Consider the following 139,795-nt stretch of genomic DNA (forward strand, 5'->3'; position numbering starts at 1 on the left):
TGTATGATACTGCAGGTGAAAAGCCAAAAAGATTATTCTGTTAAGTCCAGTAAATTACATTTTTAGAAATGCTGTTATAGACACGCATATGGAATATGTGACCGTTATTTATTTTCTGCAACAAAAGAAGGAATAAAAACTGTATTTGTGTGTGTTTTTTTTAACTTTATGTTTTGGCAATTGTTTTATAACTAAAATAAAATGAGAGCTGAATATACATGCTGTGGATGTTGAAATGTTCATCAGCTTGTTGAGATTTCTGCAGCTTTGGGGTGATACAGTAGTCTCTTCGGGATGTAATGTTCCCTGTTCTGTTTGTCCAGGACCCTGCACGTTCTCGACGCGTAGTCACTTGACTGCAGCAGGAGAGGAATTGGAACACCAGCTGTGAGCCACTGGGGCAGGTCAGGAGTTGGCGTGAGCTGCCATCTGCATCTTGGTGTGGCTCCTTGGCGTGGCATCTTTGTTCTGCTCCTTGTTTAAACAAAATGCAGCACTGCATGCTCTGGAAAATGAGATGCTGGCGGGGAGGGAGTTACAGAGGGCAAGCAATGTGAGCCTTGTGAGTGTCAAGCATCTAGTATTGTCTGTCAGAGTTCAGAACTCAGAACTCTACCTTAGAGTTTATCAGGCTGGGAGACACTGGGGTCCCATGATTTATGCCACTAAGGTCATGTAATGGCAGTCCCCTCCAATTCATGCAGGAAAGAATGAAGACTTTCTTACAAAGAAAAAGATTACTTTTTCTTCCAAAAAACCATAAACCTTTGCTTTCTGAGTGCATGCTCAGGAAAGACCTGAGAAAGCCTTTAAGCTTGCACCTCTGGCTGCCCTTGAGGTTCTGTGTAAGCAAGAAGTGAGGGCCAAGGCAGGGTTGTAAATTTTCTGGCTAAGTGTTGAAGGCATGCCCCAGGACACACAGCCCATCTACAGACTGGGAGAGTTGTTCTCTCTCTCTCTCTCTCTCTCTCTTTTTTTTTTTTTTTGGTTTCAGGGTTTTACGGAAGTGTGTGATGACTCACTAGCTGACTGTCCAGAGATTTCAGTTGCCACAAACAACAAAGAATACAGACTTTACAAAATCAGTTTTGAAAAGCCACTATGCAAACAAAGCCTATGGAGGGAGGAGAATCTGATTTCCAGACTTTCACATTATAATATTTAAAATACCAGTTTTCAACAACAAGAAAAAATTCCGAGGCATGTAAAGAAACAAGAAGGTTGGGCCCATACACGGGGTCTTCCTTGAGGAAGCCCAGACTTTAGACCTACTAGACAAAGACTTTAAGTCAACTATTTTAAACATGCTCAAGAGCTAAAGGAAATCATGGGAATTATGTCTCACCAAATGGAGAATATCAATAAGGAGAGAGAAATAATAAAAATGAACCAGACAGAGAGGATTTGAGGAAGATGGTGGAGTAGGAAGCACCAGGAATCTGTCTTGCCACCTAGACAGTTGCAGTGGCAAATACATCTGATGATTTTGGAATTCTGGAGTCTATTGAAGGTTTGCAATTTGCAGGGGAAGTGTTGGACAGTAGATTATAGCTAATTTTGGTCAAAACCAGCTCTTAGTACAGTCGGAGATACCCGGCCCCCACTCCGAGCCCTGTGGCAGGCAGCTCTGCACACGTTCCTGGAGTAGTCTGCACCAGCTTGTGGGAGCCAGGATAGGCAAAAAGGCCCCCTCCTCCAGATAGCAGGGATCTGTGCTCTGATAGCTGATACTGGCTTCTGATCACAGAAGTGCAGAGGCTGGTAGCCATTGTTACTTCACCTCCCCCATTGTTACTTCACCTCCCCCATTGTTGCAAGCTCCTCCTCCTCCAGTTGAAGAAGGAATAGTGCCTAACTCATGCTATGAGGCCAGCATTACCCTACTACAAAAACCAAAGACATTACAAGAAAGATAAAGCAAAGTCCAATATCTCAAGAACATAGGTGCAGAGATCCTCAACAAAATATTAGCAGAACAATTCCAACAGTGTATAAAAAGAATTATGCATAACCAAGTGGGATTATCCCACATATGCAAGGCTGTCTCAACATTTGAAAATCAACTCGTGTAATCCATCACATCAACAGACTAAAAAAAGAAAAATTACATGATTGTATCAATTGATGCAGAAAAATCATCTGACAAAATCCAACATCCATTCACGATAAAAACTGAGTGACATAGGAGTAGAGAGGGAATTTCCTCATCTTGTTAAAGAATATCTTCAAACAACCTACAGTGAACGTCATACTTAGTGATGAGAAACGAGCAGCTTTCCCACTAAGATCAGAAATAAGGCAAGGATGTCTCCTCTCATCACTCTTTTTCAACATTGTACTGGAAAGCCAAGCTAATGCAATAAGACAAGGATTTAAAAGGTACACAAATTGGGAAGGAAGAAATAAAACTGCTTTGTTCTCAGATAATATCAGTGTAGAAAATCTGAAAGAGTAACAATGCCTCCACCCCAACTCGGAACTAATAAGTGATTATAGTTAGATTGCAGGATACAAAGTCAGTTGGTTTTCTATATACCAGCAATGAACAAGTGGAATTTGAAAATAAAAATACAATAGCATATACATTAGCACCACAAATACGACATACTTAGGTATAAATCTAACAAAACCTGTATAAGATCTATATAAGGAAAACTGCAAAACTGTGATGAAAAATCAAAGAACTAAATAAATGGAGAGATAGTCCATGTTCATGGAGAGGAAGACGAATTGTCCAGATGTCAGTTTTTTTCGAACTTGATCTAAAGATTCAGTGCAATCCCAGGGACTTCCCTGGTGGTGCAGTGGTTAAGAATCCAACTGCCGGTACAGGGCACACGGGTTCAAGCCCTGGTCTAGGAAGATCCCACATACCACAGAACAACTAAGCCCATGCACCACACTTACTGAGCCTGTGCTCTAGAGCCCACGAGCTACAACTACTGAAGCCCATGCACCTAGAGCCCATGCTCTGCAACAGAGAGAAGCCACCACAATGAGAAGCACACGCACTGCAATGAAGAGTAGCCCCCGCTCGCCACAACTAGAGAAAGCCCGTATGCAGCAACAAAGACCCAGTGCAGCCAAAAGTAAATAAACAAAAAGATTCAATGCAATCCCAGTCAAAATCCCACCAAGTTATTTTGTGGATTTTGACAAACTGATCCTAAAGTTTACATGGAGAGATAAAAGACTCAGGATCACCAATACAATATTGAAGGAGAAGAGCAAGGTTGGAGTATTCACACTACCCCACTTAAAGACAACTCTAAAACTACCATAATCACAAATGTGGTATTGTTGAAAGAAAAGGCATATAGCCCAATTGAACAGAGCACCCAGAAATAGACCCGCATATATATAGTCAACCAGTCTTTGACAAAGGAGCAAAGGCAACATAGTGGACCAAAAATAATCTTTTCAACAAGTAGTACTTGAATAGCTGGATATTCATATGGAAAAAAAGAATGAATGTAGACTTAAGTGTAAAAGTCAAAAACATAAAACTCCTAGGAGAAAACCTAGATGACCTTGGTATGGCAGTGACTTTTTAGATATGACACCAAAGGGATGGTCCATGAAAAATAATTGATAAACTGGAATTAACTAAAATTAAAAACTTTTGTTCTGTGAAATGCACTGTTAAGAGAGTGAAGGACAAGCCACAGACAGAAAAATCTTTGGAAAACACTTATCTGATAAAGGACTGGTAAAAAGAACAGTTACATCTCAATAATAAGAAAACAATAACCCAATTAAAAATTGGGCTGAAGACCTTACAGACACCACCAAAGAAAATACACAGATAGCAAATAAGCATATGAAATGATGCTCTCTATCGTATGTCTTCAAGGAACTAAAAATTAAAATAGATACACTACACACTTATTAGAATGACCAAAATGTGGAACACTGACAACACCAAATGCTGACAAGGATGTGGAGCAACAGGAACTCCGTCATTACTAGTGGGAATGCAAAATAACCACTTTGGCAGAAGACTAAACACACTTTTACCATGTTATCCAGCAATCATGCTCCTTGGTATTTACCCAAAGGAGTCAAAAACATGTCCACATAAAAACCTGCACATGGAATTTTATAGCAGTTTTATTCATAATTGCCAAAACTTGGAAGCAATCAAAATGTCCTTCAGTAAGTGAGTGGATAAATAAACTGTGGTACTTCCAGACAGTGGAATATTATTCAAGCAGCAACAAGAAATGAGTTATCCATGAAACGATGTGGAGGAAACTAAAGTGAATCTTATTAGACAATCTGAAAAAGCTATAATACTATATGACTCCAACTATATGACAGTCTTTATGTAGACTAAAAGATCAGTGGTTGCCAGGGGTCGGTGGGGGGATGGAGGGAGGACTAGAGAGCACAGAAGATTTTTGTGGCAGTGAAAAATACTCTATGATACTGTAATGATGGATATATGTCATTATACATATGTCTAAACCCATAGAATGTACAACACCAAGAGTAAACCCTAATGTAAACTGTGGACTTCGGGTGGTGGTGATGTGTCCATGTATGTTCACCAATTGTGACAAATGTACCACTCTGGTGGGGTTGCTGATAATGGAGAGATTGTGCATGTTGGGGGCTGGGGCCATGTGGGAAATCTCTGTACCTACTGCTCAGTATTGCTGTGAACTTAAAACTGCTCTAAAAAAATAAAGTCTTCTAAAAAAAAAAAAAAAACTAGACTGGTTTGACAAAAAACTGGGTACCATAGCCTAGCCAAGCTGACTAGTAAAACTAACCATCGTATTAGGATATTGATTGTAATCCCCAGGGCAACCACTAAGAAAATAAGTAAAAAATACATAGTAAAAGAAAGGAGAAGGGGACCAAAATGGTAGACTAGAAAATATCTATGCAACACCAAAAAGGGAGTAGTGGAGGAACTGAGGACTAAAAAAGATACGATATATAGAAAACAAATAGCAAACTGGCAGAAGTGTTTCCTTATCAGTAATTACATTAATGTCAATGAATAGAGCTTTCCAATCAAAAGGCAGATATTGGCAGGATGGATTTTAAAAAAATGATCCAGGGGCTTCCCTGGTGGCGCAGCGGTTGAGAGTCTGCCTGCCGATGCAGGGGACATGGGTTCGTGCCCCAGTCCGGGAAGACCCCACATGCCGTGGAGCGGCTGGGCCCGTGAGCCATGGCTGCTGAGCCTGCACGTCTGGAGCCTGTGCTCCGCAATGGCAGAGGCCACAACAGTGAGAGGCCTGTGTACCACAAAAAAAAAAAAAAAAAAAGATCCAACTGGGAGTTCTCTGGGGATCCAGTGGTTAGGACTCAGTGCTTTCACTGCTAGGGCCCAGGTTCAATCCCTGGTCAGGGGACTAAGATCCCACAAGCCATGCAGTGTGGCCAAACAAACAAAACTTACACAATGTTAAAAAAATTAAAAATTAAAAAAAATGATCCAATTATATGCTGTGTGCAAAAGAATTGTCTCCAGAGACACAAATAAGGTTGAAAGTGAAAAGATGGAAAGACATTTGATACAAAGAGTAACCAAAAGAGGGACTTCCCTGGTGGTCCAGTGGTAAAGAATCCGCCTTCCAATGCAGGGGATGCAGGTTCTGTCCCTGGTCAGGGAACTAAGATCCTGCATGCCACGGGGCAACTAAGTCTGCGTGCCACAACTACTGAGTCTGTGCACCTCAACTAGGGAAACTGCGTGCTCTGGAGCCCATGCGCCACAACTAGAGAGAAGCCCGCGCGCTGTACCAAAAGATCCCACGTGCCGCAACTAGGGCCCAACGCAGCCAAAAAAATAAGGAAAAATAAATATTAAAAAAAAAAAGAGTAACCAAAAGAGAATTGGGGTGGCTATACAAATATCACAAAAAGTAGACTCTAACACAAAAATTCCTGCAAGAGACAGAGAAGGACATTATATGATTATAAAAGGGTCAGTTCATTAAGACGATATAAAAATTATAAATATATATGCACCTAACGACAGAGCCCCCAATAAATGTGAAGGAAAAACTGACAGAATTGAAGGGACAATAGGCAATTCAATAATAATAGTTGGAGACTTAAGCGCCCGCTGAAGATAATGGATAGAACTAGATAAATGAACAATAGGGAAACAGAGGATTTGAACAACAGTATAAACCAATTCGACTTAATGGACATGTACAGAACAAAAGCAAAATACACCCAACAAGAGCAAAATACACATTCTTCTCAAGTGCACATAGAACATTCTTCAGGATAGACCACATGATAAACCACAAAATAATTCTCAATAAATTTAAAATGATTGAAATCATACAAAGTGTCTTCTCTGACCACAATGTAATGAAATAGAAATCAGTAACAGAAAGAAATCAGGAAAATTCACAAATGCATGGAAATTAGAAAGCATTTTTTAAAAACCATTGGGATAAAAGAAGAAATCAGAAGGTGAATTAGAAAATACTTTGAGGGACTTCCCTGGTGGTCCAGTGATTAAGACTCTGTGCTCCCAATGCAGGGGGCCCGAGTTCCATCCCTGGTCAGGGAACTAGATCCTGCATGCCGCAACTAAGAGCCCGCATGCTGCAGCTAAGACCCAGTGCAGCCAAATAAATATTTTTTAAAAAGAAAATGTATGTTTTTTTCCATTCCATTGGATTCACCTTGGTTTGTAGCATGTAACATAAATAGTATGTTATATATATGTGTATACTAATTGAAATTTTTAACAGATTTATACTTTTTTTTTTTTTTTTTTTTTTTGCGGTACGCGGGCCTCTCATTGTCGTGGCCTCTCCCGTTGCGGAGCACAGGCTCCGGACATGCAGGCCCAGCGGCCATGGCTCACGGGCCCAGCCGCTCCGCGGCACGTGGGATCCTCCCAGACCGGGGCACGAACCCGTGTCCCCTGCACCGGCAGGCGGACTCTCAACCACTGTGCCACCAGGGAAGCCCGATTTATACTTTTTTAAAAGTAAATTTATTTATATTTTCTTTTTGGCTGCGTTGGGTCTTCGTTGCTGCACACAGGCTTTTCTCTAGTTGCGGTGAGCAAGAGTTACTCTTCGTCGTGGTGCGTGCTTCTCATTGCAGTGGAGTCTCGTTGTGGAGCACGGGCTCTAGGTGCGCAGGCTTCAGTAGTTGTGGCTAGCGGGCTGTAGAGCACGGGCTCAGTAGTTGTGGCACACGGGCTTAGTTGCTCCGCGGCCTGTGGGATCTTCCCGGACCAGGGAATGAACCTGTGTCCCCTGCATTGGCAGGAGGATTCTTAACCACTGTGCTGCCAGGGAAGTCCTGTACTTTTTTTATTGAAAGTTCCTGGTTCTGCTTGACCGAATAGTGCAATCTTTTTTTTTTAATATTGTAGCTGATTTCAGAGGGATATTCACTAATAAATGTCTGATGTATATCAAGTATTGCCCCCCCCAAAATATAACATCCAAAAGAACGAAATAGTTGGAGTATTGCCATTTTAACAATATTAAATCTTCCAATCCATGAACACAGGGTGTGTTTCCATTTTATTTAGGTCTTTAATTTCTTTCAGCAATGTTTTGAAATTTTCATTTTGCGATATCTCATTGTTTTGATTTGCATTTCCCTAACAACTGGTGATGTTGAGCATCTTTTCATGTACCTGTTGGCCATTCATATATCATTTTTTGAAAAATGTCTATTCAGGCCTTTTGCCCATTTTTAAATCAGATTTTAAATTTTTATTTATTTATTTATTTTGCTATTGTATGAGTTCTTTTTTTTTTTTTGATATTAACCCCTTATCAGATACAGGTTTGCAAATATTTTCTCCCATTCTGTAGGTTGTCTTTTCAGTTTGTTGATTTTTTCCTTTGATATGCAGAAATCTTTTAGTTTGATATAGTTCCACTTGTTTTTTTATTTTATTGCTTGTGCTTTAGGTGTCATATCCAAAAAATCATTGCCAAGACCCATGTCAAGGAGCTTTTTTTACTATATTTACTTCTAGGAGTTTTTCATAGTTTCAGGTCTTACATTTAAGTCTTTAATTCATTTCAAGTTAATTTTTGTAAGTGGTGTAAGATAGGGGTCTAGTTTCATTCTTTTACATGTGAATTTCCAATTTTCCCAGCACCATTTATTAAAGAGACTGTCTTTTCTCATTGAGTATTCTCGGATCCCTTGTCAAATATTAGTTGACTGTACATGCTTGGGTTTGTTTCTGGTCTCTCAATTCTGTTCCATGGGTCTATTTGTCTGTTTTTATGCCAGAACCAGACTGTTTTGATTACTACAGTTTTATAATATAGCTTAAAATCAGGAAGTGTGATGCCTCCGGCTTTGTTCTTCTTTCTCAGGATTTGGCTATTTGGGGTCATTCGTGTTTCCATGTAAATTTTAGGATTGTTTTTTTCTACTTCTCTAAAAAACAGCATTGGAATCTTGATAGGAATTGCATTGATTCTGTAGATGGCTTTTGGCAGTATTGACATTTTAACAATATTAATTCTTCCAATCTGTGAACACAAGATACCTTTCCATTTATTTGCATCTTCTTCAATTTCATCAATGTCTTATTGTTTTCAGAGTAGAGATCTTTCATCTCCTTGGTTAAGTTTATTCCCAAGTATTTTATTGGTTTTGATGCTATTGTAAATGGGATCATTTTCTTTATTTCCTTTTCAGGTAATTTGTTGTTAGTGTATAGTAATGCTACTGACTTTTGTATGTTAATTTTGTATTCTGCAACTTTACTGAATTTGTTGACTAGATTTAACAGGGTTTTTTGTTTGTTTTTGTTTTGTTTTGGTAGAGTCTTTAGGATTTTTTATACATATAATGTCATCTTCAGATAGAGACAATTTTACTTCTTCCTTTCCACTTCTGAGGCCTGTTGTTTATGTTTCTTGTCTGACTGCCCTGGCAAGGACTTCCAGTGCTGTGTTGGATAGGAGTGGGGAGAGGGAACACTCTTGTCTTGTTCCTGATCTTGGAGGAAAAGTTTTCAGCCTTTCACCACTGAGTATGATGTTAGCTGTGGGCTTTTCATACATGGCCTTTATTATGTTGAGGAACTTCCTTCTATACCTAATTTGTTAAGAGTTTTTATCATGAATGGATGTTGAATTTTGTCAAATGCTTATTCTGCCTCTATTGAGGGATCATATGATTTTTTTTCTTTCTTTCTATTAATATGATTTAATGTGATTGATTTCCGTATGTTGAACTATCCTTGCATCCCAGTATAAATCTCACTTAATCATGGTGAATGATCCTTTTAATGTGCTGCTGAGTTTTGTTTGCTAGTATTTTTTTTTTTTTTTTTTTTTTGCGGTACGCAGGCCTCTCACTGTTGTGGCCTCTCCCGTTGCGGAGCACAGGCTCCGGACGCGCAGGCCCAGCGGCCATGGCTCACGGGCCCAGCCACTCCACGGCATGTGGGATCCTCCCAGACCGGGGCACGAACCCGTGTCCCCTGCATCGGCAGGCGGACTCTCAACCACTGCGCCACCAGGGAAGCCCTTGGTTTGCTAGTATTTTATTGAGAATTTTTGCATCTAAATTCATCAGGGATATTGGTTCTTTACTTGTAGTGTCCTTTTCTGGCTTTGGCATCAGGGTAATGCTAGCCTTGTCATATGACCTTGAGAGTGTTCAAGCTCCTCTTTGATGTTTTTGGGAAGATTTTGAGAAGGATTGGCATTAATTCTCTAATGTTTGGCAGAATTCACCAGTGAAGCCATCTGGTCCTGGGCTTTTCTTCATTTGGAAATTTATGATTACTGACTCAATCTCATTACCAGTAATCAGTCTGTTCAGACTTTCTATCTCTTCCTAATTCAATCTTGGTAGTTCGTATGTTTCTAAGAATTTTTCCATTTATTGTAGGTTGTTCAGTTGGTTGGCATATAGTTGTTCATAGTAGCCTCTTGTCATCCTTTGTATTCCTGTTGTATCAGTTGTAATGTCTCCTTTTTCATTTAAAATTTTGTTGATATGTGTCCTCTCTTTTTTCCTTGGTTAGTCTAACTAAAGGTTTGTCAATTTTTTAATCTTTTTAAAGAACCAGCTCTTAGTTTGGTTAATCTTTTTTATTGTTTTCCTGTTCCCTATTTCATTTATTTCTACTCTAGTCTTTGTTATTCCCTTCCTTCTGCTAACTTTGGGCTCCATTTGTTTTTTCCTAGTTCCTTGTGTCATAGTGTTAGGTTATTTTGGGGGGATCTTTCTTGCTTCTTAATTGAGGCATTTATTGCTATATAATTCCCTCTTGGAACTGCTTTTGCTGCAACCTATAAGTTTTGGTATGTTGTGTTTCCATTTTTATCCATCTCAAGAAACTTTTTTATTTCCCCTATAATTTCTTCTTTGATCCACTGGTTGTTCAGGAGAGTGTTGCTTAATTTCCATGTATCTGTGAATTTTCCAGTTTTCTTCTTGTTATTGGTTTCTAGTTTCATACCTCTGTGGTCAGAGAAGATACTTGGTATGATTTCATTTTTCTTGAATTTGCTATGACCTCTTTTGTGGCCCAACATATAGTCTATTCTAGAAAATGTTCTGTATGCACTTGAGAATATGTATTCTGCTGTCATTAGATAGGATGTTCTGCATATGTCTGTTAGGTCTATTGGTTTGTAGTGTTGTTCAAATCCACTGTATCCTTATGCTTCTCTGTCTGGATGATCTATCCATTGTTAGAGTGAGGCATTAAAGTCCCCTACTATTATTGTATTGCTGTTTATTTGAAGAAAATCTTAATAGGTGCAGGGTTCTACCTTGGTTCAGTACATCTCTGCAGGAGGCCAAGACCTCTAAAGCCTTTTAAATTCCAGAAGCCTATTTATTTTATTCTCAAGGTAAAATGCCCATAACATAAAATTCACCACTTAAACTATTTTAAAGTATACAATCCAGTGGCCCCTAGAGAGCTTCAGGATGCGGGCTGGACACCAGAAAGACCAAGGCATGATTAGAGGATTGAAACTTTCAGTCTTGAGCTAATTATTAGTGCAATGATTTAATCCATCATGCCTAGGTGATAACACCTCCATAAAAACCCCACACGATGAAGGGAACACAGTGTCCCAGGTTGGTGAACACACTGGTGCTAGGACTCTTCTGGACTTCACTCAATGGACCTCTTCATCTGAATCCTTTATAAATATCCTTTATAATAATCATAAGGAATCGAGTGTTTCTCTGAGTTCTGTGAGCCATCCTAGCAAATTATCAAACCTGAAGAAGGGGTATGGGAGCTCCCAATTTACAGACGGTCAGCAGAAGTACAGGAGGCCCAGGACTTGCACCTGGCATCTGAAGTGGGAGCAGTCTTGCCGGACTGAGCCCTTAGCCTGTGGGGTCTGTGCTAACTCGCAGATAATGTCAGAATTGAGTTGAGTCACAGGACACCCAGTTGGTGTCCAGAGGGATGGAGAACTGGTCGGAGTGGAGAAAACCCACACACATTTGGTGTCAGAAGTGGTGTTTGTAAACAGGACATAAAGGCTTCCTTCATTTCCTCCACTGCCGCCCTCTCCCTGTCCCCATCCATCAGCTCTTCTTGGCCTCCTTTCCCCAGGCCTTTTGATCAGAAGGTGGAGTGGATGGCAGGGTTGTCTCTAAGTGGTTTATTTCCTTCCGAGACCCAGGCTGAGGAGCGGGGACCAGATACTGTTCTTTCAGCTACTGCATCTTTAGGAGACCAGTTTAATAAATCTGGACGTTATCCCGTTGTGTCCTTCTGACCAGTACAAAGTGATCTTTTGATTCACGATACATTTCTAGCAATGGCTTGGGAAGTAAAACCACCTGAGAGGCTAGTTTGTTGAAGGTGAGGGTAGTTGGGGAGGGGTGGTCTGAGCCTGCCTGACTTTACTGTAAGCAGTGACTTACTTTTTCTTCCCTGTCTAGTCCTGCATGTGAGGTGATTAATCTTTAAACCCTCCACCCCGGTTACCGAGTAACAGGCACAGTTGGTTTTGCAGGCCAGTGTGTTCCCAGTGCCAGCCGTTCACTCATTAACACTTCTGGAGGGGCTGCGTGTCCTGGTTAAACTCCAAATGTCACACACTGAGACCCACCCGGCTGTACACACTGATTTAATTAGTGAGCAATCTGAGCAGGAAGGACCCAGTGGAACCAGAGACATCATTGCCACCAACAGGGAGCATCTGGGATCAGATGTGGAGCTGAAGCCCAGCTCTGGCCCTCAAGTGGTCGTGCAGGGACAGGTGGCCAGCCTCCTGCCTTCGTTCCTTGACTGTGACCCATACCACCTACTCTGAGCCCAGAAGGGGACCGTGTGCAGAAAAGCTAAGCATGGTGGCTCTCAGCCCCTGGCAGACGCGTGCTAGATACTGGGACCCAGTATCTGTGGTCCTGGGTAACCCTGGGGACCCAAGAGGATGGTCAGGATGGGACGGTTTGGCCTGATCACTGGTCTAGAAAAGGGAGCAGGAAATTTGGTGACAGGCCTTTATTGTCCAATGAAGGATGTTCTAGGACCAGGACTGCCGTGGCTGGAAGTGAACCGTGTGACGCAAGTCACTATCCCAGGGTCCACTTACGGCCTGCTGGCTGCAGAAGGATGTGGCTGCCATCATGGCAGTGTCCCCAACCCTCCGTGCTTCTTATCCGAATTACATACAGGTTCAACCACCCATTCAGGAACGACCCCTTTCTGGGTCTATTCTGGTTGCCTTTGGATCCACTAGGCTCCCTTTACTTTTCCCAAGCCTCCCCCGAGCGCTCCCCACTCCCTCTGTCCCCACTGGGGGTGGAGGAGATGTAGCTGCACTTTGAAGCAGCTTCCCTGCACGCGGCCACACTGTGGGCAGGAGATGGCACCGTCGGCTCAGTTTAATCATCAATTTATTTCCTGCCGGGAAGCCCTTTCTGCCCTGGTCTGGCCTCAGTCCCTCTCGCTGGAGCTGGCCCTGCAGCAGGATGGCTGCGGACAACTCTACCGGCGGTCCCCACGCCCCCGGGCCGCAGCTGAGCGCGGTCGACATCACCATCATAACCGTGTATTTTGCCCTGAACGTGGCCGTGGGCATATGGGTGAGAGGACGGTGGTGGTACCAGCTGGGGTGGGCGGTGGGGTGTGGGAACTGGCCGGCACGTCCCTGGGCATTGCATCCTCTCCCTGGAGGCCTGGTGCCTGCGGGGTTCTCCTCCCAGCCCCGGGGGAGATTTGTCGGAGACCTTGACCAAGCCCCTTTCGCTCTTTGGCAGCAGCTTCTCAGTCTCTAAAGTGAGGAATAGGAAGCCTCTCTAAGGGCAGGCCGAGTGGGAGGCTCGGGGTGTTCTATGCGGCTGACAAGCTGGGGGCCCGGGCACAGCACGCCGTCTTCCTGGCCTCGCCTCCGATGTCAGATGGACTCACTGGGCGAACATCGCCCTGAACTATAGAATCACAGGGGTTCTCGGCTGCACCCACACCAGCTGGGCCAGAATCCAGAGGCAGGGAGGGGCACGCAGGACCTGGGGGTCTCTGTTTTGACAACTCTGTGTCCACCAGCCTAGCCTAGTTCATAAGCCGGTTTCTCCCAGCTTTGATAGGAGAGAAGCGATTTAGGTCATCACAGGCAGCAGCGGGGCCCCTTCTATGCAGGCACTGTGCACCTCACCCTAACCCTCCCACAGCCCCGGGCCAAAGGCCAGCCCCATTTACAGGTGAACCCCGGGGCTTCAGGGGACAGGAACTTGCACAGTGAACCCCAGGACCCTGCACAGAGGGGAGGGCCTCCACCTGTCTACTCCTAACGCCATCAGCTGATGAGCATTGGGGCTGTTGCCACCCTTTGGCTGTTGTGAATAACACCGCTGTGAACATTCAAGTACAGGTTTTGCTCGAGCACCTGTTTTCAGTTCTCTGTATCCTGGGAGTGGATTTGCTGGGTCCTGGGATAATCTGTGTGTCTCTTTGGGGAGCCAGCAGACTGTTTCCGCAGCAGCGGCATGAGCCACGCAAGGGCTCCAGTTTGCACCTCTGTCCTTGCAGTCCTCGTGCCGGGCCAGCAGGAACACGGTGAGCGGCTACTTCCTGGCGGGCCGGGACATGACGTGGGGGCCGGTGAGTGCACCCTGTCTCCTCCCGCCCCTCCTTCCGGTGGGGCCGCATCTGACCTCTAGGTCAGCCCTCATCTGCATCCCTGCGGTCACTATGTGTGTCCTCCTCACCCAATGTCACCCCCCAGGCCAGCCCAAGCAGGCAGTGATGGGGCAGGCTGAGAGTGGCAGGGGGTCCCCAAGCTGGAGTGCTGGAAAACGTGGAAAGGGTGGGGCTCGGAGTCAGGGTGGGCCTCTTGCTAGATCCTTTTCCTCTCTCTCCTCCAGATGGGAGCCTCCCTATTTGCCAGCAGCGAGGGCTCAGGCCTCTTCATCGGACTGGCGGGTTCGGGCGCAGCTGGAGGCCTGGCGGTGGCAGGCTTCGAGTGGCATGTGAGCTCCTGGAAGGCGGGCCCAGGCTGTGGGGGGCCGTGGGAGGAAGCACAGCAACCTTGAGAGACGCTGGATGGGGCTGCATCAGAGCCTACCCCTCCATGGCCAGAGGGGCAGCTCCCAGCAACCGGGGTGGCCAGCGTCCAGGCAGGCGGTGCTCCTGGGGAAGTTGGGTCTTCAGAATGCTGAAGAGCAGCGGGAAGCCGTGAGCCTTTGCCTGGCCATCTGTTTATAGGGCTGCAGGGGGCGGGGCCGCCCCAGGTTCTCATGGCAACTCAGGCCTCCAGACCCCTGCTATCTGCTGTCCTTACTCTGCCTCTGTCCCCCTCAGGCCACGTACGTGCTGCTGGCCCTGGCGTGGGTGTTCGTGCCCATCTACATCTCTTCGGAGGTGAGTCTGCTCCTGGGGCCTCAGGACAGCCTCACCTGCGTCTGGGCCTTGGTTGGAGTGGGTGGTGGTGATGGGCAGGACCCCTGGCTTCACTCACAAGGTGAGTGAACCCACAACTCTCAGTTCTGGGTTTGTTGTTAGTCCAACTAACATTCCCATCAGCCCACGAAGACAGATCCCCTCGGACCTCAGCCCATGGGCCTCGTCTGTTCGTTTCTACTGTACCTGCGTGCTGCATCTGGGGGATGATGCATCTACCCGAGCACACAGGCTGCACACCTGGGCTGTGTACTGGGCTACACACCTGGGTGAGACACCTGGGCTGCACACCTGGGTGGCACACCCAGGAGACACTGTCCTTGACTCCGCCACTCCTTCAGCCCCAGCTGGGCTGTCGCTAAGTCCAGGGGATCCCCTTTCCTGGTTGTCTCAGTCTAGCACAGCCAGCTTCCCCAACCAGCCGAAGCTCATCTGGATTTGTCACCACGGCCTCCAAACTCATGCCTGTGCCCCCAGGCACAGTCCCCCGAATCTATTCCTCCTGTCTCAGCCTGCCACGCCCGGGCCTGAGCCCCTCAGGATGCGATCAGAGCGCTTAGCCTGGAATTCCAGGCCTGGTGTTGGGACTGCGAGAAGCTCCCGGTCCTGAACACGGGCCATGGTCTCGCAGCATGCTTAACCCCTGCCCCCGTGCCCCCGCCAGATTGTCACCATGCCTGAATACATCCAGAAGCGCTATGGAGGCCAACGGATACGCATGTACCTGTCTGTCCTGTCGCTGCTGCTGTCTGTCTTCACCAAGATATCGGTGAGCTGCCCCACCCCCAGCTTCTGGCTGGAACATCCCTGCTCTGGGGCCCTCGAAGGGACCTGACATCCCTTGATCTGTCTCTGCCTTGTCTAACAGCTGGGGAAACTGAGGCCCAGAGAGGCACACTGACTTGCCCAGGGTCACATAGCTGGCCCAGCACCCTGGGGCTGGGCTCAGCAGCCGGCGAATCTGGGGGCAGAACGCAGGCCGTATGACTCCTGCTTTGCCCATGTTCTGGATACGCGGTGTCAGGGGTTACGGTTAAGGGCCGGCACCGGGTGAGCCGGAACCGCCCACTAGGGGGCGCCCAGAGCCCGAGGTCTCTGGCCCGTGATGCCGGGTGGTCGTCAGTCCTCCGCTAGGCTGACCCCGCGGCGCCCCCTTTCCCTTGGGGGCCTGGCCTGGGCCCGCTGGAGGGCCAGCGTGGGGCGCGTCCTGTCCACACCCTGGGTTTCACAGGTAGGGAAACGGAGGCCGGGAGGGCGGGGAGCTGGTCCCCAGCGCGCGGCGACTCCGCGGCAGCACCAGGCCTCGGGTTCTCCCTCCCGAGTCCTCGGTGCCTGCCGGTCCCCTGAGGCCGTCCAGCCGCTCCAGCTCCGGCCCCTGCGAGGGCTCAGAAGTTGACGGCGGGTCCTGGGCGGCCTGTTTCCGGCCGAGCGGGCCCGCCCAGCCCCGAGCCTGGTTCCTCCCCCGTGAGGCCTGGCGCTTCTGCGGGCGTGGCCGGGGCTTCCTACTTCGCGGCCCCCGCAGCCTCAGGAGCCTCGGCCGTCCGGGACTCCGCCGGAGCTGCACGTCTGCACGTCTCCTTCTGGGTGGGTTTCGGGGTGTTTAGAGAGCAGGCGCCGCCTTCTTCCCTGGACGGGTCCTAAGAGTTCTCCCCTGGGCGGCGCCGCTGCTCTCCAGGCCCGGTTCCCACGCGGCCTCCTCCCCTCCCCCCCGTGCCGCCCGCCTCCCTGGCAGCAGGGCCTCAGTACAGGGGGACGCAGGTGTGTCACGGTGGGGGTGGGGGGACAGTGCGGACCCAGAAGAGGGGTTGGCGGCGCCTCCTGGGGTGGCGGCGCCTCCCGGGGTGGCGTTGGTTGGGGTCTAGTGGAGAAGGGGGGTACGAACGGCATGGGGGGTGCAAACGCCAAGGAGAGAGGTGCATGGCGTAGGGTGCGTCTGGGATTGTCCCGTCCAGAGGCCCAGACTGCAGGGGTCAGGCGCCTCGGGAGCAGAGGAGGAGCTGGGAGGGAGGTGACCGGGAGCGGTGGCGGCTGAGGCGGACCAGCCATCACACGAGCCAGACCTGAGGGCCACAGCTGGCTCTTGGGTGGCAGTTCCCCCCCTGGCCCAGGGGGCTCCGTCAGAGATGAGTGAGGAGTGCCCAAGGGGCCCTGGGGGCTTTGAGCAGAGGTGACACGGTCAGGTCTGTGTTAGTGCCACCGGCACCCCCAGAGGATGGACTGGAGGGGACAGGGGCGAGAGCGGGGGGCCGGGGGCCAACCCCTGGGCATAGGGGTTTCTTCCCCGCCCACCCCCTGTTCGGCCTGCTGGTGGCTCTGAGGCAGAACTCACACCTCACACTCAGAGCTTGGGCAGGACGTCCAGAATGTCGGGGTTGGGGGGCCAAGTGGGGGGTCCTTAGAGGCCACCTCGTGCACAGCCCTGTTTACAGACAAGACGATTTGAGACCTAGGGAGTGGCCACCACTTGCTCAAGGTCACCACTTGCTGAATCGGGCACAGACAACCATTAGAGCCCAGTGGGCCCGACCACTGCCCTGTGGTACTGAAGGAGCCAGGACGTGGCACTTCAGACTCCACTTTGTGATGGGATGACTCAGTTTGTCCACCTATAAAACGGGGAACCTCAAGGCTGGGGCTTCAGTGCCGATGCTGGGGCTACCTGGATGAAGCGGACAGGGAAGCAGGAGGAATGTGGATTGCCGGGCTGGGTCTGGGAGTGACTGGGGCCCCCCAGCTAATGTTTTGGGCTGAAGCTGTTTGCAGTGTGTGTGCCCAGCTGGCCCCCAGAGGCCCTGACCTCACTGGGTGGAGCCCCAAGAACGCCCCTACATGTCTGCACACCCAGGACCCTCACCAGCTGCAGCCTGTCCAGAGACCACAGGGCCTGCCTGCTGCCAGCCCCCATGTGGGGACAGTGGTCTGCAGAGAGAGCAAGCCATGGGTGGCAGGGGGCCTCACACGGGCTTGGGGGGAACCGAGCTCCATCACCGTGTGCTTTGGGAAATAGAGAAACCCGGCCTGACACCCCAGGCCACTCAGGGTAAAGGCCAACCGTAGCCAACAAGACCCTCACTTCTGCTTCTCCTGACACAAACATCACTCCAGCTACACTGAGCACACCCGAGGCATGACCCTGCCACAGGGGCTTTGCACCTGCTGTGTCCTCTGGCTGGAACCTCTTCCCCTGGATATTCATGTGGCTCACGCCCCTGCCTCTCAGGTCTTTCACATCTCACCCTCTCAGCGAGGCCCTCGGCTGTCCCGCAGGTGCAGACCTGCGCCCCCTGTGTTTCACACACGTGCTACCTTCTTACGCCGAATGATTTCTTTAGAATGGTCACAGTCCACCTCCCCCATTTTTTCTCTTTGTTCATTGGTGTATCCCCATTGGTACCAGGTGCCCGGCACACCTCATGGGACTGAATGGAATCATCTATGTCAGGCTTGGCTAGGTTTTCCGTGAGGGGCCAGATAGAAAGTATGCTCAGTTTTGCACGCCACTTACACACCACTCAAGTTTGCTGTTGGCGTTTGAAAGACACACCAGTGCGCCTGATGGGATCAAGCCTGTGGGCTGTAGTGTGCCAGCCCCTGGTCTATGCAAACGTGCCTGTTTATTGAGCACCTACTGTGTGCCAGGCCCTGGGTGGGCACCCATGATGAACCCATTTCTCGTTCTCAAGGACCTTTCCTTCCAGGCAGATGAGATAAGTAAACAGAGCAGTGCATCCACACTAAGTGGTACAAGGGTGATCAGTGCAGCAAATGCAGGGCTGAAATCTGGACAGAAGAGAAGGAGCAAGGGACAGGCTTGCTTTGGAGAGGGTGGTCCAGCCGCTGAGGGAAGCCGATGGGGCTGGGGAGAGGGTGCGTGCAGGGCTTCTGGGCCGGGAGGTGGGCTTCATTCTGCGTGAGTGGAGATGCAGAGACCTCGGAGCTCCCTCTGAACAAGCCGAGTGCAGGAGGGACCAGCGAGGGGATTCCAAAGGGATGGGGCCCAGGGTGGGGACAGTGGAGGCGGGCAGGAGTACTTTGGGAATCAACAGCCGTGGCCGGTGGGGTGGGTGCAGGGAGTGTGGCAAAGGTGAGACGTGTCCAGAACACTGAAGGGACAGTGACGGCCTCTGTGGAGATGGGCGAGGTTGGGGGTCGGGGACACAGGATGATTTAGGGTAAACTTGTGGTAAATGTCGGTGCAGGGACCTGCCCAGCTTCTCTGCTACCCACAAAGGGAGGGGGCAATAGGGTCCCGTGCAGGAAGGTGGCCAAGGCAGGGCCCAGCCAGGGGGCACGTGCCTGCGGGGGACTCGGGGTCCTGAGAAGCTGTGACGAGCCAGCGGATCAGCCCTAGCCTGCAGGTCAGCTCAGCCCAGCTCCCTCCCATGTCCGGGGCTCATGGCCCCTGCAAGCCCGTGGGATGGTGCAGAAAGGGGGGGGTCCACCCTCTCAGGGGTCTCAGCCCTGCAGCCCGTGGCCCTGCTCACAGCCGTGCAGCTTTGGGCCAGTTGCTTCATGCCTCTGCGCCCGTGCCCTGCTCTGTGGAGTGGAGCGGCTCCCTCAGGGGTCCTGCCTGTGCCTCCCCGGCCTGCCCTGCGCAGGGCCTGCAGAGGCCAGCAGGGCCAGAGGGGGCCGAGCACAAGTGCCTGTGTTTCTCCACATCTGCACCCGCACTTTACCCAGAGGCTCAGGAGGTAAGGCGACGTGCTTACCAGGGACACAGACCCAGGTCCGAGCGGGGCTCTTAGCTTCTAGCAGGCTGCAGCTCACATGGGGCCCCAGGAGAGGGAGCTCCGTCGGCAGAAGGAGAGGTCAGATCCGGCCGGGGGTCGTCTGAGGCTCCTCGCGGGGTCTCCTTTAGCCTTTAGAGCCGGCAGGCAACCGTGCATTTGCTGGCCTCCAGCGGCAGCTGCGTAAGGTCCCCAGGGGGGACCGTGGCTAAAGTCCCACCTCCACACCTGAGCCTGTGCTGTTCCCGCTGCCCGCGTATCACTCTTCAGATCCGCTGCCCTGAAAGGAAGCCCCTGAGCAGTAGAGCAGTCGGGGAGCAGGACGTCGGGGCGGGCTGGGTCCTGAGCGATGAGATGCAGAGACTGGGAGGTCCCAGGGCAGAGGGACCTGGGCGAGCCAAGGCCTGGAGGCAGCAAAGTGCCTGGCGTGGAATGTCGGCCAGTCTGGTGTGACCAGACTTACCTGGGCTTAAAGGGATGCGTGGCCAGAGCCTGAAGGCTGGGCGCACAGACCAGGGCTGTCCTCTGAGGCAGATGGGGTCCAGGGAGTGGTCTTGAGCAGTGGCTGGAGGACAGCCAGGTGGGAGGAGGGGCTGCTACTTTCTAGAGCCCCCCTGCTCCGTCTCCTGTCCCCTTCATCTCTGATACCTGCCAGGGCCTCGCCTTGGAGAGATCGCTTGCCCTCCATGGGCCTCAGTTTGTCCCTGGTCTGATGGGGCAGGGGGCTTGGAGAGTCCTTCCTGCTCTGATATTCAGCAGCTCTGGGTTTCTTAGCTTGGGCTGGAGGTGGACACACACACTCATAGCCGGGGCATAGGGGGGCCAGAGTGAGGGGCCGCCGACTCCCGAGAACAGCTTCTCTGAGTGCCCACGCTGGCAGGCGCCCTCTCCAGGAGAGGGGAGGGGAGGAGCCTGGGGGAAGCAGGGGCTCCACAAGCCTGACTCCGAGCGGGGCTGGTCAGCTCCTAGCTGGGCCGGTGCTCCAGGCCTCAGGCAGACTGTCCACCACTCAGCAAGCTCAGCTAACCCGCGGGCTTGCCCAGCTCTCTGAGGAGCCTCTTGGCCCCAAAGGCTGTATTTTGGGTTATCTCCCTGCCATTAAGCAAGCCCAGAATGGCAGTTTCGGAAACTTGGTGTGGGGGAGGGACCCTGGCCCAGCCCCTAGGTCCCGCAGGATGGGGTCCTCCCTCCTTCCCTGGGCACCCACTGTGCAGTGGGGAGGGGGCGCGCAGTTGTGGTCCGTAAGGCCCATTCCAGTGCTGAGGCTAGAAGACTCGTCCCAGGGCTTCAACTCCTGCCCCTGTGCTGCCCCAGGGCCTGGGATAGCAGGATTGTGTCCAGTTCAGCCCTAGGAAGCAGCCTCGGCCTGAGACACGGTCCTGGCTTCAGTGTCAGCCCCATGGGGGGTCAATAAGCAAGACGGCCCCTCTGTTCCCCCAGCCCACCCCTTTCACATATCTGGTTTCTTCTTGGGGTGCCCTGCTTAACAGGGAGCAGAGAACAGGGACCCAGGAACCCAGACAGATGTGGGTCTGGAGATGGAGGCTCACTCGTCTTCTTGGACCCCCCCCACCTCCAGGAAGCCCTCCCGGACTCCCTTTTCCATCCCCAGGCAGGGGCCAGACTGAACAGCAACACTGCTCCCTGGTGGGCAGAGGCCATTCAGGACTTTATTAACATCAGCAACGTCCCCTGCACACTGCTTGTCCACAGCCAGGACTTCCTCCCCTTCAGGACAGTCCCTGGCAGGTGGGCGGGGGGGGGTCTCCCCTTCTTCCCCTGTGGGGCACCAAGGCCACACGCTGGGTGTGCGGCGCTCCGGGTCCTGCGGTGACCTCGGGCCCCTGCACACACCCCTTTCCCGTCCCCAGATGGACCTGTACGCGGGGGCCCTCTTCGTGCACATCTGCATGGGCTGGAGCTTCTACCTGTCCACCATCCTCATGCTCAGCGTCACGGCCCTGTACACCATCGCAGGTACGGTGCCTGCGGGTGGCAAGTGTGGCCTGTGGACGCACACGGGAACCCGAGAGGCTAGCAGGGGGCAGGGGGCCGCCCCCTCCCACAGCCTGGGACCTGGCCAGTTTGTGTCAGGCACCCGGGCTTCTGCAGCTGGCTCCACTGGCCCGGCTGCTGCGTCCACAGCTCGCCCACCTGTGCAAGGGCAGGGGACTTAGATGTGGAATAGCTGTCCCTCCCGAAGCTCTGGTCACCTCCCTGTCCCTCCCCCGTCGAGGCCAGGGCCCCTACAGCTCTCTTGTCTCCACCCACAGGGGGCCTGGCCGCTGTGATCTACACAGATGCCCTGCAAACGCTCATCATGGTGGTGGGAGCCGTGATCCTGACGGTCAAAGGTGAGAGGCCACGGGGTCTGCCACAGCAGCGAGCGCTTTGGGGTCTGGGTGCCGCCCTGTCGGGGCCCCGGTGTCCGCACTGGGGGTGGGTGGCCTCACGAGGTCAAGCCACGAGGCAGTCAGCCCCCCGCCGGCCTCCCCTGGGTGATGGAGGCCTGCTCCCCTCCCACCCCTGCTGCCCAGCAGCACTTCTGTCACCAGCTCCGGGCCGGCTGGCATCTGGCTGTGGACCTGACTCAGGAGGCAGGGCCGTCCACACCCACGCGGGCTCGGGGCTCAACGGGAGCAGGGCTGCGGGTGGGTGTGCAGACACAGTTGGGAGACCACAGACCTACCTGGACACCTGCCCCCGTTGTTTCAAAGCATGTCCAAGATCTCAAGAAGCCAGCGGGACAAAGGCAAGGCGGAGAGAAGGGGGGCTTTGGATCTCCTGGTCTGGGAACAGGGAGGAAGCTCGGGGTGGGGAGGGGCTGCCCCAGAGGTAGTGAGGTCCCCACCCTGGGAAGTATGCAAGCAGAGCCAGGAGGATCCCATAGAGGGCAAACGGTCTCTTCCAGACTCAGACTCTAGGACCCTGTGGCTGGGCAGTTTCCGACCCGTGTCTAGTGTTCGTCTGTTCGCTCTGAGCACTCACCCTGGCCTGGCCTGGGCTACAGGTGGCACTGATGGCGGGAGCCCAGAGTCCGGGCAGCGGGCTGCCTGCTGGGGAAGGTGGGGCAGTGGGACCTGTGGCTGCCCAGTCTTCTGTGTACCAGCCTCCTCACAGACCAGGGGCCTGTGCCCCCGGAGCCCACTGCGGGAAAGGCACCCAGGCAGCCAGGCCCGGTCTGGATGGGGGCGGGGGAGTGACCACAGACAAAGCAAAAGCCACAGGTGGGCCCAGACCCCGAGGCAGACAGGAGCAGTGAGGGGGTGAACGTGATCGGCTCGCGCCGGCCAGCTGGCAGTGTAGCCTTGGTGGCGCCCCTGCCCCTCTGGGGACTCTCTGTCCCTTCTCCGTGCCACATCCCCCAGCCATTCTTAGCTCTGCCGAAGCCATGTCCTTTGGAAGCCCCTGGGTCAGGACGTTAGCCCTTCAGATTCCTCAGGAAGGTCCTCGAATGCCAAGAAAAGACACGGTTGCTTCCTTGAGTCGACAGCCTGGCAGAGAGCTCCTCGCCTGGGGCTAGTGGGCATCCAGAGGCCGGCAGGACACTGGGGTGCCCTCGTGTGGAATGCTCATTTAATATTATCATTTTAAATACAAATAAAATAGTCCTTTGAATTCACCTTTTTTAAAACCCTCTACCTCCATACCTTTCCAGAGACTGGAAAAGGTGAAGTGGGAAAAAGTCGAGTTTGATGCATGAAGAAGTTACTCGTGAGATGAGGGCAGTGGGGCTGGGAGTCACAGCCACCAGCCACCAACCGTGCCTGTCCCGCCCGTCCCCTCCAGCTTTCGAGCAGATCGGCGGGTATGAGCAGCTGGCGTCAGCCTACGCCCGGGCCGTCCCATCCAGGATCATCCCCAACACGACCTGCCACATGCCGCGGGCAGACGCCATGCACATGTTCCGAGACCCCTACACGGGGGACCTCCCGTGGACCGGGATGACCTTCGGCCTGACCATCATGGCCACCTGGTACTGGTGCACCGACCAGGTGAGGTCGCCGCCCTCCCTACCTTCCTGCCTTCCAGGGTGGCTCTGGAGGTCAGGGCGGCCAGGGGACACCTGCATGGTGAGCCCGGGCTGGGGTGGAAGCCGTGGATGGCGTGGCTTCAGGCCCGGGCACAAGGTGTTAGGGGTCCTTGCAGTCCCGGGGGGCCTGGGCCTGCCGTTTAGAGTCGGATGAAGCCCACTGGCTGCCACCTATCCTGGCCTTCAGGTGCTTTGACTGGGACAGTTTGGAGTACGGGATTCCGAGGGGGCTGGGATGCTCCTCGGTGGCCCTGCCGTCGGGCTGGGGGCTGGCGTTTCGGGCCAGTCTTGGGGTCCCAGGACCCAGCAGCTCACAGGGCCCCGGGCCACCCTTGGCCTGCGAGTGCTGGGGACCTGCCACAGCCAGGCCCGCTTTCCTGCTGGAGCTCTGGGCGCCATTGGCGGCGGGGCGGTACCGCGGGGGTCCCAGGGTCCTCGACGGCTGCGGGAAGGCATCTTTATCCCTAGGGACTCCATAGTGGTGGAACCGCTGGCCCTGGGAGAGAGAGAGAGAGAGCAGTGAGTGAGACCCGGGGGCCGGGGCAGCTCTGCCCCCTCCCGAGGCAGGGGCCCTTGCCAGGCAGGCTGCAGCCGGCACACCTGGGTTTGCTTCCTGGCCTTGCCACTCACCAACTGGTGGTCCTAGACAAGTGTCGTCCAGTCCCCCGTGCCTCGGTTTCCCCACATGTCCCAGGGGAACGGTCCTGCCTGCGAGGTCGCATTAAGGCCAGTGCCTACTCTTCCCCATGCCCCGCCCTCCTCCTCCACGCCCTCCGAAGAGGGACGGACGGGGATGCCAGAGACAGCGCCTCCCCCTGCGCCCACGTGTCTGGCGAGTGTGGCGGCTAGGTCTTCCTCCGGAGTCTGACTCTAGTCCTTCCCGAGATGGGCGCGTACCAGGTGGCACCAGGCGGCCCTGCTCCCTCTCTGGGAAGAAGCAGACGATACCCCCACCCTGCCTGCCTCGAGGGCCATGGGTAGCTCCAGGTGGCACTTGGGCGGGAAGGGGCCTCGTGAGCACCAGAGGCTCAGCGGCCAGGGGCCTGATGACCGTCCTTGCCTCTGGACCCATGGCCTCGAGGGCCCCACCCAGGAGTGAGGCAGCCAGCCCGAGAGTCGACCCAGCCAGTCACTGTGGGGTGAATAGGGGCAGCTTCCCTGTGAGGCACACCCGGCGGCCCCATCCACAGGCCAGGACACTGAGGCCCAGGGTGGAGGGCCTGCCCAGCGAGGGGCACTCTACATCTCCCGAGCGTAGGTGTTTTGTGTGCTCGCTGGGAGACCCTGCCTGGGCTGTGACAGTGGGAGGCAATCTAGCTTGGGAGGGTCCAGAAACCCTGGGAGGCTGGGCCTCAGTTTTCCCATCTGTGACATGGTGCCGGAGAGTCCCTTGTAGGCTGCGCCCACCACAGGTGTCTGCCTAGCACCTCTGGGAGGCCTGAGGGCCGCCGGCCTGGGTGAGCGAGGGGCTGGTTGAAAGGCCGGTGGTGGAGGGCGTGCGGGGAAGTGTCTGGACTGCCCTGTGGGCCAGCCGGGGCCCCTCCACCCCAGGGCACCTCTCGTTCCCTCCGCACTCGGCATGGCCTGGCGTGGCACTGGCGTCTCTGGGTGGGGCAGCATTCGGGAGATTTTCCCATGAAGGCCAGGTGAGTCAGCGCTCACATGAAGGCCAAGTGAGTGGCCTGGAGGTCAGGGCTGGACTGGGCTTGCCTCCTGGATAAGAAGGTCACACAAGGAGGCAGCTGACCCCAAGGGGGTCCAGAGTGCCACCGGCACTGGGGGCCCACGCCTGGCCTCAGCCTTCCCTCCCCATCGTCCTCCTGCTCAGGCTGGGTCTGCCTGGGCGACTGCTGGGCCTTGGACCAGAACCCCCGCCACACAGGTACCGACCCACTGGGTCCTGGGGGCTTGGCAGGACTCTACTCGGCCCCCGGGACACCCTCGGTGTGGTCAGCGGCAAGCGGCAGCTCTGTGTCCTGGGGCCATGGGCGCTTTTCGTTTTCTTTAGACTTCTCAGTGTCTCCCAGCTCAGTCACAGTGCGTAGGTGACGATCAGAACCCAACAAATCCAGTAAAACAGGAGGCAGAGGCCCGGTGGGCAGAGAGCTGCCGCGCCCCTCCCCGACCTCAGCCGCTCAGTCTATACCCCTGGGAGGCACACAGACCAGAGGGTCCTTGGGGCCTGCCCGCTCCCGTGGTGCCGGTGCTTCTCTCGTCACCTGCCGCTGCTGCAGTTTCAGACAGGCTGTCTTTCAGGCAGCAGCTGGGTCAGTCCTCATGGCGGCCACCACCTTCCAGGCTCCTGCGCAGGTCAGGCGCAGTGTCAAGTGCATGGGCCCCGTCACCTCGTTTCTCCCGTGTTCCCGTGGGCTCTCTTGTCCCCATCTCACAGCCAAGGGGTCCAAATGCTCCTGGTGGCACCGGGCCGTAGCTGACCCTGAGGTGGCCCTGACGGATGCCTAAACTTGGTGACTCGCAGCCAGCCACCCAGGCACGGGCTTGGCTGTCCACACGCGGCCTCATCCAGGATTTGCAGCAGCCCTGCGGGTCGGGGGTCATGTCACATCTTGCAGGCGAGGACAGAGCGGTTCGGGGAGGTCCAGCGGCTGGGCGGGGAGAGGGAGCTGGCCTCCGGCGGGGCCTGTGCAGAGATGCACTGGGAGGATGCTGCCGGGGAGGCCCCGGCCCTGCCTGCTGGGCACCGAGCTTCAGCTTCTCCAGCTGTAGGAGCTGTAGCCACCTCCCGGGGCTGGCCGCCAAGAGCACAGAGCAAAATAAGGGAAGACGCACAGGGATTTAGGGAAACTTCTCTCCCGTGGGGAGCGTGGCCCTGGGCTCTTGTAATCACAGGCCATCACAGGGGAAGGGTCTACAGAGAAGCACGTCTGACCCCCTCACTGTCTAGATAGGGAGACTGAGGCCCAAAGTGAGGAAAGGACTTACGGCACGTCACAGGAGCTGGCGGAGAGGCAGGATTGGAATCAGCTTGCCCTGCAGACCCCACGCCGCCAGCCCTGGCACCCTGTCATTTTTTTTTTTTTTTAAGAAAAGCAAAGGCAGTTTATTCTGAGCTACAGCAAACGGGAGGCAGCTGCCGTCCCTCACATTTGGCAGAGGCTGAAAGGCAGGTAGATGAGTCGGGGAGCTCTGCAGAGGCCCTGATGGGAGGCCATGGCCTGGGGACACGGGAGGTGGGGCGACCGTGTGATTGGTGGGGGTAGGAAGCGAGTAGGGGACAAAAGTTAGAGATGCTGTCAGTTATTAATTAGGTCCTGGCCACCTGGGGGCTAACTGTTACAGCAGTCGTCCTGCAGCCTCCTGAGTGGTTACTGGAGACAACCGTCGGTCTTCCTGCACGGCTCTGAGAGCTGTTTATTGTACATAACGGGGTGGCTTCCCGGGCCGGTCAGAGTTCTATTTTTTTTTTTCTGCTGGGCTGCATCACGGGGCTTGTGGGATCTTAGTTCCCCAACCAGGGATTGAACCCGCGCCCTTGGCAGGGAAAGCACAGAGTCCTAACCACTGGACCGCCAGGGAAGTCCCAGAGTTCTATTTTTAGACGCGGTCCAGCCAACATCCAAGTGCTATTTAGCCTCTGTGGGACTGCGCTCTACAGTAAGTGCGAGTGAGCACACCTCCAAGGACGTGCCTTCGCTTTAGGATCTTGAGGTGAATACTACAAACTGCTCAGAAGCCTAAATTTTGAGGGATAATCACCTCTGATCCAGAGCTCCTTTACAGGAGTACAGTTTTCATCTCATTTTCTCTGAGACATTTAGATGGGCCTCTGAAGAAGCACACGACAGTTTCTCTTAAGGACCCTAAACACAATTGAGCACTGAGGGGCCTCTGAGATGGACACACACGATTTTGGGCCTTTACAAAAACCACTTTTGTGAAAGTGGAGGGAGTTCGAGTACAGTGGTGGAAACAGGTTTCTCCTAAAACAAAGGCTGTTTCCACTCCTACGCCTGACATGATGAGTCTGCATTTGTTCCATTGGATGTTAACTGTTCCCTAGGCATCAGACACTAGATCAAGCATGGCCTGCTAGGTCCCCGACTATTAAGTACTGACTGTCTTCAGCCAGGTAAGACCTTGGGAAAAGATGGAAAAGATCACATAGAGAAAGCATCTGAGGTCCTCTGATGAAGAACAGGCTACAAGCCACTATTTCCCAGAATGCCCTGGCAGCCCCTTTGCTTTGATGTAAACCCAGGTTATTTTCTCCCGTTGATGAAAAGGTGCTGGAGGATGAGCCGGGGAGGGTGGAGTCTCCCAATGGACACCAAGGAATAGTCTAGTGGATTCAATTGGCTGCACCCTGAGAGCTTTGAAAATGACTCCATCCCTGCCTGATCTACCAGAGAAAAATCTGTTTTAGAGCTTGCCCCACCCTGGCACCCTGTAATTAATGCTTCACCAAGAGCTGTGTCTAGAGAGAAATGCTAGGAGCTACCTGTCAAACTCGCGTGTTTGGAAAATAAGTTAAAATCACAAAGAATTCCTACTTCTGGATTGCAGGAGGTGATTTCAACTGCAGAACACCGAAGGAAAAATACTTGTATTTAAAAGTTATAGGTTGCACAACTCTGTGAACATACTAAAAACCATGGAGGTGTACACTTTATGTGGCTGAACTGTGTGTGAATCATGTCTCAGTAAAGCTGTTTAAAGTCCCACATTCTAGAGTAGAACAGGGGCTTCCCTGGTGGCGCAGTGGTTGTGAGTCCGCCTGCAGATGCAGGGGACACGGGTTCGTGCCCCGGTCCGGGAAGATCCCACATGCCGCCGAGCGGCTGGGCCCGTGACCCATGGCCGCTGAGCCTGTGCGTCCGGAGCCTGTGCTCCGCAACAGGAGAGGCCACAGCAGTGAGAGGCCCGCGTACCGAAAAAAAAAAAAAAAAGTAGAACCATGGTGTCAGAACTGGGAGGGATCTCAGATGCCATCAGTTCCAACTACCCCCCTCCCATTCTGCAGATCTGGAAGCTGAGGCCCAGGTAGGAGCTGCCTTAGGCTACATGAGGAGTTGCCCTCATGCTGCAGCTTCTAGCTCCTTCCATTACTGAAACGCAAGCTTCCCCAAACCCAGGTCCTAAAGCTCCGGACCTCTGCCAGGGACACAACACAGTTGGAACCAGCGTCTGCTCTTGGCACGTGCATGAGCCTGCCAGCCTCTCGTGAGGGTGCAGGAGGTGGGGGGGTGTCCCTGATACCTACCCACCCAGGGTCTCCTCCCGCCCTGACAATTGCCAGGGTGACAGACTGGTCAGGACCAACACCTTCCCTCCTCGACAGACTGAGTCCCTGGAGAGAACCTTGGCCCCACGTGCTCAGACAACTGGCAGGGATGCTGTTGGGTGTCAGGGTGGGCGCGGTTGTCTCAGGCCGGTCTCGGGCTAGTGGGACAGCACCTATCTCACACACTCCCTGAGGCCCACGGGGGAGAAATCCCGAGGAGGCTGGGGCTCACTCCCTCCCCCTGCCCCCAGGTCATCGTGCAGCGGTCACTGTCCGCCAGGGACCTGAACCACGCCAAGGGGGGCTCCATCCTGGCCAGCTACCTCAAGATGCTGCCCATGGGCCTGATCATCATGCCGGGAATGATCAGCCGCGTGCTGTTCCCAGGTAGGACGGGCCCTGGGGGCTGGGCTGGCTGCAGGGTGCAGAGGTCACCAGGAGGAGAGGTCAAGGACAGAGGCAAGCTGTTTCCCGGCCTGGGGGAGCGGGGAGGGGAGTGGTCCCCAGGGCCACAGTGAAAGGGATCGACACGGAGGTGGCTTGACATAAGGTCCGGGCAAAGACTACCTACTGCTGTGTGATCTCATGGTGTGAAGGAACATCTCTGTGCCGCTGCCATCTCCTCATCCACAAACTAGGGAGCAGACCACCCACGTGACACCACACCCCTGAAACCTCTGGGTGTGTTAAGTGTGTTTCCTTTCGGCTCCTGGTAGCTGGCTCAGGTTGCCTTTATGGGATGCTGGGTAATGACCTGGGGAGGCGGCTGCTCAGGCGTGGGGGAGGGGCTCCCAGGACCCTGGTGCGCAGGGGCCCCGACCCACCTGTGCCTCCTTGTCTGCCAGGTGTGGGGCCTGCATCCTCAGAGCGCCTGCCTCTTCTCTCTCCTGACCTTGGGCCCACGAGGAGCCACCCAGGGGTCCACCAAAGGTCCCACGGGTCATGTGGGGAGCACTCAGATGTCGGTGGGGGTGCTGGGCTGGCCCGTTGGCCACCTGCTCTGAGTGGCAACTCCGGAGGGTGGCCGAGCGCTCCATCACCTCAAAACACTCATCTGACACGGACGAGGAGGCCACCGAGGGCCGCTGGGGGCCAGGGCCACGGCCAGAGCTGCCCGAGAGGCTGTCCTGGTCACTGAGGGTCACGTAGTCATCGTCGTCTTCCTCCTCCTCCTCCTCTAGCCCATTGGGGAACACCGGCCCCCCGCCGTCGGGGTCATCCTGGGTCACAGACAGCTGGCGCTGAAGCGGGGCATGGCCTGGGCCTGCCGTCCTGGGGAGCCCGTGGTCCATCCGGTTATGGGGTGCCTGCCCCTCTGGGGTTGCCAGGGCCCAGCCAACACTGCCGCCCTCCTGAGCAAGCAGGTCTGCCACCGGGACTGTCCGGGGCTTGGGCACAGGAGGCCGTGGCTTGGTGTCAACCCCGTCCTGGGGGGATCTGGGCTGGGGGGCGGGGCTGGAGTCCTGGCTCTGCCTCCACAGCTGGGTCCCGGCCTGGGATGTGTCCCGGATCTTGATGCGGTTCATCTGGCTGGGCTGGGGGTTCCAGATGTTGGGGTCGATGATGTTGATGTAGCCTAGGATGTCGCTGCCGGGTTCCGGGTCCGGCTCCACCCACGTGGGCAGGTATTCAAACATGTTGGCCCGTTCCAGGTTGAGCAGCCCCGGGTGGATAGGCAAGGGCGACTCGGGGAGGTCTCCCGGCAGCTCGGCTAGGGCCCTGCCCCGCACCCCCAGGGTCCTGGAGGCCTCCTGCTTCTCGGAGGACAACTTGGCGATCTCGTCAGCGCTCTTGGCCTTGACCAGCGCGTACTTGGGGTTGACGAGCTTCTTGGCCATGGTGCCTGAGGGCACCTGCGGGACCACAGAGTGCAGCACGACGGGCTCGGGCTCGGGCTCCTTCTCCATGGCGATGCCCTTGAGGCTGACGCTGTGTGATGTGAGGTACAGCTCCTGGAACTGCCGGTCGAACATCTCCACCACCTGGCCTGACAGCACGGAGATCACATTCCTGTCCGTCCTTGCAGCCGACCACGTGAAGCTGCAACAAAGGGCGGCAGCCTGGTCAGGCACAGGGCCCAGGGCCCGGGAAGAGGGAGCAGCCCCCAGCCCCGAGCCCCCCACCCCCGTGCACGCACAGGCTAGCGTCCGTCAGACTGTGGCCACAGAAGGGATTAAAGAGAAGCGAGCAGGGGCAGAGGACGGGGCCCGACGGGGCCCGAGCCCCAGCGTCAGGCCTGGTGTGGGACCTCAGGCAGCGCCTGTGTGGCAAGCTCCTTGCGGGTGTGCAGCCTGGACAGTGGGGGTCGTCGGCACAGTGACTTGTGCCCACCCCGTGTGGCCGTGGATGGCCCCTGCCTTGCTGCCCCCTGCGTGGCAGGGCTGGCAGAGCTAGACCGCACCGTCCTCATCCTGGCCCCTCCCTGAGAGCAGCTCTCCGAGTGACCGCCCTGTGGGCCTGGGAGGACGCAGCCGGCCTGGCCCACACCCCACGTCTGACTGCTGACACCTCGAGGCAGGAACAACAGTCTCATGGATAAAAGCCTCGCTCTGCCTGCTTCCGAGACAGGTGGGCAGCGTGCAGGCATGCCCAGCCCCGCTCACACCTCAGCAGTTTGGGGACCAGTGAACTGGAATAACCGGGGTGTCACAAAGCAGGATTAAGGGCAGAAACCAGCTGGGAACTGGAGCCGCCCCTCCCTCGGCCCCCCGAAAGCCAGAGTCACCTGTAGGAGCCGCAGATGGCCCGGTCTCCATCCACGAACATGAACTTCTGGGCCAGGGCACCCTTGAACTTGGTGGCCGACCGCGTGAAGAATTCGGTCCCTCCGCTGCTCCGCACCCTGAGATTCTGTGTCGGGGGACAGGGGGCGGAGTTACACAACCCAGCACTGACCACCCTGCCCGGGCTCAGGGAGGGATTCGGGGGATCGCCGACGGGCCTGGGGAAAGGGGCGGTGCATGTGGGGACACGCCGAGGTGGGAAGGGGTGGGAGGAGGGCGGGGGCTGGAGATGAAGGGCTGCAGGATGGTCTTGGTGTGGCCTGAAGGGGGTCCACAGGGCAGCCCAGCCGGACAGGCACCGTGTGCGGGCCAGCTTGGAGAACGCTGCTGCAGGGTCCCAAGCAGGAGGGGGATGCAGACACATTTTAGGAAGGTCCCCCTGATGGCTGGGGGCTGCAGCTTGGGAAGGGGAGGGGGCTGCCCTGAGGGAATCTGGGTCTTGCGCTGGGGCAGATCAGTGGCCTTGCCAGGACGGGTGACCAGCCGGGCCTCTCCCCCGGTCTCCCCCGCACCTTCCTTCAGGGCAGGAAGCAGACTTGGGCTCAGGGGGTGCAAGCATCGCCCAGGCAGTGTGTTAGAAACTCAGGCTCGAAGCTGCCCCAGGGAGACTGGGGTCAGGAATTCCATTTTTAACATAAGCCCCAGTGAATCTGACACCTGCCCAGGACAGAAACGCCTTGTAGGCCCCGGTGACGGGAGCCTCACTCCTTTTGGAGGGGTATATGCCTACGGGGGGTGCTGGTCTGTTACATCTTCTGTGACATCCCCTAACCCTGACCCTCACCCACTCACCGGCCCCAGCTTATTAACTCGTTCACTGACCCCTGCCGAGGTCCCCAGCGCAGACACAGACATGACTGTGACACGGATCCCTCGTTGGAGAAGAGAGGGAAGCAGATAAGTAATGACCCCAGCTGTGGGGCGCCTCCTGGGAAGGCTGGCGTCTGGGCTGACGTGTGAAAGACAAGGAAGAGTGGGTCGGGTGGGAAGAGGACGCAGCATCCCAGACCCAGGACTACAAAGGCCTGATTCAGACATGGGAGGACTTCGGGGGAGGGGGGCGGGCAAAGGAGCCGGCAGGGTGGGCCCAGACAGATGTCGATGAAAGACCCTACGGCCGCTGAGGGGCCTGGGGGGGCCCGGGGGCAGTAGGGAGCCACAGAGGGCTTAGAGCAGGGAGTGAGGGGTCAGAGCCGTCCAGTTCCAGCGTCCAGCGGGGAATGTGCACGAAACGCACAGGGAGCAGAGGAAGAGGACAGGGAGGGGCTTCTGCACCTGAGGGATGTGGGCCTGAGTCCGGGCAGGGGCAGAGGGGAGAAAAGAGAGAACTGGAGACCATCTGCACTCCAGCCCACAGCCCTGGGTGCTCCTGCGCCCATCCCGTCTGTGACAGGTCCCGGACCTTTCAGCTGGGGCAGCCCCAGGGCAGTACCCACAGAGGGTGAGGGGCAGGTCCCATGGATGCCCACCTGGCCGTGGGGCCCGGCCCAGAAGGCAGATAAGCCTCTGCTCCCAGGCTGGCTTCCCTGCCCGCCCTTCCCCCAGCTGCCTGTCTGCACACAGCCTGCACAGCAGGAAGCTGGCTGAGGCCCAGGACAATTAGTGTCTGTGACTGTACTGAATACGGAGCACGCTTGGGGGCCAGAAGTCTGAGCAAAGATCCTGTGAGGCCTTCCCCTGTCACCTGTGCCCGACAGCAGCCCAGCTCTGCAGCTTCTGTTTATTCCTGGGTGACAACGCCCCGTGGGGCCTGGCCCAGATGAGGTAACGTCTCAGGAGCCAGGGCTCGGGCGAGCGGAGGTGGAGGATCCCACAAAGCCGCGTTGTCTCTGAGCCTGGAACGCCCCTAGCAGAGCATGTGGCAGGCAGGGGGAGGACGAGTGGGGTGCCCTGGGCGAGTCCCCAGACTTTCTGGAGCCTCATTTCCTCACATGTGAGGGGCGCAGTGATCGCCCCTGAGAGGACGTCCGGGGAGGATGGCAGAGTTTCATCTGCTCCAAGGGTGCTTCTGCCCCAAGCGTGTACAGGGCAGGCCGTGGTGGGCACGAGGGCTGGGTTAGCCTCAGCACCACACCCCGCACCTCCACGGGGCCCCCTGTGCTCACACCGGGCTGGTGGGAGCCTGGGGGACAAGCCCAGGCCCCCACTGGAGCAGGTGGGTTGCTCTTGAGCTCTGGTCAAACACGGCTCCAGTCCTGGCGCAAATGGACGCAACCTGGCCTCCTCACGCCTCGGGGTTCTCGTCTGTGAAATGGGCCTGCCCACCCCCGGCTTCAGGGCTGCTGTGAAGACTCAGTGCATCGGGGGAGGGGCCGGGAAGGGGCCCAGCACTCAGCGGCTGCTCCCTAAACTAGAGGGGACGACGGGGCTGTGCCATGCAGTGGGACGGGGGTGCGATCCCTTCCTCTCGGGGGGCTGGTGGGGGACCAATGAGGGACCGACACTGAGGACAGGAGAACATCTGGAATGGTGTGGACTCAGGCCCGGGGAGGCCAGGACTGTCGGCCGTATGCAATGGTCAGGCGGCTCGGGGAGAGGAGTGACCTGCCCCAGGGCCTCCCAGTGGACAGGGTCTGGCCCTTTGGGACTGAGGACAGCCTGCAGCTGCACCCTGGCGGCCCTTTCACCCTCCAGGGGTCCGCTGGCACCTTCTGGGCCGGAGGAGGAGTGGGGAGGCCCAGAGACCATCCTGAGCAGGCCTGAGCGGTGACAGCAAGATCAGGCCAGGTCAGGGACGGAGAGCCGTGTCTCTGTGTGCCAGCCAACCTCTGCTCTCTTCTAAAGGGCCTGTTTCACTCTCTGTAATAGGATAGGGGGACCAGTACTCACCCTGGCCTCCCCCGGGCTGTTGTGAAGCTGAGATGGGAAGTACCCTTGGGGGCAGGGGACCGGGCAGGGCTGGGAGGCTCCTGGCTCTCCCCCGGGCCAGGCTGCTTGGCTCTGTGACGTTCTGGGCCCGGTGGTTCTCCATTAGTGGCTGTCCTGTGCATTGTAGGCTGTTGGACAGCATCCCAGGCCACCACCCACCAGATGCCAGTAGTACCTTCGTAGTCACGGCCATTAAAAACATCTCTGGACATTGCCAAATGTTGAGAAGCAGTGCCCTGAGTCCATTACAGAGCCAGGCCAGGCTCAGAGAAGGCAGGTTGGGAGAGGAGGAGGCCCGGGCACCAGAACGGAGCCAGTGCTGGCCTGTCCAGCATGAGCCGGAATCCTCACCCAGCGCCTTCCCGTGGCCACACTGCCTGGGGATTCTTTGTTCATCAGAAATGGGCCCAGCCTTCGCCCAAGTGGCTGCTGGTTTTTCCAGTTCAGCTGCACAAAGCAGACTAGCTTTTCAGATCAGCCAGGCATCTCGCAGCTCCAGTCCCGTGCTAAGCTGTGAGCCTCGAGGCCTGGCTCCCACCGGCCCTCGGCATCCCTCAGCACCCAGTGTCACCCCCAGGGCCCTGGGCCCTGGGATGAGAGGGTTGGGTCGTCTTCTCAAGGCCCGTTCCGTGTGTAGTATGGGCACTCGTTCCCATGTTCCCTGCCTGGGGGAGTCGGGGCCCAGCTGAGCCGGCAGGTGGGGACGCTCGGGACAGCTGGGAGCCTCGCGCCAGGGAGGTGCTGGTGCCTGTCCTCCCGCCTCACCTGGAAACTGGGAGGGGACCCAAGTGATACTGCAGCTGTTTCCAGAATGTGTTGTGTGAGCTCAGGGGTTCAGGCTGGGGGGCTGCCCGGAGGGGGAGACTGGGGGGGTCCCCAGCGAGGGAAGGGAAGCCCCCTGGCATTCAGACCAGAGCTGGGGGTTCACGGGAGGGGCCACAGCTGCCCCAACCGCAGATAGGAAGGGAGTTCGTGACCGAGTGCCCTGCCCCCACGTGGCCTCCTTGACTCTTCACGGCAGCCCTGCCAAATAAATGACGATATTCCCATTTTTCAGACAAGAAGGCTGAGGCCCAGAACCTCAGTGTCTCTGCCTAAGGTTACAGTGCAGGGGCAGAGCTGGGGCCGAGGCCTGGCTCCTGGTGCCCGGCACCCCCTTGGTCACAGGTATGACCCCACCAGGCACAACCTACACCCTGGGCCCACACGACCTGAGGGCAGGTCGCTGCAGAGCTGGGCAGGGGTAGCGGACGCCGAGGGCGGGCCCAGGGATTACCAGCAAAGGAAGTGCTCCCGAGACAGGTCTGGGCCCAGCCTGCCTGCAGGCAGGGAGGCAGGCTCTAGATAAGGTGACACTTGGCCAGGACTGGGCCCACAGGAGCCTCTGGCCACCTGCCCGGGCTGGGAGTGGGCAGGCTCGGAGGTGAGAATGAGGTAGCCAGGGTCACACATTCCTTCCCATGAAGATGCCTGGCCGTCCCACAGTGTCCGGCTCCTGGGCACGTCACCCTGTGGATCTGCCACCTTCCCCAGAGCAGGGAGGTGGCGAGAAGGGCAGGCTGGGCCAGAAACCCCCTCCATGCCCCAAGCTGTAGCCTCATTTCAAGCCCTCCACCCTCTGCCCAGGGCCCGGGGTTTATAACTCGTTATTGCCGCAACTGTGTGCCTCTCTTTAGCTCAGAGCACTTTTACAGCCACTGTCTCCTCTGCTTTCATCCTCAAACAACCTGGTGAGGTGTCCTTGTGGTCACAAAGCCCTGGAGGCTCAGAGAGATAGGCCCGGCGTCAGGGAGTTGGCAGCCAGGAAGCCTGTGCGGGCAGCACCAGGGCGGCCCTGCTGTTAGATGCGGCCTCAGCCAAGGGCACTGGGCACCAAGGGTGTGTGGCCCCATCTGTGCAGCTTCCCATCGCTGGCTTTTAGGTTCAGCCCCGACTTGGTGGAATGCCTCTGGGCAAGGCACAGGCTCCCTCAGGCCTCGGTTTTCCTGGGTATCCTGTGGAAACCTGGTCTGGATGGCCTGCCCCCCCTGCCCCCCTTTCCGGGATCTCCAGACCCTCCCAGGAGCCTGGCACCTGGGGTTTCCCCACTAAGAAGAGGCCTCTGGAGTGGTCACGCAGGGTTTGGATCCCCGCTCAGCACAGACAAGCCCCCTCCCTGCCTCTTCGTCCACATGCAGGGGGATGCCTGCGGGCAGAGGGACGCGAGGTGTGCAGGGTCCCCACCGGGCATGGGGCAGGGGCTCAGGGGGAGTGGGCCCGTCAGCCTCTTCCTGAGCACGGCAGAGGGCTGGATGGAGAGCCCTGAGTTTCTGTGATCTGCTGCCCACACGGCTGAGGCCCCTGCAGTCACCTTTGAAAAGACGCCTCTTCCACACTCCGGGCCTCCCGGCCTGAGCTGTCTGCCCCGGGAGTTGGCCCTTGGTGCTAGTTACACGGCAGGCAGGGCAGCACAGCGGGCGAGCACGGGGCTGGGGGTCAACCCACCAGAGAGGCCACATAAAAAATGTCCCAACAGCCAGAGACTCGCAGCCCAGAGAGCTCACACCCACTTGAAAGGTCTCAGCTGAGCTGGGCATCACTTGACAATGCCGACAGCTTACAGGAGCGGGACCCCAGCCCCTTGTTAACCAGGCTGGCGTTGCCCCGAGGAATTCTGACCTGTGCTCAGCCACAGGGCCCGGTGCTGGCCCCCACCCCCCTTATCAACTTCGCTTACTAACACTGAGTGACACCTGGCAAGTGCCTGCATCCCCTGATCTGTAAAGTGGAACAACTGCCTCCTCCCACTGGCTGCCGTGAGGATACCTAAGTTAACCGTGTCCCCTGCCTGGGACGGGAGCCGTGGAAGTATTCGCTGTCGTTACGCATACTGATCTGTACCCTGGGGCGCAGGCTGCACACAGTAGGTAACAAGCAATGGCTGGGCGGAAGGAGGGCTCCCTCCACCCCCAAGCAAGGCACCAAATGCCAGGGTGTCTGAGCAGAAGAGCCCAGTCACACGGGTCATCGGCCCCTCTGTTGGACCAATGAGATCCCAGAGTCCAGAGAGAGGAGGTGACATGCTCTAGGACACACAGCAAAGCCATGCTGAGAACCCAGGCCCAAGCTGACAACCCCACCTCTGTCCCCAGTGTCCCTCCCTGGAAGGAAGGCCTCTTCTAGTCTGCTCACTCCTCAAGTCCACGTCAACTCTGCAGCCACCAAAGAAGCCCTCCCTGGACTCAGCCCAAGGGAGCTTCCTCTGTTGGAGCCGGATCCTAAAGCCTGTGCGTGGACACTATACAGAAACAGATTTTGGTTTAAAACCAAGAAAGGACTTCCTGGGAGGTGGAGCTGTCCAGCTGGGGCTTGCTGCCAGAGCCAGGGGGTTGAGCACCCCGTCACTGGAGGTGAGCAAGCAGAGACAGATAACCGCTGTGGCACGGGCTGCTCTGAAACACCTGCGAAGGAGCGCCTCACGTGGGCTCCAGCACCTGGTCACAGGTCCTGTCCTGTCCCTTGGGGCACCGAAGCAGAGGCCGCGTGACCACTTGGCGGGCGGCTCTAGGACACTGAACTCTAGGTTCCCAGATCCGGACCGACAAGGCAGGTGCCCCAAGTTTTGTCAACTGACTGAACGAAGAGCCGGCTCACCTTGAGGTGCCCCAGGTGCATGCGGGCCCGCTCACACATGTGCAGGAAGTACTTGACGCTACTCTCGTCCACGATGATGTACACGGCCACCTTCCTCTTGAAGCTGGCATCCAGCAGGTCCTTGAAGATGTCCACATCGGTGAACATGTCCATGACCACAGCAATCACCTGTGAGCGGGAAGGGAGACCGGGGCCGTCAGGGCACGTGGCCGGGGAGACAGGTGCCTCGCCAGGACGCCTGGCCCTCCCGCGCCCACCACCCTCTTCGGGCGCCCACCCTGGCCCTGCTCCCTGTGGCCTCGGGACTGGGACTGGGAAGTGCTGGCTCTCCTGGCCCTGCAGCTGCAGGTGTAGGATCGACACTCAGGGTACAAGATGCCCAGTGGGTGGCGCAGGCTGGACTCTCCGGAGGGAGGCACAGTTCGCGGGCTGCTGTTTCCGTAACACAAGACCGCAGAAAACAAAACCCAGGCGAGGAATGTGTAGGGGAAGCTGCAGCAGGAGCGCGGGAGGAGTGGGAAGGGTGCGCGTCCTGAGATCTGAGCGCCTGCCCCCACCCCCAGTCCCCAGGCAGCCCTCACCTCTGCCGGGGCTCAGGGCTTGGCCAGGCGCCCTGTTTCTATTCCTGGGTTGCATTCCCGAGCCGGGCAGGCTGCGCCATGCCCTCCGCCCACTACCCGCCAGGATGCTGAGATGGAGCAGATGTGTCCACAGCAGGGAGGAAGGCAGAAGCTGGGGCCGCCCACCGAGGTCACCCCTGGGTCCCTGGACAGGCTCCCTCGCTGCCACCTCTTCTTCTGGTTTGGACACACCCCAGACCACTACATGTGATCTTCTTGTCATCTGACCACACCTGGGCCACAACAGCTGCTCTCAGCCTGTGGACTGGCTCAGGGTGGGGCCCCAGAGGTCAGAGTACATCTACCCCAGCCCAGCCCAGCCACTGCCCAGCATGGGCGGTGATATGCCCTGGCCTGAGCCAAGGCACGAGGAGAGAAGGGGCACACGTAGCCCAGGGCCAGGGAGTGGGGTAGTCAGAGGGCGCTGGGCGTGGCAGGGCTCAGTGGCCAGCAGGCCCTGGCCCTCAGTCTCGCTTTTCCCCTCCCCTCCCCGTCCCACTGGGCAGCAAAGGGGAACACAGCAGACCAGGGCCCAACGCTGCTGACCTGAACAGACGTCCAGCCCTCCCACCCGCCAAAGCCGGCACCAGGGCCCCATCCTGGGTCTGAGAACCCCCTAGGGGAGCCTTACCCAGGGAGGCGGGTAGGGGTCATGCGCTGGGCCACACAACAAGCTGGGGACAGTCAGGCTAGAACCCACCCAGGCCCGCCAGGGAGCCAGGGTTACCCCCACCCCTGCCAGGAGTGTGACCTGGCGGGTGGCCTGGGGCTTGCCAGGGACGTGCCTGCACACTCCCGTGAGGTCACCCAGCTGGCCCCTGCAGGCCCCTCTGGGCTCCCCCTGGGCCCCGGGCCCTTGCTGACGCAGGTCACACATCTGGCACCAAAGCCGGTACTTCTGGGGGCTCCTCCCTGCCCTGCCCTCCACGGACGGGGTCTCTGTGTGACCCTGAGCAGACACCTAGCTTTTCCAGGCCCAACTTTCTCACGTGGGACCAGCCAGGGCTCCCCAATGCCGAGGCCCAGGGTCTTCTCTGGCCGCCTAAGGCGGCCTCGGGAGTGCTTGTCAACTCAGAATGTGCCAAATGGCTGGGCCTGGGAGAAGCCACAGCCCCTCCTAGACCCTCACTTTCCCCATCTGCCAAATAGGGTGTCCGCCTGGCCCGCTCCTGTGGTCTGTCCAGCTCACACATCTGCAGCTTGAGCACAAAGACACTAGTCCCGCCCGGAGGACAACGCAAGCCCACACGTATCCCGCGGAGGCCCTGGGCAAGGCCAGGGCCAAGACTACGGGAAAGACGGCAGGGAGGCTGGCATCTGGGGATGTCCCCACCCCGTGTGGGTCAGGAGACCGCACCGGGCAAGAGGCGGGCAGCCTGAGCCTCGTTCCTCGTCACCGCAGGAACCAGCTCTGTCCCTGTGAGCGCCCGGACCAAGTGCCCGGTTCCCAGGGGCGGGACGGCAGGCAGGTGTGTGTCCCGAACTCCAGGCCTGGCGTCACAGCACCAGCCCCCCAGCCCGGTTCCCGAGGGACGGAGGGAGTCCAGTGGTCCCTGTGCGTGACTGACGTGAAAGCCCTCTCAGAGGTGCAGCCACAGAACCAGGAGGGGCCGTACACCCTCGACAACCCTCCTGGTTCTCACCGCACAGAGCAGCAGGGTGGGTGGGCTATGGGAGGGCGGCCGTGCCGGGAGGGGGCCGACAGCGCGGTGCCGGGTGGCGCCGGAGCAGAGGGGCCCAGGCAGGGACTGGCGTCGGCACTGAGCTCTACATGCCTCAGATCCAAAGGCCTCCCCGTGTGTCTCTCGGGGGTGTGCTGGATGGGCAGGCCCTCAAAACGTGCCCCTCCACCGGCGCCCACACCTCCCTTTCCCTCCCCCGCCACCACCAACAGCTCCGCAGCCTCTCCACCCTGCCTCCTGCGTGGGTCCCGAACCCCCGCCTCGCTCTGTGCAGCCGGGGCTGTTCTGGGGCCTCCTCGCGTCCTCCCACCAGTCCTCCTGCTGACGGTTCCAGAATCCCCCAAATCTCCTTGGGATGGTGGACACACCACCCTGTGAGAGATGCAGACGCTGGCACAGAGAGGGGAGGGGACCGGCCCCAGGTGATGGACCGTGAGGTGACGGACTCATGGTGATGCCCCGCCACGAGCACGTCCATCACCCAGGTGCTTCCTGGGGGGCTCCAGCGCATGGGGCAGCAACCCCCCACCTGTGGCTGCCGCCCCAGCAGACACAGCCTGAAGCCCTGTAACACCTGCTGCTGGTGCTGGTGGAGGGGTCAGGGGCGCTGGAGTGGGCGCCCCCAACCTCCCCGGGGCCCAGGCAAGGACAGAGTTGGAGCTCTGGGGTCCAGGCTGGGGTCTGGCTTTGGGTGAGCTGCATCCTCTCTGGGTCTCGGTTTCCTCATCTGTGAAATGGGGAGGAAGGTGGACGTGATACCCAAGGCTGTCCCTGCCAAGGGAGCCCTGAGTCCGTGTGTCCTACCCGGGTGCCCCGCACAGCCTGTCTGGGCCGGCTGGAGCACCTGGCTGTGTCTAGGGGTCTGGGCGAGGCAGTTCTGACCACCACGCCCCACCTCCCTCTGCACCACCAACCCGGGGCTCCTGCCTCGCCAGGCTGACGCTCAGCCTGAGGCTTCCGGCGCCCCTGCAGCGGCTTTAGAGGCAACCCTCCCCCATGACCACAGAATCCATCTTGGATCAGAGGCATACTCACAGGACCAGTGGGTAGAGCAGGGCTGGGGGACGAGGCACAGGGGTGAGGTGGCCAGGGGTCTGCACGCAGCTGGAAGACCGCTGGCCACGGGCCCAGCATCTGCAGCAGCATCTCTCCCCGGTGGCCCTGACCCCACAGGGGCTCTGACCCTACGGCCCCTCCCTACACACCCCACACCCCGCCTCAGCCGCACACACAGTCCTCCTGGCCGGGCGCCTCCCTCTCCTCCTCCAAGCCAGTAACTCCTTCCCATCCTCCAAACCCTGACTCAAATCTCAAATGCTGCCACGAGCAAGTGCCACGTCTGTGTTTCTGGAGAAACGGCAGCAACCCACCGAGTGGCATGTTGTCTCCCCAAGGCCCGGACCCTGAGACCCAGGTCGGCGTGGGCAGTTTCACTCTGTACCTGTCCTGCCTGCCCCACCCTCCAAGGCCATGGAGATGCCTGCAGGAGGCCCAGAGGGAGCCGGCCGGGGTCTCTCCCCTCACAGTGCTTCCCAGCGGAAGGGGAGAGAGACACACCCCACCCGCCCTGGCGCCCAGAGGTCATTGCAGACACAGCGCACAGCAGGCAAGTCCCTGGCACTCACTGGGCCACTTTCACCACCTGGAAAAGCAGGAAGTGGGTCTGCATCTCTGGGTCTGTCTGACCCTAAGGCTCAGATGGACACAGGACGGTGGCAGCATGGGCTCCAGACTGTCCTCCTGGGAAGCCGCTCGGGACCGGGAGCCGCGCTCAGCAGACGGCAGCGGCGGCTTTCCTGCCTCCTCACTGACCCACAGTGCCCTCGGGGTGGACAGGCCGGGGGTCATCACCTCAGCGTCTCCTGCTTCCCTCTGTGCCAGCTGGAGGGCAGTGACGCCCAGGAACACATTGGGCATGCTGCACGCTATCCTAAGGTGGGGACAGTGCCTTCAAGACCTGGGATTCCACTGCCAGCCATGACGGAATAACGGAGCCTACACTTACCCACCTGCCTTAGCAATAAACACCAGGCAGAATCTATGAAGCCACGGACAACAGGCAGCACAGCAAGTGCAATGACCCCTGGCAGAAGGGAGACGAGCGAGGTCAGCTGTAGGACCGCCCCAGCCACCTCCAGGCCACGGCCGAGTGGGCTCCCTGAGTTGAGGAGATGTTTTCTCAGAGCCTGGCAGCCAGAATTTTCAGGACAGAGGAGAAGAAAGGGCTGCACAGAGTAAAGGCCAGAGACCTCTAGGGAGCTGCCTCTTGAGGCTTCAGCTGGAGACCCGAGTAGCACGTGAACAGGAAGAAACCACTGAGGCTGGGACAGGCCCGCTGGAAAGGAGCAGCTGGAACAACGGCCAGTGCTCACACAGGACCAGGAGTCATTTACGTCCCCACAGCCAGAGCGCAGGCCCCTCTAACACTCAGGGCACACAGGAGGATCCTCAAAAGGATACGACCTACATGGTGGGCAAACAGGCCCTGGACCAGGGGCCAGTGAGCTTTTTCTATAAAGGCCATATAGCAAATGTCTCAGGCTTTGCAGGCCACTTGTCTCTGACACACCTCTCAACTCTGAAAACAGCCACAGACCACTAATAAACAACTGTATACACCTCTGTTCCATTATTTACAAAACCAGGCATAGGCCAGATTTGGTCCATAGTTTGCCAACTCCTACCCTGGACCAAATATGCTTCGGTCCCACCTAATAAAGCTTAACAGGGCTTCCCTGGTGGCGCAGTGGTTGAGAGTCCGCCTGCCGATGCAGGGGACACAGGTTCGTGCCCCAGTCCGGGAAGATCCCACATGCTGCGGAGCGGCTGGGCCCGTGAACCATGCCGCTGAGCCTGCATGTCTGGAGCCTGTGCTCTGCAATGGGAGAGGCCACAACAGTGAGAGGCCCATGTACTGCAAAAAAAAAAAAAAAAAAAAAAAAGCTTAACAGCAAGCCTCAAAAGTGTTACATTGTTTCCAAGAACTACATCCCAGAACAAAGCTCCAAAATGTTTAAAGGAAAAAACAAAACTCCCACAACATAAAATTTTCATCACATCTGGCATCCAATCAAAAATTACCAGAAACACAAAGAAACAGGAAAACAATGATCCACATGAGGAAAAAAGTCTAGCAAAGTGGACCCAGAATGGATACAGATGTTAGAACTGGCAGACAAAGAAGGGTAAAGAGTTATAACTGTATTCTATATGTTCAAAAAGTTACTTAGAGACATGGAAGATTTTTTAAAACAAACACCAAATTGAAACTCAAGAAGTGAAACAATTCAGCATTTAAGATGACAAATACATTGGATGGGATTAATAGCACATTAGACACTATAGAAGAAAAGATTAGTGATCCTGAAGACCTATCAGTAGAAATGATCCAAAATGACACACAGAGAAAAAAAGACTGAACAACCAAGACCAGAGCATCAGTGAACTTGGGTCAACTTCACAGGTCTAGAGTATGTGTAACTGGAGTCTCAGAAGGTCCCGAGGCAGAGGGTGGGGGAGAGGGGACAGAAAAGCATCTGAAGAAAATGGCCATAGGGCTTCCCTGATGGCACAGTGGTTGAGAGTCCGCCTGCTGATGCAGGGGACACGGGTTCGTGCCCCGGTCCGGGAAGATCCCACATGCCGCGAAGCGGCTGGGCCCGTGAGCCATGGCCACTGAGCCTGCACGTCTGGAGCCTGTGCTCCACAACGGGAGAGGCCACAACAGTGAGAGGCCCGCGTACCGCAAAAAAAAAAAAAAAAAAAAATGGCCATAACATTTCCACATTTGATGGAAACCATTCATCCCCAAGTCCAGGACGTTCGATGAATTCCAAGCAGAGGAGACATGAAGAAAACAGACCACAGTACATCATAATCACATCACTTAAAATCAGTGACAAAGAGAAAATCTTAAAAGCAGCCAGAAGGGAAAAGATCATTGAATACTGAAGAACAAAGATAAGCAGATGTCTCAGAATCAACACAAGCCAGAGGACACCGGAGCAACTAAACAGAGAAATGATTAACCCAGAATTCCCTACCCAGTGAAAATAGCTTTCAAAACAAGACGAAAATAAGGATTTCCTCAGGGACACAAATGCTGACAGAATTTACACAGGCCGACCTGCACTGGAGTTGTCACCACCCCTGCACAGACAGAGGGGCTGAGGCCCCAGGGGCTGCACGTGCCCCCAGGGTGCAGCGAGGCTCGGGCTGCCCCTCGCTCACTGGCGTGTGGAGCGGAGACAGGGAGAGCACCCCTCCTGCCCCCAGCCCCCTCCTCCAGCAGTAGGGCTGGGCAGACCTGGCTTCTGTGCCTCAGTTTCCCACATTGAGACATGGCCCCACTCCCCACCCCACCCTGGTGCTAGCAGGACCTGAAAGGCCTGGGGAGGAGGCCTCCTGGGAGCCCCAGCCTCCTGGGTAGACAGGGAGGGAGTCTGTGTACGCGGTAACAATGCCAACCCAAGCCAGGACCAGCTTGCTGACACTGGTACAGCTGTCCCTTTTCTGCGGGGGGGGGGGGGTGGTGGTCACCGTCCCAGAGCCACACAATCCGCTGGTGGCAGAGGCTTCCTGTTCCTGGGCTCCTCTCTCGGAGGAGGTTCTAGCTGTGACTCCACCCACCCCTCCCAGAGCCCTCCCACTGGGTCCTGAAACTAAGCCCTGGCCATCAGCACTGCCCAGAGAGTCAGTGCCTGGGGCTCTGCCCCACCTTACTGGCGGCAGGGTCTGTGGCAAAGCACCTGCCTTCTCCTCAGTCACGGGGGAGTTATATTGGAAGACCTGTGGTCCCACCCCTCTGACAGTTATCAGCTCTGGCACCTTCCCTCTGCACTAAGACAGAAGCCTCATTAAGGCCAATTAAAGGATAAAGGAGCTGCAGCGGGAAGGGGGCAAGCGGGTCCCACCCAGCCCAGTGGCGTTGGCCCTTCCCGGAGTCTCTGGCCTTCCTCAGATAAGTCAGCCTCCTCACCACAGCTCAGGAATGCTGCAGAGACCAGAGGCCGCAGAGCATGGGGTCAGCTGACCAGGACTGTGCCCGGCGGATGAGACAAGAGGAGAAGCCCCTCCCTCTTCCTGCCCTCTTCCTGCCAGCCCCCAGGGGCCTCGGGGTCCTCCAAGCTTCCAGGTGCAGGATCCAGACCACCCCACAGTCTCAGAGGATGGCACAAGCCAAGGATTTTCAAACTGGAAAATCGCAGAATCACAAATTCGAAGATGTTTAAAAGCTCAGCCTCTCCAGGATCCAAGAGCAACAGATGCTGTGGGGTCATGGAGCATCCTAACCCCCCAGGGACTGGCCTGGAGAGGACCTGCCTGAGGTCACAGAGCCAGCCCGGCAGGGCAGAGGCTCCTGGGTCATTGGATCCCCATGTGCTCTCTGCTGCGTACTCCCGAGCCCCTGCTTGAACCCCTCCAGGATGGGGGGCTCACCACTTCTCCAGCCAGACTACTCCCAGGGAGAGGCTGTCAGGACGGGGCTATGGATGGGGACAGAGGGAAGAGAACTGAATCCGTGCCAGACACCACGCTTTTTTTCCACGTAAATCTCGCCGCAACTTTGGGGCAGGTGTTGGCATCACATGGCACTGAGGAAAGGACGGAAGGTCAGAGGCGGAGTGGTTAACTTGGGCAACGTGGCTGGGGCTCAGGCCGGGGTCCTGTGATACGAAAGACTGTCTTCCCCCCCACAGCCCCACGTGGCATTTAATCTGGGAAGGGCGTGAGCCTGGGGGTCACTGGGGCCTCATGAAGAAGGCTGGTGCAGCCCACCGGCTGGGCCTGCCTGGACGTGGGGCGTGGTCCCAATAGGGTGCAGTCCTGCCCCGCGCTGAGCATCCTCATGACTGTTACTGCCTGAATTAAGACAAGTGCCCAATCCCTATTTTACAAAAGAAGAACGTGAGGCCCAAGGTCATGCAGCAAGGGGCCGGGCAAACCAGGGGCCTCTGAGAGGACTGCCCGCCTCTGCTGGTCCAGGGGGAGGACCCTCGGCTGCAGGGTGAGCCTGCCGGACCAAGGAGACCAGGAGTTCAGTCTAGACCTGCCACCCAAGACTCTGGTGTGACCTTCAGCAGGCCCTGGCCCACTTTGAACCTCGGTATCATCATCTGTGACATGAGTGTGACGACAGGCCCTGCCTCCCGGGGTCGTGGGAGGGAGGGCAGTGCCGGCCGGGGTGGGGCTACTGCCTGGGTGCCCCAGTAGCCTGGCGTGCACCCAGGCCAGAGGTGCCAGCCCTCCTTGCTGGCAGAGCTGCTCCTGACTCCCCAGACTCAATTAAGATGCAAACACTGCTGCTAGGAAGCCTTTGGAGAGGACGGGAGCCGACCCCTGGGATTACGTTATCAGATGGTTTGCCACCTGGCAGGTGGGGCCCCGGGCTGGGAAGTGCTCCCCAGACCCACTGCATGAGGCTGGGCGGGTGCTGCCCCTCTGGGCTCCAGGGTGTCCCCGGGAACAGCCCACTGGGCTGCCCCTGGGGCCTCTCAGGGCGTCGAAGCTGTGCTGGTACCGCCTGCTTGGGGACAGCAAGAGCTCCCCTCCTGGTCCCAGGGGCCTTGGCTCCCCATCACCCTGTGCTCACCAGGCCTTGGTGTGGTCAGGCTTCTGCCCCTGCCGGAGCCCAGAGTCTAGGAGCCTCATGAAAATGCTTTTACTGCCCTGAGTCAAGCTGGGGGCCCGCAGCAAGGCTCCACGGCTCCCAAGAGGGGCAGGGCTCAGCAAGAACATCCAAGACGCTGCTTCTCCAGAGAAACGGGAGCTCATTGACCTCAGAGCTGGGCTCTGGGCCAGCTCCTCCAGTGATCGGCTCGGTGACAGGTTATTTGCCCTCTGTGAGCCCCTCTAAGCCTCAGTTTCCTCATCTGCATGGAAGGGACGATACCTAACACCATGGAGCTGGGAGGATCCAGGCAGATAAAGTGCCCGCTCAGCACCTGATGTACAGCTGGTATTTGATAAATGCCTCATTAAGCTCTTTTATTCTCCTGGGGCCAAGCCGTGAGCCAGGACTGCAGTGTGGGAAGGCAGGGGCCTGACAGGAGAGACGTGGGGTCAGTTGGGCATTGTGGAACCTGGTTCCAGTCCCTTCCTGCTGTGTGGCCCTGGGCAAGAAACTTAATGCCCCTGGCCTGGCAGGCACGAGATCCAGGTTCTGGTCCAGACTTCACCACTCACTCTCCTTCGTGCTCCCCCAGTTTCCTCACGCGCACACGATCCACCCCTGCCCCTGGGGTCCCTGGTGAAGGGGTCCTGGGCGGGGGGTGCTTAGCATCTCCTGGATGAACAACTTGCTAGAGCGTCTACCCCCTTTTTTGGCCGAGGCAGGCCCTCCCCAGTCCCAGCCCAACCCAGTCCAGCCTCACCCCTCTCTTGCAGAGGCTGCAGCAGCCTAGGCGTGATGCTACAGGCCCGGCCTCTGGTATGCAGTTGGAACCCCACGGCAGGTTTTTCCCCGGATAAATCACTGGCTCCCGGGGGCTGGGGGAGGGGCAAGCAGATGACCTTCCATCTTTGGGGCCTGCTCAGGGCCACCCAGCCGGTGGAGTTAGACCCTGGACCCACTGGTCTTTATCCCAGAGGAGTCCAGAAGGACAGGGCAGCAGGGTGTCAGAACCGAAGGGATCCTTAAGAGGCTTCAATGCCTATACCCATTTTACAGATGGGATGACTGGGGCTTGTGCCAGGTCACACAGCGGAGGAGGCAGAGCAGGGACCTGACCCCAGCACCCCTGGCTCCTGGCACTGTGGCCCATTAGTTCCATTCTAATCTCCTGGGAAATGGGGGGACTCAGCATTAGCCTTTACGGGAACACAGCCGCTCCCGGCGGGACGGGCTGAATGTGTGCTGTGTCACTTCCCTGCCCCAGGGTCGGCCCGCTGTGCTGACGACAGGCCAGGCTTAGGAGGCGGTGGGCTGGGCCGCCCTGACTCAGCACCACCAGTCCCAGCCCAGGCACCCTGGTGGGCAGGGGGCCAGCATCTTGTCCAGGCAGCTGGACAGCGGGATCCCCATCCCAGTGGGGGAGAGGGGCCCCTGTCCCTGCATTGGTACTGGGGGTGAGAGGAGGATGCGGGGGTGAGGGGAAAAGAGGTGATTCACGGGGAGAGATAAGGTCGGGAGAGCTCCCGGCAGACAGGCGGGCAGCCCAGGCAAAGCGCCCTGTCAGCATCCGTCAGCGTCACAGCCCGGCCCCTGTGAGCCTGGGAAGCAGCAGAGCAGGGGAGATGGGAGGGTTGCAGGTAGCTTGGATGAGCTGCCCCTCCCTGCCCTGCCTCTCACTGCATCCTGCCAAGGTCAGGGCAGGACAGGCAGGGGACCTGTCCTAGAGTCTGAGGACAACACAGGGTCTGGTCCCTTCCCCACCCCTCCACCCAAGAGCTAACCAGGTGACCTTGGCAGGGGTTAACCAGTGCAGCCTCAGTTACTACATCTTAAAGATGGAACAGATGACACTACACGAGATTATATAGTGCCTGGCACTCAGTAAACAGCACCTACGGTTATCAGGGCAGCCCGTACACACACACACCCCACACTGGCCATGGGCCCCAGGATGGACATGGCAGGGAAGATGCAGGCTGGAAAGCAGGGGACTGGCTCCCCACAGTGCTGTCAGATGTGAACAAATCCCCATCCTCCACCCTTGGTGTCCCCGTCTGAGAGGAGGCACTTGGCCTCTGAGGCCCCGCCTGTTGGGCCTGTGGCTCCCTGCTGTCTGAGCGTGGGCAGGGGTGGCATCAGTGAGCCTCCCTCTAGGAGATGAAAGCAGGGGGCAGTGCCCACCTGTCCCACCTGTTGGGGGCTGCAGGACAGCACCAACTGGGACCACACAGACCGGGGTTCAGACCTGGGATGGACTTCCTCCTGGCTGTCACCTTACACAGGTGATGCCGATAATCTTGGGGGGGCTTTTGTAGGGAGCATATTAAGTTATGGGGGGGCATGGGACTGCATGGGGTGGCTGGGTCTCAGCTCCGGCCATAGAGATGAGAGACGTAGGGAGGAGGCCCCGGTGCCCAGCCTGGCCCCAGGCTCCCCTTTCTGGCCCCATCACTGGACCAGGCCGTCTGTCTGGGGGAGATCAGACTCTCCAGCTGTTCCCGTGCAGTCTGGGATCTGGGATCTGCCTCTGTCCTCCTCCTGGTGGGGAGCAGGGCCATGGGGGGGCGGGGAGGAGCCCGGGCACAGCAGGTCAAGTCCCCACCCAGGGCCTCAATTTCCCCAGTTTTAAAAAGGGAGAGGAGGCTGGGTAATGGGATCCCAACAGGCCCTCCCGGGGGACTGGGTCCCATGACCTCCAGCCAGGTGCCCACGTCAGCAGCACCCTCCTACCCCATAGCAGGAGTGGTGTGGGTTATTCAGCCTGAAAACTGTGAAGGCCCCTCCCCGCCTTCCTCCACCTCTTCCTCACTCAGTCACCGGACCCCATCCTCACAGCTTTCATCCTCGCCACCTCCATTTTACAGACCAGAAACCCGAAGCCCCAAACCTGCCTGGGACCAGGCCAAGGGCCAGGCTCCCCAACACAGGCTGTCTGACCCGGCCAGCCCCTTCGGGGGACAGGGACTCCACCTTTCTGGAAACTTAAGCCATGGCCACCTTGTCAGCTCCCACCCACTTCTGTTCTCTGTGTCCAAGAGCTCCCCTGGCCCGTCTGTCCGCCAGGACGGTCCCCAAAGCCACTGTTCGGGTCTTGTGCGGACCCAGAAGACTGAAAGTGTTAGACTCCGCTAGAAATACCTTGTCCCACAAGCCAAGGCCAGGACAGAACTGCTGAGCACTCACTGCTCTCTCCTGAGCCCAGACCTGGCTTCAGAATCCTCCTCAACACAGCTCACGAGGCAGGCCTTATCAGTCATCTCAGAATATGCTTTGAAACCACGGAAGCGTGAAGAAGCACCCGCTCACCAGCCAAGGCCTGGCTGTCTGCCAGTGGCGAGACCCCTTCTCAGAATGCGTGTCAGTGTGCCAGATGAATGGCCACCCACGCCGGCACACTGCACGGCTCGGCAGGGGTCGCTCCAGGGGAGGTCCGGACAACGCTTGAGGTTCCTCCAGTCCAGGCAAACAACCCTCATCTGGACTCACTCCGCTCCCACCCCTGAGGTCAGCACCATCGCCATCCCTCACATCCCAGCCTGGAAAGGTTCTACCATTGCAAAGCTCACCGAGAGGCTCAGGGAGGGTCACCCAGCGCGGCCAGGAAGCAGGCACGCTTGAACTTGGATCTCTAAGCCAGCCTCAGACAGGCTACCTCTCAGTCTCCATGCCTACCTCCCGCCCCAGCCTCTCTCCGCCACCCCACAAAAGCATCGCCAGAAAGCTCCCGGCACGTGGGCGTGTGTGCCTGGGAGCCTCCTGCTTCTCAGGTGTGAATCAGAGCCATCCCGAGGGGCAGTGAGAGAAAGCCGCGTGATCCTCTCTGCCCCACCCCATCGCAGCACCTTCTTCTGGGGAACCTGCTCGCCAGGTCTGGGGAAGTCAGCAACACCCCCCAGCAATGCACAAAGGCCCTTTGAGATGGGGCGGCCGCTGTCACCTGCCAGAGGACCCAGGGGCCCTACCCCTCTGCAAAGAAACCAAGGAGCCCCGTGAAGGCAGGAGGGGAGGCAGCCAAGAGACCAGGCTGGGCTCTGGGTGAGAGTGTGCTCGGCGCCGGAGAGGCTGGGCGGGTCAGGCCCGCTGGGCCGCCTCCTCTCCGGGGACTCGCGCTGGCTCACCTTCTGGGCCTGGCTGACCATCTTGCGCACCACCTCCTTGATGTGGGCCTGCCCGTCGATGGGGGGCTGCATGTAGACGCTGGCCCGGGTCACACCCCGGTAGGCGATGGTGTCCGGCCAGCCCAGGTCCAGCTGCGGGATGGAGCGGTCGGACTTCTGGGGCCAGTACTCCAGCGAGGGCAGCGGCTCGGCCTCGGTGCGGGCCCCCCCTTCCCCGCTGCCCTCCTCGCCGTCACCGAGCCCACCGTCCTCGGGCCCCCGGGGCTGGCCGCTGGCCCGGGGGTCCTCGGAGCCGGGGTCATACACCTCAATGGTCTCTACGATGCGCCTGAGCTCCAGTTCCGAGAGGAAGTCGCGGATGTTCTCCCGCTTCAGCACCTCATAGAAGGCGTCGGGGCCGCGGGCCACCAGGGCCTCCAGCGCCAGCCGCTGCTCCTCGCTGTAGAAGAACTCGGGTTTGGCCTCGCTGGAGCGCCAGTTGACGTGGCTGTCGTCCAAGCACTGCACCTGGGAGAAGGCCATGGCGGGCGCCTCTGCCGCGGGCTGGACGCACGCTCAGCAGGTCGGGAGCCCGGTCGCAGGCCTCGCGCAGCGCGTTCTGGGGCCTCCCGCCGCCGCCGCCGCCGCCGCCGCCGCCGCCGCCGCCGCCGCCGCCGCCGCCGCCGATCCTCTGCCCCCAGGAGCCTGCGGGAGGGGCGGGTCGCAGGGTCGGGTCAGAGCGCAGGCGGGGCCGGGGAGGGGCGGCCGCGCGGAGGAGGGGCCGGCGGGGGGGTGGTGTGGGCGGCACGCCTCCCGCGCCGGGTGCCGGTACCTGCAGGGGACGGGGGCCAGCATCCCAGAGGATTTCTGGAGCTGCCAGAGGTCCTGGGCGACCTCTGGGGGGAACTAGGCCAGGCAGGGGACTCCCCAGAAGTTTCCTAGAGGGACAGGCTGGAGTCCGCTCTCTGACGACCTCTGACCCTGCTCGGCGGCGCCCCGCATCCCGAGGGCTTCCGGGATGGGATGGGGTCTCGAGAGACCCCGGCGCCGCGATCGGCAGCCCGAGGGGCCTGCGCGGAGGAGGCTCGGGGCAGCGCGCGGGCGGGCGGGTCGCCGGGGGGGCCCGGGCTCGGGGGCACGGGCCAGGTCTCGCTTACCGGGCGGCGCGGGCGGAGCGGGTGCACAGGCGGCCTGTGACTCAGTGCCGCCTCGCCCACCCCGCTGCCGCCACCTGCGGTGACGTGCGACCGGGGGCGGAGCCGGAAATCGATTCACCCCTACCCGCGACGGACACAGACGTCGGGCGGTGTGTGTCTGTCTCCTCCGCCGCCACCAGCCCCAGGTAGCCGAATTCTGAACGGCTCAGGGACCGAAGTCCAAGAGCTCCTGGAACATTGCAGCCCAGAGAGGGGCAGTGTTCTTCCTGAGGACACACAGCAAGTCAACAGCCTTAGCACACCCAGCCCCCAGCCTGTTGGTAACCCTGGTCCCACCCTAACTGTGTCCAGTTTCCCAGGTGGGACGGAAGTCCATGCTCAGCTGTCCAGTTGTGGAAGTAGGATCGGGACCGGGCTGGGAGCCACCAAGGCAGAGGTGGGGCAGGTCTGACCCGACCTCAGGAGCCTGCAAAGAGCCTGGTGTGGATAGAGCAGGTACCCAGTTCTAGGTCCCAGCCCCGCTCCCTTCTGGGAGCCCCGCCCACCCAGGACTGGTCCTGTATGATGAGCCCGGGGGCAGGGAGGGCCTCAGAGGGCAGCTGTGGGCTGCGGTCAGGCCCAGCCCTCTGCCCTGCGTCCTGGGGCTTGGGACCCCGGTTCTGGGGGCGTGTGGGGACCACATCTGAAAGCAGGCTGCCAGGGTGGGGACAGCAAAGCCCACGAAACCTGGCCTGACAACGGCCCGCATCCCGCTGCATGCCACGGGCAGTCAGCCAGGCACCTGGCCCAGCCCTGCCACCACTGTCACCTCGCCTGCCCTGCATGGAGCTGCTTTGTGCTCAGCTGGGATTGGGGCCCCGAGGACACTGCTCTTGCTGCTGAGGGCCAGCTGTTCATGTCACTGGGCCTGGGCCCATGAACCCCCCCTCCCTCAGGACCCTCACCACCATCCATCTGCCTGTCAGCGTCTTCCCTGGGTCTGCTGCCCCGAGCAGTGATGCAGTGTCCCAGCCCCAGCATGCCTGTGGTCCCCATCGCTGACCCCTCTAGTCCTGCACTCCACCCTGGCCTGGGGGCTTCACACTGTGTCTGAACATAGTGCCCCTTCAAGTGCCCCCAGCGCCTCCCAGGTACATGCACACACACCTGCATCCCCCCGCCCCCGCCCCTGCACATTGGTCAGAAGGGGGAGGAAGGTGGTCCCAGGGCCGAGCACTGCCCTGGGAGTCCTGAAGCCTGACTTACAGCCCCTGCCACTGGGGATCCAGACAAGACCTTCTGTGGCCTCAGCTGCTCCTTTTTTTCTTCCCCTGCACAGAGGCCCTGGGGCTCATGAAGGGAGTCCTGGCTCTCAGGGCTGAAGGGCCTCCAGCCCTCCAGCTACCTGCCCATAATTATAGATTCACAGGAAGCTGTTAAAAAAACCCAACAGAGAGCTTGCATGCACCCTTCACCCGGTTTCCCCCAATGGTGTCATCTTGCACAACGATAGTGCAGTAATACCACAGCCAGAAACCTCTTTCAGATTTCACCAGTTCACGTGTGCTCGTTTATGTGTATGTGTGTAGATGTGTGCAACTTTATCCCATGTGTACGTTTGTGTAACCACTATCACAGTCAAGATGCAGAGCTGTCCCTCTACAGCCAAACCCACACCTCCATCCCTACCCCTGGCCGCCACCAATCTGTTCTCTGGTGATTCATCCAGGTTGGTGTGTATGGCTGTGTTCCTTTCTTTTGCTGCCTGGTACTCCATGGTATTCTAGTCTCTGTTTCTATGAGTTTGGCATTTTTAGCTTCCACATATAAGGGATATCATACAGTATTTATCTTTCTCTGATTTATTTCACTTAGCATAACACCCTCGAGGTCCATCCACGTTGTTGCAAATAGCAGGATGTCTTTCCTTCTCATGGCTGAATAATATTTTCTTGTATATATAAACATCACAGTTTCTTTATCCGTTTATTATAAGTACTGAAGGACACTTAGATTGTTTCCATATCTTGGCTATAGTGAATAATGCTGCAGTGATCAGGAGTGCAGATGTCTCTTTGAAGTGGCGATTTCATTTCCTTAAAATATGTAACCCTAGATGCGGGATTGCTGGATCATATGGTAGTTCTATTTATAATTTTTTAAGGAACCTCCATGCTGTTTCCATAGTAGCTGCACCCATTTACTCTTCCACCAACAACGTACAAGTGTTGTTCCCTTTTCTTCACATCCTGGCCAACTCTTGTTATCTCTTGTCTTTTTGATAATAGCTATTCTTGCAGGTGTGATGATTTCCCTGATGATTAGCAATGTTGTACAAGTATTTTTCATGTATCTGTTGGCCATTTGTACGTCTCCTTTGGAAAAATGTCTGTTCAGTTCCTCTGCCCATCTTTAAATCAGATTTCTGGGGTCTGTTTGTGGGTTTTTTACTTGTTTGTTTTGTTTAGTGTCAAATCCAAAAGAATCATTGCCAAGACTGATGTCAAGGAGCTACCACCTATGTTTTCTTCTAGGTGTTTCACAGTTCCTGGTCTTTTTTCAAATCTTTAAGCCATTTTGAGTTGATTTCTGCATGTGGTGTGAGATAGGGGTCCAGTTTCATTCTTTTGCCTGTGGCTGTCCAGTTTTCCCAACACCCATTTATTACAGAGACTGTCCTTTCCCCATTGTAGATTCTTGGCTCCTTTGTCGTAAATCAGTTGACCATATATGTGAGGGGTTTATTTCTATTCTGTTCCATTGATCTGTGTGTCTGTTTTTGTGCCAATACCACACTATTTTGATTACTATAGCTTTGTGATTTGGTTTGAAATCAGGGAGTGTGATGCCTCCAGCTTTGTTTTTCTTTCTTAAGGTTCGGATCTTTTATGGCTACTCAGGATCTTTTATGGCTCCATACAAACATTTTAGGATGGTTTTTGCTACCTCTGTGAAAAATATCATCGGTATTTTTTTTTCTTTTTTTTTTTTTGTGGTACGCGGGCCTCTCACTGCTGTGGCCTCTCCCATTGCAGAGCACAGGCTCCGGACACGCAGGCTTAGCGGCCATGGCTCACAGGCCCAGCCGCTCCGCGGCATGTGGGATCCTCCCGGACCGGGGCATGAACCCGTGTCCCCTGCATCGGCAGGCGGACTGTCAACCACTGCGCCACCAGGGAGCCCTCATTGGTATTTTGATAGTGATTGCGCTCAATCTGTAGATCACTTTGGACGTTTTAACAATATTAATTCTGCTAATCCATGAGCATGGAATATCTTTCCACTTTTTTGTGTCTTCTTCAATTTCTTTCAGTGTCTTACAGTTTTCAGTGTACAGACCTTTCACCTCCTTGGGTTAAATTTTTTCCTAGGTATTTTATTCTTTTTTATGCTACTGTAAATGGGATTGTTTTCTTAATTCCTTTTTCTGATAGTTCATTGTTAGTGTATAGAAACACAACTGGTTTTATGTATGGCTCTTCTTTCCTGCGACTTTACTGAATTTGTTTCTGCAGCTTTTCTTTTCATCCTTCCCACAGGTGTTTTATGCAGAGCAAAAGCTTTAGTTGTTTTTTTTTTTAAATATGTATTTATTTATTTATATTTTGGCTGTGCTGGGTCTTAGTTGTGGCACACGGGATCTTTTAGTTGAAGCATGTGTACTTCTCAGTTGCAGCGTGTGAACTCTTAGTTGCGGCATGCATGGGGGATCTAGGTCCCCGACCAGGGATCGAACCTGGGGCCCCTGCATTGGGGGTGTGGAGTCTTACCCACTGGACCCACAGGGAAAGCTTTAGTTTTAGTTTTGATGAGCTCTATTTTATCAAGTTCTCACTTAAGGGATTATGCTTTTGACGTTAAGTCTAAAAACTCTTCACCTTGCCCTAGGTTCCGAAGATATTCTCCTACTTTTTTCCTAGAAGTCTGATAGTTTTACATTTAAATCTGTGATCTATTTTGAGTTAATTTTTTTGTGTAAGGTATGAAATTTAGATTGAAGTTGATTTGTTGGCCTATGGATGTCCCCAGAAGGGTTTTACAGAGAAAGAAATAGCCCCAGAGAATAAATACCCAGGATCACATAGTAAGGGATTGGGAGAACTGGACTCAGAGCCAGGTCTGTGTGCTCCCTCCTGTGATATCAGCATCTGAACTGGCTCCCAGGGATAAGCCAGGCTTGCTTGGGAGTGGGGAGCACCTTGATTACCTCTCGGGTTGGTGTGTCCAATGACCAGCTTGGAAGAGGGTCATTTAGTCAGTCAACAAACACAGGCAGAACCTGCCACCCATTGGCTTGTGCTGTGCGCTGTTGGAGTCCAGGCTCCTCCATGGGCCTCATGGTCACAGTCTATCGAGAGGCAGGAAGGACACAAGTCACAGAGTTGGTGCCGTGGAGGGTGTTTCCTCAAAGCCTGTAGAGCCCAGACATCCGCAACGAGCTGGGAGGAATCAGTATGAGCTCCCTGGGTTTGAGAAGGGTGTTCCAGGGAGAGGGTACAGCGAACACAGAGGCCTGGAGTTGAGGGTGAAATTTTGGTGGTGGTCAGGGTGGCCAAGTGGGCAGAGGCTGTAGTGCACAGTTAGAGTCCCTTGCTCCCTCCTGCAGGGGATGGAGGCCACAGGAGGCTGTGAGCAGGGAGGATAGTGGGCAGAGTCACGGTTTTAGGGGAGGTGAGTTAGAGGGGGGAGGTGGTGCAGCTCCCCTGGTCCCCAAGCCCAGTGGCTGGACTTGGCATGGGCCGCAGGGAGGGAGGACGTGGGGGGCAAGGAGAGAGGCAGCCCTCAGGCTTCTGGCGTGGGCCTCGGATGGGTAGGGGTGCTGATGTCAAGGTGGAACCCAGCGGGGAGCTCCCAGGCCCGTGGAATCCGGTACTCAGGCAAGGCCAGGCCCCTTGCCCAGTCTGCTGGTCCCCCTGGCCTGGGGCTGCTCACTCCTGAGTTGGCACAAATGGGGGACTTTGTTTAGGTGGCAGCACCTCTGCTGCTGTCACAAAGGAGAGGTGGTTCTTGCTTGCTGCTTAGGCAGGCAAGCCCGAGGTGCCCAGAGGCAAGGCCCCATCCTGGCAGCCTGGAATGGGCTGCAACAGGCCGAATAAACTCAGCCAGAATCTCCTGACTTGGGCTTTTTGAGCCATTATGTGGCCGTGACACATCACCTGTCCCTCCCAGGAGGGCTGAGTCCTCCAGGTGCCAGAGCCAGCCAGTCCAAGCCCAGAACCTGTCACCTGACCCCACCTGAACCCCAGTGGCCCCAGAGTCCCACCTGGGACCCCAGGCTCTGTCCCGGGTCTGACTATGTGTCCTAGGAAAGCTATGCCCTTTCTGCTCCTGAGTTCTCTCATATGCATAGCTGTGGGTGGGAGGTGGTAGGGTAGGGCAGCTGGATCAAACAGTGCCTGAACTCCTCCATAGCTCTTTGTGGGGTCCTTTCTCCCTTTCCTCCTCTCCTTCTGTGCCTTTCCCCTTGTTCCCAACCATTCACTTGTTTACTCATTCATTTATTCACAACTGTTCACAGAGCACCTCCTTTGGGCCCAGCCCTGGACAGGGTGATACCTGGGAGAGGAGATGATTCAAAGCCAGTGTCCGCCCTTGGGGAGCTCCTGGTCTGGTGGAGGGCGTAAAATATGCAAACAAACAATTGTGATTCAACCCTGGGCTTTAGGAGCCTTTGGGAGGAAGCTACTCTGCCTTAGGGGGTGGGGACAAGCTGTGGAAGCCGTTGGAGAGCAAGCCCTTTGCAGCAGGCCCTGAAGCAGGAGGTGAGCAAGGGTAGGGACAGAGCAGCAGGAGGAGACTGCGTCTGCGAAGGTACAGAGGCGTCAGCATGCTGGGCGCATGTGAAAAAATGCAAGCAGGTCGGGGTGGCCAGCGCACGGTGCTGGGATGACAGGACCTGGGACCAGTTGTCCAGGGCCTCGAATGTCATGGAAAGGACTTTTTTCCAGGAAGCCGTGGGCTCTGGGGGTGGAGGCGGGGAGGGGGTTCCTGAGAAGTAAGTGATGTGAGCAAAGCGGTGGCTTTGGAAGGATGGAAGGGAGGCCGTGAGGAGCTGGTGCCCACCTTGTGGCAGGAGGGAGGACGGTGGGACACACTGAGCCGGAGGTGCCAGGGGTGGGGGCCTGGCGGGGCAGATGCCCTGGAAGCCTGGCGCTCAGGGACGTGGGTCATGGGGGAGGGGGGTGATGCCGCTCCAGCCCCTCTGGCCCCGGGGAGGGGGCCTGAGACCCTCCACGGTGGGTTGGGCATCTAAGGAGCGGCGTTAACCCAGGAGTGCCCGGTCCGCGCAGGGGCTCCAAGTCACGGAAACATCAATGCCCACGCGTGGAAACGTTACCCCCCAAACAGGCCCCTGTGCCCGAGCGGCTGAGCGATGGCTGCTGTTTCTGAACTTTCCCCGTAATCGCATCTCTGCGTTTGCTTGCTCTGCGCATTCCTCTGCAGGCCCTGCTGAGAATCCAGGGGGGCAGGGGCCAAAGGTGTTTAAAGAGTGTTTCCCAGGGGCACAAGAGCACGTGGGGTCGACCCTAGGTCTGTTACCTCCGCCCGCTCTCTGGGAGCCAGGACCCCCACCCTCAGGCCCTGAACAGGGTCAGGCGTCTGGTGGGGGAGTCTGGGATTTCGGATTCAGGCCAGGTCTGGGCCATCCACTCATTCCTTGTTCACTCAGAGGACGAGCAGTGGGTGCTGCCCCTGCCACGGGGGAGGGTCTGCAGCAGAACCACCTCCCGTGCCGACAGCCCCAGTTGTCCAGGGGAGGTGAAGTGTTGACAACGAGTGCTGAGGGGGGAGGGGGTCATGGGGGAGGGGGGTTATTTCAGATGGAGGCGATGACTTCTGAGCCGCCCCTGGGAAGGCCTGGGAGAGCAGCACCCAGCACAAAGGCTCGGGTGGGAGGAGGCTGGGGTGCGGGGAGAGGGGCAGGGAAGGAGACCAGCCCGAGGAGCTGGGAGTCTGGAGGGTCTTGTACGGAGCTCTGGGCTCCCTTCTTGTTTGAGGGGTCAGCCCGGGTGGGGGGCCTCCACCTGCCCCTCTGGGGAAGAGGGCTGGGGGCAGGAGGTGGGGGGAGGGAGACCAGTGCCCAGAGGGGCTCAGACGGTGGATGGATGGCTCACCTGGGCCGGGCCGGCCTGCAGCGGGGCCAGCCTGCAGCGGAGCCGGCCTGTTGTGGGACAGGGAGCCGGGGTCATGGGATGGGCAGGAGGCTGAAGGAGAGGGTGTCAAGGGCCAGAGTAGTCTCTGAGGCTGGCCCCCGCCTCGTCACCCAGGCTGGGAAACTGAGGCCCAGGGCCGAGCGGCTGCTGGTGGCAGATGGTGACAGAGCAGGTGCGCCAGGCTCCTGTCCTCAGCCCGGGGTTTGCCCACCCCAGGGAGGGCAGGCGGGGGGCGAGCGGGGGACACTAGGCATTCCTCTCACGCAGATGACGTGGGCTGTGTGGTGCCCTCTGAGTGCCTGCGGGCCTGCGGGGCCGAGATTGGCTGCTCCAACATCGCCTACCCCAAGCTGGTCATGGAGCTGATGCCCACAGGTGAGGCTCCAGCTGGGTCCGGGGAGGAGCCCTGGGGGCGGTGGAGCCCACTCTGATCCAGCGTGACTCTGTGTGACATCCAGGTGGGATGAGCAGGATGTGAGGAAAGTAATAATAATAGAAAACGCACGGGGCACCCAGCGTGCACCGGGCACCACGCCCAGGCGTCACATGCGGCTGACTCGTGTCCTCTTCTCAGGAGCCCTGGGCACTGTGATCATCATTCCCACTTTAATTTTTTTTTTTTTTTTGGCACGCTGCACGGCATGTGGCATCTTAGCTCCCCGACCAGGGATCAGACCTGTGCGTGCCTCCTGCAGTGGAAGCGTGGAGTTTTAACCACTGGACCACTAGGGAAGTCCCTCATCATCCCCACTTTAGAGATGGGGACACTGAGACCCAGGGTGCCCTGGCCAAGGTCGTGGCAAGTGAGCTGCAAAGCTGGTTCTGAACTTGGGCGGTCTGTCCCCAGGGCTCATCCTCTTAGCCGGTGCTGGCCCGTCCCTCCAGAAAGGCTGCCACTGTCTCCTCTTTCAGGCCTGCTGGGTGTTAGGCCCTTTCACAAACTGCTTCTTTTTTTTTTTTTTTTTGCGGTACGTGGGCCTCTCACTGTTGTGGCCTCTCCCGTTGCGGAGCACAGGCTCCGGACACGCAGGCTCAGCGACCATGGCTCACGGGCCCAGCCGCTCCGCGGCATGTGGGATCTTCCCGGACCGGGGCACGAACCCGTGTCTCCTGCATCAGCAGGCGGACTCTCAACCACTGCGCCACCAGGGAAGCCCCAAACTGCTTCTTATGTAAGGTTATGAGGCAGAGTTCTTAGCTGCGTTTTACAGATGGGGAAACTGAGGCACAGAGAGAGGAAAGTGGCTTGTCCCGGGTTTGTAGCTTGTGGCTGAGACACAAACCCGAGTCTCTCTGGCCCCAGACCCACTGCTGACTCTGCTGGGGGCCCAGGAGCCCCAGGCCCACCTTGAGCCTGCTGCCTCTGCAGACCCCTGAGACCCTGCAGGCCAGAGAACATGGGGCAGATTTTGGCCTTTCCACTTTCCCTGCCAGTCTGATGTGGGGTGGTGAGTTCTCAGTCACAGGAGGTGTGCAAGCAGAATACATGGCAAGGGACATCCCACCTAAGCAAAAAGAGGAGCCGACTTTCCTCTGCAACCTGGTTTCACCTCCGGGTCTTCAGTGTCCCCCCACCCCCAAGGGAGCTTTCTGGCCCCGCCCTGCTCCTCCCTCCCTCCTGGACCAGACCTGGGCTCTGCCACTTGCTGGCTGAGATATTTGGGGCCAGTCCCTTCCCTGCCCGCAGCTTCAGTGTCCTCATTTGTAAATTGGGGATAATGACACTAACCCACCCCTCAGCATGGTTGCTGGGATTAAACGCAGCTGCACAGGGAAACTGACCGGCACAGGGCTTGGCTGCACTGTGGCTTCCCACCCCGGGGCCTCGTCTGCCCCTTCTGTTCTGGGGGCTTGCTGACACCCAGCCGTTGTTGGGCCATAACCCCTCTCCAGGCCTTGAGCTCCCTGTGTGAGAAATGGGAGGAGAATAAGCCCCAAGTTAATCCACCTCCCTGAGCAAGGGAAGGAGGTTGGAGAAATGTCTGGGGGAAAACCATGATATAACTCACTTTCCTCTGGGCCCCATCTCAGTCACCCTAAGTGAACAGAGAGGGCCATGGGATGCCTGGAAGTCACACAGCAGGTCAGATACAGAACCAGGGCCAGGCAAGCAATGGCACCTGCAAGTCTGAGCCCTCAGGGGAGGTGGCTTATCCTGGGGTGGGGGAAAGGGGTGTGGAGGACAGACAGGGAATCTGCAGAGGTGGAAGAGGTGCTTAGACACTTGAAGAAAAAGCACAGGAAGCCTTGGAGACAGACTCGAAGTGAAGCCCAGAGAGGGGAGGCGACCAGCCTGAAGCCACACATCACTGAGTCCTCCGCACACTCAGCCCCTCTCAAGCCCACGACCCCCGGCAGGTTTTGCACAGCAGGGCCTCGCCCACCTCGGTGGGGGCCCCTTATTCGTTTTCAGCCCATGACCGGCGTGGCTTTTCTCTCCTCTTTGGGCAGCCACATCTCCTCTCTCACAGAGCCAACAAGACAGGGTGGCCACTCACAGGAAGTAGCAGGAAACCCCAGGCCCTGGTCCCCTGGGCCCTGCCCAGGGCGGGGCCTCCAGGCTGAGGGTCCCGTCCAGGCTGTCCTCACTCCCCCACCCCACCCCTAAGTTCTGCCTCTGGCCTGCTGTGCATCCCTGAGCAACTCTCTTCCTCTCTCTGAGTTTCCACCTCCTCACCATCAAATGAAGTCTGGGTGTGAAAGTGCCCTGTCAACTGGAAGCTCCGTAGAAGCGAGAGGCTGAGAACAGATCCCTGTTGCCAGCAGCCCGCAGGCTCGGGCAGCAGACGTGGGAGCCCCGCCGTTGTCCCCAGCCTCCCATGTCGGGGTCTCTCTCCCACCACCTCCAACCCCCCCACCTACTCCCTCCTGGGCCTCCACTTGCAGGGACTTGGAGGGGCCTCAGACGGCGGGGCCTGGGCAGGAGGGCTCCCGGGGGCGGGGACGCAGCCCGGGCAGGGTCACAGTGGCCCCTGTCCCCCCAGGCCTGCGGGGGCTGATGATCGCTGTGATGATGGCTGCTCTCATGTCATCGCTGACCTCCATCTTCAATAGCAGCAGCACACTCTTCACCATGGACATCTGGAAGTGGCTGCGACCCCGCGCCGGGGAGCGGGAGCTGCTGCTGGTGGGACGGTATGGGGGAGGGGCTGGGAGGAGGGCTTCCCTGGCCACACCACCAACCCATGAGGCCCCAGCAGAGTTGGGCTTTGAGGGATGAGTAGGAGTTTGCCAGTTGGAGAAAGGACGACACCAGGAAGGAGAGGAGAGAAGAGAGCAGAACATTCTACCCCTCCCACCTTCCACATCGCTCTCCTGGCCACCCCTTCACAGCCACAACCCCCATCTTGGATGCATCTCTTACCCCAAGTGTAATCTCTGAGGGAATCTGCCAGGGAGAGCCCCCTTCCCTAACCACGCAGAGATCTGCCTTCCCAAGGTCTGAGCCCCTAGTCCCCCTGACAGTTCCCAGCTGCCCCAGAGAGGGCCAGAGCCAGCACTGAGGTGTGGCCACACCCACACCATAGCTGTCCCTCTGGCCCCTGTGCCCCTGGCCCCACTGAGCTTCTGCCCACTTCCTCCGAGCCCCACCTGTCCCCTCCTTATTACCTTGATGACTCACCTGATCTTTCTAGACTCTGCTCAAGTGCCCCTCCTCCAGGCAGCCCACCCTGATACCTCTGACCAAGGAATGAGCCCCCTCCCCTCAAAGCCTCCCACAGGAACTATAGCCTCGCTCCCATAGCACATGTAGGCCTTGTCGGTCCCACTGGTGTCCCGATGCCCCTCCCCATGGAGGGAGGGGGGCTGTGCCTGGCACAGCCCTCCATCCCCAAGCTTGGCCGAGTACCCGGGAGTCCTTTAGGGGTGAAACTCAGTGATGGATGAAGAGGAGTCGATGCCCTCTCAGGAGTCCCACCCTGCCTGTCTCCCTCCAAGCCATGCAGCCCCCACTGTGCCGGTCGAGGGGGACCCGGCCCTCTGGTGCTGGGCTTGGCAGCAGTGCCCCCTCCAGCCGGGAGCCTGTGGTGCCCATCCTCAGGGTGGAGTCTCCTGGAGCTCCAGGCAGTCATCCCCGTGATGCAAAGCAGCAGGCCTCTGTTGGGACATGCCGGCTGGCAAGTGTGAGCTCAGCTGCAGCTCAGACCTCCTCCAGAACAGGGAGCCTCTCCCTCGGCTTACCGGCAGCTTCTGTGTCAGCACCTGGACCACCCCTCCCAGCCCCTGTTGGACCGGCTCCTCCCTGAGCCCCTCCAGCCCTGGCTTCCCGGGAACTGGGGCCCGGACGTCCTCCTGCCGCCCAGGGTGTGCCTCGGCCCCCTGGCCTGGACACTGGTAGCCTCAGTCCCCCCTCGGCGGCTCCACGTCCCCTGCCTGCTACTTCCCAGCCTCCCGCTCCCACCTGAAGCCAGAGTCCTGAGCCGGTCTCCCCTCTATGCCAGCTCAGCCCCCACAGGGCACCCTTGACCCTCCTTCTCACCCATCCACCCAGGCAAGCCCACCCCGGGCCCTGCCAGCCTGCCTGTGGGCACCCGGCTGTGTGATGTGGGCCGGGCTGCTCACCCTTTCTGGGCCCCAGTTATCTCAGCTGCCAGGTCGGTGGGGTGGAAAGGGCCCAATGCTGGGTGTGCGGCCAGGGCTTAGCCCTACCACCCCTCCGTTTTGAAGCACCAGGACAGCCCCCAACACCTCCAGCTTGCTTCCTGCCTAACGGCACTGTTCACACTGTGTTTCCAGCTGTGTGGGCTCTGGATCTTTGGAGCCTCAGTCCAAGGAGAGATGGGACTCCCAGACCGCAGGGCAGCAGAGGGCCCCCTGAGCCTGGGATGAGGCCATCACGGGGATGCTGGGGACCCCCCCAACCAGGTCTCCTCAGGTTGGGGGGCCAGAGGAGCTATCATAAGCCTGGGGGTGTGACCACCTCATGCCTGGGGCCCCGATCTTTGCCAGCCCCCAGCCCCACTCCCCAGTCCTCCCCTGCAGCCCCTTCTGTCCACCCTTCTCTGTTATTCAGTCCACTACTGCTGGCCCTCCCTGGGACCCTGCATCAAACTGGGCAACATAGGGGACCCAGAGAGGTCTCAGAGCCCCCCCATCCCTTGAGGGACTCCCCTGCAACCATGGCTGCAGCCCAGGGGCAATGGAGGGGGCCGGTCATCCTGATGGCAGAGTGGTGGTGGGGGGGCAGGGTGTCAGGAAGACTTCCTGGAGGAGGAGGGTCTTGAGCTGGGCCTTGGTGGACAAGGGGGTTTTGCCGGGGGAGGGGTTGAGAAGGGCATTCCAGGCAGAAGGAACAGCCTCTGGGTTTGGGGTCCCTCTGACAGCCTGGTGGCGGCTGAGTCATCAGACCAAACCCAAGAGGGCAGTGAGAGGGCCAGGGCCCCACTCTAGGTCGGGCTGGAGAGCACCAGCCCCGCAAGAGATGCTGAGTCTGGTGTTGGACACGGGGCCTGTTGGAGGAGGGTGGGGTGGAGCCTGCCTGTGCCTTTGAAGCGGGCAGCACTGGCTGCCTGCCAGGCGGAGGGTTAATTAGCCCTAATCAAGGGGGTGCCTCCTTCCTCCACCCTCTCCCTCTGGCCTGGAAGGGAAGGACAGGAGGCAGGCGGGCCCGCCCCAGCTGCACACATGGCCTCTGTCACTCCTATTGTGCTGTCCAGGGTTCCAGGGAGTCTCACGCATCACCCACCTCTGAGGGTGAGGGGCGTCCAGCTGACCCAGGACACAGCCGAGGGGCTCTCAGCCAGGGAGGAACATACGGACACCTCGCCCCAGCTCTGTCCCCTTAGCCAGGTTCCATACCCCTTCAAAGCTGCAGGGTCCCCTCCTCCAGGAAGCCTTCCTGGATGGACGCTTCCTCTGGGCTCCTTCAGCACTGCCCTGAGCGCAGGATAACAGGCTCATCTGTTTTCTTTGCTCCACTCTGGGTGCTGGGCAGGGACCAGGCTTGCTCGTCACCAAGTCTGGGTCCCTAAGCCAGCACCCTGCTCTCCGGTGGGCTCCTCATGCATGCCTTGTGGAGGAACGAGTGAAGGGTGTCCCTGCTGCGGGGGGGGGGGGGGGGCACGCCCAGCAGGAGGCAGGCAGGAGCTGAGAGGAGGATTCCACGCAGGATGGGGCAGGGAAGGGGCTTCACACCTGAGACTGCTGGGCTCCAAACCTTGCACTCCGGCTGGAGGTCGCCCAGTAGTGGATGTGAGTCCACAGCCAAGAGCTGTAGGGGGTGGGGGGGTGCCAACCAGAGGCCATGGCTCCTTCAAAGGCCCACCAGGGTTAGAGGAATGCTGGGAGGTCAGTCTGGCCTGAATGTGAGGGCAGGGGGTCGTTCATGCAGTCAAGGATGTGTATTGAGCACCTACTGTGTGCCGGGAGAGGCAGCAGTGAACTGACAGGATGAGGCTGCTGCCACCGCGAGTGGGAGACGGACAGCAAGCACAGAGGTTGGGACGGTGCCTTGAAGGTGGGCAGGAGACCCGGGGGGCCACAGGGGCCACCGTGAGACCCCAGGGATGAGCGGGAGAACACAGGCTGAGTCAGGGGTGGTTCCTGCCAGCGGCAGGGAGCCATGGAAGGGTCTGGAGAGGGCAAGATGGGCCACATCCCTGGAGGAGTGGACAGGGGCCAGGGAGGAGGCTGGAGTTGGAGCAGCAGGGGACGGATGGAGAGCGAGCCTTAGGGACCGGTGGGAGGCGAGGGAGGGCTGAGGAGAGGTCTCGAGGGACGGCCTGCCTGCTGCCACCCGCAGGCTGGTCATTGTGGTACTCATCGGCGTGAGTGTGGCCTGGATCCCGGTCCTGCAGGGCTCCAACAGTGGGCAGCTCTTCATCTACATGCAGTCGGTGACCAGCTCCCTGGCCCCCCCGGTGACCGCGGTCTTCGTCTTGGGCATCTTCTGGCGGCGGGCCAACGAGCAGGTGGGGATGGGGAGAGCTGGGGTGGGGCTGGGTGCACATCTCCCCCTGCCGCCTGTGTGCCTGGGTCGGGGGTAACCCTGGCCTTCCTCCCAAGGCCCCAGCTGCCCTGCCTTCTCCCCCCAGGGGGCCTTCTGGGGCCTGATGGCGGGGCTGGCGGTGGGTGCCACCAGGCTGGTGCTGGAGTTCTTGCACCCAGCCCCGCCCTGCGGCCACCCCGAGGAACGACCTGCCATCCTCCACAGCATCCACTACCTGCACTTTGCCGTGGCTCTCTTCGTGCTCAGCGGGGCCGTGGTGGTGGCTGGGAGCCTGCTGACGCCACCCCCTCAGGGCATCCAGGTGAGCCTGTCCTGACCCTTGACCCTCTCTGACTCAGGAATTTTCTAGCTCTTGACCCGTAGCCCCATGTGGCCCTTTTTGAACTTGGCTGCCCTCTTTCCATCACGGACCCCTGATCCCGTCTGGGCCCACCCCCGTCCCGCCACCCTCACCCTCACCCTCACTCTTCCCTGCAGATCGAGAATCTTACCTGGTGGACCCTGGCTCAGGACCTGCCCTCGGGAGCCAAAACAGGTGCGTGTGTGACCCTAAGGTGCTCCCTCTCACTCCCACCCACGGCGGGGCTGGAGGCAAGGGCCCCGGTTGGGACCCTGTGGCCCTCATCTGTCCCCTCCTCCCGCCCCCTCCAGGTGACCACCGAGCATCCCAGAAACATGCCTTCTGGGCCCGCGTCTGTGGCTTCAACGCCATTCTCCTCGTGTGTGTCAACGTCTTCTTCTACGCCTACTTCGCCTGACACTGTCCCCAGATGCCCCCTTCCCCACCAAGGATACGGAGGCCCAGAGGAGGGTGGTGCCCCTTGTGGCCACAGGGCAGGTCAGTGCCCGGGGGGCTGGCTGAGCCAGCAAAGCAGGAGCTCTGAAAAATTAGGGAGGAAATGGGAAAAAAGAATGTGTGATGCTTCAAAAATAGTAGTCGTAATTGGAAAGAAAATGAGATTTCTGATGAGCATCCTTCTACTCTTTTACTGTTTTTATTTTGAGTTCACGGGCCCAGGTCGTGAGCAGCGAATCTGCCAGAGCTCAGGGCTCCAGGGTCTCGGGCCAGCGCTGGGCAGAGGGAGCCCCTCTCCGCCCCCATCCCACCTGCTGCCCTCTCCCTGCTCACCGCCCCTCCACCACCGGCCTGGCATTCAAAGCCCTTTCCGAGCCCCGAGGGCCCCAGGCTCCCCTGCTTAGGACCGCGCTGACGGCCCCTTCCCCGTGGACACCTTGCCTTTCCTCAAGCTGGGGCTCCACCGAGGCTGCCCGCCCCATTCTGGATGCTGCTGGCCCTCAGAGCCCAGCTCTGGCAGCAACTCCCCACCTGGCCTGTAGTCCCCCACGCTTCCCGAGGCCCTGGTCTGGGCAGAACCTGGGCCTGAACAAGTAAGAGCAGGTGCAGCTATGTCTCCCAAGTGGCCACGTCCAGGGCTGGCCCCTCAGAGCTTGTCCGTCCCGTGGGGCCAACGGAAGAGCAGCAGCCTCCGTTTCTTTCACCCTTGCCTGCCCTCCCTCAGGGCCTCCAGCCTCCCCCGAAGTGTCTGTGGTGGGCAGGGGCGTTGGATCCCAGGTGGAGCCCAAAGTCTCCGAGTCTGTCCAGCAAGTCCAGGCACAGGTGTGCGGGGCCCTGGCCACCTCCCCAGTAGCCAGCCTTTGGGGCTTTTGGATGGAGGGGGCGGCAGGCCCAGCGGGTGGTCACCCACCCAGCCCGTGGTTCCTTGGCTTGAGCCCCCAGCGGGTGGAACCCAGGAGTCCCCAGCCCTCCCTGGGGGTGGTGCCATTGGAGTGGGCAGGCCCTGCCGGCCACCCTGTGCCATCACACAGCTGATGGCCAATGGGAAGAGGCCGGCGGAGGCCCCGGAGCTCCCCTAGCCCAGGGGCCCTGAGTGAGGCGGTCTTTCCGGGGCGCTGGGCCCGTCCCAGTTGACATGAAGCACAGGAGGCCGGCCGGACAGTCAGGAGGCCCACGTTCCAGTCCAAGGCCCTGGGCTGGGGGTGCCCGTGTCCTCTCTCTGGACCTCAGTGCCCGGTGGATGGCCGGTCCACTGGCTCTGCCCCTGGGCCCACTTGGGTCACAGGTGCACCGGCTGGACGTAGCTCCGCGGGAAGAAGCCGATGCGCCCGCAGAGACGGCCTCGCCACCAGCAGGGGTCAAGGCGCTCCAGGACCTCGATGATGTCACCGCGGCGGAAGCTGAGCTGGGAGGGGTCCTGGGCTGAGAAGTCAAACTGGGCCTGGGCAAAGCAGGCCCGGGGAGGCTGCGAGGAGAGGGAGCCGTCAGTGGGGCCCCTCAGGAGCCCCTGCCGGGCTGTCCCCATGGAGGCCCCAACATAAGCGATTTCCCACAGGTGGAGGGGGTCTTTTGGGCAGAACTGGGGTTGAACTCAGCTCTGTATCCAGGTCCAGATTATGGCCACCCCACCCGTGGGCACCCCGCTGCCCACCCCCTGCATGTCTGCGGCACAGACCCTGTGTCTACACAGGGCACAGCCAGTGTCCTGGCGGCCCAGTAGGGACCACAGGGCCAGTGGTCAAGGGACCTGAGTCCTGGGCCTCAGCATGGGACTTTGGTTAGGTCCCTGCCCATCTCAGGGTCTCTTTCCTGACTCTGCAGCAGCCATGATAACTTTTGACCCCAGGCCCTAGAACCACAGGAACAGGCCTTATAAACTATAAAGTGATGTATGTGTAGCTACGAGCAGTTCACTGCTGTTGCCCTTGGCCAGGCTTCGAGGGCAAGGATGTCACTTTACACTGCTTACCTCTCTCAGGCCTGGTTCCAGTCCCATCTATGCCCCAAGGTGACCTTGGGTGAGTCCCTGCCTTCTGGGGGACTTGGTTCCCCTGCCTCCCCCTTCAGATGGCAGCTAGACGAGGGACCCCTGCTGGCACATCAGCCTGGCACCATGAGGGTCACACCCAGCGCCCCGGCCCTGCCTGCCCACCAGGCTCTCTGCCCCAAGCCTGCGGAATCTTATCCGGCACGGGCCGTAGCATCACGGACAGGCTAATTAGCGGTCCTCTGCCCAGGAAGGAAGAGGGGGCGTGGGTCCCAGGAGACTGAGCCAGCTCTGGAGTTGCCCTGCGGGGCCGGTGACCCCAGGGCCAGGCCAGAGCGAGGCGGTGGGTGTTGCGGAGCCCTCCGGCGGCCCCCAGCTCCATCCTGGCCCCCTCACACTTTCCAAGGGCAGAGCTGGCCCAGGCAGCGACGGGAGGGGATGGAGGTCTGAGAGGCAGGCCCGGCGGGGACTGGAGCGAAGAGTCCCTGAGACTGAGCTTAGAGCTGGCCCGGCCCCCAGGGGCAGGCCGAGCAGAGCAGGCCGAGTGCGCTGATGGGACGGAGGGTGCGTGGCAGGGGCAGGGGCTCCTCCTGAGACACTGTTTACTCCCCGACATATCAGATCCCAGGGTTCACCCTACCGGACCGAGAGGAAACTGAGGCCCAGGTGAGGGAAAAACTGGCCCTAAGGTCACACACGGCGAGGCGGTGGAGTCTAGGAACAGGCAGGACTGGAGCTGCGACCTGGCAGCCCCTCCCCAGGCCTTGGCCACGGCCGTGCTCCCGTCCTCTGCAGAGCTCGAGTTCACTGGGCTGTCCAGGGTCCCGACCTCCAGCCCCAGGCCTTGCCGACACCCCCTCCCAAGTAAAACAGCACGTCGGGCTAATAAGCCCACTGGCTGGTGTCGTCATCCTAATGAGCGTGAGAGCTGGTCTCCGGGGCCACTGGACAAAAGAGCTGGCTGGCAAATCGCTGTTATTAGGAGGACCAGGGGCGTCCGGACCCCGCTCCACCTGGCCAGGACCTTGCCCACGGGCGCTCACACTGCCCCGCGCCCCACCCCAGGCCAACTCCTGCGGAGCGGAAGCCAGCACGGACCCCACCCGGCAGGTGGCCTTGGGTAGTCACATCACTCCCTGAGCCTCGGTGTCCTACCTGTACGGTGCGGACCAGGAGGCTCCCAGGAGGCTCAGCCGGTGTCAGTACCTTCGCTCATTCAACAAACAACCACTGAGCACCTCCTGGACTCCACTCACTGCTCCTGGCTGAGAGCCAGCAGGCTCAGTTTGCCGGGGGAGTTTCCACCTGCCCCTTCCCTTCCTTCCCCGCCTCCCCTTTCCCAGCCCTGCGTGTCTCCCTGCAGTGCCCGGGACAGAATTTTAGAAGCTGGGCTGGACCCACCTCCTGCCACGTGGGAAGGGGTGTCCGGCCCCTGCGGAGAGGCTCCCTCGCCCGCCCGCCCCGCTCACCCACCTTGGCCAGGGGCTCCTCGTCCTGCAGGAAGACCTGCCGCTTCTTGGCGATGGTGCTGGTCCGGTAGAAGGCGACCAGCTCGTTCAGAGAGTTGAACTTCTTCTCCCACAGGTAGTACTTCCCCGAGGCCTCACGCAGCACCTTGAAATGCTGCACCTGATCCCCATAGCTAGGGGAGAGGACACAGACCACCTCAGAGGGGCCCATGGCGGCTGGGGCCCTCCCCCCATCCCTGCCCCCCGGAACCAGGCCTTTTTCTCTCCAGGTGAGGCTTGGAGTCAGGAGGTGGGGAGGGGGTCCCAGGCCCCACTGACCGGCCCTGTGAAAGACACGGTGAGTCCCCACCTGGCAGTGGAGTGTGGGGTAAAGGATGTGGGCCTTGGACCAGGCCACTTTCTTGCTGTGTGACCTTAAGCAAATCACTTAACTTCTCTGAACTTTGGTTTCCTCATAATACCTCCCTTCTGGGGAAGTGCTCGTGTGCTGGCAACATTAAATGGCTCCTCTGAGAGAGGTGGTCAGCCAGCATCTCTTCTCCCCAACGTCCCCCAGCCTCAGCACTCCTCTCCCTCCCCCACCTCGTCCCCTCCCAGCCCTTACAGTCCCTTGAGGGGTGAGTCCTAAGACCATCCTGCCGCTGGTGTGAGAGGAGCTCAGGCCTGTGGGATGCTTCCTGTCCTTCCCTGCCCCACATCCACTCCCACCTCAAGAACCTTCTATGGCTCCCCATTGCCCTCAGGGCAAAATCTTAACACCTCAGTCTCAAGTTCTGGCTCTGATGACACATCCAGCCTCATTTCCTTCAAATACTCTCTGATGCCTCCTCTCCCAGCCTTTGCCCAGCCTTGCAACCCACCACCACCAAGTGCCTTCCAGCCCAGCGGAGGGGATAGCCTGCATCTCCCAGACTGGCCAGCAGGGCAGAGGGACCTGCCTGGAACACGCGGCACGTTCCAGGCCAGGACGGGCTGTGCAGGCTTGGGGCAGCCTGAGTTCCTGCAGGCCCACAGTCCAAGTGTTTCTAGGGTGTGGACAGGAGTATGGTGTCCATCCCCCCAGTCGCCCATCCCTGCCTGTGGCTCACTCCCTCCACCTACCAGCCCTGGGGCTGGTGTGCTGCCTTGTTAAAAGTTAAGATGCAAGATTTAAAATAGAGATTTATTCCAGGTAAATACCTTCTGTTCTGTGTGTGTGTCTGGGGTGGGAGGAGGGGGGAATCCTCCCACCCTGCCCAAGTCAAGGAACCAAACCACACAGAACCTCTCTCTCCACTTTCAAGCATGCCTCCAGGCTTCTGCATACATTATTTCTTCCAAATTCTTCTTGAATCAAACTCCTACTCATGCTTCAAGGCCCGCATACAATGGCCCAACCTCTGCAAGCTGCCTCAGGTGCCCTCAGTCAGAGTCGGGGGACTCCTTGGGTTCCTTGGCCCCTTGTACAGCCTGCCTGTAACCCCCATGCCCACCTACCCAGGGGGATGAGGGCTGGGCCTGGCCCCTGGGCTGTCAGTAGACCCCAAGGATGAAGTCAGGCCTGATGCTAGCAGCCACCGGTCCTGTCCAGCAGGTTCTTCTGGCTTGGTGGCAGCAGCAGCAGAGGTGACAGTGGTAGCCCAGGGAGGATAAACAAGGCTGAGGTAAGGTCAGGAGCCTCAGCACCCCACCCCCACCCCCAATCAGGGCCTGTGGACCCCCGGGGTGGAGGCCAGGGTGCTAACTGCCCGCTGGATGATCTCCGTTAGGCATGGCCTGTCTCTAGACTCAGTTTTCCCGTCTGTGAAAAGGGAGGGGGTGGATTCCCTGTCCAGCAGCCTACGTGAGATAGAATCAAACTGACCTTGGGACTGCTGGTGGAGACAGACTCCCCCTGGGTCTTTAGGCCTCAGGGAAGAAGAGTGGTTCAGGTCACAGAGGGTCAGTGGGCTCTAGCTCCACTGTTTTCTGGCTGTGTGACCCTGGGCAAGTTACTGCACGTCTCTGAGCTTTTGTTTCCTTACCTGCACACTGGGCTTCCAGGGTCACTTCCTCCCTGTCTTTGAGGGCATAAAATTGTGTCCCCCCATTCTTTCCTGCTTCATTTTCCCAAGAGCATTTATCATCTTCAAAGATTTTATATATTTTACTAATCATTTAGAAAATTATATATATATACATACATGCATACATACATGTATAAAATTGTCAGTCACCCCAGTAGAACGTGAGTGCCTAAAGGACAGGGAGCTTCGTCCAATTTGTTGGTGGTTGAATCCCCAGCACCAGGCACAAGGCCTGGCGCACAGTAGGGGCTCAGCGACCAGGGCAGTAGAGCAAACACATCATTGACTCCAGGGCACCCCTGGCCTGAAAAGAAGTAAAACATCTCACTTGGGAGCAAACCATCATTTCTGACAAGCCCACAGCAGCCTGGATCAGAGTGTGGGGCAAAAGTAACACAGCCCAGGCAGTGCGCCCCTGCCCCGGCCCACTGGCCACCAGCTCAGACACGCTCCCAGAGGTGGAGGGGGACAGCCCCCTGTAAACTCGTAAAGGGCAGCCAGCCGTGGCCACCATCACTCCGTGAGGCAGAACAAGGCCCGTGAACCCCACCTCTGACAGCTTTATGAGGCGTGGCATGAGCGTGCAGGAGATGCCACGCCTATGCGGTCAGAGTCCCCAGGAGCGCAGCCAGCGAGGGCGGAAATGCTCTCACTTACCGTCACCCAGAAGGGTGGCCATCGGGTCACTGGACTTCATGATGTCCAGGGCTACTATCTCCACGTTGCAGATGAGGACGTTACAGCCGAGGGGGACTGTAACCTGCTGTAACCTGCTGTAACCTGTAACCTGCTGAGGTTACTCAGCAGGTCCAGGGTAAGGCCAGGACGGGAACTGGGCTTCCCGCCCCCATGTGGCCACTGGCCCTTCTCTAAGAGCCTGGGACCCTGGGGCGTGGGCCAGGAGGCACGGTGTGGCCCTGGGAGGGTCAACATGATGATGATTACATAGCTGGCGTTTGGGGAGGACTCACTGTGTGCCAGCATCACACTAAGCACCTTACATAGATGGTCATTCTACAGACGAGGAAACAGGCTGGGGTACCTTGCCCAGGGTTATACAGGAGAAGTACCAGAGCTGAGATTCTTGCTCAAAAGCCCCCCTCCTAGCTGCCCTGAGTCTGTTTCCTGCTCTGATCCCTGCCCAGTGGTCCTCCAAGGGCCCTGAAAGGCCCCCCCTTAAGAGACGATGCACCAGAGTCCGGGCAGGACCCGGTCCGGCCCTGGGGGACCAAACCGAGGCTGGAGGGCGCCACCTGGTGGTCCTGTGTGCACACCACAGCCCTGGGGCCCAAGGTTCCGGTTCTGAGCTGGGGGAGGGGGCTTGGCCAGGATGCCGGGGGTGTGGGGGGGAGGGGGCATGTGCTGGGATTTCTCAGAGGGACACTCCCAGACCCCTTCCCAAGGTAGCATTGGTGCTGGCTCCCCAGAACTGCCTGTCTCCACTCCTGGTCAGACAAATGCCTTGCTGTCCAAGCCCACCTCTCTCTGCCCCACCTCTGGGTCTTTGCACATGCTGTTCGCTGGGCCTGGCATCCCCTCTCCCCTCTTTGTGCAGCAAACTCCTACTCATGCTTCGGGGCCCAGCTCAGATGTCACCTCCTCCACCCTGTGGAGTGTCTGCTGCCACTGAACTTCCCTCAGTTGGGCGTCATGGAGACCCCGGGCCCCCGCTCCCTCTGGACTCCTCCGCTGTCCTGCACACACACACACCCAAAGGTTGAGCCGTCTGGGCTGACCCTGTGGAGGGCGCGGCAGGGCTGCAGGCTCAGGGAGACGCCAGGAGAGGGCAGGGCGCCGGGGCACCCACAATTTCTGTTCCCTCTGCCTGGAAGCCTCTCCTCCCAGATCCTCACTCCTGGGCCCCAGGCAGCCTCCACCGCCAGGTTCATATCCCTGAACACTGGCTCCTGCTATATTCTTTTGTCTCCTTTTTTCATATGTTCAGTCTGTCTCCCCCACTAAGACATAAACCCCAAAGGGCAGCAACTTTTTTTTTTTTCACTGTCATTTCCCAAATCCCTAGAACAGCCTGGCACGTGGCATGTAGCCCAGTGACAATTCCTTGAATTGCTGCACCTAGATCCTACTGTTTCAGGCGCTGGGAGTAGGAAGGACAGACACCAGCTGGGGCCCTGACCCCTTCACCCCCGACCCCGGTTCCTGCCCCTTCCTTCCAGCCTGGATTCCTCCATTGCCCGATTGTGGCCTTTGGGACTGGGTTCTGAGCTGCCCAGAGGCTGACACCCTGCTTCCGTGCCAGCCACTACTATAATGGCTCCAAGTAGAATGACTCATATAGTCTTTGCAATAACCCATTTTACATGTGAGGAAACAGGCACAGAGAGGTTAAGGGACTTGCCCAAAGTCACACAGTCAGGAAATGGCAGAGCCAGAATCTGAACCCAAGGAGCCTGGCCCCAGGGTCCATCCTGTCAGCTATGTAGCACACAGGGGAACCCTGTCCGGAGCACATCCTGGACACCTGCCCTGGGTGCCCTGCTGCTCTCCCACTCCCAGTCCCACCACATCAACCTCCCCTGGTGACTTGCTGCTCATAGAACAATGGCCGAGCCTTCAGCCCGGAGCTCGAGGCCTCGCAGCCAGCCCAAGCCGCATGGAATCCTCCTGCTCCGAGCCACACCCTGGGGTCTGCATCATCCCCGACCCCCAGAGGGTCGCTTGCTTCCAGGCATCCGTCATTCCCTCCACACCCGCAAGCCTGTCCCTGGCCACCCTCCTCCACACACCCCGGGTCAGAACTCACTTCACAGAGACAGAGAACTCCCCTGGGGAGCTCTCGCTCTCCCGGATCAGGAAGGCTCCCTGGTGGTTCCGCTTCATCAGAATTTCTTCTGCCAGCTGCCGGGAAATCCTGCCCGAGTACCACCTGCAGAGAGGGGGCAGGTGAGGGCAGGGGAGGCCAGGCTACCCTGCCCCTATGCCAGGCACCCAACACTGCCAGGTCCTCACTGCAGTCCCCAGACACAGGAAATACGACGGCACCCACTTTACCCAGAGAGGCCAAGGTCATGCGCCCAAGGTCACACACCCAAGGTCATGTGCTGTGAAAGGCAGGAGTTGGGCCCAGTCCCAGCATTCTGGCTCCTGAGCCCAAGCATTTCCCACCACACCAGGCAAACACACACCTCGGTGAACCCCAACTCAGCCAACCCCAGCTGGGCTTTTCCATTTCAGATTCTTAAAGATAAAAAAATATTTTAAAAGATGACCCCCCCACAGAAAAATAGCAGCTTTGATCTGGTGAGGAAGGGTCTCTCCCTGTACCCATTTCACAGATGCACAGACTGAGGCCACCTGGACTTTTTCTCACAGGTTCAAGTCCCTTTTCTTTCTGACCAAACAGAACTGGGTATACAGAAGGTGCCTTGTAAATGCCGAGGGTCTGGCAGGGCCTGGGGGTGAGAGGCTGGGATCCAGCTTCTCTTCCAGCCCTGCCCACTGTGCTCTTTGGGGCTCGCCCACCCTCAGAGGGTCCAGGTGGTCTCTGGCTGGCTTCTTGGACCCCAGATTTGAGCCCAGTCCCTTAATGGTTTGGGTGGGGGAACTGAGGCCCAGAGCAGGTGGAGTCTCCTGGTGGGACCTTGGTGCCCTGAGGGCCACCGGAGCCTCCCTTCCCTGTACAATTTCCCTTCCCTCCTTCAACCGAGCTTCCTGAGTCTGAGCGTGGCCCCAGGCGGATGTGAGGCAGAACTTTTCCTGTTGTATCAGGATGTTGACAGCGAGCCCTCCAGGCCCAGGACAGAGGCTCAGGTGCACGCAGCCTGGGTCCTGCTGGTAACCCCATCCGCCAGCCACGTGTGAGCCCTTGCAGTTCCTCCAGGGGTTTTTTACTAACGTGCTTGGCCTGTGTGCGGGGCAGGTTGGGCCCCCGGATGTTCTCAGGTGATGACAGGGGGGCAGGAGGACAAACACGCAGCTCAGCTCGGGTGCCGGCTCCCTGGTTCTGGCCACAGGGAGAGCCCGTCGCCCGGGGCGCCAGTAGGGGCAGTGCCACCGGCTCCCTCTCTGCCCGCCTTCCAGTCCGAAATGAAGTCCTGGTCCTGACATGGTGTCTCAGAGCCCCACACCCAGAAGTGAGGTTCTAGCCCATCGTTGCCCCCCAAAATGGGGGGGACCCTGAGCCCATCTCTGGGCGGGTGGAGGGGAGGCAGTGGAGGTGGGGGCCGAAGGCGGGGCTCCAGGGAACCTCCAAGAGCTCGACCTGGGTCTCTGGAGTCTGGGAGTCCCGGATGAGGCCTCCAAGCCGGAGGCTGAGCTCAGGGGGCCCCGGAAGGGCGCTCCTCCGGGGAGCCCCCAGCAGGACCCAGGTGCAGTGCTGCCGCAGGGGCAGGGGTCCAACAGGGCCCTGCGTGGGAGTTTCCAAAGAACCCACAAAACTCCACAGGAGGCATCAGCGTGTGGGCGGCTGTCACCCTCAAAGGATTTTGCAACCGCAGCCTCAAGGAGGCCCGCCCTGCCCCAGCCAGGTCCTCAGTGGGGGCTCTCGGGGACAGGGTGCTGGAGAAGCAGCACTCCCGATGCCCCAGAGCACAGCTCACTCCACGCGTGGACGCCTCGCTTAGTCCCCATTTTACTGATGTGGAAATTGAGGCCCAGGGAAGGGCAGGGATCCCCAAAAGTTGCTCCGCAAGTCTCTGGCCTCTGACTCTCCCCCAGCCCACCCCTCTCCCCCAGCTGCTCTTACGGTTCCCCCATTCCCTCCCAGTGAGCACAGCCGGGGCCCACAGCACTGGCGGCAAATCTCACTCTGCCTCTTGCCAGCTGTATGACCCCAGACAAGCCACTCAACCTCTCTGTGCCGCCACCTCCTTGCCCACAAGACCTTGACGAGAACACCCAGCTCGCAGGGCCCTGGGGAGGAGAAGGGCGCTGCCGCCTGCAGGTGTTCACCGCTGCTGCTGTGAACTCCTCCCACGTGTCACCCATTAGCCTGTCTGCGGCCCTCCCAGCAAACTTCTACTCTACATTCCAGGCCCAGCAGACCACGCCCTCCTCCAGGACGCCCTCCTCCAGGAAGCCCTCCTCCAGGAAGCCCTCCTCAATGCCCACCGGCCACGCGGCTGCATCAGGTGCCTCGGTGACCCCTGCCCGTGAGGCCCAGAGGCTCTGGGAGCAGCTGGTCTGCATCACGCCCCCCCTCCGTGGGCTCCCTGGGCAGGAGGAGGTGACGGTTGAGCTCAGGGAAAGAGTGGCCTGGTGTAAACACGAGGCCCCCTGGAACCCCTGCCCTGCCCCCGCCTCACACCCTGGAGCCCAACGGGCTGAGTCAGGCACAGAGCTGGAATTTCCCCACTGCTATTTCGGGGCCAGGGCAGGGGCTGAGGTTAGCCAAGGATGCATCTGGGCACGGCCTCAGGCAGGTGAGCATGGGGCCTGACCCCCATCCCTACTCTGTCCCAGACACAAGTGGCCAGAGCCAGCCCCAGGGAGCCCAGGGCCATCGGACACTGGAATCCTCCATGGCTCCCACCTGCCCTGGTGGAGGCTTGCCTGAACCACCAGCATTGCCCCGACAGGCGTGGCCCCAAAGTCTATCAGCTTTTCTTTCCTTCTGAGCAAACAGAAGCCTCTGCTTAGGCTTCTCAGCGGCTTCCCACATCCCAACCTCCTGGCTTTCACCGGGTCACAGCCTCCACCTGGAGGCTCCCGCACCCCCCGTGTCCTCCGCTGGCCTGGCCCTGGCCAGGTTCTCGCTGTCTCTCTCCCTTTATGACAGAAAGTCTTTAAGGCCGGAGGACAGGCCCCTGCCCAAGGTCACACAGCCCAGAGGGACCCTGCGGGCCTGGAGTCCAGACAGGGGACCTGGGTGGGTCGGGCCTTTGCTCAACACAGGAAGTCCGAGGTGGTGGCAGCTTTGGAAATAACTCGAAGACAGGTAAAGAGGAAATGACCTCCAGGCCCCATCCTGGCCCTGCACCTCCCTCCCGTCCACCCCACAGCCACACACGGGCCCTGACCTGCCTTCACCTCTGCAGGAGTTCCACTCCCCACCCGGCTCAAATGCCTCCATGGCTCCCACCACCCTCCGCCGGGCGCTTGAGGCCCTCCTGCCGGTCCCACTGCCAGAGGTTCTCGTTGTTCCCGCTCCCAGGAATGCCCTTCTCTTTTTCTCCTTAGCTAACTCCTACACACATGCTTCAAAACCTCACTTGTTGCCACCCCTTCTGAGAAGCCCTCCCTGGTTAATTATCTCGATGCTGACTGCCTTCCCTTGTCATAGTTTCTTTATGTCCTGTCTCTCCCACAGGACACAACTGCTCTGACCCCAGCATCTCATCACGTGTCCCCAGCATCACCCAGGTGGGTCCCCTCAGGCAGTGGCTGGTGTTTGGTGAATGACCGAGCGAGCGACTGTGACCTGGGGCTACTTCAGCCACCACTCCGTGAATATCCAGTTGGTTTTTCCCAGATTCTTGGCCACTTAGACCTGTTCTGGGGCTGAGAACAGGGTTTTCAGCACTGGAAGCCTGACGGGGGCTTCCCTGGGCCAGCTGGTCCCAAGCCCGAGGACACCTGGGCTCCTCGTGACTCCCTCTCCGCCCTGTCCCAGACTCTGCTCGGCCCATGTCAGCTCCCCTGCCCACAGGTCTGCCTCCTTCCCGCCCCTCCATGGCCCCTCACTCCCCACCCCGGCACAGGGCTGAGTCGGCCTCTTAGAGGAGCCTTGGCCCTCCTTGTGTTGCAGATAGGGAAACTGAGGAACAGAGAGAGCAGGGGTCTGCCTGAGGCCACACAGCAGCCAGGGGCCCTGCTGGCTGAGCGCCCAGGGCCCTGTCCTATCCAGGGCCCCTACCGGGATGCTCTCCGGTGTCCCAGGTCCTCAGTGTCGTGGCCTGAGCTGGCCCCGACTGCCACCACTTGGGACAAGTCCTCATATCTCTGTCCCCCACCTCTGCTCGGGGAAGAGACGGGGGTCCCCAGACAGATGGCGGGAGGCCGGGCTGAGGACTTGCAGGCAGCTCAGCTCAGCCTGGGCCAGGCTGGGTGTGGACGTTTGGCTTCAGGGCCGGCGGTGAGGGGGCCCTGTGGACATGCGGGGGTGGGGCCAGCCACTCACGGGTGGGGCTTGACGCGGATGTAGTTCTTGGGGACGAACCCCTCTGCACCCCGGAGCTCGGCCTTGTACCAGTTCTGGTCGTCTTCCATGTTCAAAATCTGTGGGCGGGAGAGACACGGTCACCTGGTCACCTAGGAACAGCTGTCCCCTGCTGAAGGCTCACACCAGCCCTGGGGCCCACTTCCCAGAGGAGAGTGAGGTCGCGGGGTGATTCCATGGTCGGGGGGTCACAGAGGAGAATTTGGTTGGTGGGTTGAGCTCAGGGCGGAGAGCTGGAGCCGGACTCTCAGGTCGTGCCACCCGGACCCCCGGGTGCTGGGGGACAGATCCGGGGCCCCTCAGTCCCTGAGCTGTGGCCCTGAGCATGGGGGGCCCACAGCAGTTGATACGAGGCACAGAGCCAGGGGTCGGGGGTAGGTTTGCGGAGGCCCCGCCGAGCGGTGGTCACAGGGTTCACTCGCATTTACAAGCTTCACGTCTGAGCTCAGGGGTGATGATCAGGCGGGGGCTTCAGACACCAGGGGAGCAAACGAGAGGCCTCTGGGCTGCGGCGAGGCCGAGGCCTGGCTGCTCGGGTCGCAGACTCCCCGTTGCCTTGCAGGTGGGCTGAGGGGAACCGAAACCTGAGCGGGGTCGGGGGGCCGCTACTGGCGGGCGGGTGGCGGAGGCCGCGGCGAGGGCCGCCAGCAGGACGCTTGGACTCCCTCCCCACTCCCTGGGCAGGCTCGCCATGTGTCACCCCTTCTCACACCAGCCCCCGAGGCCGCCTTCACCAAAGCAAAGGCTGGGACAGCAACTCAGATGGTTTGGTTTTACCAAGAGGAGCTGAGATTTGCCCCCTGGGCCCAGGCCTGGCCCCTCCCTCGTCTGTCTGCCAGGTCCCTTGAGCCCCTCCTTCCTGCTCCTGCAGTCTGGGCCAGACCAGCGTCCCCAGGGACAGCCGGAAGCAGGTGGCTGACTCAGGATAACTTTTGCTGAAAACTAAACAAAACAAAAAACTCCCCCAACTTAATGAGAAAATTAGGGCCTGCGGGTCACAGACTCAGTGAAGATTCTTGGGAGCCTCGGGCTCTAGACCACTCTGCCTGCCTCTGACTCTCTCCACAGCTCTGGCCTCAGTTTCCGCATCTGTAAAATGGGCACATCTATGGCCTACACGGCACATGGCAGTGTTTTTTTTTTTTTTTTTGCGGTATGTGGGCCTCTCACTGTTGTGGCCTCTCCCGTTGCGGAGCACAGGCTCCGGACACGCAGGCTCAATGGCCATGGCTCATGGGCCAAGCCGCTCCGCGGCATGTGGGATCCTCCCAGACCGGGGCACGAACCCGTGTCCCCTGCATCGGCAGGCGGACTCTCAACCACTGCGCCACCAGGGAAGCCCATGGCAGTGTTTTGTGACCTGCAAAATCCTCTGTGGACATGTGGATGTGACATATCTAATCTATCCCAGTTTTGTTTTGGTTTTGTTTTCCTGTCACCTCCACTCCAAGGAAAGACCCAGAAATGTTCTGATTGGTTGTATTAGCTGAATTCTTGCTGTTAACATTGTTCAAAGCCCCCAGACCTTCTGAGACATGGGAATTCCCAACCCTCCCTGAGGTGAAGGCTCACACCTCGGCCTGCCCCTGCTTTGCCCCTGCAGTGCCCTTCTCCTGGGTGCTGTCTTGTGCCACCGTCCCCTGGCCAGTGCGGCCATGGAGCACCTCCTGAGTGCCAGGCACTGTGCCCAGCCCAGTGATATAGCAGGAAGCAGGAGGTCACATTTTAGTGGGCAGAGGCAGACACGAAACAGGAAGGATACAAGTAAACAAGGTGATTTAATGTTCTGCTATGTGGTCTGAAAATATACGTCAGGATGACATAGAAGGAAGATGCCTGGTTGGGGGCAGGGGGATTGTCAACAGGGAACAGGTGGGGGTGGGCAAGAAAGGCCTCTCTGAGGAGGTGGCACACGAGCTGAGGCCCGAATTACAGGAAGGAATGAGACATGAGAAGATGTGGGGAACAGTGTCCAAGGCAGAGGGAACAGCCAGTGCAATGCCCCTAAGGTGGGAGCAAGCTCTGTCCCTGGAACAGAAAGGAGGCCCCCGTGTCTGCGGTTGATGGGGGGCAGTGCTGTGAGCTGAATGGGGAGGGTGAGAGCTTGAAGGTCTTGTGCTCCGGTATTGGGGGGGACGAGGGGTCCGTGACGAGCAGGCCCAGGTGAGCAGTGAAGGGGGCCTGGATTGGGGCTGCTGAGACGTGGTCAGATCTGGGGTAGGTTTTGGCAGAGCGGCTGACAGGCGAGATACACGAGACGGAGAGGAAGCAGCCGAGACAACCCCAGGCTCTGGGCCTGAGCGCGGGCAGGTGGTCGTGACCGCCAGCTGCTGTGCAACAGCTGTGAGAGGAGGTGGGGAAGCTCAGGGTGGCTGGGTCGGGCCCAAGGTGCACCGGCCATCGCCGTGGAAATGCCAAGAGGCCGTGAGCTCCCTGAGTCTGGGTCCTGGGGGCCAGGCTGTGCATGACGAGGTGGAGGTGAAGCCACCACCCACATCTTTCCTCCTGTGGGGAGCAGCAGGGTCCTGTGCACCCAGAAATGCCTGCTCGTCAGTGAGGGGGGCTTTGTTCCAGGGGAGTGACATTTGGGGCCCCTTGTCCAGAGTGGGTCCACGTGCCACCGGGCTTTCGTCTAAGAGCAGAGCTCAGACTGGAAGAGCAGCATCCTTGCCGGCTCCCAGAGGCTGGGATCTGCGTGTCCGCCGGTCATTGCTGGGCTGGGACAGGCCTGGCCCACAGCCCGTGGGCAGGAAACATGCTCACGAAGGTACAGGTCGTGGAGCTCAGGCACCAGCCCCACCCGCTGTCCCCGGCCCGGGGGAGGGAGAGGGGACACAGGACGACATCGCAGCCACGTTTTTATGGTTACAGAAATCAGACCCTGGACTAGCATGAGATGGGTGAGGCACTTTGGGTACAAAATTTAAGGGAGCTCCAAAAAAGTCAGGAATCAAGGTAAAGAGTATTTTAAAGGAATATGTTAAAAAATCAAAATTAATCAAAATTTCTGAATATGGTCATTAGTTAATAATAATGTATCCATGTTGCTCCATTAATGTAACAAATGTACCAGGTTAATAATATAAAATGTTACCAAGGGTGTGCGTGTGAGTGTGTGTGGGCGGTGGGAGGGGGCGGCAGGGTGTCAGATTGGAATTCCTCTGTGCCATCTTCTCGATTTTTCTGTAAATTTCAAACTGTTAAAAAGAGTCTATTTAGGGGCTTCCCTGGTGGTGCAGTGGTTAAGAATCCGCCTGCCAATGCAGGGGACACAGGTTTGAGCCCTGGTCCGGGAAGATCCCACATGCCGCGGAGCAACTAAGCCTATGCGCCACAACTACTGAGCCTGCGCTCTAGAGCCCGCGAGCCACAACTACTGAGCCCGCGTGCTGCAACTACTGAAGCCTGCGCACCTACAGCCTGTGCTCCTCAACAAGAGAAGCCACCGCAATGAGAAGCCTGCGCACCGCAACGAAGAGTAGCCCCCACTCGCTGCAACTAGAGAAAGCCCGCGTGCAGCAACGAAGACCCAATGGAGCCAAAAATTAATTAATTAATTTTAAAAAATAGTCTATTTAAAATTTAGTGCAAAAAACTCCATCAAACTCTTAAATCAGGATTTCTCGCGGGGTCCAGTGGTTAGGACTCCAAACTTCCGCTGCAGGGGGCATGGGTTCAATACCTGGCTGGGGAACTAAGATCCTGCATGCCGGGCAGCATGGCCAAAAATTTTTAATATTTTTTTAAATTAAAAGAAAAATCTTAAATCAGGGCAGGCTTTGACCCGGCACCTGTACAGCTGTGAGAGGAAGGACCCTAACTCCACGTATGGCCCTGGAAGGATCACTTGCTCATCTCTGTCCTGTGAGGAAAGGCAGAAGTGTGAACAAGGAAGCGTGACTTGCTCACAGCATGCCTCCCAGGATTGACCGCTAGCTCCTCAAGACATTCTTTCTGATGTATTTTTCTAGGCACAGATCCAATGCATGAATGTCAGTTTCCCATCCCTAAAACTAATATCTTTCTTTTTTTTTTTTTTTTTTTTTTTGCAGTATGCGGGCCTCTCACTGTTGTGGCCTCTCCCGTTGCGGAGCACAGGCTCCGGACGCGCAGGCTTAGCGGCCATGGCTCACGGGCCCAGCCGCTCCGCGGCATGTGGGATCTTCCCGGACCGGGGCACGAACCCGTGTCCCTTGCATCGGCAGGTGGACTCTCAACCACTGCGCCACCAGGGAAGCCCAAAACTAATATCTATTGATTATGGGTCAGTTGACTCTGTGCATGTTCCTTTGCATTCTGCTTTTTTGCCACTTAACGTTGCTTCATGAGCATTTTTACGTCGTTAAACGTCTCCCTCCCCAAAGAGCATTCTTAGGAGCTGTGTGATATTTTGTGCCGCCCCTGGGCAGGTAGCTAGGGTGAGTCCACACTGCAAACTCACCCACACCCCACAGCCCCACCTGCTGCATTCTCTCCATCCACTCTCCTCCCCCGGCTCTTCGCATGGCTGGGCCCTGCTCATCCTTCAGGTCTCAGCTCAGGTGTCATCTCTTTTGAGAGACTGCCCTGACCACCCCCCCCCATCTAAAGCTGTCCCCCTGCCCCTCCCTCCCACCCACCCTCTCCATTCCATCTCCCCAGGTGATTTCTTCCACCCATTTATCACCTCCTGACGGCATGCACCCTCTGGAATGTCCGCTCCAGGAGGGCAGGGACTGGGCTTCATCCACTGCTGTGTCCTCAGCACTTAGGACAATGCCTGGTGCTGAGCAGGTGCTCGAGAGCTTGACAAGGGTTTGTTGAATGAAGGAAGGAAAAGGCAGCCCCTCCGGTGGCCTGTCATTCCTTGAAAGGTCCCCTCCTGGGTCTCCACGGACACAAGGAGCAAGTCCCATTGGGGTCTTAGACAGGGTCTCGGCTAACATCTCCTTCCTTCCTTCCTTCCTTCCTTCCTTCCTTCCTTCGACACCCCCGTGTCTTGCTGAGGGCCTGCCCTGTGCCAGGCACTGTTTTATGTCCCTGCCCTCAGGAGCCTTGGTTAGAAGCAAACACAGCAGGAGTTGGCCAACGCTCTATCAAAGCTTAGTGGGAAACTTGGCCAATCTTGGGTGGGCAGGGGTGAGCACAGGCATCCAGGAGGGAAGCGGGGATGTCACCGTCTTTACAACACTTGCCTTGGGGGACCCCGCGGATCTACTGCCTCCACCCTGGTTCAGCCCTCTGAGTCTCAGGTAGAACCCACCGGTCACCCCATTCCAAGTTCCCCACTGTTTCACTGCCTCTCAAGCCCCAGAGTCTGGAACTAGAGACTCCAAACTGCTCTCCGATTGGCAAGCGAGGCCTCTGAAACAGACCTGGGTCTCAAGAGTCTCGTGCCCTGGCTAGATGGTGCCAGTGTCAAGCCTGCCCCATCTCCAGCTGGCCACACGTCCACAGGTCCCCCCACCAGCCACTCAGGGGGGCCCAGGGCTGGCATCCCAGCACAGAGAAAGGGGGACATCCTCAAAAAGATGCGGTTCTTCTTGGAACCATCCACCTCCTGACCTAGCGCAGCTGTTCAGTGTCACGGGGTTCAGAATGCAGGTTCCAGAGTCAAAGGACAGGGGTTCACCTCTGACCCCACACCAGGCAAGCTGTGGCGCCTGCCTGTGCCTCATTTAATCACCTGTGAAATGGGGCCTCAGCAGCTTAAATGGATGTTGATGGGCACCACTGAGCTCGGACCTGGGGCTCTGTACGGGGTCAGCACACGGAGGCCCCGTCCCTTCCTGGGCCCCGGCTCAGACTGGAAGCCTCATGCCCACTGCGCCGGTGCAGAGACCGAGGCCCAGGGAGGGCAGGGGCTTCCTGAGCGTGACTTGGTGGCAGCTCCAGCGCCCGACTTGTGGCACGGCCCCTCCCAAATCAGGGCCCTGAGCTCTGCTTCCAGATGCAGACTTGTAAGCAGGGACATTTCCTGAGAGACAGAGCCCAGGAGCCCACCTGCCTGGGTTGCCCTGGAAGGCATGTCCTCCTCAAGAAGCCACACAAGCGACCTGAGCGGTGTTGAGGCTTATCTTCCCCTTTCTCACCTGCAGGGAAGCTCGTCTGGACCCCTAATCATAGTTGTTTTAGCCCCGATAGGGTAGTGTGTGTACTTAATTCCCAAGACCCTCTCTGTCTCTCTGCATCCGTCTCTGCCTCTTCCTCTCTCTCTCTTTCCCCAGCTGTCTTTTCAAATTCTTTCCTGGGAAACGGTGTTGAATCAACCCCTGCCAGGCACTATGCTGATGTCTCCTTGAATCCTCACAATGGCCCCCAAAGGAGGGATCACTATCTCCCCATTTCCCAAATGGGGAAATTGAGGCTCAGAGGGTGGAGGTGGATTGTCCAGAGTCACAGACTTGATAACTGGAGAAGCTGGGCCCATCTTCCTCCAGAGACTGGACTCTGTTTGGGGGGCTGTCCAGGCCCTGGTTTTAAGCACCCCCCTATCCCATGCGAGGCCAGCTGAGCCGGCTCTGGCCACCCTACCTTGAGTGTGTCCCCCTTGTTGAAGGCCAGCTCATCGCTCTCTGTGGCCTGGAAGCTGTACAGGGCCACGGACTCCATGCCGCTGTCCCCGAGCCCCGGCAGCTGGGCTCTGAGCAGGGCCAGCAGCTTCCTGCTTCCTCTGCAGTCGAGGACCGTCTTCCTTTGTTTTGAGAGCGTGTTTGTGCTTTTGAAGCTGAGACCGAGACTTCCCCTGACAGGAGAAACAGGAAGCAGAGATGTCCCAGAACAGGGCGTGTGAGCCGCAGGCCCACCTCAGACCCCAGGGAGTCCCCGGGCAGCCCTGGGAGTGGGTCCTCCTCCTGCACCCACATTACAGATGATAAAACTGAGGATCCAGAGCAGAAACGCTGCAAAGCCATGCCCAGCTCAGACACTGTGTCTTGCGGTCCCAGCCACCACCCCTCATTTGCCGATGTCCCCTCCACAGTTTCTAAGCTCCGATGCCTCCTGTGACTTCCCACTGCCTGCTGCATCGACCCCCCAAGCTCCTTGTCTGACAACCAGGGCCCTTCCAAGCCGCTACTCCCACCCCCAGCTCTCCAGACTCATCCTTTGTTACTCCCCTACTGTCTGAACAAACACGAGCTCCAGCCACAGCCGAGAGACACCCCACATGTCCATTTCGTCCTCCAGCCGTTCCACATGGAAGGCCCTCTGCCTGGTGCTCTCTTCCCCTTTCTCTTCCCAGGAGACTCCTATTCATCCATCAAAGCCCAGTTCAGAAGGTGCCTCTTCTGATTTAAACACCGGGCACCTTCAGCAGGATGGCAATCCTAAGGTCAACAAGGACTGAAAATAATCTTGACCTTTGCTTAGGTTTGCTATGGGCAGTGGAATCAGTGTGGCAATTCTGGGACAGGTGTGTGAGTATCGTGGGAAACACCATAAACGACTAAATACAGCAAAGCTGTTTGGAACCAGGGTTCTCTCCAGGGAAGGAGGGAGACCTGGACCTGGAAGGGGAAGGCGAGGAAGAGCCCTGTGTTGTTGGACGGGAATTGGATGAATCAGCGTGAAGTCAGATTGGGTTTTTTCTGTAAAAAAAAGAGTTTTTCTTCCTTCATTTATATCAATAGGGTTACATCATGCTTTCAGATTTTAGTCAATGGATTATGATCTATTACTATTATTATTTAATTTTGATGCTTACATTGTCCCAGATTTGGCCAGTGGGACCCCCCTTCGAGATGTCCCCTTGTCCTTTTGACACATCCCCACCACTCTCTGAGCTCTTCCCATCTCTCTGACGGTAGGTTCACGCTCTTCTAGGACTTCTGCCCCAGCCCTGGAACCAGGCATCTCTGAGGGGTGGAAGATTTTTTTTTTTTTTTTTTTGCAGTGTGCGGGCCTCTCACTGCTGTGGCCTCTCCCATTGCGGAACACAGGCTCCGGATGCGCAGGCTCAGCGGCCATGGCTCACAGGCCCAGCCGCTCTGCGGCATGTGGGATCCTCCCAGACCGGGGCACGAACCCATGTCCCCTGCATTGGCAGGCGGACTCTCAACCACTGAGCCACCAGGGAGGCCCTGAAGATGGTCTTTTTAGTAGAGGATGGTGTTTAGAACCCAGGATTGAGCTGGTGTTGGGTGTGCTCATCAGTAGGGAGGTGTCATTGTTTCCAGGCCCTCTCCGCAGACAGAGGCAAGGAAAAAAAAAAAAAAAGTATATATATATATATATATATATATATATATACATTCATTATATATATATACACAAATTCATTTTATATATATATCACAAATTCATTATATATGTATAAACTCATTATATATATATGTATTTGTATTTTTAGAAATATATTTCCTGTATACTCGGCCATAAACAGGAACGAGATTGGGTCATCTGTAGAGACATGGATGGACCTAGAGACTGTCATACAGAGTGAAGTCGGTCAGAAAGAGAAAAACAAATATCATATATTAACGCATATATGCGGAATCTGAAAAAATTGGTACAGACGATCTTATTTACAAAGCAGAAATAGAGACACAGACGTAGAGAACAAACGTATGGCTACCAAGGGGGAAAGGGGTGGGTGGGATGAATTGGGAGTTGGGATGGATGTATATACACTGTTGATGTTATGTATAAAATAGATAACTAATGAGAACCTGCTGTATAGCACAGTGCTCAGTGCTCTGTGGTGACCTAAATGAGAAGGAAATCCAAAAAAGAGGGGATGTATGTATACGTATAGCTGACTCACTTTGCTGTATAGTATAAAGTAACACAACGTTGTAAAGCAACTCTACTCCAATTAAAATATAATACTAATAAATATATCTCCTGTGTCCTGGTGGACAGAGTGAGTCCATATTTCTGTGTCTATCTCTATGTGTATCTATATAGCTATGGATAATATTAGATTAGATTAGTAGATTAAAAACCATGAGCTCCATCAGATATGAATCGGTGAATGCAGGTGAGGGGTATGTGGATGTCGTGCCATTCTCACAGCTTTTCTTAGGGTTTGAAAGTTTTCCATGTACAAAGTTGGTAAGATAGATGTGACCCTACAGAGATCTCAAAGTTAAAGGTTTAGTTAAAACAAAAAAAAAGTTGAGGGAAAATAAGAGGAAGACTGCAGAAGCCGTCACCTTCCTGGAGCTCCCCGAAAGCCGGGGGCGGGGGTGGTAGCAGCCAAGGCTCAGCCCAGGGCCCATCCTCACCTCTCCCCCAGCACCCCCTGCTCCGTCAGCCCAGACCCCAGGACGACAGGATGTTAGCAGGCGCTTCTTTCCGGCTCCGTTTCAGCTGAGGTTTCAAAGCCTCAGAATGGCGCAGTGAGCGGGGGGGGGATCCACCCCGCCCCAAATCTGAGGTGCCTGGAGGCAAGAGCGAGGAGGGCTCCCCTTCTGAAGCTGAGTGTGTGTCCTCTGGGGCCTGAGGACCTGGGGACTGGCTTATTTTCTGTTTTTTTTTTTTTTTTTTGCGGTAAGCGGGCCTCTCACTATTGTGGCCCCTCCCGTTGCGGAGCACAGGCTCCGGACGCGCAGGCTCCGAACGCGCAGGCTCGGGACGCGCAGGCTCAGCGGCCATGGCTCACGGGCCCAGCCGCTCTGCGGTACGTGGGATCTTCCCGGACCGGGGCACGAACCGGCGTCGCCTGCATCAGCAGAGGCGGACTCTCAACCACTGCGCCACCAGGGAAGCCCCTTATTTTCTGTTTTTCAAAGAAAAACAGAATTATTCTGTGCCGAGTCAGGTACAAGAAGGTGAGTAGGTCTCCCTAAGGGCTACGGTTTGTAGGCGGCAGAGCTGAGCTGGCCTGCGCCAGAAGCCTGTGCAACGTGGCCCAGAGCCGCTGCAGGGGGTCAGGAGAGCCGCGGGGCTAGGGTGGGCGGCGAGCAGCACATCTTGCTAGGAGGGCACGTGCGCCCAACCCCCCAAGACCACCCAGGACCCCTGGTGGGTTTCGCACCCCGACTGAGGGTGGATGCTGGGGCCTAGAATGAGGGGGAGGCAGAGCTGGCAGCTGGGAGGGCGTCGAGACCCATCACGGGCTGCAGCTGGGTCTCTAAGGGAGGCCCGTCAAAAGCCGCCCCCAGGAGGAGAAGTCATTGTTAGCCACTGGCCATGCCAGGCCATGGTGGAACCGGCCACATAAGACTATCTCAGTCCTTAGGCCCTAACCCCCTGTGGCAGGCTGATTACGGCCCAAAGACCTGCAGGGCCGGCCCCCTGGGCCTGCGAGCGTTTCGCAGAGGCGATTACACTGAGGATCTCGAGATGGGGAGGTGGGCCCGGGTTACCCAGGTGGGCCCGAAATGTGATCTCAAGTGTCCCATGAGAGGCAGGCAGAAGCAGCAGGTTCCGTGGCCGAAGCAGGATGCCCGGCTGCTGGCTGGGAGACGCCCGGCGGGCCGGGAGCCGAGGGCTTCGAGGAGTGCAGCTCAGGAAGCTGAAAAGGCAGGGAAGGGTCTCTGCCCGGGGGCTCCAGGAGGAGCCAGCCCTGCCCGCGCCTTCTCCTGGGGCCAGGGGTGCAGAGCCGGGGCTTCTGGCCTCCAGAAAGGTAGAGAATGATCTTGTGTTGCGAAGCCACTGGAGCTTGTGGTGGCCCATCACAGCAGCCGCAGCAGACACCGCCCCCGCCCTCGCGCTGGTCCGGGCTGAGTCAGAAATGGAAGCTTGAGACCAGGCCATGAGGACAGAGAGCAGGAATTGACCGCCCCCTCCCATTCCAGGCCCAGAGCTGGGGTGGCAGCTCGGGGGACCGCAGTTCAGTGAAGTTGGGGCTCAGTAGTTATGAGACTGGACCAGACCCTCGGATGCTCCAGGGAGGCTTGGTGGGGGCTTTTGTTATCAGACACTGACTGAAACACCCGAGGGACCTCCCTGGGCTCCATCCTGTTGGGGGGAGGGGTGGTTTAGCAGGAGAACGGAGAGAAAACCCGCTCATTCGAGAACTGCCCCTGAGCCTTGTCCCGCACCCAGCTCCAGCTTAGGACTTGTGCACGGAACCGTGCCAGGACCTCTGCCTGCAGAGACCAGCACTGACAAAACAAGCTCCAGAGGTCCACCGACTTGCTCCCCATGAAACTCGTGAAAAGCAGGAAAAAAACTAAAAAAATATTCAAAGTTTCTGGAAATGGCCCAAAGGGTAAACAGAAATGAAGAAACATCTGTTCAAGAACAGTTAACGAAAATTTGATAAGAAAGGTGAGAGTCTGTGATATTTGAACCAAAACCACTGCCTCCCTTCAGTCTCCTCCCAGCTCTGTGAGTTAACTCTCCGCTCCAGACTGTCCTGCCCAGAACTTAGAGCTCTTCCCCTCAGACCTAGAACACAGGGCCCCTCCCCCAGCTCCCAGTAGGCCTTTCTTCCTGGGAGGAGCAGGGTGTCAGCATTTCTCATGCTACCCTTGGCCAAGGCTAAGACTGGGGGGGGGGGGGGGTGCGGTGGGCAGGCGCCCCTCTCATGGAACAGGGCTCCACCCTGAGTGCAGTGCGCTGGGCCTCCTGGCACCCTGACCATCCTGGCCTGGCTCCACCCTGAGTGCAGTGCACTCAGCCTCCTGGCACCCTGACCACCCTGGTGGTCCCTCATGCCTCCTCAGGCTGCTGCCCCCACCTCCCCTCGGACCTCAGGTCCTGAAGCAGGGGTGTTACTCAGAGAGCAGCTTGCCATTGTTCCCTGGGTTTTGCCTGGGGATAGAAACCGGCCATAATACGAATAGCTCCCACTCTCTTCCTGAAGGGACTGACCTCATTTGCAGCAGAGAGGGAAGAAATTCAAGCCTAACAGTCTCTTAGGAACAGTGGCGGTTCTGCGGGGAGGTAACGCATAGAGGGGAAGAGTGAAGACACAGGCAAAACTGTAGGCTGGCTAGTTTTCAGGAGGCAATTGGGGAATGATCCCAGTAGCAGGAGCCCGTCTGGGGTCAGAACAAATAATCAAATATGGATCACACACTATTCTTTCAAAAAAGCCAGAATTTGACAGGGTTCGTTGGTAGAGCGATTTATGACCCCAGGGTGTTATTGGAAAACAATAGAGAAATAGCAGGAAATTGGTGGAGTTTAACAGCTGATGTGGTCCAGGAAAGAGAGAGAGAGAGAGAGAGCCTTACCAAATCCCCTGTCATCCCCGATAAACAAAAAAGAATAAAACTTGCCATTTGCAACATCATGGATGAACGCTGAGGGCATTATGCTCAGTGAAACAAGGCAGAGAAAGACAAATACCATATGGTATGATTTCACTTACATGTGGAATCAAAAACACAACAAACAAACAAAACCACCACAACAAGAACCCCAACCTCGTAGATACTGGGGAACAGACTGGTGGTTGCTGGAGATGGAGGGCAGGGGCCGGTGGGGGGGCGGTTAGACGTGGCAAAATGGGTGAAGGGGTCAAAAGGTACAAACTTCCAGTTATAAAACAAGTCATAGGGATGTAATGTCAGCATGGTGACTATAGTTAATAATACTGAATTGCATATTTGAAAGTTGCTAAGAGAATAGATCTCAAAAGTCTTCATCACAAGAATAAATTTTAAAAAAAGTTTTTTAATTGAAGAGAGAACCCTCTTGTCAGCCCAGCAGCTCAGCCTGGCTAAACCAGAACTTCTCTGTTATCCCGTGGTCAGACCACACTTTCCCCAGGAGGTCTGAACCCCTTCCAAGTCTGTCCTTCCTGGGGTACCTTCCCTCAGCACTAGGGTATCATACAGGCACCCCTTATATGACTCTTTAAATATATTTATTTATGTATTTATTTGGCTGTGCCGGGTCTTAGTTGTGGCATGCGAACTCTTAGTGGCAGCATGTGGGATCTAGTTCCCTGACCAGGGATCGAACCCAGGCCCCCTGCATTGGGAGCGCGGAGTCTCAGCCACTGGACCACCAGGGAAGTCCCGTATATGACTCTTTGATCATAGTTAATAATTCATTCTCCAGACTTCTGTTTAAACTGTGGTGTCCAGTCTCCTGAGTAGACCCTGACTGCTACTCTCAGCAGATCCTGCACCATTTGGACCTTCTTGAAAAAAACTACTCAGTAATGAAATCTGACCAACCTATGAGGAATTGAAATAAAGAACTCAGAAACAGAAAAGCCGTGAGAAAAGGACTGAAGGTGAGTACTGAATCTCTTGTAACACAGAACTAAAACAAAACTGGGAGATTCAGGGCTGCAGAATAGAACGTGAATATGTTATAAACGTTAACAAAGTGAAAGCAACAGAAGTTGCCGGGGTTCAGTGTAAGAAAAAGAAAATCCAGTCACCTTATCTTTTGTTGCAGAGAGACACTCATATTTAAATTTTAAATATATGGTTAAAAAAAAAAACACTCCAATGTGTTAAAATGACTTTCATAAACTCTATCTTAACCATACAGGGATTCTTTTTAAGGAACTCACTTTTTTTTTTTTTTTTTTTTTTTTTTTTTTTTTTGCTATATGCGGGCCTCTCAGTGTTGTGGCCTCTCCTGTTGTGGAGCACGGGCTCTGGACGCGCAGGCTCAGCGGCCATGGCTCACGGGCCCAGCCGCTCCACGGCATGTGGGATCTTCCCAGACCAGGGCACGAACCCGTGTCCCCTGCATCGGCAGGCGGACTCCCAACCACTGCGCCACCAGGGAAGCCCTAAGGAACTCACTTTTTTTCTCTTTCCTTTCTCCTCTCCTCCCCTCCCTCCCTCTTCTCATTTTATTTTCATTTTGGAACTCACATTTCTTATGGTTAAAAAAATTTATCGCAAATCCAGAATTTATTCAGTTTTACTGTTCTTCATATTCTAAACTGCAATAAAATTAATTTTAAGGTTTTTATTTTAAGAGCAGCGTAGGCTGATATCATAGGAGAAAATCTAGATGATTGTATGGTTCCAATTATATGACATTACAGAAAATGTATCAGAAAAAGATCAGTTGTTGACAGGCGTTCAAGGGAGGGAGGGATGAATACATGGAACACAGGGGTTTTGGGGGCAGTGAAACTAATCCACATGGTATTATAATGGTGAATACATGTCATTATACATTTGTCAAAATCCACAGAAAGTACAACACAAAAAGTGAACCCTAATGTAAACTATGAACTTTATTTAATAATTACATATCAATATTGGCTTATCAATTGCAACAAATGCACCACACTATAATGCAAAATTTTAATAGGAAAATGGGGGAGGGGGGTGTGAGGGGATATATGAGAATTCTCTGTACTTTCTGTTAAATTTTTCTATAAACCTAAAACCGCCACCCCCAATGTATCAATTAATTTAAAACTACACACACAGGACTTCCCTGGCGGTCCAGGGGTTACGACTGTGCGCTTCCACTGCCTGGGGCACGGGCTGGATCCCTGGTGGGGGAAGTTCCACATACGGTGGTGCGACCAAAAAAAAAACATGGATCGCGACCCCAGTCTTTTCTTTTTTGCGGTACGCAGGCCTCTCACTGTTGTGGCCTCTCCCGTTGCGGAGCACAGGCTCCGGACGCGCAGGCTCAGCGGCCATGGCTCACGGGCCCAGCCGCTCCGCGGCATGTGGGATCTTCCCGGACCGGGGCACGAACCCACGTTCCCTGCATCGGCAGGCGGACTCTCAACCACTGCACCACCAGGGAAGCCCAACCCCAGTCTTAATAGTCACATCTGTCCGTCTATTCCTTCATCCTGTAGAAGTGAGTGAAGCTGGGTAGAGAGAGTTCTATAACATACTCGTGAAATATATAGTCCCACTTGTGATGATGTTCTACTGCTTATTTTCTTTGTACTTTCTAAATTGCTTGGATTTCTTTCTGTTGAGCGTGTATTACTTTTATGAAAACAAGTCATTATTTAATTTTTTTTTTTGGCGGTACGTGGGCCTCTCACTGTTGCGGCCTCTCGCGTTGCAGAGCACAGCCTCCGGACGCGCAGGCCCAGCGGCCATGGCTCACAGGCCCAGCCGCTCCGCAGCATGTGGGATCCTCACGGACCAGGGCACGAACCCGCGTCCCCTGCATCGGCAGGCAGACTCTCAACCACTGCGCCACCAGGAGAGCCCCCAAGTCATTATTTATAGTAAAGAAAAAATTTTAATGAACTAATGTGACATTTCTTGCACCCCAGAGTTTGTGGGCAAATATTCATATATTTTATTTGTGTATGTGTGTTTGCAGTTTAAAAAATTTAAAAGACCACAAAGCTTTATACCAATACCCTTATGCTTATTGATGAGAAATAGGATTATAGGTAGCTTTCTTTAAGTGCAGTTTCTTCTTTTTTTTTCTTCCTCTCTTTTCTTTTTTCTGTATTGTTTAATCACGTCGTTCCTCTGCTCCCACGCTCTCCGTAACACATACCAGCTAAATAAAAATTCCTTAAATTCTGCCAGCTCATTAAATGGCCTCCCCCTGCTCTTGCGGGAGGTCCACAGTTCCGATCTGAGATGAAGTTGAGGGGGAAAACGGGTTCAGAAACTATATGTTATAGTCACGGTATTTAACCTTTACAGGAACCCGTTTTACCGGGGGAGGGATTAAGGAGCAGCCTGGGTAGCGGAGGATCCGGGGATCGAACCCGGGCTGCTCCTTGCGCCGCAGCTTCTCTGCCCGCATCCCTCGTTCGGCGGCCGCGTCTGCCCTCCCGCGGCGTCGCTCGGAACTGCAGGCCGCCTTCCTGTCTGAGAAGTGAGGCGGGGTCTGGGGTCCCACGGGGGCCGAGCCACCGGGGCGGGGCCAGGCCAGGGCCGGCGGCCTTTCCCTCACGTCATTCGTGCAACTCTCGGACTTGCACCCCACCTCCCTGAATTAATACTACTTAATAGAACTGAAAATGATTCCATGAACAGATGACTTTTTTTTGAGGACGTCTTTTAAAATGTCAGTAAATGTATTGAAAGGGGGAAGACAATGTTACGAAATGCTGTTGGATACTGTTTCTCACAAAAACCGTGCATGGCCTGCTTTCTGCTCAAATCGGATATTAACTAAGTAACAGAAAAGCGTTCTTTCAAACACATTTTAACATTCCGACCCAGGAGATACATAAAAATGAAACAACAAGTTCACAAAATAATACCCTTATTTTTCTGATATTTTCTATTCTATTTTATTCAATCTACTTTATTTTATTTTTTCCCTCTTTTTTAAAAATTGAAGTAGGGACTTCCCTGGCTGTCCAGTGGTTAAGACTTCATCTTCCAGTGCAGGGGGTGCGGGTTTGATCCCTGGTAGGGGAGCTAGGATCCCACATGCCTTGCAGCCAAAAAACCAAAACACAGAACAGAAGCAATATTGTAGCAAATTCAATAAAGACTTTAAAAATGGTCCACATCAAAAAAATCTAAAAACAAACAAACAAAAAATGAAATATAGTTGATTTACAATGTTGTGTTAGTTTCAGGTATACTGCAAAGTGATTCAGTTTTATATATATATATATATATATATATATATGTTTTTTTCAGATTATTTTCTATTATAGGTTATTTCAAGATACTGAGTATAGTTCCCTGTGCTATACAGAAGGTCCTTGTTGGTTATCTATTTTATATATAGTAGTCTGCATATGTTAATCCCAAACTCCTAATTTATCCCACCCCACTTTATTTTATTTTTAAAAAATGTTCAAAGGCAGGTAGATGCACATGTGTAAAAAATGTTGCTGGGGATTGAAGCTGAGTGATGGTACAGGGGGCTCATACTTTCTATTTTTGTGCATGTTCAGAAACTGCAAATTAAAAGAATATTTTAACACTGACAGGTTTGGATTTGGTACATTGATTTTACAACTCGCTAAGGGGTCACAACCCATAACTGGAAAAATTTGAATTGCCCTAACACCGTGCAGAGAATTCACCTGGATGTAATCAACAGATGGAAAGAAGGAAATGCTTTCCCACTGCAGTTGACTATCCCCACGATGGCCACCACCAAGGTCTCCCCTCCCTGTAGACACCTGTCATTCCCACATCAAGAGGTGAAGCCTATTTCCCCGCCCCTTGAATCGGGGCTGGCCCAGACCAGTAGAACGCACCAGGAGTAATGTTCTGGGACTTCTGAGTCCAGACATCCAGAGAACCAGAACCTTCTGATTCCTATTGCTTGGAATGAGCTGCCATGTTGTGAGGAAGCACAGTCATGGGAAGATCCATGTGGAGGAGAACTGAGTCTCCAGCTAACAGCCCCACTAGCGCCAAGCCAGCCACGAATTTCCCGTACAAGCCCTTAGGTTCCCAACTCAAAAGGTTGCCAGCTAAAACCCAGGACACCAGATAAATTTGATTTTCAGATAAACAATGAGTCCTTCTCTAGTATGTCTCAAATATCGCACGGGAAATACTTATACTAAAAATCATTCATTGTTAATCTGTAGTTCAGATTTAACTGGGAAGCTTGTATTTTTATTTGCTGCAGGCAGCAACCCTGCACCTCGAGCACCTGAGGGCTTTCTCTGGCTGCCAGAGAACACTCAGCCCAGGTGAAAGGCAAAGCAGCAAACGTCATCCGATGAGGACAAACGCCACCTCTCGCAGCCCCTGGCGGATGACTCTGGGGTGAGCTCTACCTGCCCCCTGAGGAGCAGCTGCCTGCAGCAGGACCCGCTCCTTTGCTCTCCTCCCATCCCCACCTCACTTCCCATCTCCCTGCAGGGGCTCCTGAGGGTCACCTCCAAAGAAACTCCTTGCTCCCAAATTCTTGTCTCAGGGTGTGTTTTAGGAGACCCAAACTGAAACAGTAGAGCTCAACCAGGGTTAACTGTCATAATAGCTATAATTACTCACAGTTTCTCTCGCAGCGGAGGGAAGCAAACTGAATGTAACAATCACAGCTAACATTTATTGAGCACTTACTGCATACATGCTCAAGATGTATTTTCTCACCAATATGCCTCTGAGGCGTCGCTAAGTTGATATTACAGATGGAGAAACTGAGGCTTGGAGAACCTCAGTCCCCTGCGGCTTTTCACTGCTGTTCCTTATGGCTTGAACACCCTCATCCTCGTGATCACCACTTCTCAGTCTCAGGTCCCAGGCTCGGGGGCCTCCCAGGAGGCCCTCATCTGATCACCTGCACTGCTTCCATCTCAGAGGGCAGGGTCATGAGAAGGTTGAGTAGGTGAGGGGAAGGGTATCACCTTAGATAGGGTGGTGAGGGTAAGGCCTCACTGAAGAGGTGATACTTGAGCAGAAACCTGAAGGAGGCGAGGGAGCCACAGGAAGACCTGGGGGAGGAGCATTCCAGGCAAAGGGAAGAGCAGGTGCAAAGGCCCTGCGGTGGGAGTGTGCCAGGGGTTTGAGGAGCAGCGGGGAGGACAGTTTGGCAGGAGCTGGGTGAGGGGTGGGGGGTGAAGCCAGGAGGCGACAGGCAGGTGGATGGGGGCAAATTCACCAAGAAGCTGACAAGGCTTAAGCTGCAGTCCCCTCAGCTGCCCAGGTGTCCAAGGCACTGGCAGGGACCTTGCAATGAGCTCACGTAGTCACAGCTTTTGTAAAATGTGCAAGTGCCTTTCCTGGAGCTCCGTGTAGTTCATAGCAAACCATTAAAAAAAGGCAATTTAAACATTTTGCAAGAAACCCAGGTTGGAGATGTAATATGTTTCCTTTGATAATATTTCGTTAATTTCCCATATTTAATTCATTTTATCCTCTTAGGAAACGTTTCTACCGAAGTAGCATATGCCTACGGGAAAGGGCCCACGTCAGAAATGAGGGGCTCGAGGAGTGTCCACAGAGGCCCAGCTCCCTGCCCGCCTCCTGCTTCTGCCAGCACGTCCCCGGGGTGACCACCCTCCTCACTCCTCACAATGCAGATTCTGCTTTCCGAAGAGCCTGTACCAGACAAGCAAGCTATCTTCATCACAGCTGGTTAAGACCACTCTCTGCCACTCGGACAGGAGGCAGGTGAGGAGGGCACTGCGTAGTCCAGGTGACGGGCATTGGGGGTGGGGAGGGGGCCAGGGTCAGATTCCAGGTACCCTCTACTGGTAGCCGATGGGATTCGCTCGTGGACCCGACGCAGGGAATGAGAGAGAGTTCTTGCCCTGAGCGATGGGCAGGACAGAGGTCTTAGAGATGGAGCAGCTGGTGGGTGGAAAGACGGGGAGCTTGTTTCCAGATGCGGGGGTGTTGGATGCATGAGCCTGGAGTCCAGGGTAGAGGCCAGGTCCGAGGATGATATTTTAGGAAATGTCAGGGCATAGCTGGTGCTTAGAGACTCTGGACTGAGGTCACCCCGGGGAGTTAGGGTAGACAGAGAAAAGGCCCAGGGTGGGCCAGGGGCGCCCCGACGTGCACAGACCAGCAAGAGGAGGAGGAAGCAGCCGAGGAGCCCAGAGAACTGGGAGGAGAGAGGCTGCAGGCAGTGAGGGACGCCTGTGCTACACACTGCCATCCACGACAGCCCGAGGCGGGGACACCACTGTCCTTCCCTCCCTCTGAGGCCGCCCCTGGCATGCCCCACCCGAAACACCTGCTCGGCCACGCTCGGTCCCCCTCCTTTCTTTATAGCGCACCCTGTGCGGCTTGACTGTCGTTAGGCCCTGTCTGCGTCCTGAGGCGGTGACTTTGCTCATCCTCGGATCTGCCGAATCCCAGGGCCCAGCTCAGCACCGGCACCCCGAGGTGCCGAGGCTGCGTCCCCTGCCGGCGGAGGGCGCTGCGATCTGAGAGTCGCCGCCAGAGGGCGCCCGGAGCTGGAGGGCTGACCCCGCGGGAGAGGGCCCGAGGGTCCTCACGGGGTGGGGCGGGGAGATCCGGCCGGATCGGGCTTCCCGGAGCAGGAAGACCTTTACCAGCCTGTGGAGGGAAGCAGGATGAGGGCAGGCTTCCCAGGAGGTGACTTTTTTTTTTTTTTTCTTTTTGCGGTACGCGGGCCTCTCACTGTTGCGGCCTCTCCCGCCGGGGAGCACAGGCTCCGGACGCGCAGGCTCCGTGGCTATGGCTCACAGGCCCAGCCGCTCCGCGGCATGTGGGATCTTCCCGGACCGGGGCACGAACCCCTGTCCCCTGCATCGGCAGGCGGACTCTCAACCACTGCGCCACCAGGGAAGCCCCCAGGAGGTGACTTTTTAACTGTCCTGCAAAATGAATGGGCGGCGGGCTGGAGCAGGACCGGGGGTGCCGGGGGTGCCGGTGGAGCCGGTGGAGGGGCGGGAAAGCCCTGGAGGCCCCCGAGACTGGGGAAGCGCGCAACTGGCGGAGCGCGGCGATCTGGGCGGATGGCAGGAGTGGCCCCCCGGAGCTGATGCGTGCTCAGGCCCCAAGGGGTGGAGGCACGGGGGGAGGCGCAGCGCTTAGCTTTTCCGGTGCCCGTGGACATGGGCACATGGGTGCTCCTACGGGGGCGCCCCCCTGCTGGCACCCCCCCAGGCCCCAGCTCCCCCTCCCGGGGAAGGTCTGGACAATGGGGTCCACCTCCTGCCAGGGAGCGTCCCCAGGGCCCATACAGCGCCCTCTCCCCTGCTCCGCATGGAGGGGTGATGAGAGCAGAAGCGTTGCTCGGTCACAGCCTAAGGTCAGAGCCTGGAGTCCCTGCGGGTCAGAGGTCAAAGGGCTGCCTGCATGTCTGGAAGGTCTGTGGTCACTGGGGGAGAAGCTGAGGTGACCTCATCCTGAGAGCCTGGAGAGATGGGGGAGGGGTGGCAGGGAGCCAGGCAGGAGGGGGCCTGGGGGCCCGGCAGGGGGGCGCCTACAGTACCGGTACCGGTACCGGGCCTGCCTCACCGAGGCTGCCTCTCCCCAGGCCTGAGTCTGATCCCCTTAGAACAGGGTGTCAGGGGGTGGCCTGAAGCCCCTTCCAGGTCCTGGGTCCAAGGCCAGCAGGAAGGATTGGCTCCTTGGGTGACTTTCTGCTGCAAGAACTTCCAGGGACAGTGTTGTCAATGATAATAATAATAATAATAAACTTTTTTTTGATGTTTCTATATTCCAGGAACTTTTCTAAGTGATGAATATATTTATTAGATAAGTTATCCCCCAACAATACCATGACTGAAGAGCAATTTTTGGTCCCCTTTTACAGATGAAAAAACTGAGACTCTGAGAGGGAAGTGACTTGTTGAAAGCCACGCAGCTGGGATGGAGCAGTCTGGCTCCAGAGCCTCTGGGTCCCTAAGGTCACCTGAGTGACCCAGCCCCATACCACGGATAAAGAGACCCTGAACCTCGCCTGCTCTGAGCACAGAGACAAATGTGGCTCCAGACGTCTCCCCCCAGGCAGAGTGACCTGGAGGACCCCCTTCAGCCTGGGGACTGCTCATCTAGATGTGGGCGGTCAGCCCTGGGTCAGGGGATGGTGCCCAGCTGCCTGGGTGCTGGCACTGGAGGGGCAGCTGGGGGTTAAAATCCTAACGGTACCACTCTGCTGTGTGATTCCAGGCAAGTCACCTAGCTGCTCTGTGCCTCAGTTTCCCCCTCTGTAGAATGGAGATGATCATAGCGCCTCCTTTAGAAGATTGCTGTGAGGATTAGATAAAACAATGTACATAAAGCACTTGACTGCTGGTTTTCCATGGGCTCCCCTTGGGTGCCTCTGACTCTCCTGGTTCTGGAAACTCTCACCTCACATTCAGCAGGGTGGGCAATAAACCTGGTCTCCCAGACTCAGAGACGTCATAAACCAATGTTTCTGAATTCTCCCACTGGTCCTCTGGGGTTGGTATTATTTATCAGACCCCCTCTATGAAGGAAGAAACAGAGGCTCAAAGAAGGGGGAGGGGGACTTGCTCTGCAGCCAGAAAAAGGAATGAAGAGGGTGGCTGTGTGTGGATAGGAAGTGATCTCTCTTTTTTTTTTTTGACCCTGATGCTTGGCATGTAGGATCTTAGTTCCCCGACCAGGGATCAAACCTGTGTCCCCTGCAGTGGAAGCACAGGGTCTTAACCACTGGACCACCAGGGAAGTCCCAGGAAGTGATCTGTGATATTGTTAGATATTGTAAATTGGGGGGAAACCAAGTGCAGAACAATGTGTAGTATATGCTCACATTTGAGTGAAAAAGGGGTTGGGGGATGGGAAATATAGGTAGATTTGCCTGTATGTGTATAAAATATCTCTAAAGTTTTAAACAAGGTATTGATTATTTATCCCTAAGGAGAGGAACTGGGTGCCTGGGGTGTGTGTTGGAAAGGAAACTTTTTTTTTTTTTTTTTTTTTTTTTTTTTTTTATTTAAAAAATGAAAAAAAAATTTTTGCGGTACACGGGCCTCTCACTGTTGCGGCCTCTCCCGCTGCGGAGCACAGGCTCCGGACGCGCAGGCTCAGCGGCCATGGCTCACAGGCCCAGCCGCTCCGCGGCACGTGGGATCCTCCCGGACCGGGGCACGAACCCGTATACTCCGCATGGCAGGCAGACTCTCAACCACTGCGCCACCAGGGAAGCCCCGGAAAGGAAACTTTTTGCTGCACACCTATGAAATACCTAAAAGGATGTTTTTGTGTGTTATTTCCCTGAAATAAGGTCAGGGAGGGGGAAATGAATATATTAATTCAGGGTTGCAAATTCCAACACCAACAAGAGCTAAACAAGAAATATGAATACATGTGAGACATTAGGGAGTGGTGGAGACTGAGGTGAACAGTCATGTCCTACCTAACGGGGCAGCCCTGCTCAGCGTCAGCAGATTGCTGCCCTTCAGAAGTGCAGGCAGACCCAGAGTTGTCAGAGCTTCCAGTTTCCAAAGAGAAATGGAAATGGGGTGGCCACTGGATTAGGAAGACGGTCAGGGCGACTAGGAGAGCACAGCCTAGGGAGTGGCCGAGCTAGAGGGAGATGGAGGGAAAGTGTGGCAGCCACATCAGCTGACTGACCTATCTATCTGCCATCCCCAACCCCCCCTCCCCTGCTGCCTTCCACTTAAGAGACTGGAGAGGAGAAATGACTCACCTTCCCAGTCTCCCTTGCAGTTAGGAGTGGTCATGTGACACAGTTCTGGCTGATTAGATCTAAGGAGTCGGTGGGGTTGGGGGGTAGGGGTAGGTTCTGGGAAATTATTTCTCTTGATGATAAAAGGGACAAATGCTTTCAATTCACCCTAAACTTAACCATTCCTCTTCCTTCCTGTCTTAAATGTGAATGCAGATGCAACACCAGGTGCACTAGCAGCCATCTTGCAAACAAGAGGGAAAAGCCAAGAAATTGCAGCGTTATGAACCCTGACATCACTGGCCTGGTAAAGCAATGCCAGCCATAGCTGATCTCCAAGCTCATTGGGATAGGGGAAAATGCACTCCTATTTGTCTGAGCCACTCTGATCTGTTTTCTATTTTTTGTAGTCAAACACATGCTTAACTTTATAAAAGATGTGTATTTGATAGAACTCAGAAGACATGGGAAAAGGAGAGGCTAGGCAGGAGTCTGTGGAGGGTAAATGTCAAGGGGAGAGGCTTTTTGTTTGGAGGTGGGGGAGGCCTGATCATGTTTCTGTGATAATAACCGGCATTTACTGAAAACACACTATGTGCCCTACACAGTGATTTACACAGATCAACTTATTTCTCACTGCAGTCCTCGGAGCCAGGCCCCGCTATATCCCCACCATAGGGGAGGGAACTGCGGCTCAGAGAAGCAAAGCAGCTTGTCCAGCCCTATGGCTACAGGAAGTGCAGCAGGATTTGAGCTCAGGTAAAAGCTGTCCAGCCCAGGATGGACTCTGACTCCTCCACCTGCCCCTCTTGGGGCCTCAGTCTCCGTGTGAAATGGGGCGCGCCGGGAGCCTGCGATTCTGTGGTCCCGGTGGGGGCAGAGATGTACCAGCTCAAGGAGCTGGCCTCTGCTGGCCCAGCAGGGCAGGGGTCAGCCACGCAACTACCAACCCTTTCACCTCCATGTCTGGTCCGTCCCCGCTGGTGGGATGAAGGGGCTGGGACTGACGCAGCCCTGACCGGGCGCGGGGGGGCGGTGCCTGGAGGGCGCAGCCTGGGCCTCTGGGCTTCAGTTTCCTCTCGTCTGTGAAGGGCACCGAACAACACGCCCGCAACACGCCCGCGGCTGCTTGGAAGGCTCGCAGTGACCTAAGTTCGGCTGGCGTGGAGGGAGGGTGTGGACCTCCCCGGCCGCCCCCTCTTGGGGCCCCAGGTCGGCCCCAGGAATTTCCGGGCGGCCTCAGGAAATACCAGCGCCCCCCCACCCCCCAACGCGGTCCGCGGGCCTGACGCCACCACCGACCTCCCCGCCCCTCCCCCACCTCCTTCCGGCCGCGGGCCTTAATCACTTCTCCACTCCGGGGCAGTGCCTGGCCACCCGCGCCACCTCCTACACAGTCTGCGCCTCCTCCCTCCTCCCCCTCCAGCTCTCTCTTCCTCGCTTGGAGAACGGGGGATGGGGGGCGGGCTGGGGTCCCGGTAACTGGGCGGCGACGCCTGCCAGGCTAGGCGACTGTGATTTGGAAAAAGTTTCGGGGGATTCTGAAAACCTAGAAAAGGAATCACGGAAGCAATCAGGGAAGGCTGCCTGGAGAAGGTGACATTTAAGTCTGGTCCTGGAAGACCAAGCCATTGACCAAGGACAGGTGTTTCAGACAGTAATTCACTTATTTGATGAGCATTTGTTGAGCACTTGCTGTATGCCAGTCCCTGTGCTAGGCCCTGAGGTCTGGCAGGAGGCAAGATAACTTTGTGCTCTCATGGGCTTTGCAGTGGGGGAGTCAGAGGCTGCGAAGGAATAAGCACTACCTCACAACCTGGGCTCAGAGCTACTGAGGGAGGGTAGGTGAGGGGAGGCGAAAGGTGCCGAGCTAGTCTGAGGAGGGTGGCCAGTGGGGGCTTACCCCCCCACCCCTCAAGGGCATTTCACGACTGACAGGAAACAGCAAGTGCAAAGGCTGAAAGTCAAGAGGATGCAGGAGGCTCGGCTGCCGGACAGTGGACTAGATCAGGAGGCCGCTGAGGATCAGGGCAGGGAAGTGACTGGCCCGAGGGCACAAGTGCTGGAACGCAGGGACGTGACCTCAACCGCAGGAGTGTCCGTAACTTTTTAAAGCGGGCCTGCAGCTGCACAGCCTCCGGAACAGCGGCCAGCCTCCCTTGGTAAGGCTGCCGGGCCACCTGGGGCAGGTGCTGATGGAGGGGACAGCTAACTTCCGGGAGGAGACGCTCCCTGAGAGAGGCAGCAGCGGAAGTCGCCGTGGGATGGTGGAGGCTGTGGTGGCTGTGATGTGGTTTCTCTGCAGCCCCTGTGGTAACAGCCCGGGCGCTGTGCCTGCCCTCCTGTGGCTTCTGCGCCCACACACAGCCCTCGCTGGGGCACCCTCTGTTTCCTGGAGCTTGGACTGGGGCTGGGAGCCCAGCTGGGACCCTTCTCAGTCCCGGGAGACCTCCCACTCTTTTATTTCCTGGGTGGCTGAGGCCTCCTTTATAGAAGAGGAAACTCGGGTTCAGAGAGGGATGGTGGCTGGTCCAGGACCACACAGCAAAGGGCTGTTTCAGGCACCCACAGCTGTGGGCTCCTCCCCTTCCCTGTTTCATTTCCCCACGCCCCTAAAGGTGTTTCCTGGGGTCACATCCACACAAACAGCTTCCGTTTGAATCCTTGTTCTAGCTGGGCTTCTGGGGCGCCAAATGCAGACATTTGGTCAGTGAGTCTTCAAACGTCATTGAAGGTGAGCACAGTTCCCATGCACACAGGACAGGCTCTAAGTGCTATTTACAGCCCCCATTTGTGGAGGGAGTGGGTAAGGACACAGACTCTGGGTTCCAAGCCCCAGGCTGCCGCCTCTTAGCTGTGTCACTTTGCCTTCCTGTGCCTCAGTTTCCTCACTGGTGAAATGGGATCATGAGGGTTACTTCCAATTGGATTGGTGCGAAGGTTAAAGGAGATAACAGGGAAGTGCTTAGGAGAGGGGCCCGCCGTGCTGGTGTCCATGTGGGTGTCACACCTACTGTGTGCAGTGATCCTGCCCAGAGAAGGTGACCTCCCAGACCCGCTCCATCCTTGCAGTCGCCCTGCCAGGCAGTGCTTCACACCTCACTTCACAGACTCGCAGGGTGGGTTTGGAGGTCGCCCAGAGTCTCCCAGCTGGTGAGGGGTGGTGTCGGGACTGGAACCCAGGCCAGGCTGACTCAGACAGCCCTGGAGTCCCCACCGTGGACAGGGCAGGCTGTGACTCAAGTCTGCAGGAACGTGGGCAGGCGTGTAGGGTAAGTGGGCTTCGGGGTTGGAGGTGAGGAGGGGACCCTGTTTTAGTGGTCGGGGAAGCCCGCTGGGGAGACGGACTGAGGGGATGGAGCGCGGGGCATCCGGGTGTGTGGGGAAGGGCATTCCTGGCAAAGGGAACAGTGAACAGTGAGGGGAGAATGGGGCAGGGGCAGGGTGGGCAAGGCCTTCTAGCCGCGGTGGGGCGGGGCAGTGGATTTGATTCTAAGTGTGGTGCAAAGTCCTTGGACGGCTTGGGAGGGGTGACGCTATTCGGTCTCCCCAGCAGCCCTGCCAGCAAGGCACGGCGGCCCCGCCCCCGAATTGTGGTGAGGAAGCTGAGGCTCTGAGGGTCCCTGTGTGCTGCCGTGGTCTGGGGTCACCAGCACAGAGCAGCGGCTGGACCCTGGCTCCCAAAACTGCGCTTTGTGTGGGGTGCCGGGTGCGGCTACAAGCGCCCCCCACCCCCTGACCACAGTCGGATACCACTGGGCTTGCGGAGTGCCTTCCCCCAGGGACGGCCTGTCTTCCATCGTTTACTCTCAACAAACATACTTAGACATTATGTTCCATCTGAGCATAATTATGCCAGAACTGTGCAGGGGGAGGAGACACAGGTAAGGAAGGCCAGTCCCAGCTCCCCCTCTCCAAGAAGCTGCTGCACCACAGGGTGCAAAACCTCCACTGTCACCATCCAGGAGGCAGGTGCCAGGATGCCTGTGGCATCCAGGAAGGCTCCCAGGGCAGGATGACCACTGGATCCTAAAAGCCTATGGGCACTCAGCCAGGCTGACTTCTAGAAGGATCCCGAAAGATGGAGAGGGGGCTCCAGGCAGAGGGAACAGCACACACGGACGCTCAGAGGCCAGCAAATGCAGGCCATCTGGGGAACCCCGGGTGATGGGTGGGGCTGCAGTGCAGGATCGGGGGAGCCGTGCCCACAGAGGAGCCTGGAGAGGGCAGCCTCTCCCCCACCCTGGAGCTCAGTATCCTCGTCCACCCGGTGGGGAGCACAAGAAAACAGAGAGACCAGCGATGGGGAGAGGCCTGGGAGGGCCCAGGCTGGTTGGCAGGTCCCAGCTGGCCGACTTGTCCCTCCCGCCCTTGTCTGGGTGTGTGGGCAGCTCACAACCCGCCGCTCAGATGAGAATGAAGATGCAATTTTATTCTCATCTTTCTGCTCCGTACCTCTTAGGCACATTTACAAAAATTGATAACAAAGTTGCTTTATGTACCCGACTTTTTTTTTTTCTTATAAGAAATTAAAGAAAAAAGTGGAAGGAAGGAAAGAAGGAAGGGAGGGAGGGAGGAAAGGAGGGGAGGAAGAAAATAAGGAAGAGAAAGAAGCAGAAGAAAGAAAAGGATTGGGAGAATTTTTTTTTTTTTTTTTTTTTTTGGCCTTTTTCTGGTCTAAGTGGCCCCTATATTTGCATTGTCTCACCCTTTGGAGTCACTGGCCTCCTGCCCTCTTTTTTGGGACCCCTCTGTCCTGGCCTTTTAAATGCTGTGTCTGTGTCAGCCTCTCCACAGCCTGGCAGCCCTGGCACAAGCCTGCTTCAGCTCCAGCCCCAGCTTCACTAGGAGGAGCCCAGAAAAGGACGGTTGCATGAATGAGCAGAGGTGAGCCGGAGGAGAGGGTGAAGGGAGAACCAGTCTGGAGATGTGTTCCCAGGTCTCTGGATAGACTGGTAGATCCGGACACTCCACTCCATCAGCCCTGGCCCAGGGCCCCTTCCAGAGCCAAGGCCAGCCCTCTTGGCATTCTTCCAGCAATGCTGAGTCCTGAGCGTATGAGGACCCACTCTGCATGTGGCCCTGGACTAAATGCCTTCTGTGCATCATCTCAGTACTGTGAAGCAGGTATGATTGGGCACCACATTGCATTGAGTTGTCCTGTGTTCTTAGTCTCCTCAAGTCTGTCTTTTTAGTCTTTCTTGTGTTTCACAACCTTGGCAGTTTTGAAAAGTACTGGCTAGGTATTTGTAGAATGTGTGCATGCATACATTTTTTAAGGATTATTTTAAAAGATGTTTATTAAATAAAAAATAATAATGAAGAAAGAGAGAGGAACAAAGAGAAAAAGAGATGTGAAAAGAAAGAAAGGAAGGAAGGAAGGAGAGAAGGAAGAGAGGGTGAGAATAAGTGAAAGAAGAGAAAAAGGAATGAAAGACTGAGGTTTCTGTCAAAAGCAAGCTTTGCTTGAGGCAACAGTGGAGATATCCTTTAAGAAAGCTAGGATGACGCCAGCCTGAATCAACAGCTCTTTTTTCTGGGCTGGTCTGAACTGGTCTGAACAATTAAGAATTGTGTCTGTGAGGTGACAAAGAGGGCTCCTTGCAGCTCCAGCTTTTATGGTTCCTGGTGCTCACAATCTCAGAAGCAGAGAGGGCCACTTTTCTGATGGTTTTAGCTAAAATCCTGGGGATGGCTCTTACTGGCTGGGCTTGGGTCACATGCCCAGCTCTGAACCAATGACTATGGCCATGGAGATGCGAATTCTCATTGGCCAGCCAGGGATACGCCTGCCCCTGACTGCTAACAGAGAAGGCTGCTCTCAGCAGCTGCAGAGTTAACAGAAATAACACGAAGCCAGGCTCCTTCCAGCCATTCTCTCCTGACTCACCCCCTGCTGCTTTCTTCTATGCATCCTGCGGTCCAGCTAAATTGCACCACTGGTCCATGATTTCCTGCCTCTTGGTCTTTTGCTCAGCCTTGCCCCTCCCAGGGTTGCTCTCCTTCCTCTCTGCATAACCAATAATTAGCCACCCTTAAAGTCCCAGCTCAAATGCTGCTGGCTGGGCAGATGTCTTTGAGTTATAGCTTTGGGTGATTATGTTTCAACTCTTGATCCAAGCTGAAAGCTTTATGAAGGTGGAGGGCATCCAACTCATCCAGAAATTTTCTGAGGAAGGAAAAACAGCACCTTTCTGAGGCCAGAGAAGAGCTATGGCCTCTTCAGGGCACTCAGCCAGTCTCTAGCAGAAAGATATCATGCACATTTCCAAGGAAGGGGCGCTCTGTAGGAGATGCCAGTCCCTGACTCCCTTGGACTTGGGTGAAAATCTCAGCCCTGGCCTTCCCTGGTGGCGCAGTGGTTGAGAGTCCACCTGCCGATGCAGGGGACGCGGTCGGGGAAGATCCCACATGCCAGAGCAGCTGGGCCCGTGAGCCATGGCCGCTGAGCCTGCGCGTCCGGAGCCTGTCCTCCGCAACGGGAGAGGCCACAGCGGTGAGAGGCCCGCGTACCGCAACAACAACAAAAAAATCTCAGCCCTGCCACTCCTCAGCTGGGCCAGCAGTTATTTTTCCCCTCTCTGTGCCTCACTTTGCTCTTCTGTAAAATGGTGATAACAAGAGTGCCTACCTATCTCATGGGGCAGTGGTGACTGTTTACTGAAATAATGCACGTAAGATGTTTCAGTCTGTGTAGATTCAAGAAAACAATTTAAAATGATCTGTTGGGACTTCCCTGGTGGCGCAGTGGTTAAGAACCCACCTGCCAACGCAGGGGACACGGGTTCGAGCCCCGGTCCGGGAAGATCCCACATGCCGTGGAACAGCTAAGCCCGTGCGCCACAACTACTGAGCCTGTGCTCTAGAGCCTGCATGCCACAACTACTGAGCCCGCATGCCACAACTACTGAAGCCCGCGCACCTAGACCCCATGCTCCGCAACAAGAGAAGCCACCACAATGAGAAGCCCATGCACCGCAACCAAGAGTAGCCCCTGCTCGACGCAACTAGAGAAAGCCCAAGCACAGCAACGAAGACCCAACGCAGCATGCTCCCCCCACCCAAAAAAATGGCCTGTCTTGGACTTCCCTGGCCGTGCAGTGGTTAAAACTCCACGCTTCCAATGCAGGGGGCGCAGGTTCGATTCCTGGTCGGGGAACTAAGATCCCACATGCCACGTGTGGCATAGCCAAAAAAAAAAAAGCCTGGAGCCGTCAAAAAATTAAATGAAAACTCTTTGGAAATGGAGTTGATGACTGTTATTGTCAGGAATCTGGGTACCAAGTCAACTGGCCGAGGGAGAAAAGAGAATTCAGCCGAGTGGTGGTCGTGCTGTCCACCTCCCCAGTGTGTGTTCCCCTCCCGTAACTGCCCCCCCAACTCCAGAGGGGAGCCCTGATGGGCCTAAGCCAATCACCCTGATTCCTCATCGAACTCCCCACAGTTGGCTCAGGGATGGGCAGGTGATCCAAGTTCTTCCAGTCAGAGCAAGGCTCAGGTATTAGTTTCCTGGTTTGGAGAGAGAGACACTGTCTTATCCTGGCTACAGATGTGAGGCATGGGTCTGCTACAGCCAATTTAGAGCCAGTCAAGACACCAGCCTAGGAAAATTATGACATGCCTAGGAGGTATATGTCAAAGAAATGGAGCCAGAACCTTGATCACCTGAAGCTCTAGCTCTGGAGATTTTAGTTAAATGAGCCAATTAAAACCGATGATCATTTAAGCCAGTTTGAGCTGGGTTTTCTTTTGAAATAGTTGTAACTGATGTATTGGCTTATGTGCTAAAAACTCCAGGGTTAAAACTTCAGGCATGGCTGGTTCAAGGTGTTCAAACAATGTCAGCAGAAATCTGTCTTTTCTCTCCTCCCTCACCCGCTCTGTGTTGGCTTCATTCTCAGCCTGGCTCTCCCAGTGGGAAGCTGCTCCAGGCTTACATCACACTAGTTCAGCAACCTGACGGGGATGGGGGCGATGGGGCAGGGGAACAACCTCCTCTTTTTCAATGGTTTCTGTGGAAGTCCAGGGCTTGAGTCCCACTGGCCCATCTTAAGTCATGTGCCCATTGCTGAATCAGTCACTATGACCAGGAGAGATGCTCTGATTGGCTTGGCCTTGATAATGTACCTGGAGCTGGAGGGGAGAGGGGATCTCTCCCTTCCGTCTACTCAAACTCCTCTCAAGAGTTTGGCTTTTGAATCAGGCCTGACTTTTCTAGCATTGCCACTTTTTAGCTGTGTGATTATGGGCAAATCGCTGAATGTCTCTGAGCCTCAACTGTGAAGGATAACGATGGTCTAAAACTCAGGCTTGTTATGAACAGGAAATGAGATAATCCATGCAGGAAATGAGATAATCCATGCAAAGCATTTGCACAGTGCTTGCTGCTTTGGTGTTATTGTTACTATTATTTCCTAGCTCCAGTACCTCTACTTCAGGAAGTCTGCCTTGATCACTCCTTCTCTCCAAGAGAGAAGGAAGTTTCCTCTTCAGCTCTCACAGCCCTTTCTCTTATGATTTCCTATGTGACTTCAGTGTTTTAGTTTCAGTTTGTATTCCTGACTCCTCTGCTGTTTTAGACTTCCAGCGCCTGGAGGGACCAGGATAGCTTTATCTCTGTATCTTAATAAGAACCACTGCTAACACCCATCTATAGTTTCCAAAGCATTTCCTACTCTGCTTTTTCATTATGAACTTTAATGCAATTCCTCAAGGTGGGAGGGATTATTACTCTTCACAGATGGGGAACCTGAGGACTGGGGGGGAGCAGTGACAGGCCAAGGTCAAGCAACGAACTGGTGAACAGGAAGTTAGCTGTTGTGGGGCTCCCGGCATAGGCTCTTCCTGCTGGACAAATGGTTTTGAATCTAGAGTTCAAACCTTGGTGGAAGATCCCTGAGACCCGCTGCATCTTCATTAGGAGAAGGTGCATGCTGTCTTCACAGCATGCCATCTCTCTCTGCCCGTAGTGCCTCCCCCTTGAAGCCCTCCTTCCCCAACCCCAGAGACATCCCCGTCTGCACAGCCATCTCTTTCCGCTTCTGAAACACACCACCCTGACCAGCCCCCATCACTGTGCCTCATCAGGCATCTGAAACGGACCTCCAAACCCTAGGAAGGGCAGATGAGTGTGCCTGCTCCAGCCTGTGCCCTGGGACAGCTTTGGCCTTGGACAAAGCATATGGCTTATCCTGCATCCTCCTCTGCAAGACAACTTACATGCTGTGAATTCGGCAGAACCTGGGTTTGAATCCCAGCACTGCTGTGTCCTGCCTCTGTTTCCTCATCTGTAAAATGGGAATAGCGCTGCTGGCCTTAAGGGCTCCTCACGGGGATGAATCGAGAGAGGGAAGTGCAAGAGGGCGAGGGAAGTGCAAGAGGGCGATAGGCTTCAAAGGGGGTACAGGAAGGAGAAATGTCTTCGAGGAATGCAGGAATGTCCCCTCTGACCTTGCACGTGGGAGATGGTCTTCCGGCCTCAGGAGGCCCTCCCCTACTCCCCAGCCTGGCTTGATCCCCTGAATTGCTCTCCAGCTCACTTCCTGGGCTGTGGTTGGCTCATCATCTCTTTATCCGTATCCAGTTCTCTCGTTCCTAAACCTGCATCTTATCTCTGTGGCGGCACAGACTTGCAAGCTGGGTGGGGAAGGGATTGGGCTCTGCCTGGGTGACCCAGCCCAGCATCTCTCCAAACCTCAGTTTCTTCCTATAAAATGCGAACAGTAAGAAGACTCACCTTGAGGGGTTATGGTGAGGTTTGGGGCCAGTGCTGTTCCATGTGGCAGCATCTAGCCACATGTGGCTATTTAAATTCATCAATAAAAGTTAAATAAGGTCTTAAAAAAGCAGTTCCTCGGGTGCACTGGCCACATTTCAAGTGCTTACGTGTGGACGGCACAGCTGGACAACACTTCCATCTTCCCAGGAAGTTCTAGCGGCAGCGCTGGTTTGCGCAATCTATGGAAAGCACTCAAGCCTGCACCAGGCACCCTGTACATGTTGGCATAAGTTCATCTGGAGCTGCAAACTCTTAGGGCAGGGGCCGTGATTTCAGGGAAAGTTCTGCTCTCCTGCAGACCCAGGAGGGTCTAGCAGAGAGCTGGGGCTCACAAGGAGGGTTGGACTGGCAGAGGGGCTTCTCCGGGATGGGGGTGGACCAAGTTCAAAATGGGGAGCTCAGGTTCCTGCCTCAAGGCAGGCACGTAGGGCTTAATTCACTGTCCTGGTGGAGAAAGGGCACCGAGCACTGGGATGGGGCAGCAGACTGCAGGAAGGAGTTTCTAGCCTTTAGAACTACCAGCGTTGGACTTTTCAAAGGAATAATGGCTATGGGTTTGCACATGTGTTAGTGTCTCTCTCTCAATCTCTCCTCTCCCCTCCCCTTTCCTCTCTCCTTCCCCCCATCTTCTCTCCCTCTTACTTGTTGCCAGAGAAGGGAAGTCTAGATCCCAGCTTGGAGAACAGAATGCCTTCCTGCATCTGGCTCCCTCACAGGGAGCAGGAACACGAGGCTTAGAGAAGTGCAGTGACTTGCCTTAGGTGTCTTTGTAAGTGAGGGCAGAGTGGGACTTCTGGAAACAGCCTCCCTGAAACAGGGCCTCCTTGGAACACAGGCCACAGGGATGGTGCTGTCTACCAACCTAGCAAGCCCTGATCTGTCCCCAGACCCTGCTGTGAGGGGGTCTCTGCTGACCCCACCCTGACTGGAGCAGGTTGGGCAGCTGTGGGGTCCTGGGCACCTCTCCAGCGTCTGCCCCTCCTCCAGCATGGTGCTCGGGACATAGGAGGTGTGTCGTGGGCACTGATTGAACCAAAGGGAACAGGTGGATCCTGTGTGAGAGCCCAAGGCCCTGTGAAGGGGTGAGCCTGAATCAGGGGGTCTATAAGCCCCTCACGGGAGGATGGTGACCCTAGAGCCCCACCTTTTTAGTGCCACAACTCCTTTAGCAGTCTAGCAAAGCCTGTGCACCATCCTCAGAATAACTTTTGAGTGTGTTTTATTGAAGTAGAACACGTACGTTAAAGTGACACATCTAAAGTGTACATCAGTGAATTTTCACAAAGGGAACGCACTTAACCCAGCACCCAGCGCCCTGGCAGCCCCCGCTCGTCCAGCTCCACCTTCTGCACCTGGTGATGTTTACAAGTGCACACTGCACGGGGAAGCGTGTTTTAGCTCAGGCTGGGGGCTCTATGCGTGTGTGGGGGGTGGAGAGGATGTGTGGAGCTGTGGGATGTGCCTGAGGCGTGGGGAGATTTGTGGGGTCTGAGTGAAGTTTGCCGTGTGCGTGGGTTCAGGTATGAATTTGCCAGGGTTTGTGTGGTGGTTTGGGGTCGTTGGGACGCGTGTGTGGGGTTTGGGGGTTATTTATAGAGTATTGGGGCATAGGCTGTGGGGCGCGGTGGGAGGGCTGGGTAGTCTGCCTAGGGTCGTGGGTACCCGGGTGGAGGCCCTGGGGTCGGGGAACGAGGGGTCTGTGCGGGCTGGGCCGGCGTGGGATACCAGCGGGCGCGGGGCGGGGCCAGAGGGCACCGGGCGGAGTCTTGCGTGGCCTGGGCTGGACGGAGGGGCGGGGCCTCGGGAGCGCGAGGCGGGGCTTCGGCGGGGCTTGGGCTGAGCGGAGGGGCGGGGCCTCGGGAACACGGGGCGGGGCCTGCGGGCGCGCGCACGCAGTCGGCGCGCCCCCTCCCGGCCGCCATGTTGGCTGGTGTGTGGGTGTCAAACGGAGCTGGAAGCGCCGGCGTCTCCGCTGGCTCCCCTCGCTCCCGCCTCCCCAACGTTACTGGCGGCCGCAGCCGCGCATCCGGGTCGGCCCGGAGGAGCGCAGGTGAGCTGGGGCCACGGGGCTCTGGGGCCGGAGCGGGCCCAGGGCGCGAACCCTGCCCCTTCCCGGGCGGACGCCCCCAGAGCGCTGCCCCCCCAGCCGTCCCCCAGAGCATGCACCCCCGCAGTCCCAGCCGGGTCTCCACCTCAGGCGGGACCCCTTCTTACCCGCCCCACGAGGTGGAGCACGGCCCCCTCCCCATCTGGATCCCTCGTTCCGTTGCAGGGACCCCCCCATTTCCCCGCGGGGAGCTCTTCCTTTCATATCCTCGGAGCCTGGGGCTCTCCCTCCTCCCACCCGAGATCTGGGAGCCCCTCCAGGCCTTACCATCTACCTTTAAGCCTAGAACAACCCCGCGCCTCCTCCCCGGGGCACTTTGCTCCCCTCTCCGGGCCAGGCGGCCCTTCCCTCCGGGAGTCGGGGGAGGGATCCCCCGTCCAGGATGCCGGCCGTCCCTCTCTGGGCTGCCGCGGGTCCCCTCCCTTCCCCAGGGACCAGGTTCTCCCTCCCCGCCCCCGCCCCACAGCCCAGCGGGGACGGGGGCGGCAGAGCCAGGCTCCAGCTGCCTTTTGTTCCGCGTGGGATGGCAGAGACCCCGCCCGGCGATTCTGCCGGCCTGGTCGGGTGGGTGACTGGGTGTGTGGGGCCGCGTCTTCCAGGAGACCCTTCCTCTCTCTCCCCGTGGGGCGGCTCCCCAGGAGCCCAGCGCCTTGGGAGAGGCCGGCCCTTCCTAGAGGAGTCCGTGCCAACAGGTTTTTGTTTGCGATCAGAGTTGGTCCGGTGGCTTGGCGGGGGGGGGGCGGGGGAGGTGCAGCTTGCTCCCCCAGAAACCCCGGCAGGGGTCTGTGGAAACCCATTCCTCCGCCCAGGGGCTCCGTCTGGGGCCCTTCACTGTTTTGCTGCCCTGCGGACGCATCTGAGTCTGTGCTGCAAGGAGGATGGGGCTTAACCGTCGTGAGGGTTCAGATGGGGGAAACTGAGGCCCAGAGAGATTGGCCCAAGGTCATGCAGCGATACAGTGTCAGTGCCAGAACTCGGTGCTTGGGTTCCAGGGCTCTCTCCGGGATGTTTCAGAATTTTTTTTAGAGAGATGTTCAGGGTTATCCCCTTCCTCTTTTCAACGTTCACGTAAGAAAATGGACAGAAAAAGATGAGAAGTGTGAGTTCTTCCTTTCCATCTCAGGAAATGCCCTGTGAAAGAAGGGATTGGAACAGGAGTTTAAAATGATTGAAAAGGTGAATTTTAGTTTTTAATTGTCCATGCGTTCCCCCAGTTATGTAGGATAATGAAGATTTGGCAGAAAACTTGTGTCTCTTGTAGCTCTAGATATGGATGGTAGGTGCTGACCAATCATATACCCAATCCCTCACAGCAGTGATTGAATTTGCACTGATAATCGTTTTCATCTGTATTTAAATGAGCATCCAAAGGGCCTGCAGGTTTCTGAATGGTACTTGTTCCAGCAATTGTCTTTGGGACAGGTGATTGTGTCAGAGAAGTTGCCAAGATCTTCTCATATTTATCTGTATTTTTTTTAATATCTGTATTTTTATTTTACATTTTTAAAGCTTATTTGCTTCTTGAGTTTTTTTTAAAATTAATTTATTTTTGGCTGCATTGGGTGTTCGTTGCTGCGCACAGGCTTTCTGTAGTTGCGGTGAGCGGGGGCTATTCTTTGTTGTGGTGTGCGGGCTTCTCATGGCAATGGCTTCTCTTGTTGCAGAGCACGGGCTCTAGGCACGCAGGCTTCAGTAGTTATGGCATGCGGGCTCAGTAGTTGTGGCTCGTGAGCTCTAGAGTGCAGCCTCAGTAGTTGTGGCTCACGGGCTTAGTTGCTCCGTGGCATGTGGGATCTTCCTGGACCAGGGCTCGAACCCGTGTCCCCTACATTGGCAGGAGGATTCTTAACCACTGCACCACCAGGGAAGTCCCCATTGCCATACTCTTGTGAAGCGTGTTAAAGTTTTCAAAGCTTTCTGAGAGCTGTTCTCACTGTTCCCCAGAATCTTCCTGTTGGATTGGTGGGGTGTGGATGAATGTGGTCTGTTTATCCCCATCTGCTGAGTTTTTGAAAATTGACACGCTTTCTGATAAGTTTGTCAATGGAATTTTCTTTGGTCTTAGTTAGCTTGTTCAAGGTGTCTAAAAATAGAAACTTAGAAAAACAAACACAGTGAAGTAAGTGTCTGTGAAGCTGAGAGGGTGTGTTGAGTAGCATCTGTCCACGGGCTGTTTGACCACACCTATCTTCCAGGTTTTTGATGTCTTGAAATACAAAGCTGTTTGAGCAGACTTTGTTGTTGCTGTTGAACATAATTTCATTTTGTCTTTACATCCATGTGTAACACAGGGATTGTCACCCATCCATGAATGGAAAAACTGAGGCCCAGAGAGGTTAGGTAACCTCTGAGGAACTGACCCAGCCAGGAGTCAAACTCAGGTCTGTGTGGTTACCAAACCTGGGTCCCTGCTACTCCACCAGCCACTGCAGAAAGCAGTGATGATGAGTACTCATTTAAGTTGTAGGATAAGCTTATGATCTGAAAGTCATCAAGTTTGTTTAGAAGGTTGGGAGTTGTGAATGAGGAGATGTCTGTCTTTTTCCTAACTTTAGGATCTGTGAAGGTACTGAGGTTCGAATATCAAGAGTTTCATGGACCGCTTGATCAAGGCAAAATTTAGGGTTTGGTTTTAAAAATTGGCCTGGCTCCTTTGAAGCAGACCTGTGGCACTGTTATAATACCCCCTGCACGTGCATGGGATTCCTTCTGGTGACTCAGCCCTGGCCCACCCAGGTGCTGGAGCTGCTTTGTGCCTTCCTGTTGGCCCTGGTCTGGGCGGAATGCGCCAGCTCTCTAGAGACAGAGAGGGTAGCTTCTTGCACTCTCTGGTCAAAGCAGTGGTAGAAATTGGGGCACAGAGGTCAGTGGAGGGACCCCTGTGTCCTCTTCGTGGCACCCAGCTAACAAGTGGAGCAGGGAGAAGCAGGCTCGCCCTGCGGGGTGGCTGACCATCCAGGGCTGATGCATGATGTGGATTTAAAGGCATCTATAATTCATCACTTCTGAGCGCAGGCTTCGTCCCGCCTCTCACTCCCACCCTCCCCTCTTAAGGAAGTGTCATCGTCACATCTCGGTGGCTCTGTAGCTGAGGACACCAAATGGTACAGATAGTTTGGCTATAAAGGCCATGTGACAAGTAGCTTTGGAATCAGATGTGGGCGCAAATTGGCCTCCTGGCTGGGTGGCTTCGGGCACTTTAATCACTGAGCTTTGGTTTCCTTGTTTCTAAAGAGGGCCAATAATAACCACTTTGCAGATAGACTGGTGGTCTTTCTCAGACGCTGGTGCACATCGGCATTGCTCAGAGTGCTGGCCCCTCCCCCTGAGTTTCTCATTCAGTGGGTCTGGAGTGAGGCCCAAAAATGGGCATTTTCAGCCAGTTACTGGTTGTTACTGATGCTGCTGGTTCTGGGGCCAGATTTGGGAACCGTGGCCCAGAGGACAGAGTGAGAAGGCATGTGGGGAGCCTGCGAGGGCCGGCTGTGCCAGAGGCTCACCAACAGCGGCTCCCTTCTGCCCCCCAGGTGCTTCTGTATGTCGCTCAGATGACGGCATGACGCTTGGGAAGGGAATTTGGTTTCTCAAAGCGATGTTTCACTTGTTCTTACGTGATTGTAATTGGGCTGTGGTCACAGGCGTGGTGACCCTGTGGGTTAGTTGGGATGTTTTCCTTCATGAAGGGAACGTAAGATGTCAGTGCCCTTCAGAGGCAGTAAATCCAGGATCCTGTTTGAAAAGCCGGTTCTTCATTCCCACACATCAAGCGAGATGTTCACTGTCGAGGCCCTTTAGAAATGCAGCTGGGAAAGGGCAGGGGGTGTGGCGTTGGGCACGGAGCAGACTCCCACGGGGCCACTGGGGAGGCCACTGGTGTTAATGGAAGTCACTCCTCCCTCCAGCAATTCCGAGTGATTCCATATTCTTTGGTGTTTAGAGTTTGGAAAAAAAATTATTTTCCTCCAGTAGGTAATTATCAGCTTGTCCATCAAAACCAAACACGTGGGTGTGTGTGAGCCCTGATGGTCTTTGAGTGTCTCCTTTGTGCCAGGCCCTATGTGACTCCTTTTATGCCCAGTAGTTAATTTAATTTCCATTGTGATCCTCCAAGACCTGTCACCACTGCTGTTTTTGCCTGTGCAAAAACTAAGTCTCAGAGAGGTTCTGCAGCCTGCCTCAGGCCACACAGCCAGTCAGCGCCCCAGCTGATATTTGCCGCCGCCAGTGTCAGATTGAAAACCACACTATTTCCGTGGCCTCAGCCCGCAGCCGTGTCAGGTGCTCCCACTACCTCGCTGTACGCTTATGGCAACCCCGCAGGCATTTCGCAGGGGAGCAGAGCTGGGGCTCAGAGGGGTTGGGCTTGTTCACATGCACCCACCCAGTGTCCGGCAGGACCTGAATTCAGTCCCATGCCTGCCTGAGTTTGGAGCTCGGGAAGCTGTTTCTATGGCAACACCTCCCCTCCCTGCCCAGGGCTGCAGAAGTCAGTTCTAAGACCCAAAGCTGCCTGGGTGTGTAGAGCACGGCCCTGGGGGAGCCCCAGCTGGGCTTGCGGGAGGAAGTCTTTGTGGCTGGTAAGGGTTTCTGGGTTTGCAAAGCTGTGATAAAATCATTGCCCAGATTGCTCTTTGAGAGAAGGGGCTCTTTCTCTTTACTCTGTAATCGTGAAGCTCTGCACATTTGTTCTGTAAACATGACACATGGGAATTTAGGACTAAAAAATGGTCTGGTAATGCTGTTAAAATGTGATCAAATTCATGCTGAAGAACTCGATAGTTTTAAGACGTTTTGTATGAGTAAAAATATGAAGTATCTCCTTCCTCAGCAGGCAGTTAATGCATGACTTCTAGCAAATGGGTCATTCTTCTGGTCGGACCATGGGTGAGGAGGCTGGGGTGGGATCACTTTCCCAAGGTTTGAAAATTGCCTGCAGCTCCCAAGTCAAGGGGTGATAGACAGCTATGTGTCAGTACGTGCCCTGTGCTCTTGGGAGGCCCGGGAGGTTTGGACTCGAATTTGTTGTTCTGTAACCTCTTTAAGGCTCTGAGGTGACTAAATCATGACAGCGAAAAGTTGCTATCCAGAGTCTGTCCCCTTCTCTGTGTCCCCCTCCCCCAAAGTCATGGCAATAAAGGAATACTGACGGGCTGAGGAAGTACGTCCTCCCTGAGTGCCCGTTTGATACCCAGAGCTGTCATGGGGTATAACGAGTGTACTTTGGATCCAAAAATTTGGGAAATGTATGGTCAGAGAAATAATTTGGGGGCCACTTTAGTAGAGGCAGTTGGTTGATGTAGAAGTATGGGCATCAGATCAAGGGCGGTTCCTTGACAGTAGGGCTGACATTTGAGATCAGTGTCAGCCTTGGGGGTACGCGGCGCGTAGTCTCTAGGGTCAGAGTGCTGGGTGTTCGAGAGGTGCCATGGCTCTCGCCACCAGGAGCTCAGTCTAACTGAGAAGACAGTTAACGTCAGTGAGACAGAAGCTGGTGGTTTGTTGAGTTGTGATTTTGATTCTTGGTCAGGGAATCAGGAATGGAGGAAAGTCTGGAAGAGTCAGGGAGAAGGTAGGATTGAAGCTGGACCTGGCAGGACAGGGAGCTGCGTCTGGGAGAAGGCGGCAGAGGGCGCGGGCGTGGCTGGGTGCCTGGGTTGGGGGTGCGGCGCAGGCTCCGGAAGCAGCTCTGCTGGGCCGATGCCTGCTGAGAGCAGCGAGCACCGAGGTGGCCAGGCGGCCACTGGCTGTGACGAGGCCGCGGCCTTGGGACTGGGGGGTGCGGCAATAGGGACCTGAGCGAGGGGGCCTCTGGCGGGGCCTGCCGCGTGGCATAGCTCCCGTGGGTGAGGGCCTGGCCAGGTTGGCTTCCTGGGGCTGGATGGGCTCCACCCTGGAGCCAGCCCCAGGGTGTGTGTCAGAGCGAGTGGGGGAGGCAAGGACCTCGGGGCCTCCCTGCCGGCCGGGAAGGTGGATGCGACGCCCTGCAAGCCTGCGGTTCGTGTCCTTGGCTGCACCTGCAGATCGCATGGCCTGGAAAGCTTTTCCAAAATGCCTGTGATGGGGCCCCACCCCAGACGGTGGAGTGGGAGCCAGTCGTTTTTTAGAAGCGCTTCAGCTGATTCTGATGCTTTGTGTGGGCTGAGAGGCTGAACTGTGTGCTCAGAGAGCTTCTGGGAGTGTCAGGGATTAGGAGGTGGGAGGAGGCTGGAGCCAGAGAGAGCAGGAGGCCTCTGCAGTCGTGGGGTGTGGGGTGCTGGGGCCCTGGGCTACTGTCGAGCTGCTGCGGAGGGGAGGGGAGGGCAGGGGGCAGGTTAGGTGGAATGTGCCAGAGGAGGATGGGCAGGATGACCAGCAGGCTGCCTGCCGGAAGTTTGCCTTTGAGCCACCTTGGGAAAGCGGGGCTGGGTTAGCAGAGTGCCAGCAAGGTGAGGGCAGGAGAAGAGACTGTGGCCCACCGGTCTGGTGACCTCCTTCAGCCTGGCTCTTAGCCACGTCTGTGGAGCAGGCACCACCGGTCCTTAGCTGCCCGGTCCAGCCTGGGAGCCAGGTTCCTTCCTGTACCCCTGCTTGTAATAACTGCAACAGACACTACTTGTAAAATGTAAGACTACATTTCTTTAAAGTAACTACAGTAACAATAGTTGTAATTTAGGGTTTCTAATTTAGGTAGATTCACTTTATTGACTAAAGATCAGAAGTGAGGTTTTACCTGGTGTATTTAACACATACCACAATGTCATCATTTATGGTATTTCCAGAAAAGATTAGTTTACAGTCCAGTTCATTCAGTCTTTATTCAGTGTGTATTGAACACATATATGTTATGCACTATAGGTTGGCAATACATACACGATGTAAGTTCCTGGGAGGATAAATTAGGAGTTTGGGATTAACATATACACACGACTATATATAAAATAAATAACCAACAAGGACCTACTTTGTAGCACAGGGAACTATACTCAATATTTTGTAATAACCTATAAGGGAAAATAATCTGAAAAAGTACATACACACACACATACACACACACACATATAACTGAATCACTGTGCTGTTCACCTGAAACTAACATGATATTGTAAATCAACTATACTTCAATTAAAAGAAATAATAAGTTCCTGCCTTCATGTAGCTGATGGTCTGCAGAGAGTGGCTCCTGAGATGGGACAAGTAGTGTCAGCACCGAGAGAGACGTTTAGAAAGTGGTGTCAGACGCTGAGAATGCACCTGGGTGTCAGAGAGGAAATGGTACATAAGTAGAGTCTCGAAAGAAGAGCGGGAGTTCTGGAGGACAGAGGGCCCCAGGTGGCGGGAGTGGGCTGGGAGCCCGCCGTGCTTCTCACACAGCCTTGGCAGTGAGCGGCCGGGCCTTGGGTGCTCAGAGCAGCTCTTCTCTGTCTGCGCCTGGGGAGCTGAAAAGGCTCCTGTGAGAAGAGGTCCTCTGTGGTTTGAGACAAGCGAAGGTGATGTCATTGCTGTGGTGCCGGGGTGGGCCGGGGACCCGAAACGTCCACACTCCTTTCTTTTGCTGCAGCAGGTGGGGTTGGAGAGGGTTCTCAGCCACCCCACCTGTACTGGAGGCTGGTTCCTCAGGTCCCGGGGCGGGGGGCGGGGGAATGGCCGATGTAGCGCCCTCATGCGTGGTGAGCAGGTCCCCTGGGGAAAGGCCTCCTGACAGCCAAGCAGCTCTGTTTTCCAGAAACCCCTGGAGACCTTTGTGACCAGATTGTCAAGGTGAGGGACCCCGGCCGTACCTTGGGGTGCGTGTGAGAGGCTGCTGTGTGTCAGGCTTGGTGCTGGGTACCCAGGGATGGCCTGGCCCTCAGCCCTCCCACTGTGCACTCGGCAAAAGTGGTCCCTGGGCCCGATCCAGCCCACCGATGCTTTCTGTCTGGGTCGTACTGTGCGTCTTGCTAAAAATTAAACTTGGTTGCTGTATTGGTTTCCTATGGCTGCTATAACAAACTACCACACACGCAGTGGCTTAAAGCAACACGGTTGTATGCGTCAGAAGTCCACACGGCTCTTAGGGGGCTAAAGTCACGGTGTAGGCAGGGCTAGCTGCTTCTGGAGGCTCTAGGGGAGCCCCGTTCCCCTGCCTTTTCCAGCTCCCGAGGCCGTCCACCGTCTGTGCCTCGTCGTCCCTTCTCTCTTCAAAGCCAGCAGCAGCCAGTCCTGTCCCTCTCACCCCGTGTCACTCTGACACGGGCTCTTCTGCCTTCCACTTGTACTTTAAGGTCCCTTGTGGTTACACTGAGCCCCCGGATCATACAGGATCCTCCCCCTGTTTTAAGGTCAGCTGATTAGAAACCTTAATCACATCTGCTCCTGTAACTCCCCTTGGCCATGTAACTGGGATCAGGATTGGGCATCTTGGGAGGCCATTATTCTGTCTACCCCAGATGCTAACGTGAAAATCAGGAGATCTTACATAGCAGTCCAGACTTGCGGCTTCATTGACAAATCAGAACACTTGGCAGCCGGGGGCCTGCACTGTTGCCTGGCAACCCTGGGTCAGTGCCAGGGTCGGCGCCATCTCTGGATGGGGTTGCATGCGCCAGCTCTTTGCAGCCCCCGCCCGTCTCGTGGTGCCCACTTGTCTCCCTTCGTTGCCTGGGCCCTGCTCTGGGGACCCAAGGCCTCACACAGAATCCCGTCACGGCAGGCCCGTGCTCAGGGTGGTGGAGCTTCCTACCTCCCTCTGCCGTGTCCTCTTCCTTGTCCCTGCGAGACTCCCCTCCCCCACCTCCATACCCTGTCCCGCACCCTCCTCTGCCCAGCACACCCCCCCCTCCTCTCCACGCCCCCCCCACCCCAGGCTCTACATTCCAGAGCATCTCTGGTGCTATTTTAGGTGGTATTGTTTGTACCCTAACTCCTCGGCTCCTGCCCCTGCTTTTCTGGCGCCCAGCGCTGACACATCCTGTGCCTTCCACCCTATCTCTTGCATTGGCGTTTGTGAAAAGCAAGTATTTCCAGCGCACCTTCAGAGCCGTATCCATTGAGTCAGGACGACACAGCAGCATTTAATTGAACATCTGCTGTGTGCCACGTGCTTTCCTAGACACTGGGAATACGATGGGGGATGAGGTGGAGGGAGATACCTGCCTTGCCTCCCCTGCAGACCTAGTTCTAGAAGAGGGAGAAGGAGAGACAAGTATCAGCCTCCTCCTGCATCTCGGGAGGGAGGTCTGGCAGCATCCTGCTCCTCGGGCCCTGGCTTGGAGGCGAGCTCCGTCCGCAGTGCTGCGCGGTGCTGGGGCTCTGGCAGAGGCATTTCAGTGGAAGCTCCCCGTGTTTGCAGGCGTCACCTGGACCCCAGCTGACAGCTGAATTGGGGCAGGCATTTCAGAGGCCCAGATGGTATGTTGGGTGGCAGTGTGAAGGACCAGAAGGGACGCCTCCGTGTGCTGCTGCCCGGTGGTCTGACCTGGGGCTCTGGTTGTTTTCGGGGAGCGCTTTGTGTGACCTCTTGTGGCCAGGCCTGCCCCCAGCTGACCCCGTGCTGTGGGGCCCAGGTGGAGGGTGCTGGGTTGAGCCCCTGGGGTTTGACAGCTTAGGGGCATCTAGTTCTTTTGTCTACACAGAATATGATCCAGCAGGTCAGAGATCTTTGGAAATTTGCTTGAAAACAAAGCAAGACTTACTGTTATGGAGGATTTCCAACTTATAAAAATAGAGTAGTTCAGTGAACCCCCATCACTCAGCTGTGACTGTTTTAATCTAGGCTCTTCCCCTTCTCGGCTGCCCCCAGATTATTTCAAAGCAAATCCCAGACTTGACTTCATTGATAAGTGCCTCAATGTGTATCGCTCACAGATGTGGACTCTTTGGAAACTTATTTTTATGTGAGGACTGACCACCAGCGGTCCTAATTCTGATGTTCATACTCTGTGAGTTTGAAGCTGTTTTTTTTCAGTTGTAGAGTAACAATCATCTTTATACAAAATCTTGATGTGGGTTGAATTTTTTTTTTTTTAAGGTTTTCCTTTTCTTTTTTTTTAGATGTTGGGGGTAGGAGTTTATTAATTAATTAATTAATTTTTGCTGTGTTGGGTCTTAATTTCTGTGCGAGGGCTTTCTCTAGTTGTGGCAAGCGGGGACCACTCTTCATCGCGGTGCGCGGGCCTCTCACTATCGCGGCCTCTCTTGTTGCGGAGCACAGGCTCCAGACGCGCAGGCTCAGTAGTTGTGGCTCACGGGTCCAGTTGCTCCGTGGCATGTGGGATCCTCCCAGACCAGGGCTCGAATCCGTGTCCCCTACATTAGCAGGCAGATTCTCAACCACTGGGCCACCAGGGAAGCCCGATGTGGGTTGAATTTTATTAGCACTTCTATTAAGGTAAAACAATGAGAATTTTGCTATTTTAGTTTTTTTTTTTTGTAAAATACATATAACATAAAATTTACTATGGTAACCATTTTAAAGTGTAAAAACTCAGTGGCATTAAGCACATTCCCCGTGTTGTGCAGTCATCACCACCATATAGTTCCTGAGTTTTCCGTCACCCCAAGGAAACCTGTGCCCATCAGCAGTCATTCCCTCTCCCTCCCCTCCCCGACCCGGCACCCGTGGACTTGCCTGTGCTGGACAGTTCACATATTTGGAACCATGCAGCATGTGGCCCTCTGCATCTGGCTTCTTTTCACTCAGCGTAGTGTCTTCCAGGGTCACCCCTGTGGTCAAGTGTCAGTGGCTTCATGCCTTTTTATGGCTGGATGATATTCCATTGTGTGCATAGACCACGATTTGTTTATCCGTTCATCTGTCGATGGACACTTGGTTGGTTTCCACCTTTGGCAGTTGTGAATAGTTGCTGCTTCAGCTTTTCAGTACTTAATTTGAAATGTGGTGACGTGGTGTGTGGATCAAAAAGAAAATGTCATCTATGAGGGGGCAGGAGGGTGACTTACTCGTGACTCCATTGATTTTAACACACACGTTTAAAGGAGCTCACTGCTGAGCGTGATGCACGGATCGGGGAAGCGCACCGCACGCAGCGTCATGCTTGGGGCAGCCAGGCCCGCGTGGCCGTCTTCTGCTTCTGGTGGCCTCGAGGCCCGCTCAGCAGGCTGCCGTCCGAGGACAGGCCCTGCCCCTCCTGACCTGAGTGGCCACAGCCACGGGTCTGGGGGTGGACGGTGGCCTCTCTGAGCACGGCGGTGAGGGGAGTGCTGGGCAGGCATGGGACTTGCCCCCCGAGTGACGGGGACAGACTGGGTGTTCTCATGAGAGCCACTGGCATGGGGATCAGCACCTTTCCTTATGTTCCTCAGTGAGATGGTCAGAGTCGGTGCCCATGCGTCTTCGTGACCACGTGCTGAGCTCAGGATGACTGGTTACGTACCCGACGGTCGGCTGGACAATGCAGTGATTCGGTAGCATGGTGTACATATGGGTGCTGATTCCTGGTAGGAGGTTATTTCCGGCAAGGAGTCAGTGGGCAGCCCAGCTGCTGAGTGTGGGTCAAGGGCTGCTGTGTTGGGTGCAGAGGGACCCTTGGCCGCTCCATAGGTGGTTCCGGTCCTGGTGCTGCGAGCACGCCTTCATCTCCTTCATGCTGTGTGTCTGCTTTTGGAAGACGTGAGGGAGGTGTTCATCTCAGGTCCCAGGACAAGGAGAAGCTTCTCCTGTGAATCTGGTTTCTTTCTATCTTGTGGGCAGTGTGAATCATTTTTGCTCTGTCCACCAGGAAGCTCAGCTCAGAGCCAGTCATTTGTCCCAGCTCTGGTGTGGTCTGCACTTTGGGTTCTAACCTTGCCTTCTGGCCCAGCTTTTTTTTCCTCCCCTTCTACTTCCCTATTGCCTGGGTTTCTTCATTTACTAGCTTTTCACTATGTTCCCTGGCTTTCTCTCAGCCAGTAATTCTCAAATGCTGGATCCCCACCGCCTTCTGTTTTAACTGTGCTGGATGGGGCCTGAGCATAAGTGTGTTTCCAAAGCTCCCCAGAGATTCAAGCCTGTGGCTGGGCTTGGGGGCCACCGCTGTTGTCCGTTTCACATCTTTTTAGCAACAAGGCAGGATAAATAGACAAAAAGGATGGAGCCGGGGAGGAGAGCCGACCCAGAGGTGGTGGTCTGAGCTCAGAGAAGCCGAGTCAAGTGGATTATGTTGTTCTCTTGCCAGTGGAACCAGTGGGAAAGCTCTCCTTGGCCAGCGCTGCAGAAGCCTCAACTCCTGGACAGGCTGGGGATGAGCGACTGGAGATCTTGCTCTGAGGACCTTGGGCCTGCCTGGTGGGAGCACAGCTTCATGACAACGTCTACAGGCCACTCAGGACACAAGCCCGTGCATGGGACCCAGTCATGCTTAATACCATTTGCTATAAAATGTAGCTCTAGAAAAGACCCAGTGTATAAGGAGAGCATTTAAAACATGGTCTTCGCAACTAATCTGACCCCACCTGTGTGTTAGAGGAGCAGTCTCCCTGCTTTAAAGAGAAACAAGAAATTATGAAAGAAAATACATTTTTTCTTGATTTAAAAAATACACTTTATTGGCAGAAGAAAAGAATAAAGTAAGTAGCACAAGAAATCACTATCTAACCTGACTGCAAGATGTTAAGTAGGGTTTAACATTTGGAGGAAGAGAAACAAATGTTTCTTTAAACAAAACAAAACAAACCTTTTATTATTTCTTCCCCCTCCCTCCAAAAAAACCCAGTTTTTTTTTTCATTTAGTTCTTTTAACTTTGAACAAAAATCTTGGTAACTTTTTTTCCTCTTTACCATCTGATTATCAGTAGTTTCCAAAGACTAAAATGAGCTCTACCAAAATAGATGATACAATATAGGATTTCCAAGCGGGGTGTCTCTTCTGTACCAAGTCTCAGGGGGAATGTTTAGGACGCCTGTTTTAATGGTCATGGAAGGAAATTTGGAAAGTTCGTGTAAGTAGGAAGGACCAAACTAGAACTAGCCTTGTCACTGTGATCGCTATTAATATTTTGTTTTATTTTCTCTGAGTCGCTGTTTGTTTAGTGCCCAGGGGTCTCTGTGGCCTGTGTAACCATCACGGGGTGGCACAGAGCTTACCCTTGAATGGCCACGCTGGGAAGAGGCCAGCTGCCCCTGTGGTTTGTCCCTTCCTCCCTTGCTGTGGGTGGTGGGGTCTGGAGGGCAGGAGGGAGAGGCTGTGGGGAAGAGGGGCTTATTCAGCAGTCGGATGTTGGGGGGAGGAGGGCACCCTGACGGGGAGGGAGGGAGGGAGGGATGGGGCGTGTAGGCGCAGCGGCCTGGTGGGGAGGAGGACTTCAGGGCTGGACAAAGGAGCCCAACACCAGGGGCGAGGCCCCCCAGGCAGTCACCTGCTGCTCTCTGGGCCCAGGTTCCCCTTTATGATGTAGATCAGAGAGTGGGACTGTGTGACATCCAGGGCCTCCCAGGGCCGGAATGCTGGGGTGCTGTGTCTTTGAGAGCAACTCCCGGGCCGGGCTGCAGTCGTTCTTGTGTTTCTGAACGAACCTGCTCATGCATCTCCTTTGGGGAGTCTCCAGGGGAGAAAACAGGCCAGTTCCTCAGGAATGTGTTTGCCGAGGCTCACGGGTTCCCCCTGCTCCAGTCCAGGCTGTGTGTCCACGGGTCACTTCAGGGTGACCCAGGACAAGTCAGTGCCGAGTGAGCTCCCTCTGGGGCCCTTGGCGTGGACGCAGCTGGTGCCCAGCCATAGGCCCTGTGAGCAGCTCTGCCGCGCTGGGGAGAGGTCCCCACTTCCCTGCCAGCCTGGCTGGTCACAGAGTCACCGCAGGAAGGAGATGTCAGCCTGCCCCCGAGGCCGCCCATCCCAGGAGGGCGGCAGGCCTGCCGCGTGAGGGCCAGCACAGCGCCGGGCGGGGGGAGGCCTGGCGCGCTTGTCACACGGAGGTGTGCGTCGATTTGAGTGCTGCGTTGCTCTGCCAGCCGGTGGATGGTGAAGAAATCCTTGCAGTAGAAATTTAAAGGCCGCTGCAAGGGAAGAAAGAGAAAATTGGTTTCAAACTAGGAAGAGGGAAACAAATACTGTCTTCTTTAAAAAAAAAACACAACACTTCTTTAGCACACTGCTTCTGAATCAAGCTCTCAGAAATGACATTTAAAAGAAAAAAAAACTGCCCCGCGAGGCTCATAGAATGTAATCTGGAGTTGGTGACCCTAAGGTGTCCCTCCTTGCAGGAGGTGATGTGGAAGGAGCACAGCACCCCTTGATTTGGCGTCTTCTGAGCATCAGGTCACTTCAGAGGGAAGTTCCCCGACCAGTGCTGTCATCCTCTGAGGGCCTCTCCTTCTCCCCGCAGCTCTGTGTCTCTCAGTTTCACTGAGGCCAAGGGAGGGCCCCTTGAGAGGGTGCAGTTCTGTCGCTGGCCTCCAGGGCCGACCCCGAGTGCCCTCTCTGTGCTTTCGGGCTGTGGTCAGAGCTGTCCTGCTGGGAGCGGGCTCCGTCCGCACGCCTCCCCTGCCTGGCCCGGAGGCTCCTGCCCAGGGCGCCATCCATCTGTGTCCACACGAGCACTTTGCAGCCAGGGGCTGCATCTGGCGGTGCCCGGCAAGTGGCAGGTGCGGAGGACACAGGTGCCGCACCTGGTGGTGGGCGAGGCCAGACTGGGCCACGCTGGGGAGAGTGGGGAGAAGGGCCACTCCAACCAGCCGGATGGCGGGGAGCGGGTCGGGTGGGCTTGTGGACTCCGAGGGTGGGAAGGGGGAGACGTGAGCCTGTATATGTGGCCTCCAGCTGCCCCGGCTGGCGGTGAAGGGCTGACAGCTCACCGGGGAGGACGCAGCCCTGGCTGATGGCTACACTGGTGCTGTCCCAGCACTGGCCAAGGGACCTGTTGGCCAAATGAGGATGGGGCTTATTTTTCTTAAATATATTATGCGCTTTTGAATAGGCGATACATCCACTCAGTTCTGAACTGAGATGGTGTTAAAGTACATTCCGAGCAATCCTACCCTTTACCTCTGACCTCCCCCGCCCCACCCCCTTCTCCCTAATAGCAACCCCTTTTAGTATCTGAATAGCCTTCCAGTGTTTTTTTATGCAAATAAAGCAAAAGCAAATTTATATTCTTATTTCCCCCTTTGTGTTAAATCAAAGATAGCACCCTGTACACATTCAACCCTTTGCTTTCTTACTTGTGGCGTAGCCTAGAGACTTTCCATGTCGCTACGTGGAGAGCCGCGTCCTCTCTGTGAGCGTAGTGCCGTGATGCTCTCCTCCTGTACTGTTTTAAATCCCATCCCCTATACGGCAGCTTCCGGCTGTTCCTCACGTGCTGTTACATAACATTCCTGAGAGGATCGATCTTACCTACGTGTCCTTCCCCATGTAAGCAGGTGGATCTGCAGGTAGCATTCTCCAGGGACAGTGCTGGGTCCGAGGGTAATAGTCATTTTCATAGATTTTGCCAAAGCCGTCCACAGGGGTTATCGCGTCCTGCCCTCCCACCAGCCCGTTTCCCCTCGGCCTCACCAGCAGAAGGTAGAGTCAAATATTTGGATTTTTGCCAACCTGACGGGTGTAAAGAGTATCTCGATGTACTTTTTTTTTGATTTATTTATTTTGATTTATTTATTTTTGGCTGCATTGGGTCTTTGTTGCTGTGCGTGGGCTTTCTCTAGTTGCAGCGAGTGGGGGCTACTCTTCATTGCGGTGCGCGGACTTCTCATTGCAGTGGTTTCTCGTTGTGGAGCATGGGCTCTAGGCACGCGGGCTTCAGTAGTTGTGGCCTGTGGGCTCAGTAGTTGTGGCTTGCAGGCTCTAGAGCGCAGGCTAAGTAGTTGTGGCACATGAGCATAGTTGCTCCGCAGCATGTGGGATCTTCCCAGACCAGGGCTGGAACCTGTGTCCCCTGCATTGGCAGGTGGATTCTTAACCACTGCACCGCCAGGGAAGCCCTTGAGGTAGCTTTAATTTGCATTTTTCTGAAATGTGAGCTGATCATTTCATATGCTTAGGGACCACTTACATTTTTTTTGTGGACAGTTCTTTTCCCATTTTTCTCTTGAGTTATTGGTTGCTTACTTCTCAATTTCTGTGAGTTCTTTATATTTTTGGAAGGTTGGTTCATTGTGTAATGAGCTGTAAATATTTTTTAAAATTTTATTATTTATTTGTTTTTGGCTGCGTTGGGTCTTAGTTGCGACATGCAGGATCTTTCATTGCGGCGCGCGGGCTCTTCGTTGGGGCGCTTGGGCTTCTCTCTAGCTGTGGCGTGCAGGTTTTTCTCTTCTCTAGTTGTGGCACACAGGCTCCAGGGCACGTGGGCTCTGTAGTTGTGGTGCGCAGGTTCTTTACCACTGGACCACCAGGGAAGTCCATGTAACTATTTTTTCAGGCTAGGAATTATTCTGATCTAGCCAGATTCTTTTAAGTACCCCTCCCCCATCTCCTCTTAAAGATTCAGACCGTGGCCTTGGGATGGAGTCTGGTCCTATTGGGACAGAACCGTGACCTTGGCTTCCTTCCAGGACTTTAAGTTAATTGGACACAGACAGGTTTTCAGCATAAGCATACAGTGGTGTGGATGTGTTTGCATCTGTGCGGAGGCTGCGTGTCCAGGGTGTGTGGTCACCGTCATCATTTGTGGAGCAGACTGATGGAAGGCCATTGTTTTGTTTTTTTTTTGGTTGTTATTCACAGCTTTATAGATATGTGATTTATGTACCACACAATAAGGTTCACTCATTTGAAATATATAGTTCAAAAGCTTTTAGTATATTTAGCGTTGTGCAACCATCCGTGTAATCTTACTTTAGAACATTTCATCACCCCCAAAAGAAACCCCGTACCCATTAAGCAGTCACCCCCTTCCCCCTCGTCCCCCAGCCTCTGGCCACTGTCGGTCTGCTTTCTGTCTCTGGACTTGCCTGTTCTGGACGACTCGTAGAAACGGAGCAGTGTGTGGCCTTGTGTGTGTGCTCCCCTTGGCGTGTTCTCACAGTTCACTGTGTGGAAGCAGGTGCCTGCACCTCCTTACGTGTTCAGGCTGAATGCTGTTCTGCTGTATGGATGTACCACGCTTTATTATTCTATTTACCCATTCATCTGTTGAAGGGAAGCTTTTTCCACTTTCTGGCTGTTACGAGCGATGCTGCTGTGAGCTCCGTGGGCACCGTGTCCTTTCTCTTGGGTAGAGACACAGGCCTGCACCACCCCCACGCTGGGGAAGGATTGTGGAGAACTGCACACTGGCCTCTAAAGTGTTGGACACAAAGCGACACACGTCGCTTCTGCCACATTTTACTGGCCAGGGCCGTGGCTGACCCAGAAGCGGGGTGGGGAACGCAGTTCTGTCCCAGGCCCTGGAAGCCGCGGACTAGAAATGTTTGGTGCACAGAACTAATGACTGCTGAGAGGGGGAGCGGGCATCCGGGGGCCCAGGGGAGGGATCCTGTCTGGAGGGGTCACTAGCAAGGTGGAGCTCCAGGGTGAGAATTACCTGCCACTGATGGGTCCGCCTTGAAAGCTGGTTGGTGGAGAGACCTTGAGTCTTCCAAGGAGCAGCTTAGAGGTGTGTGGTGGTCTTAGAGAGGACAAGGGCAGCCTCATGGAAGGAACGTCAGGCTCCCGGGCTGAGGACTGGGCTCCCTGAGCTTTCCCGGCAGGTGCTGGGGCTCAGCAGGGGCAGCGCAGGGCTCACCCACTCTCTCTTCTCGCCTGTAAAATGCCTCCTTTGCGGGATGTGGCACACAGTGGGCTGTTATGAAAGGCAGCTGTCACCTTGGTGAGTTTGGCCAGCAGCAGTGGAGCCTGCGGTCACTGAGTGAACGGGCCTGGCCTCCCCGGGTCTTGGTCCATCTTCCCTGGGAAGCACGGATGTGCCGAAGGACCGCCCTGTCCTCCCCCTGGTGACCCCGGGCTGGCTGAGGGGGGAGGAGGCTGGTGGCCAGTGAGTATTCTGGGGCAAGTAGACAGCTCTCCCCTAAAATGCAGTGTTTTCTGGACAGACCTGCGTATGCGCTGTCGTCCGTGCTGGAAGCGCACTCCTTTATTATTATTTTTCTAAACAAAGTAACACAAAGGCAATGTAAACATTGTTTGAACAAAAGCATTTGGCTAATGGAGATAAAACCGAAAGGAAAATAACTTTAATTTCTTTTTGGCTTTTGTGTTTTGACATTTAGCAGCGTACTTCTCATCTTTTAAGAATTTGAAAAAATCATACGGTATGGAAACCGCGGTTTGCTTCTGCTTGTTCACTTAGTGTGAAACGGACTCGGCGCCCACCTTGCCCGAACTTGGCCTCTCCTGGAGGGTGTGGCGGGGGACCGCGGGGCCGAGGAGGGTCCGACAGAGGCGCGCTGCGGACCCCGTAGGAGGGGCGGAGGCTTCCATCTCCGTCCACGCGGCTTTTTCAGGTCGTCATCTGTGGGGCCTCGAAGGCCGCCACTGCGCTTCCCGGACGAGGTGACCACCCGTGACGCTGGGGCCAGCCATCTTTGCGCTCCGACCAGCTGTTGTTTTTAAACCGCATCAGTATCGTAGGCCGTGTGTCCTGCTCCGCAAGACGCCTGTGGGTCCTGGACTTGGCGTCAGGTGAGGGTGGGGAGAGCCGCTGAGATCGGGGGCGGCGTGTGAGCAGGTGGGGTTGAGTCGTTCCTTCCTGCGGCAGATGTGTGCCCGGCTCCGTGCCAGGCCCTGTGAGGCAGCCCAGTGTGCAGACAGTCGGGGCCTCTGTCCCCCGAGAGCCCGCAGTCTAGAGGTTGGGGGAGGAAGGAGGGAGAGGCGGGGGAGGGCCGGAAGCCGGCTGCGCGGGCGGGGGGCGCTCAGGGAAGGGGAGGTGGTGGCGCCGGGCTCAGTGTCCTGCCACGGGGGCCTGGGCCTCCACGCAGCAGGCCTGGGCGGGCCGTGCGCTCCCACACAAGGGTGTCTGAGCTGTCGGTGTAACTAGGACACGTGCATCTCTCCCAGCCTGAGGCTGGCTTCTTGCCACATCCTCTGGACTCCCTGCGTCCCTGTCAGTTAGCACCGCTCCCTGAGACCCTCAGCTCTAGCCTCCCGTACACTGGATGGTTCTCCTGTGTCTCTGCCCCGCTCCTGGCCCTTCTTGGACTTCACTGATGGCCACTCGCCTCCTCTAACTTGCGCCCTCATCCCCGCTCTCCTGGGCTCCTCCAGCGCCCCGCCCAGCCCTCGGCACCAGCTGTCCCTTGGCCGTCTCCATCCTCCGCGCCTGTCCTGCCAGCACCTCCAGCTACGTTCGTCTGAAATAAAACTACTTGCTCTGCCTCTTTCCTTCTCCTGAAACCGGCTCACCCTCCGCACCTTGACATCCTGTTAAAGGTGCCTCTGTGTCCCTGCCATTCCCGCCGGCCTCTGGTGTGGGCGTCTGCGTGCTGCCACCCCCGCCCCGCAGCCTGCCTGCTGCGGCTCCATCAGGACTGCAGAAGCCCCGCCTCCGCGGCGCCACCTCTCTGCCCCCAGACATGCAAACCGACTCCAGTAGCTTTGACTGCAGCAGTGTATCTTAAAATAATTTTAAGTGGTAGCAGTTGAACATTACTCATCTTAATAGTTTTTTATCTACAAAATGCCATGGTGCCTTTGGTGGTTCCTCAGAAAGTTAAACAGAGAGCTACCACGTGACCCAGCAGCCCTGCTCCTTGGTACCTGCCCTGGAGAACTGAACACACACGTCCACACAAAAACTTGTATGCAAAGTTCACAGCAGCTTTAAGCATAATGGCCAAGAAATGGAAACAACCCAGGTATCCTCCAGCTGACAAGTGGGTAAATAAAATGTGGTCTATCCATACGATGGAAAATTACTCCTCCGTAAAAAAGAATGAAGTACTGGTGGATAGTGCAGTGTAAATGAACCTTTAAAATATGCTAAGTGATGGGGCTTCCCTGGTGGCGCAGTGGTTGCGAGTCCGCCTGCCGATTGAGGGGACACGGGTTCGTGCCCCGGTCTGGGAAGATCCCACATGCCGCGGAGCGGCTGGGCCCATGAGCCATGGCCGCTGAGCCTGCGTGTCCGGAGCCTGTGCTTCGCAACGGGAGAGGCCACAACAGCGAGAGGCCCGCGTACCGCAAAAAAAAAAAAAAAAAAAAAAATATGCTAAGTGAAAGGAGCCAGACACAAAGGCCACATACTGTGTGATTTCATGTATGTGAAATGTCCAGAATAGGTGAATCCACAGAGACAGAAAGCAGGCTGCTGGTTGCCTGCTGGGGGCTGAGTGAAAGGAGGAGTGGGTGGTGACTGCCGACATGCAGGGTCTCCTTGGAGGGATGAGAACGTCCACCATGGCCACGGTTATCCAACACTGTGAGGGTGCTAAATTGAGTGTGAATTGTACACTTTAAAGTGGTGAATTTTATCTCTAAAAACAAATAGAAATATAAAAACAAAACAATAGAAAAACAACCCGTCCCCTAAATGCCGTAATACCTGATCACCCGTAATACGGTGGTACCTAATTTCATGTACGTTATTACTTACCGCAGGTATTTGAGTTTAAAAGTAAATTGATTTAGGGACTTCCTTGGCAGTCCAGTGGTTAGGACCCAGCACTTTCACTGCCGAGGGCCTGGGTTTGATCCCTGGTCCGGGAGCTAAGATCCCACAAGCTGTAAGGCGTGACCAAAAAAAAAAAAAAATTGAAGAAAAATATTAAGCAAACAATAGTGCAGCTTACAATAGAATGAAGGAGAGAATTCCTAAGACAGCACCTGGCACATTGGAGACGCCCTGTGAGTGTTAACCATTATTACTGTTACTTGGAGGATTTGGCAGAAATCTGGAAGGTGAGTGACCGAGGTCGGCAGGTCCAGATTCCTTAGCGCGCCGAGTGAGGCCCGCAGACGTCCCCACACCTCGTCACTGCCTCCCTCGTGCCCTGCGGTCCCCCCATTCTCCCGCGGCTCTGCCTTGGTTGCGTGGATGTCCCAACCCAGATGAGGAGCCGCATCGTACGTTTGTTTCCCCATGAGCACCGTCCTTTAAGCACCGAGTGTGTGAAAAGTGCTTGTTGAATCTAGTATCAGCTAAACCGTTCATCTCTCTTTGCGCTGTGATGATGAAATGATGTTATAAGAGCAAAAGTATTTTAAAAATACAGTTCAGAGGACACTTGTACACCCTGTGGAGTAGTTCTGCTCCCAGGAACGTGGTCTAGAACACTTGGTGCACGAGTCCCAGGGGACGCATGTGCACACACGAGCACTGTTCATGGTGGCGAAAAGGTGAACTCGGTCTAGGTGTCCACGGACAGGAGAGCGAGTGGGGAGACTCTTACACGTGAGCACAGGCAGCTGCCATACAGCAGGGACGCGGATGAGCCACCCCAGGCCCGCAGCCACATGTGTGGACGAGTCTCAGACACTTAGCATCGACGCCGGAGCAGGTTGTGGCAGTGGTACAGCATGTGTGGTAAGGTCATTTTCTTTTTTAAAAAGCGCAGGACGGAGGAACTCAGAACCCGAGCTCTTTGCTGGGGTGGGCGAGGGGGAAGGGGCCTGGGTGACGGGTGCCTCGTCTGTGCCCCACATGTGGTTGGCGCTTCTGCTTTTGTATATGCCAACAGCATGTCACAAACACTTAAGAGGACAGAGGAGCGGCTGGAAGAGCTTCGGGCGGGTGCGCCTTTTCTGGGCCGACCGTGATATTTGAGATCCTGGTGAGCGTTGCAGAGTAGCACCCTGGGCAGGTCTCCAGCAGAGGGGAGGGAGGGGAGTTGCACTTTTATTCTGAACCAAAAGAGGAAGCTTACCTTTCATCACTGAGACCCGGTTTTTCCTGGTGGTGTTTCAGATGGCGGCTGTTTTAAAGGAATAATCTGTGTTCTTGGGTTGTTACAGCTCGTGTGGCTGATTTAGTAGAAGGCATGGTTATAGCCAAAGAGGTACCATTTCTTAAGGGTGTGAGTTCTGAAGGGCTAATTTTTAAAAAAATAAATTTATTTATTTATTTATTTTTGGCTGTGTTGGGTCTTCGTTGCTGCGCATGGGGTTTCTTTAGTTGCATTGAGCCGGGGCTACTCTTTCTTGAGGTGCGCAGGCTTCTCATTGTGGTGGCTTCTCTTGTTGCGGAGCACAGGCTCTAGGTGTGCGGGCTTCAGTAGTTGTGGCACACGGGCTTCAGTAGTTGTGGCACGCGGGCTCAGTAGTTGTGGCACGTGGGCTCAGTAGTTGTGGCGCACGGGCTTAGCTGCTCTGCGGTATGTGGGATCTCCCCACACCAGGACTCGAACCCGTGACTCCTGCATTGGCAGGCGGATTCTTAACCACTGTGCCACCAGGGAAGTCCTCCAGAAAGGCTAATTTTTAAATCGTTTTGGAGTCTCTGGTACCTGAGGCTCCTACCCTGCCGGATTTCGTCATGTTGCCGTCTGTGGGACCTGACATGTCCCAGGGTGAAGCTTTCTTGGGAGAGCGTTAAAGGCCCCTTTCTTTGTGGGCTGCAGTGGAAGAAGCTGGGAGCGCCAGGGCCCGATCCCGGGACAGCACCACACTGCTCAGAACTAGCGTCCGCACGCGGGCGGGGCCTGGGCCCCTTCCAGTTCCAGCATCTTTGCTCCTGCCCGCTTGGTTTGGTGAGCTGGACAGGACGTCCTGTGGCCAGCTGAACAGGGGGTAGGAAAACATTAGCTTCTCTGCCATCTTTTGGCCTCTTCAGCACCTAGACAGGAGGGGCCCTTCTAGGCCTCCGGATTCAGTGAGTAAAAATTCATTGTTCTCTGTGACTTTGAGCCTTGGATTTGTCTGAAGCTAAACAGAATAAGAATAGAGATTAAGAGGGTGGGACCAGAAGCCAGAGGTCTGGGATCAAATCCTGGTCCTACCACTTGCTGGCCTGTAGCTTAGGCCAATTACTTAACCTCTCTATGCCTCGACTTCCTCGCCCATGAAATGAGGGTAAGAAGAATAATTACTCCCCGTAGAATTCTTACAAGGTTCAGGGAGTAGGTACGCCTGGCATACAGTCAGGGCTCAGTCAGGATTCTCCAGTTTCTGTTTAGAGAGCGTCTTCTATTTTCGGTTTCTATTCTAAGCCTGTGCTCTTACGATGACTGCTAGTATCAGAGAGTTAGCACGTCTGAGACCTTGCTTGGAAATGCCAGCCACACAGGGGAAGAGCTGGAGCCGGTGCCCGTGCTTAAAGGTTGTGCGTGTGGTCAGGCACCTTCTGCCCAGTGCATTCTCCCTGGGCCCTTGATGCTTCTGTAGGCTTGTCCCCCCGCCGTGGACGCTGTCTCCAGGCTGTCCTCGGGGGGCTGCTGAGAAGCACCCTCAGAGACACACTCAGCTTGGCACAGCCGGGAGCAAGCAGGTGTCTGGACCCCTGTCACACAGTGCTGAGCAGTGGCCATCCTCACTGCGTCCCCTGGCCTCCAGTCACTGCTGGAAAGGCAGGGTGTAGGTCCCTGTGGCTAGACAGGAGACGTCCATCCTTTCCTTGCACGCTGCCCAGGCTGCTGCTCCTGAGCCCAGGCTGGTGGGGCTTCGGGGCCTCCACTCCCCTCGGAGTGTGCTCGGTGCAGGCTTGTCCATCCCTGTCCTCGGGTCTGGCGTCGTGAACTTTTAACCATGTAGTTTGGTTTTGCGTGTTTGGTGAGTGGAGCAGCTGTTCTGCCCCGAGTGACAGAGATCCTGAGGGAGACTGAGTGGGAGACTGGCCCCAGGTGTGAACCCCGGTGTCTGAGTAGGGAGGGCGGGGGTGCTGTTTTCCTTTCTTTCCCTCTGTGTTCATTCACTCAGTGCACGTCAGAGCGCTCCCGGGGTCGGGCTCCATCCTCGGCGCCGAGGACACAGTGGTGAGGAGGGGCAGGGCCCGGCTCTCGCGGGGGGGGGGGTGTGTGTGGGCAGACGAACGGGGCAGAAGCAGGAAGCTGTCCACCAGAGAGAGGGGCTCCGCCGCACATGCAAAGTGGTGACTGGAGAGAGTGACGCGTGGTACCGGGGAGGCAAGGTCTAAGGTCTAGCGGCAGTGCCGGGAGGCGGCAGGTGGAGGAGACGGCAGGTGGAGGCAGGTCGTTCCAGGGACCAGGGACATGACGGGGAAGAGGGCACAACACGTGGGCGGCACATGAAGAGCTCACCCTCCCAGTGCGCCCGTCTTCTGGTCTCTGGGGCTCTGGTGCACCCCCCGCGCGGCCTGGTCTGGGCCTGTGAGGACCCGTGGACATCAGCCGTCACTCCCTGAAGCCGTGGGAGCCCCCTTCCTGCACGGCCGCGTGGGGAGAGTCAGACGTGACCTCCCGGCCCTGCTGGTTTAAGGGCCGAGGTGAGCAACTGCCCCTTCTTGTCACGGCCTTGGTTTGCACTTACACAGCATGCAGGCACCTGTTCCTTACCCGCGCGGGCTTCCTCTGGGCGAGCATCTTGAGCTCCTTTTGAGAACAGTGTCAGGTCGCTGCTGAGCCTGAAACCGGGTCTGTGGGATTCTGGCTGCGGGGTCCACAGCCCCCCCCTTTGGCTTCCGCTCTCCCGCGGGCTCCTCAGGACATGGCGACAGCCCAGCACTTAGCGCCACCGCAGTGACCAGCCAGATCTAAATTAAGCATGAAATCATGGGAATTCTAAATTTTCCCATGTAGCCCTTTTTTTTTCCCAAATGGCTCAAGCTGGAAAATTCTACTGATCAAACTGTAATCCATCGCTGGGCCTGCCCGGTGGGGTGGGTATGAAGCCCTCAGTTGCCGCCCCCCCCAGTCTCTGGGTGGCATTGCCACCTACCATTAGTGGGTATTTCTGGTAGCAGAGTCACGGCATGTTAGAATGGAGACTCTGGCCCGGGGGTCCCATGTGTGCAAGCTGCCTTCCTTGGAGGGGGGCCGTGTTGTGACAGCTGCCCTTCATACTCCACGGTCCCCAGGAAGCCGCACAGGCCAAAGAAACATCCACCACTAGGCTTCTTGCCGGAATTCTAGCCTCTGTGGCTGACCTGGGGCAGGGGCTGCCCGTGACACCACGGAGACAGCAGGGAATTGAGCCACTTGTCAGAAAGAGGGCCTGGGGACGGGAGGGTTGGGCAGGCCGTCTGGTCTGGTCTGCCCCGCCACTTTAGGAGCAGGAGGCCAGGCCTGGCCTGATCCCCGCTTTCCCAGCTTCTGGTTCTGTGTGCTCTACCGCTCCACGCTGTTTGCTTTCTGGCTGGATTTTTTTTTTTTTTTTTCTCCTCAGCTCAAGTTTAATAAAACTACAAAAGACCAAAAGCGATACCCTACTACTATATACATCAGTTTGCTTGCCCCATAATACAGCTCAGGCTGTTCCCTCCAGAGGAAGAAAGGCTGGCCTCCCCAACCCCTGCCGGAAAGGCCTGTCCTGCCCCACACCACATCTGGGCCGAGTGTAA

At 56.3% G+C, this 139,795-nt stretch overlaps 3 protein-coding genes across 6 annotated transcripts; 1 reads left to right on the forward strand and 2 right to left on the reverse strand.

The window, feature by feature from the left end:
• Positions 1-12,918: 12,918 nt before the first annotated feature.
• On the forward strand, positions 12,919-67,363 carry SLC5A10 (solute carrier family 5 member 10; the record flags this gene model as incomplete). 4 transcript variants are annotated; one of them, XM_079725376.1, is made up of 15 exons in its annotated part: positions 12,919-13,032; positions 13,976-14,047; positions 14,311-14,415; positions 14,747-14,806; positions 15,510-15,614; positions 21,444-21,549; positions 21,846-21,926; positions 23,362-23,567; positions 29,099-29,234; positions 59,659-59,808; positions 62,418-62,568; positions 66,176-66,344; positions 66,468-66,683; positions 66,860-66,917; positions 67,034-67,363. In XM_079725376.1, the coding sequence occupies 15 exons, from the start codon at positions 12,919-12,921 to the stop codon at positions 67,138-67,140; spliced, it is 1,836 nt and encodes a 611-aa protein (XP_079581502.1). In that variant the 3' UTR covers positions 67,141-67,363. The 4 variants fall into 4 exon arrangements, with proteins under 4 accessions (XP_079581502.1, XP_079581503.1, XP_079581505.1 ...); XM_079725377.1 differs by having other exon boundaries at positions 59,701-59,808; XM_079725379.1 differs by lacking the exon at positions 59,659-59,808.
• FAM83G (family with sequence similarity 83 member G) lies at positions 23,185-51,707 on the reverse strand. Its single transcript, XM_079725374.1, has 5 exons — positions 51,165-51,707; positions 38,132-38,299; positions 31,573-31,697; positions 29,672-30,887; positions 23,185-24,101 (listed from the first exon to the last, which is right to left on the reverse strand). Exons 1-5 carry the CDS (start codon positions 51,684-51,686, stop codon positions 23,706-23,708), a joined length of 2,427 nt encoding a protein of 808 aa, XP_079581500.1. The 5' UTR covers positions 51,687-51,707; the 3' UTR covers positions 23,185-23,705.
• A 1,094-nt stretch (positions 67,364-68,457) lies between the features above and the next one.
• Positions 68,458-86,387, reverse strand: GRAP (GRB2 related adaptor protein; the record flags this gene model as incomplete). Its single annotated transcript, XM_079725061.1, has 5 exons — positions 68,458-68,643; positions 70,639-70,807; positions 75,444-75,566; positions 79,758-79,855; positions 86,310-86,387. The coding sequence occupies 5 exons, from the start codon at positions 86,385-86,387 to the stop codon at positions 68,458-68,460; spliced, it is 654 nt and encodes a 217-aa protein (XP_079581187.1).
• Between the last annotated feature and the right edge of the window lie 53,408 nt (positions 86,388-139,795).

The sequence above is a fragment of the Hyperoodon ampullatus genome (genome assembly GCF_949752795.1).
Source record: "Hyperoodon ampullatus genome assembly, chromosome: 19".
NCBI lineage: Eukaryota > Metazoa > Chordata > Mammalia > Artiodactyla > Ziphiidae > Hyperoodon > Hyperoodon ampullatus.

Bases quoted from the DNA above. Each gene is read 5' to 3' on its own strand.
- FAM83G (XM_079725374.1), bottom strand. From the start codon at position 51,686: ATGGCCTTCTCCCAGGTGCAGTGCTTGGACGACAGCCACGTCAACTGG. The intron at 38,300-51,164 runs GTGAGCCAGCGC...TCCCGCTCACAG, and splicing joins TGGTCAGCCAGGCCCAGAAG to GTGATTGCTGTGGTCATGGA. The intron at 31,698-38,131 runs GTGAGCCGGCTC...CCCCCGACACAG, and splicing joins TGCACCTGGGGCACCTCAAG to AATCTCAGGGTGCGGAGCAG.